Genomic DNA, 119367 nt, shown 5'->3' with positions numbered 1-119367 from the left:
AGAACAATTTGTTCGAATGTAACTTAAATTTAAGGGTCCATTTAGTTGGATGGATTTTTGGGATGGAAAAGTAGGGGCGGAAAAGGGGAGAGAAAGTGATTTTTTGGAGTGTTTGATTGGGTGGATTTTAAAAGGGAAAACTAGTCAAGCTCGTGTGTTTCTTTCTGGGCCCACCAAAATGTTTTCTTCCCAAATTAAGAAAAAAACTGGAGAGAAAACACAGAACAACAGTTTCATGACTGTGAAGACGAAAATGCCCATGTGAACATTTCACACGAGTTCTTTCTTCTTCTTTTTTTTTTTTTTTCTTTTTCTTTTTTCTGGTTTTTGTCTTTTTAATTTACTCATCTTTCAATTCTTTTCTTTTCTCTTTGTTTCTTCTTTCTTCTTTTCTTTTTTCTTTTTCTTTGGTTTTCTTCTTGTTCTTTGGTTTTTGTCTTTTTCTAGTACGTCTCATTTGGATTTTTTTTTTTTTTTTTTTGGCATTTCTTTTGGTGTTCATCCTTATTTTTTATTTTATTTTTCCATTTTTTTTGGTTTTTTTTTTGGTGCTAAGTTGTTACTTTATTTTTTTTTAATATGGGCATGACAGTAAATTTATACAAACCATATTTTCCATCCTCTCATTTTTCTTCTAAAAAAACAAAAAAATGTTTTTCATTCCTCCTCTTTTTCACCTCTCCAACCAAACATCATGAGAAAAAACTAAAATCTTTTCTATTCTCCCACTTTTTCATCCTCTTTCAATTTTCTCTCCTCACTTTTTCATCTTCCCAACCAAACGGACCCTAAATCGTAACACCAAGAATAGTTATTCTAGCCAAACATTAACTTGGATGAGGAAAGTTATACAACAATTGAAGCTATGTGCTATGAACCTAAACAAATAGAAAGCATCTTTGGAGCATTTACATTGTTTTATATTTTATACAAAAAAAAGTGTTTTAAAACAAAAAATCCCTTTTTTTTATTTAATAATTTCTCAAAACACCTACAATTGATTATCTATTTTATACTCATAATCTTGTTCTATCGATACTTTCGGGGGAACATAAAAGATGAGAATGGAAATAAAGAGTTCAATGGCAGCACCACCAAGGTTTATGACATACTAAATGCTATGGTAGGTATTTTAGCTACTGCTATTACTATCACCACCATTTATACTGACAAAACAGGCACTCTCACGCTAAAAAAAATGAAGGTGACCGAGTTCTGGCTAGGCAAAGCACCAGCTACTTACACATCAATCGATTCATATATTCTTAAACTGCAACAAGAAGGAGTTGCTCTAAACACAACCGGTAATGTTTACAGGCCTACTTTAATTAGGGTCTGAAATTGAGTTCTCAGGTAGTCCCATTGAACAAGCAATTCTTTCATGGGCTGTTCTGGAGCTAAACATGGAAATGGAACAATTGAAGCAAAGCTGTAAGATTCTTTACGTTGAAGCATTCAATTCTCAGAAGACACGAAGCAGAGTCATAATAAGGAGAAAGATAGACAACACAATCCACGTACACTGGAAAGGAGCCGCAGAGATGATTTTAAAAATGTGTTCAAGTTACTATGATGCTTCTAGAATTATGAAAGATCTAGATGATGGTGAAAACATGAAATTTGAGCAAATAATTCAAGGTATGGCAGTTAGCAACCTCCGGTGCATTGCTTTTGCACATAAGCAATTTTCCAAAGAAGATCAAGAACATGATATGGAGCAAAAAAAAAGATAGAAGAAGATGATTTGGCCCTATTAGGACTAGTGGGCATAAAGGACCTGTGTCGTCCAGGGGTAAAGAAAGCTGTGGAAAGTTGTCAATATGCAAGTGTTAACGTCAAAATGATCACTGGAGACAATGTTTTCGCAGCAAAAGCTATTGCCACTGAATGTGGAATACTGAGGCTTGATCAAGACATGGGTGGAGCAATGGTAGAAGGTGTCGAATTCAGAAACTACACACTAGAGGAGAGAATGGAGAAAGTTGATAAAACTTGTGTGTTGGTAAGATCCTCAACTTTTGACAAACTACTGATGGTAAAATGTTTGAAACAAAAGGGTCATGTGGTTGCGGTCACTAGGCATTGCACAAATGATTCACCAGCATAAAAGAAGCTGATGTAAGACTTTCTATGGGAATTCAGGGCATCGAGGTGGCCAAGGAAAGCTCAGATATTGTCATTTTGGATGACGACTTTGCTTCAGTGGCCAAAATTTTAAAGTGGGGAGGATGTGTTTACAAAAATATTCAAAAGTTCATTCAGTTTCAACTCACCATGAATGTTGCTGCTATTACGGTCAACTTGGTGGCAGTCATTATATCAGTAAAGGCTCGTTGACAGAAGTCCAATTATTATGGGTGAATCTAATTACACATACCCTGGGTGCTTTAGCTCTAGCAACAGAGCAACCCACCAAGGAACTAATGAAGAAGCCATCAGTAGATCAAACTAAGCCACTTATTATCAACATTATGTGGAGAAACCTTTTTAGCCTAAGCTTTATATCAAGTTGTAGTCCTTCTGATCTTACAATCAAAGGTGAATCAATTTTTAGTGTGACCGAGAAGGTAAATGACACTTTGATCTTCACTACTTTCGTCCTTTGTCAGGTCTTCAATGAATTCAATGCAAGAAAACTCAAGAAGAAGAATGTTTTTGAAGGGATACTTAGGAACAAGTTGTTTATGGAAATCATTGCCATAACCATAGTCCTTCAGGTGGTCATGGTAGAACTTTTGAAAAAGTTTACAGGTTCAGAGAGGTTGAACAAGGGGTAATGGGGAACATGCATTGGATTTGCATTAATTTCTTGGCCAATCGATTTGATTGTCAAGAGGATACCCATTAGCTACCTATAATGAAAGAGAAGTGCTATTGCTACGTTCACAATATTTTCACAACAAATTGTAAGTAGTTAGTTATTATTAGTTATAATTTAAATTCATCATTAAAATTATTTTTTTGGTCTACTAATAACAATCTGCCGCTTAAAATTTATTGTGAAAATTTTGTAAAAATGATATGAACATAACATTTCTCAAAATGACAAAATGAAAAAGGAGACAAGGACTCTACCAATTTTGTATAAATTTCTTTTAGGGAAAAAAAAATTCCATGTCCGTAGATATTTCATTTGTTAGTATATAATGTATTTTTTAAGAAAAATATTTTATTGATTTGTTCTTTTCAAATCTAGGGACAGTTTCCGTCATGTTTTTTTGGGACTGCATAAATGTAAGTTAAATTTAAAATCATACGGTACTTGTTATTATCTTCTTTATTTGCACAAAGCTAGTGATAGTGGCCACACATCAACACTACAAGAGCTATATATTGGGAAAGTCATGCAACATAATATATTTTTCGTAGTTGTGATGGTAGCAGTGGTTATTTTTTATTTGTAGTGATTCTAGTAAATATATTATTTTATTGTGTTATTTATATTATTTTAATATGTTGAATGTTAAAATAAAACTGTGGGGCCCGGCCCAAAATAATGGGCTAATTAAACTACGGGCCCGTCCGAGAAGAATCCTGTCCGAGGAGAAGTCATAGCCCAAACATTATTTAAGCCCAATTGCGGTAAAAGAAACCTGTCCGAGGAGTAACTCCTCCTCGGACATTACAAAGTCCGGATCAAGAGCTCGCCCCAACCATTGCAGTTCATCCTCCAAGCATATAAAAAAGAATAAAACCCAAAATATCTCATGGAAAGCTGCCACCACCACATTAAATGTGTCACAACCACCCTCTTGGCCGCATTAATGAGGAAAAGACCCCTGAACAGTGCTACCTTGACCACTGCAACTCACAAGGGAGTGATAAGGGTGCCTGATAGGACAGGTGCTCAAGTGGGGGCTTAGATGATCAACAAGTGTAAGGTTCAGATAAGAATGAGAGACCTATATAATGTAGTGGAGTCCCTCAAAGAGAGGGACGAAAAAATGTATGATCTGTTCCCAAGAAATAGAATCTTCTGTTAGACATCCATTCTTGTGTTTTTTTTTTTTTTTTTTTCTGCAATAACATTGTCCATGTATCAGACCGACTAAGTTCACTGAGGCTAAGTTCTTTGACCCATCCTCTACAAAGATTTATTGTGTGTTGCGCCTTAAGCCAAGGCCTGATCAGTAGGATTTGGACCAGGAAAATCGTGCAACTACAATTTGCGCCGTCTGTGGGAGGAACTAGGGTATCAGCTAGCACAATGGTCGAGCATGGCAAAACTAGGTCCACACCAGGAGAATCCTCACCAGGCTAACTCCCAACAGACACAACCCGTTGAGTCCCAAAGGCAAAATAACCCTGCCAACCCAGGCGGCAGAGGGAATCATGAGGGAAGTGTGCATACTATCCGGACGAGCCAGAGTCACACTCAGACAAGTAGTCACGTGTCCCAGAGGCGAAATAGTCATCAGGTCATGCAGCGAGAGATAGATGACCTGAAAAGGAAGTTGAGACGTGTGCAGCAAAACGATCTCCCTCTGGCTCAAACGAGTCCTCTAATGCGGAGGATGCGAGTTATCGACGGAGGTCGAGGACCCCCCCCCCCAAGTGAAACCTTTTCTTACGAAAGGGAACCACGCCCTGTACGGAAATATGAGAGCCCATCCAGCAAGGGTTCGGGAAACGTTGCTATGAAGAGGGCGCTAGACCAAGTTTCAAGGTCACCCTTCACGTATAGAATCGAAGGGGCTAAGCTGCCACGACGCTTCAACCAACCAGCGTTCGCCATCTATAATGGCCGAGTAGACCCGGTAGAGCACGTGAGTCAGTTTAACCAAAAAATGGCAATATACTCGCAGAATGAAGCCCTAATGTGCAAAATCTTCCCATCCAGCTTGGGATCAATGGCGATGAGGTGGTTCAACAGCCTGAAGACCAATTCCATAGGCTCATACAAGCAGCTCACTCAGGCCTTCTGCTCCCGCTTTATTACAAACACCAGAGTCCCTCGACCCCTCAGTTCGCTATTGTCCTTATCCATGCACGAAGAAGAGACCCTGAAAGCATATTCGGATAGATATTGGGAGGTGTATAACGAGTTAGATGACAACCATGATGATGTTGCTATCAGCACATTCAAAAGCGGTCTCCCCACCGAGCATGGCTTAAGGAAATCCCTTACTGGTAAACCGGTTGCCAACGTTCATCAGTTGATGGATAGGATCGACAAGTACAAAAGGGTAGAGGAAGATCAGCTGCAAGGAAGGGGAAAGGAGAAGATCACTCCTCCCAAAGCAAATGATTTTAGGTCGGAACGATACAACCACAGCCAGCCGAGGAGAGATTTTTCACGACAGGCTGGACAGAGCAATCTGCAGACAGTGAATGCCGTATTCAAGGAGCCAGTACAACAGGTGCTGGAGAAAGTAAGGAACGAGCCCTATTTCAAATGGCCGGGAAAGATGGCTAGAGACCCTTCCAAACGTAACCAAAACCTGTACTGCCACTATCATCAGGACCATGGGCATACCACTGAGGATTGCAGGAATCTATGGAATCACCTAGATCAGTTGGTCCGAGAAGGGAAGTTACGTCACCTTCTGCACCCCTCGAACGGCCATCCCGGTCAAGCAATACAAGAGTCTCGAAAGGATGTGTCCTTAAAACCCCCCACTGGAACGATACATGTCATCCTCACCGCACCAGGAAGAACTGGGCCACCCCTCCCCAGGGTATTGGCTGTTGATCGGCTCCCTTCCGAGGACAAGCAAAGGGAACCCAAAAGGTCAAAAAATGGAAGCTCTTTGATACTGGGATTCTCGGACGAGGATAAGAGAGGAACTATTCAACCTCATGACGATGCCTTAGTGGTTACGTTAAGAATTGGAGGCTTCGATGTGAAAAGGGTGTTGGTAGACTCAGGAAGTGCGGTAGAGATAATGTACCCTGATCTATACAAGGGGCTGAACTTGAAGCCGGAAGATTTGGCAGCTTATGACTCCCCCCTTCTCAGCTTCGAAGGGAAGATTGTTACACCAAAAGGGCAGATCCGACTACCCATACAGACTGGGTTGGAGGTGGTGGAGGTAAATTTTATCGTGGTCGACGCTTACTCACCCTACACCGTGATAGTTGACAGGCCATGGATCCACGCCCTAGAAGCCGTATCCTCCACACTCCACCAAAAAGTAAAATACCCATCCAGAGGACAAGTAGAAGAGATCCGAGGAGATCAGGCCATGGCCAGGCAGTGTATGGTGGCCGCCATCTTACATCGGCCCCGTGCTAAGTTCTTGGCCCCTGAGAGCTTATAGCAACCAGCCGCCTCGGCAGGGCAAGGCGATGGACTAGCCGAAGAGATAAGGTGTGAAAGTTTAGATAAATTCGCTGTCAACAGCGACCCGGAGAAGTTTTTTCAGGTCGGCTCCGAGTTGCCTTCTCAAGAAAAAGAGGAACTGGTCAGATTTCTCAGAGGAAATGTCGATGTGTTTGCATGGGACGCCTACGACGCCCCGAGAGTTGATCCTAGCCTTATTTGTCACCACCTGAACGTTAACCCCTCTTCCACTCCGAAGAAGCAGCCACCCCGACGCCCCTCAAAGGAACATGCTAGTGCCGTAAGAGACGAGGTGGAAAAACTGAAAAAAGCAGGGGCTATCAAAGAGGTCTTTTACCCCGAATGGTTGGCAAACACGGTGGTGGTAAGGAAGAAGGGAAGTGGAGAGTCTGCGTGAACTTCACGGACCTGAACAAGGCATGCCCAAAGGACCCATTTCCCTTACCCAGAATCGACCGATTGGTGGACACAACCGTGAGTCACCCTCGAATGAGTTTCCTGGACGCCTTCCAGGGCTATCACCAGATACCCCTCACGTTAGAAGACCTGGAGAAGACAGCTTTCATGACGCCCGTCGGAAACTATCACTATAAGGTGATGCCGTTTGGACTGAAGAACGCGGGGTCAACCTACTAAAGGATGATGACCAGGATGTTCGAGCCACAGCTAGGCAAAATCATTGAGGTCTACATAGATGATATGGTCGTAAAGAGTAAAGTGGTGTCCGAGCACATGAAAGACCTCGAAACAATCTTTGCTGTCCTAGGGGAGCACAAGCTACGGCTCAATGCTTCCAAATGTTCATTCGGGGTCGGGTCTGGGAAATTCTTGGGGTATATGGTAACCCACAGGGGAATAGAAGTAAGTCCCGATCAGATCAAAGCAATTAACAGCCTGCATGCTCCTCGGAATCCGAAAGAAGTGCAGAAACTCACAGGCATGATCGCAGCGTTAAACAGGTTCATATCACGATCAGCGGATCGATGTCGACCTTTCTACCTCTTGATAAATAAGTGGAAAGGGTTTGAATGGTCGGAGGACTGTGTTCGGGCCTTCCAGCAACTTAAGGAATACCTATCACGACCACCCATCATGTCCAGCCCCGAGGCAGACGAGGTACTGTTTGCATACGTCGCTGTAGCCCCCATGCTGTCAGCCTGGTACTGATACGGGATGATAATGGGGTGCAGCGACCGGTTTACTATGTGAACAAGTCATTACATGAGGCTGAGGTGCGATACCTACCCTTGGAAAAAGCAATTCTGGCGATAGTGCACGCCACGCGGAAGCTCCCTTACTACTTTCAGGCGCATACGGTCATCGTTCTAACTCAGCTCCCCCTTCGAGCGGTGCTTCGAAGCGCCGACTACACAGGAAGGATCGCCATGTGGAGTGCACTTTTGGGGGCCTTTGATATTAAATATATGCCCAGATCCTCCGTCAAAGGTCAGGTCCTCACAGACTTGGTTGCGGAGTTTGCTGAACCTTCTATAGAAACAATAACCGAGAAGAAAGACATGGATGGAAAATCGGTTAGTACAATTTCAGTAGGGGGGACCTTGCATTGGAAGGTCTACGTGGATGGCGCAGCCAACCAGAGAGGATCTGGAGTTGGGATAGTTTTAATATCACCGAACGGTGCTGCCATTGAAAAATCACTGAGGCTCGGGTTCTCGGCTACGAACAATGAAGCCGAATACGAAGCCTTACTTCAAGGGACGACGATGGTTCAAAGATTGGGCAGAAGAATAATAGAAGCATTCTCGGACTCCAGGTTGGTCCTCGGCCAAGTGATGGGTGAGCTGGAAGCCAGAGATGCTAGGATGCAAGAGTATCTAGGACAAGTTAAACGCTTACAGACGAGTTTTTAATCCTTCAATCTGACGCACATTTCCAGGAGTGTAAACACTCATGCAGACTCGCTGGCCACTCTCGCCACGTCCTCGGCGCATAATCTACCATGAATGATCCTTGTCGAAGATCTAGTCCAAGCAAGTCCCATTAGAAGAAACCCGACCCAGGTCCATCAGATCAGAAAGAGCCCCAGCTAGATGGATCCCATAAAGAACTTCCTCCAAGATGGCATCCTACCAGAGGGAAAGTTGGAGGCCGAGAAGGTACGGAGGAATGCTCCTCGGTTCTGGCTATCGGAGGACTACAAGCTATATCGGCGCTCCTACTTTGGGCCATACCTACTCTGCATACATCCAGAAGAGTCTGAGTCTCTACTTGAAGAGTTACACGAGGGGATTTGTGGAAGTCACACCGGAGGAAGGTCGCTAGCACACAGGGCACTCACCCAAGGATACTGGTGGCCGAACATGCAAAGAGAGGCCCAAGAGTACGCCAAGAAGTGTGATCAGTGCCAGAGATTCGCCCCGAATATCCACCAACCCGGAGGAGTCCTCAACCCCCTCTCTAGCCCCTGTCCGTTTGCACAATGGGGTCTTGATATTGTCGGTCCCTTCCCCAAAGCTGCGGGAAACAAGCGATACATAATAGTTGAAACCGATTACTTCACCAAATGGGTGGAGGCTGAACCTTTGGCCAACATTAGGGACGTGGATGCCTAGAAATTCATTTGGAAGAACATTATTACCCACTTCGAAACTCCACACACACTTATCTCGGACAACGGTCTCCAGTTCGACAGCAAGAACTTTAGGGAGTATTGCCCGAGTTCGGGATCATTAACCGATACTCCACTCCCGCCTACCCCCAGGGAAATGGGCAGGTCGAGGCCGTGAACAAGGTCATAGTGAGCGGACTGAAGAAAAGACTGGATGAGGCAAAGGGGAGATGGGTAGAAGAACTCCCACACGTCTTATGGACCTATCGGACAACGCCGCGACGGTCAACCGGTGAAACCCCCTTTTCGATGACTTATGGGGCTGAGGTCGTGCTCCCAATCGAGAACAACTTTCCCACACTGAGGTCTAGCTCATTCACCCCAAACAGTAACGACGAGTTATTGGGAAGAAGTCTAGACCTAGCCAAGGAAAGAAGGGAAAAAGCAACGATCCATATGGCCTATTATCATCAGAAGCTAAGACAAGGATATGATGCCAATGTTAAACTGCGACCTTTAAGTCCGGGCGATCTCGTAATGAGAAAAATTCTCGGCAGCGCAAAAAACCCCTCTTGGGGCAAGCTGGGGCCCAATTGGGAAAGACCGTATCGCATCACATCCGTGGCCGGGATAGGCGCTTATTATCTAGAAGATCTGGATGAAAAAACTGTACCTCGACCATGGAATGTAAATAACCTAAGAAGATACTATTATTAATGAAAATGGCTTTGCCCATGTTTTGTTTCGTGATTATCCTGTGCCCACCGGTCTATTTACAACTGTTCATAGTTTTAAACAGAACCTAAGTCCTGCATGGCTCCTCGGACCATAGACTTATGGGAAATTATTACTTATGACAATTTACTCATATTTTTAAACAGAACCTAAGTCCTGCATGGCTCCTCGGACCACAGACTTAGGGGAAATTATTATTTATGGCAACTATTCATAGTTTTAAACAGAACCTAAGTCATGCATGGCTCCTCGGACCACAGACTTAGGGAAAATCATTACTTATGACAATTTATTCATAGTTTTAAACAGAACCTAAGTCCTGCATGGCTCCTCGGACCACAGACTTAGGGGAAATTATTACTTATGACAACTATTCATAGTTTTAAACAGAACCTAAATCTTGCATGGCTCCTCGGACCACAGACTTAGGGGAAATTATTACTTATGACAATTTATCCAAGTTTTAAACAGAACCTAAGTCCTGCATGGCTCCTCGGACCATAAACTTAGGGGAAATTATTACTTATGACAATTTATTCATAGTTTTAAACAGAACCTAAGTCTTGCATGGCTCTTCGGACCACAGACTTAGGGGAAATTATTACTTATGGCAACTATTCATAGTTTTAAACAGAACCTAAGTCCTGCATGGCTCCTCGGACCACAGACTTAGGGGAAATTATTACTTATGACAATTTATCCAAGTTTTAAACAGAACCTAAGTCCTGCATGGCTCCTCGGACCACAGACTTAGGGGAAATTATTACTTATGTCAATTTATCCAAGTTTTAAACAGAACCTAAGTCCTGCATGGCTCCTCGGACCACAGACTTAGGGGAAATTATTACTTATAGCAACTATTCATAGTTTTAAACAGAGCCTAAGTCCTGCATGGCTCCTCGGACCACAGACTTAGGGGAAATTATTACTTATGACAATTTATCCAAGTTTTAAACAGAACCTAAGTCCTGCATGGCTCCTCGGACCACAGACTTAGGGGAAATTATTACTTATGACAATTTATCCAAGTTTTAAACAGAACCTAAGTCCTGCATGGTTCCTCGGACCACAGACTTAGGGGAAATTATTACTTATGGCAACTATTCATAGTTTTAAACAGAACCTAAGTCCTGCATGGCTCCTCGGACCACAGACTTAGGGGAAATTATTACTTATGACAGTTTGGAAAATCATTTTAAGGCGTGCGCGCAGTCTAGCACCATTGCAACCCTCATTCAAATTCGCTGCACAGCATCCTTTTTATCTCAACCGCTTATATTTATTTATGTCGTTGCAAACGTTAAAAAAAAAGGAGTGGTACTAGCATACATCCATAGAAAGCAAAGCAAACACTCTATATTAATATTCCGAGGTCAATACAAAGAGAGGTCCTTACAAAAGAACGCAAAAACAGGACGACTCTCATCCAAAAAAAAAAAGGGAATACAAAAATTAAAAGCCTAAAAGCTAAGCCTTAACAGGAGGATCTTTCTTCTGCTCTGGCTGATGAGGAGGATCTTTTTTCTACTCTGGCTGAGGAGGAGGATCCTCGGTGGTAGAGTCTGTGGCAGGATCCTTCGCTTTATCAAGCACAGGGACGGCATCAGGCACCGCCAGATCCTGCTCAGAAGCCGCTTGGGCGCCATCAGGATTCTCTCGGATCTCTTGAGGATAGAAGATGTTCTCGGGCAGTCTCAGCGCCGAATCCGCAGGAATTCCTGCAGCATCAAGGGCACGAGCCCATGAGATGCTGCAGTAGTCCCTGCACACCTCAGGGATCTCCTCAGATAGCCTGGCCTCTGTTTCTTGGACCCCGAGCTAGCGAGAAGCATTCTTTTCAGCCTCTGCAGCCTCTCGAATCAGTTGAGCCTCCTCTTTGACCCGTCGTAGCTCATCCTCAACTTTTTGTAGGGCAGTCTTGAGATCCAGCACTGCCTGCTTCTCGGTGGCAAGGTTGATCTGGGTCGCGTACAGCTCTTTGCGCTGATCCTCCGCCTGGGTCTCGGCACTTTTTAAACCGGCCTCTGCACTCTTGCGTCGTTTCTCCGCATTGGATCGACGCATTGTAGAGGATAGCAACCCCATCTAGCTCCAGCTTGGGGCTCCATGTACGCGGGGTAGCGCGCACCTCAGCACGATTCTCCTCATCCCGACTTTCCACGGAGTCACCCCTTCTGCTCCTCGGTGCCCGGGTGGTTTTTTGCTGCTTGGTCGGCTGGGCCACCACCTCACCCTCCTCAGGAGCGTCAATCGGCCTTTTCTTCTTCAGGTCCGGATTAACCTTGAGGCCATGGTCCGAGGGATCCTGAGGGACCACAGGAGGAAGGGTCTGGGCCTGTGACTGAGTTGCTGAACCTCCTCCTCAAAATAAAACTCGTCTATCTCTTCCTCAAAGGAAAGACGAGATGATTCGGTTTCCCCTTCAACCGGAACAGCAACGTCAGGGTCGTCTGGCGGAGGTAGTTGCTCTGCTAGCAAGGGATCTCGAACGCCAGGTAGCACGACTGGGGGAAGATCACGTCGAGCTAGGAACCCGGGCTTAGACACGTGAATCCTAGCCAACCTCAGACTGCCAGCTCTTAGGGCGTGACCGATAGCTTGGAAAGAGCGGCTTAGAGGTTGATAGCCCAGAACCAGATGAGCTGCACGTAACTGTCCGTCCTCAGTAGCGTAAATTTCCGACCTTAGAAGGTAGTTCAACGCCGGCACGTTCACGAGGCTTAGCCGAGGAGCGACATGAACTTTATCTGCAAACATCCAAGAGGAGTAAGATTAGTTCACAAAATTTTCCAATTGTAAAGAAAGCGAGAAAAATAACCCCCCAATACTAGACCCTTTCCCGAAAAGGATTGGCCCTAAAGACGCCGCACCTGGGATTCCTGCCCGAGTTGGACAATGAATACCATCGCTTCACTCCCCTGAAGCAATAAGGAAATCCTTCTTCACGGTCTTATTGGAGACTGGGAGACAAGAGATCAACCTAACGACCTCGGATCGGGATTTAAGATAATACCCTCCTTTGTCGATGTGGTGACACTCGTACAGATGAACCACATCGTGCCAGGTAAGGCCTAGATTCATCCGCTCATCTAGGATGTCTACACAGCCTAGTATCTTGAACATGTTTGGGGCACACTGATGTGGCGTCAACCTATGGTTGAACAGGTATTCCCTTGTAATCCTACGCATGGGAAGTGTCATCCCCCCCTCTATGAAAGCAATCATGGGGATAACAACTTCTCCCTCGCCTCTATCTGTCAATACTCCTTTAAGAGGACAATACTGCAGCCCCACCCCCGGGGGAATGTGGTATTTTGCCCTAAAGGCCTCCATAGCGGCCGGAGTACTTACTAGTTTTTTGAATCTACCCATCTGAGCTGAACTGGAGGAATGAAAATAAAGACCGAGGAGAAAAGTAAAGTCCGAGGAGGGAATCGAAATAGCGAAATGAACAAAATTTACTGATACCTTCACAAAACGCTCAACGAGATGCCTGGAAATCTCTCTTGGAGGAGACGCTTCACGAAAAACGACTGTGGAGGCTTAACGGACGCAAGTATTCGTAGATCTCTAGAGTTCGATGGAGTTCTCTGGAATCCCCTGGAGTTAATGAGATGCCGATAAAAAGAAAACTGAATCTCTCTGACGTCTTATATAGCCGGGAGGAGAGAGAAAAGATCGCTCCCGCCTAAAAATTCGAGAAAAAATGCTGGCCGTCCGATCCACGCCTCACCGTTGGATGAAGGGGACATAAAGCCTCCGGGAGTAAATGGCTGCGCCTCGTAAATTGTAGCGCGTCCAAAGTAACTGCCCGCACGCGCGCCCCAAACCCTCCTTACTTCCACCCTCACTAGCGTCAAAACCCCGCTTTTCTCCTCGGAAGGAAATAAAAACTGGAGTTTTGAGGGACTATTGTGGGGCCCGGCCCAAAATAATGGGCTAATTAAACTACGAGCCCGTCCGAGAAGAATCCTGTCCGAGGAGAAGTCATAGCCCAAACATTATTTAAGCCCAATTGCGGTAAAAGAAACCTGTCCGAGGAGTAACTCCTCCTCGGACATTACGAAGTCCGGATCAAGAGCTCGCCCCAACCATTGCAGTTCATCCTCCAAGCATATAAAAAAGAATAAAACCCAAAATATCTCATGGAAAGCTGCCACCACCACATTAAATGTGTCACAACCACCCTCTTGGCCGCATTAATGAGGAAAAGACCCCTGAACAGTGCTACCTTGGCCACTGCAACTCACAAGGGAGTGATAAGGGTGCTTGATAGGACAGGTGCTCAAGTGGGGGCTTAAATGATCAACAAGTGTAAGGTTCAGATAAGAATGAAAGACCTATATAATGTAGTGGAGTCCCTCAAAGAGAGGGATGAAAAAATGTATGATCTGTACCCAGGAAATAGAATCTTCTGTTAGACATCCATTCTTGTGTTTTTTTTTTTTTTTTTTTGTTTCTACAATAACATTGTCCATGCATCAGACCGACTAAGTTCACTGAGGCTAAGTTCTTTGACCCATCCTCTACAAAGATTTATTGTGTGTTGCGCCTTGGGCCAAGGCCTGATCAATAGGATTTGGACCAGGAAAATCGTGCAACTACAAAAACCATTAACGTTAAATATTTTGTAAAATAGATAAAATTGTTTTTTAGCAATTGAAGCACAGTAAAGTGTCATCTATAGCTCATGTGCAATAAATAATAATACTTCGTATTTTTTATATTCTACTATGAGTTAAAGAAATATTTCTCTCTCTTACTTTTCAATTTTACACTTTTTTCTCTCTTTCTCAGGTATTGGTATGTCTCCTGAGCTCCTCTCTCTCTCTTTTATTTTTTCTTTCTTCACCTCTTTTGTATCTCTTCACTGGGAGATTCTACTTACCCTTAATTTTTAAAAAATTTAGCAATATGCCCCTATTTTGAAACTATATAGGGATATGCCCCTGTTTCAATACTCGATTACCTTAAAATCGAGTTTCAATGAAATACTCGATTCATAGAAAGTCTAGTTATGCCCAATAAAACTATAAAAAAAAAATAAAAAAAATAAAAACATGGAACTCGATTTTAGGGAAGTCGAGTTCCAAAACGCTGCTATAGGGCTTTAAAACATCAATATAGGGCTTAAAAAAAGCCACTATAGGGCTTCCTAAATGGGGCGACCACAGTTATAAAAAAATTTGCAGGAAAACGCTGCTATAGGGCTGAAAAACGCCACTATAAGGCTTAAAAACGCCACTATAGGGCACCCTGAATATGGGGTAATCACACTTATAAAAAAATTTGCAGTAAAACGCCGCTATAGGGTTTTAAAACGCTACTATAGGGCTTAAAAACGCCATTATAGGGCTCCCTGAATATGGGGCAATCACACTTATAAAATTTTTTTTGTATGGAACTCGATTTTCTGCAATTCAAGTTCCATTCAATTTTTTTTTTTTTTTTTTTTTTTTTTTTTTTAAGTTTGATCGGGCATAACTCAATTTTCTACAAATCGAGTATTTAATTGAACTCGATTTTAGGGTAGTCAAGTATCGAAACAGGGGCACACCCCTATATAGTTTGCAAACAGGGGCATATTGCCAATTTTTTTAAAAATTAAGGGTAAAATGCCAGAATCTCCCTCTTCGCTGGTGCTTCTCCTTTCTTTTCTTCTTTTCTTTTTTTCTTTATTCACCTTTCGTCTCTCTTCTTTCTTTTTTCCTTTTTCTTTTTCACTGGTTCTTTCTTTTTTCTTTCTCTCTCTTCTCTATTTCTCCATCTCTGTGGGTTTGGTGGTAGTGGTTAATTTTGGGTGTGCTTTTGTGAATTTTGACTTTGGTAGTGGTGGTGATTGATTTTAGTTGTGGTTGATTTTTGTGAGTTTGGTTGTGGGTTTGGTAGTGATGATTGATTTTGCCATTTTGGGTGTGGGTTTCTCGGATTTTGGCAGGGGTGGTGGTTAATTATGGCTTTGGCTGTAGGTATGGGTTTGGCGGTGGCAGTGGGTTGTTGTGGTTAGTTGTGAGGTTTTTATATTATTTTAATCAAAATGGTAAAAAATAGAACCAATGATGTTGAGTACAATATAAAGTAGCATGTTAAACGAGATAGAATGAGTTTTTGAGATGCTAACCATCACGGCCTCAGACGCGTAGTTTCCTCGTTGAATGTCGGGGTAGCCTCACTGACCAAGGAAGCCCAACAAATTAAAGCAGTATGAAACGCTCTAGTAAAAACAATTTGTGACAGATCGAAAGATAGATACATTAATAAGATGTATTGACTTGAGCTGAGAATGAGATATGACCATTTTTGGATGATCATTATCATGAACAAACGGAGGAGTTACCGACTTCACCAAGGTTGCTTCAAAGAAGGAGTTCAGATAATGTCAGCGGAGCTTGCCAATGACACGCTTTTGGCTTTGGTCAAGGCGTCTCACTTAGCAGTCGCGGATGTTGAAGATGCCAAGAGAGGGGAAGGAAGTAGGATTGTAAGAGGCCTTTGCTTCCCCGTTGAATGTCGGTCAAATGAGCTTGCACATAATTTAACATAATTTTTTATTTTATTAAACACAGTAACAACAACAATAAATTTTTTTTTTTATACCATTCCAAAAAACAATTTAGGCCGTAGAGGAGTTTGAGTAATGTTGTTTATTATTTTTTGAAATACGTGTGAGTGAAAAAGTGTGTGAAAATACGGGCACGTTTGATAGATCGTAATAGGCACTGTAATGTAATAGCTATTCCTATGGTTTACTTATTCAATAATTTGATTATGTTTTTATTATAGGGAATAGTCATTCCTTATGAATAGCTATTCTTTAAAATAAGGAATAACTATTCCTCTCTAAAAGGGTTGTAATAGCTATTTCTTAGTAGATGTAATAACTTCTAGCATTAATATATTTCCAAAGAAATAAACTTTCTATATTCACCTAACAATTATGGAAATAAAAAATCATCAAAAAATAACTCATCTCTCTAAAATTTAAAATATATTATTTTCTAGGAAATATAATTGTATGAATGAAATATTTCCTAAAATAGATCATAAGTTTTATTCTAATATTACAACTCATAATCAAACTAATGAATATGTTTAGTTATTCCATTACAACACATTTTATTCCTGGTAATAAAGATTACCATTCCTGTTGTAATCTACATTCAGTGTACCAAACGTACCCTACGTGCAATGTTGTTTAAAAACTGAAAACATGTTGCTAAAATGCTCTACCAAACGGGCCCAAAGAGTTTACAAAAAAGCTGGGTTAACCATACAGCAGTGAATTGGCATTCTAGTTGCCAAAATAGCTAGGCTAAAAACATCACTAATTACAAAATGGACACAAAAATAGAGTGATAGGTTAATCCATTCTAAGTTAAGCGAGACCAATCTGCCAAACATCACTAAGGGCGTATGAGTAAATTTATACAAACTCATTTTTTCTATCACTCTACTTTTCCACTCTCAACCAAACAAAGAGGAGAAAAAAAATTAAAATATTTGCTATCCTTCCACCATTTTCTATCGCCTCATTTTTCTACTTTTCCAACCAAACGAACCCTATGGAATAAAATTTGATTAAAACTTAGACTCTTAACCTCGATAGCTGCCTCAACCATTGCTTCCTGGATGGCGTTGGGGGTTGTTTCTGATATGCAGCTTGATAGGCAAAGACAACGATAATAATACTTTGGAGATGTACACCCAATTTTTACCCCTAATTTCACTTCTTCTTGATTTGTGCAATTATGAATGCTCAATAAAGAATGGTAAGACCATAGAACCAAGCAAAATGTTTTGAAATTAATTATGTTCCTACATTAATTATAAAAATAAATAAAAATAAATAAAAAAGTAGAATGTGTAAATTTTTTGTGATATAAAATGTGTTGGGTTTATTTAACTTAGGGGGTTAAATAAACCAATTACCCAAGTTGATTAATTAAATTCAATTCATGCAATGCTCCAATTATAAAGTGTTGGGAACAACTGTATCACCAAACCTAAATTTTATGTAGCTAAAAAGTAAATTATGAGGCACAATGATATGATCACAATGGGAAAAACATTGGTAGGAAAAACTCCAACAAATGATATATAAGTTACCATTCCTTGAAAAATTGACTAATAAAAATTGAGGTTACAAGAACAAGGAATACATTTGATCCCAAAATATCTACCTACAAGAGAACCTATTGAGTTATTCAAGCGCAACTCTAATCTAGTTGGACTACTTTTCTTAACAGCTTTCTTCGATGTGCACAACTCTCCAATCTATGATTGACTTCACCACAACAACAACTTAATTACATTAACCTTGGTGCAAAGTTTTTTACAGTAACACGCTCCAACGGAGAACTGGAAGTAGCTCAGTACCAAACCCAAGGTGCACAAGGTCACAATAACTTCTCTTAATATGCATGTATTCACTCTTTATAATGTTCGCTATAAAAAGAATATATTTTAATAGGTCATGCTAATGAGTGCTCTTAGGAGTAGGGCAATGATTAATAATCCATTTTAAGAAAGTTTTGACACTACTTTTATGGAAAATGAAAAAAGTTGTCAAAATATTAATTGTTTTTTTTTCTTTATTCATAAAAACTTTCTTTAAATAGATTGTTAACCAGTGCTCTGAGGGCATTCGTTAGCATTTTCCTATTTTGATTTATACTTTTAACTTTTAAGTACCCTGTGCATGAATCCCTATATATGCCAATTCATCATGGGCTGAAACATAAAAATTCAATTCAAAATCCCACAGCTCGATTGGTCAAGCAGGTATTGAGAATTACTAACTCTCAATGTTGGAGTCAAGACCATTAATCTTCACCATTAATCTTCACTATTTTGAGCAGATTACATTCGACTCTAAGTAAATGGAGAATGATCTTTTTACAACATTGAAATTTTTCTACAAAATGCAACAAACAATTCTCTTCTTTCTTTCGTTGTTTGGTATTTGGTGAAAGAATAATGCATTAAACAAAATAACAAAGAGAGTACATGACATCAGGTACAAAATATTAGAAGCATATATATCATTGCCTTACAACTAGCTTATAATTAAGATTTTATAAGTCTAAATTAATTGTAATTAAGATTTTACTACCAGTCTTGTTTAGAGCAACTCCTTGTAGCAGTTGGAGAATAGATGGAGGAATTGATAAGAGGTGGAGCTAGGAATTTATAATTGGGGGGCCAAGTAATAAATAAGAGGATTACAATTTTTTTTTCTTAATATATATCTATACTGTGTACAATTATCTAAAATATATAGTAGTATCATAAATACAAATTTTTTTTTTTGATGAATATCATAAATACAATTCAATATACAATACATGTTTTTTTTTTTTGTGATACATATATATATATATATATATAATACAATTAAATGGATTAATTTATAACTCAATATAGTTTTTAAATTGCCTATCGACCTAGGTTTTCAAGTTAAATTACAACACATTAATTATAATGATTAAGATAAAAGAATTTTATTAATAGGTTAAAACATGGCTAAAAATTAGACAACAATCATTGAAAAATGCATAAAAATAAATTGAATCAAAATATCTGGTAATATATTTTGTCAAATTTATAATAAGTTATTATATTTATATGTTATATAATATATTTATCAATTAAAAAAAATAAAGAATAGATGAAGACAAGCTAAAGTGGTTCTAAGACCATAATTATTTTATAACTTTTTGTCCTAACTTTATCATGTCAAGTTGTGAGTGGTCTTATATTATTTATATGTGAACTCACTATTTTTTTTCCACCAATCACACTTGACCATATCTTGTAATAAAAAAGTTGTGAAATAAATTATAGTAATATTTTTTTCCCGTACCACACCTGGGGGTAAACTAAACTACTAAAGTGATATATCAAGTTTGCTTTTGACGTGTATGTTTTTGAACCATACATGTGGTCGTTTCTTAATAGCTTTATCGTATTGGAATTAGAGAAAATAGTGTAGAAGTCTTGGAGTCTATAAATTGTATAGCACTAGTCTAAGTATCAATTACTTGAAGTAAAGAAGAGAAGGAGAAGGCAAATGGGACAGAGAGACAAAGGAGAAAACTGAAAGAACGTAAACTGCAAATCTATTGGCAGTGGCATCGGCGGCGTAATTATTTGAATATGAAGAAAAAAAAAGTGTGTGAAACATAGGCTCCTTCAATTGTTAATGAGACTTTTTTTTCTTTCAGAAAACGAAAAAGGGGCATTTTTTGAAATTATTTTTCTTTCTTCAGAAAATTGTTAAACCAAAGGAGTTTCTCTGAAAAACATAGGGAGGATTGGGGATGGCCATGGGTAGGGTATGAATCGGGTATACCCATACCCGACCCGAAAAGTTTACTCATGGATGCCCGATTATCATTACCTGTTAATATCCATACCCGAATCTTATCCGAATATATTATCCATGTATATCCATACCCTACCCGAAACCCGAAACCTTTTTTTTTTTTTTTTAATTCAAAACATTTTAACATAAAAACTAACTAATCTTAAAAAAGAAAAAACTAATCAATAAAAAAAATTTATTGATTAGTTTGTATCTGCTTCTTTCTCTTTCTCTTTTTTTTTTTTTTTTTTGAAGATAGAGATAGAAATTGTATTAGATAAAAAATTAAATAAAGAAGCAACATTTTCCTCTGTCTCTTCAGTTGTTTGTCAAGCAAATGGCAACTCCTAAAATAAATTTTGCAAAATTTTTTATTTAGAAAAATTAAAGAGAAAAGTGCATGTCAACAGGGAGAACAAAAGCATAAACTGTACAAGTTAGGATATTTTCCACTCAAACAGAACCCAAGAAAAAGGTCCACATCTCACAGCTCTTTTTGAAATTTCACATGCGAAATTTCTTTTCCTGTATCAGTGAAGAGCTTTTATTTGAAAAATCAAAGAGAAAACGACATGTCAACAAGGGGAACAAAATGCAAGAAACTTCTTCTCTCTCACACAGAGACTCTAAATCGATATATCAATAAGGGCAACAGAATATGGAAGCACAATTTTTTTTTTTTTTTTTTTCCGTTTAAACAGGCAAAACCTAGGAAATTTTCCACATCTCACCGATCTTTTTGAAACTTCAAATGGGCTTTTTTTACCATATTATTCAAAAAAAATCAATGAAAATAGGACAGGAGAACAGGGAGGAATAGAAGAGAACCGTATAAATTTGATAGTCTCCGTTGAAACACGCAAAACCCAAGGAATTTCCATCAAACCCAGATACCCACAGAAAAGATTTTTCTTTTGAAGCCAAACTAGTAAAAGAGGGAAAAAGAATGAGTCATTTACCTGAGGAAAGAGAGTGGTAGGAAGACCTAGTTGATTCGCAGAGACGAGGAACAAGAATCAAGCAAAAAATCGATGCCAAAACCAATAACTGTGGGTATATGCGAGAGACAGAGCCTTCCCAAAACGCCCAACCCAGAAACCAATAGAGCAGAAGCAGTGAGGAGATACAGAGAGAGAGAATGACTGTGAGGAGAGGCGGAGACTGGAGAGCTCTAAGAGAGAGAGGGTGACGGTGAGGATGGAGGCTCAAGTGAGAGAGAGAGAGAGAGTGTGTGTGTGAGTAAAAGTGGAGAGACTTAGGGTTTTTTTTTTTTTTTTTTAATTTTTTACGGGTCGGGTATGGATAATATCCATACCCTACCTGAACTATTCGGGTAATATCCATACCCTACCCGTTTAGGTTTTACCCATGAAGAACCGAGTATTACCCAAAACATTTGGATCGGGTAGGGTAGGATATCCATTACCCAATGGGTATGGCCATCCCTAGAGGATGGGGGGGGGGGGGGGGGGGGGTTCCAGAAGGCTACCTTCTTTGAAAAATATTCTAACATTTTGGGATATTTCATTTATGAGTGCATATATTTCAATTTAAAAAAAAAAAAAAAAATTTGGGGGAGGGGGGGGCCAAGGCCCCCTTCGGCCCCAACGTGGCTCCACCACTGAAATTGATGAGCATCTGGTGCAGAAGAGACTTTCCCTAGCCAAAACTTAGTCACCCTCATTTGGTTTAACATGAGAGTGCTTGTTTTATCATTACAAATGGTAGTAGCAGAGCCTATGGTCTTCCAAGTAGAGAGCTTCCTCAACATTGCCTGATCAAGTGTGAGCGTAAATATGGTTTGTGTATAAATATAGTTTTTTTTTTTTTTTTTAAGTAAATATAATAGGTTAAACAGCTATATGGCATGATTATGGACACGATATGCAATACAATGATATGGCATTTTTTTGAAAAACTAAGATACGATACGTTAATAATACAACAATTAATTAATATTTATTTTTAGGTATATATATTTTATATTTCAAATAAGTTATATTTATTTTGGATTTAAAAAATATGTAACAACAATGAAATGTTTGGAAATATATCTAAAATTAATTTTAAGACAATAAAATATTGTTTAAAGTATGAATAAAAGAGTTCAAATAAACTAAACACCCATAAAAAGAGTTCAAATAAACAATATTCAATATCAAAATAGAACAAGTGAACAATTGAATTAAAAAAAAAAAAAAAAAAAATTTCTTCCTGAGTGCGTACTTGGCACGTTTGTGTCCATATCAGATACGTGTCCACGATACATTAGCAATTTTACCGTGTCCATGCTTTCCAGTTAAACTATATGCTAAAATAACTCTGGAAGACAAGAAACAAAGGATCAGAACAAAGAAGTTCAAGTGGTGAAGCAAGGATGGAATTGTGGAAGACAAAAAACCAACTAAAGTTAAATGATTTGCGTGGATAGCCTACAAGAATCTCCTTCCAACTGATTTTAACATGGCAAAGAGAAGCGTTGTAGCGGAAAGATGGTGTGAAAACTGTAAACTATACGAAGAAAATATTGTTCATGCGTTATGAGGCTGTGAAATGGTGTGTGAAGCATGGTATAAATACCCTCCTAGAAAATAATCAATACCAGTACTAGTCTAATTTTGCATCTTTGGTGTGAAAGTGCTCGAATCAATAATGATGAAAAATCTAAGAATAACCAAATGTTCTAATTAACATATTAATTTTTTCTTATGCCAAACATTAACAGTTTATCTGTCGTTTTATTTTAAAAAATAGGCCAAAATACAAAACTAATTCTCTAAGTCTTACATTTTTTCATTTCAGTCTTCTTAATTTCAGTTTTGTCATTTCAATTTTCTAAGTTTCAAATTTTGTCAATTTAGTCCTTTGTTAAGCTTTGGTTAATAGTTGTTGTCCGCTAACCAAAACGACGCTGTTTTGGATTTTAAAAAATTTTTTAATTAAAAAAACTGAAAAATGTTAATTAGAAAAAGAAAATAAAGAAAGAAACCTAGGGGAACAACGTCATTTCCCTGCCAGGTTTGAATATGAACGACGTCGTTAATTTCTGATCTACTCTGAATTGATTCCATTAACTTCTTTGCTCATCGTCATGCTTCAACTGGAAAACCTATTTTTAAAAGATCTTCCAATCCTCTAAATTGATTCCATTAATTTCTTTACGTTGAAGCATTCAATTCTTAGAAGAAACAAAGCGGAGTCATATTGAGGAGAAAGACATAAGATGAAAATTGCTGACACCAACAATTTCCATCCAAAATATAACGACATTGACTAAATTGACACGACATTGACATGTTGGAGACTAAATTGACACACTTGAAATCAGCAATTTTCATCTAAAAGATAGCAGGCAAGGACTAAATTGACACGGAATTGAAAGGTGTTGAGGACATTTTTGTGACAAGGGCCAAAAATGCAAGATTAGCCCAAATCTCCCCTTGGGTTCTTTAGAAGTGATTATTTGTGGAGAATTAAGCCCAAAATTCTAAATGTATAATGAACAAAAGTTAATGGTGCTTGATGAGTCCAAAAAAAAAAAACATTAAGGTCATCCATTAATATGGACGACCTTGCATCATTAACAAACCAAAAGATGTAACCACTCAAGCACATTCAACACATTAATGGCGACCATTACTCAGCGGTCTTAAACGCCCATCAATACAATAACTGTTATACATGGGCAATAATCACCTCCAATTATGTACGACAGCTATCCAAATCACCTATAAAAGGGTCAATCCATCTCACTTGTGAAGGTATGTCAAAAGCTACTACTAAACACTATCTAAATATGAAAAATATGGGTTCATACTAACTTAAGCATCGGAGGCTCCCCCACCGGGCACAACCCAGTGGTCTATTCGATCTATCTTTCCTTTATCTTGCAGGTCCTATGAGATCGTCTAATGCTTCGGATTGCGCGAGTGACCCAAACTGACGATTTTGGCATTATCAGTTTGGCGCCGTCTGTGGGGAGGCGATTAGTCATCTAGCTCTTCCTATAACAAAGGGTTCACTCAGTTCAATCTAGAGTACCTCATGGGTTGAGACCCAATGATTATCTCTTCACTACATATATATTTCTTGTCCATGAATAAAATCTTTCTAGATTTTTCTTTGAATTCACTGGTTATATATGTATTAATAAATTGTTTATGATGGCAAATGGAATCGTGGCTATGGAATAACAATTTCAGGGAGATTCAATTTTGTAGGCTTCGAGTTCGATGGCGAAAATCTCAACAAACCCTCAAATGAAAGGCAATCAAAGAGGCAAGAAATTATGAGTTTGCGGTGAAGTATCTCTTATTTTATTCGATATATTAATACCATATATGAATAAAATTTAATAAGCAAACACCTAAAACTTTTGCTAAGGCCTAAATATGTGTATATATAATAATAATAATATAATTGAGGTCATGTGTCAGAATGTTATGCATGACATATAATTTCTTTTGATACATATTTGTATGTATCACAATGAATTTTTTGAGTTGTTATAAAGCCGTATGGATGATCTATTGTTAGTCAAAAAGGTTGCATGAATGATATATACCATGCTATATTGCTATATTATATAAGATGTTGCTTAAAGAGTTTATGTTGGACATAAGGTTTAAGAGTAAATTAGACTCTTTATTTAATTATAATATTTTAAATGGTTAATGGTCACTCAAATGGGAAATTTTGAAATTAATTTAATTTTCATTTGTGGCATAAACCGTTTCACTTTTTAAATTGATTGCAACGTGTTCATTGAGCCTTTATTTGTCAAACATTTTTGAATGTGTATATGCTGGAGTAATTAGTGTTGAATGCCATAATAAATTCTTTAATTGCATGCAAACATTATTTTTACTCTACACCATATGTTAGATGGTCCGGTGATAATTGAAATGTGAATTTTTAATGATAAGGCTCCATCTAACACCTATATATAAAAATATATATGATATGCTCAACATTATTAGAGAAAGAATGACTTAAGTCATTCCCATAAAAAAAAAAAAGGGTTAAGTCATTTCTCTAAAAACAGTCTTTTCTATGTACTCCTTAGTGAGTATTTATAAACACTATTGTACCTTTAAAATTAAAATTAAAAAAAAAAAAGTGTTTATGTGAAAATTTTAAATCTCATGAATATTTATGAACCCCACCAACTATGGTGTTTCTATATTGAAGAACCTTATATTGAGAAAAGTTCATGTGCCTTTAAATAATTGAGAATTTTATGTGGCACGTTTTTCATTTTAAATTTTCTCAAATAGGGGGTATTGAAATTGAGGAATATGAAGAAAAATAAATGATACCCTAATAATATCTTGGTTGATATTCATGGGTAATAAAGCCACAACATAAGGCCATCTCCCAAATTTATATGTGTATTTATTGGTGGCGAAAGTATAGTAGAAAATGCATAACATGGTTAGAATGCTATATAGTCAGTTATGCATGAGTTATTAGTCCGTCAGTTGGTTAATGAAACTATGTTTTTCAAGGAACAATTCCGAAAAGATTTAAAAGAAACCTTTAGGAATAAAATGCATGAATGGCATATTCGGCCTTGCACACAGAATAATTTTCAAAGTGAATGCAAGGTGGGATTGAGGTTGAAAGAGCCAAAGAATTATAAAATTTAGTCCTTACAAAATTACCGCAATAGTTAAGCATAAATCATTTTCAAAATATTATGAAATTTTGAATCTTAAAATGTTCCACAATAGAACGAACAAAATTTACTATTCAAACTTTTCCATGTATAAATATAAGTTGCTTTGGCGTTGAGAATGGAGAATTTAAATGGTTCCATCTATACCTAATCATGCCTTCGAGCATTCAAAGGGAAAAATGTGGGACTCTCCCAGTGTCACAATCCACATGTATGATTCAATAAAAGCGGCTATACAGGGACAATGTTTTTATTTTATGCTCGCACTAGTGACATCACCAAAGTAAGTACTTACTCACATATATGATATACGAGCAGAGCTTATTGCCTCTAAATACTAAATAGTATCAAGTTATTTCCACGTGATTCTATTAAACGGAAGGACATGTACTCTATATTAAGCTCATCATTTGAGAACAATTGAGATTATTAATTTGTTAGTATTTTTTGGAGCAAAATGAGTCTAGTAAAGCTTGACAAAATGGATCAACAAAAGGCTTGACATAAGAAAAATCATCCAGCTGAAAAAAGTTCATGGCATAGGCACAACTGTTGAGAATGTCGTAGAGGTTTTCTTGCCAAGTCAGGTCCCTACTTCTCTCATTTATATTATTATAGCATTACTTGCTTAGAATAGAGCAAATTATGATTAAAATATTTATATATATATAGAGCAAAATCTAAAATTATTTCAAACCACACTATGGGGAAAGATATCATATATTTCACCCTCCTTTTAGCGCCATATTTACGGGTCAGTTATGCGACACTTATTATTGCCCAACAATAGTTGCTATTGTTTAAATAATTTCTATGTTAAGGGCCAAGAGTTAGAGAACCATATGCTACATGGTTAAACATTTGTTGATAGATTGCATAGTCAACCAATGAAGGAAACATTTTTCATAAAAAGAAAGCAAAAGAGATGGTAGGCTATTTCTACTATTTTGCTACAAAACGGACATGGCAACCAATGTGCACGTGTGTGTCATGTGGGCTGCAATATATACAAGAATTTATTCCCTTATTTGTTTGCAATGATTTCCTTTCGTGAATTATATACAGCCATATCACGACCTTCTCTTATCATTTCATAAGGTTGCCATCCCTGTAAATATATAATCGACGAAGGTAAAATGAGACACAAGTTTCTCATAAATGGCCTATATGTCATTCACTAGTAGCCACCTTGGCTTGAGGTGCCAATATAGTTGATTATGGAATTTCATATCTTGAAAATATCATACTTAAGATGATGGTATTTTCCATATTTATCCCCCCAAAATTGAATTGCTATCACCTTGCACTATGAAATAATTTATCCAGTTAATTATCTCTTCATTCTACTCATTTTTTTTTAAAGAGTAGCAGTGTCTTTTTGGGATCACTCTATAATTTTATACATAATTTTCTATCATGAACATATTACCTCATCTCTATCCATACATATTCATAGGCATTGGTGTATAAGTTTCTAAATTTTGTTCTAATACATTAGACATGAAATTTTATAAAGATTTTCCTTTGGGACTAAGATTAAGTCCAAAGGAAGAAAAATACAGGTACAAACCATGACAGACCCTTCTTTTGGTCATCATCCAATAGCGAATGTACCTTTCATGTTTAAACGGGGGCAAACCCTCTGGATATATCTACATCTTCAAATAGCTGGAACAAAATATAGCAACGATGGTGCCTAGTTCTTGGGCCTTAAGGTCAGATTTAAAATTTTCTTTTCCTTTTAGCTCTCTAAGTATTTGCAACAACGTTTAAAGTCAAGTTTTAGACATAATGACAAATATCATTATTGTCAAATAAAAACCTAGCTATAAGTTTAAAATAAGATCATAACTGTTTACTATGATAAATATGATGATTGTTTATCATAATGGCAAATGTCATTAAACACACCGAATTCCAACACTTTTTAAAAAGTTTAAACACTTTGCCAAGTGTTATTTAGTTGCAGGAGAATAGGGTAATAGTTATGAAAACGATTGTTGGAAAGGCAAATTGCTTAATTACAAGATTAGTACAAACATGCACAATTGACACGGGCTAGATAATTTCTTGCTAAAATTAAAAGACTTGACTAGTAATATCTGCTCTAGCTAGTGCGACCTATTTTAGACTTTTGATCTCTAGCCGATCAAATGATCTTAAGTCCATCCATTTCTTTTATTATTCTACTATCGCCAAAACCAAGAAAAAAGTAGAAATGATTGAATTGCCTATAGAGCATGTGCTTCATACATAAAACAAGACAATTTTATTTGATCGCATGGCATTAAGTGTGACTTTAATCCTCACTAAGTTTTTATACTCTTACATGAAATGATATTGGTTGGACATAAGCTATATCAATTCACCCAAAATTTTGTATAATATATAAACCTATAAGAGGTTTGCTAGATTACTAGCTTCAGATATGCAAAAAATAGATATTCCAAATTTTCTAAGGGAATGTCATAATTTGACGAAGAAAAACCCTTAAGAAGAAAATAGAGATATAGCCAAAAGTTCTGAAAATTCCATCTACATCACAAATGCCGAGTTTAACTCCTATAAATTATGGAGTTGTACAAATCCAATGAAGAAGAGCTCTATAAGTTCAATGATGAAGATTTCGTCAAGAAGACTACAACAATGAAAAGATCGAGGTACGTACACAATAGTATTGAGATTTAAGGTCTTCCATTGAGGTAACTCATTTCTTTCTTTCTTTTTATCCATGAGATCATTTTACTGAAACTAAATAAATATCAAGCTTGCATGATTATTACAATGTGTATGTAGAACATGTTGAAAATATTGCTATAAAATTGTTACAATTATCACAATTAATATGACTATATTATTAGTAGTATATGTTTCATCGTCATGAATCTGAGAAGTTTTATTAAGTTTCCTAAACTTAAATTCTAGATGATCGTGTTCCCAATATGTTCATGAATTTAAGTCTCAATAAATTTCCGCTATCTCCATCAACTCACCAAAATCTTCTTAAATTGCTCTAAAAATCATATACTGTGCAAGCACCTAACAAAGACCAGTTTAAAGAAGCATATAGTCAAATAGCTTCAATTTTTATACTTCTTTATGATTCATATAGAATACACTTTGTCTTGTATAGCATGCAATTGCACATTTGTACATCGTCATGCAGCTAGCACTATTGAAGTGACTTAAGCATACAATTAAAGAAGAAGGAACAGGAAATTGCTATTACAAACGGCAATGACCATAGACGTCAAAGCACACCAAAAAAAAAAAAAGGGTTCCAATCGCGATAGAGCATTCCTCTAGTCGCCAACAAATGAGAATTACACTCTTCATGTTTGAACGGGGGCAACAACATGGCCTAGTTTTTATGCCTTCGAAAAATCGAAGGCAAAAGAGATCTAGGCCTTACACATGAAGTATCATGTTAAGCTTAAGAAAAATCTTGAAAAGAGAGGAGCTTGTCATCTTGAAAAGAGAAGAGTTTGTCAAGAAGATTCCAACAATAAAAAGATCAAGGTATGTGACAAAATAATGTCGTCATTTAAGGTAACACATTTATTTCTGTCTCTTTTATATTCGTTTATAAAAATTTACACCTAGTAAGGTTTCATGCAAACATGTATGCATTACTAGATAGATCACAAAAGAGATAAAACTCTAAGATTACAAGGAAATAAGAAAAAGGTCCACCTAGGCTATTGGTAGCTTATTATTTATATATGAATTGTTCTAAAATTCTTGTTTAACCAAGCCTTGGTAAGTGCATGTGCTACTTAATGCAGATATCAACATGGCCTCAAGAAGGTCCAAAACGACATAGCGTCAAGGAATCTTTCCAGCAATAAGTGACAAGATTCCTTAAATGGATGTAAGTCACCAAAAAATGGCTAAGTGATAAGATTCCGCCAAGACGGATGTAAATCACCGACAAAGCCTAAGTGACAATATTCCTTAAGTGGATGTAAGTCACCAAAAAATGGCTAAGTGATAAGAGTCCGCCAAGACGAATGTAAATCACTGACGAAGCCTAAGTGGCAAGATTCCTTAGATGGATGTAAGTCACCAAAAAATGGTTAAGTGATAAGATTCCGCCAATACGAATGTAAATCACTGACGAAGCCTAAGTGACAAGATTCCTTAAGTGGATGTAAGTCACCAAAAAATGGCTAAGTGATAAGAGTCCCCCAAGACGGATGTAAATCACTGACGAAGCCTAAGTGACAAGATTCCTTAAGTGGATGTAAGTCACCAAAAAATGGCTAAGTGATAAGAGTCCCCCAAGACGGATGTAAATCACTGACGAAGCCTAAATGACAAGATTCCTTAAATGGATGTAAGTCACCAAAAAATGGCTAAGTGATAAGATTCCACCAAGACGGATGTAAATCACTGACGAAGCCTAAGTGACAAAATTCCTTAAATAGATGTAAGTCACCAAAAAGAAAAATGGACAAGATTCCGCTAGATTGATGTAAATCGCTGACAAAGTCTAAATGACAGCTCCGAAATTGGATGTAAGTCACCCAAAAGTGGCTAAGTGACTAAATACCCTTAGACGAGTGTAAGCAAACAAGGATTCTCACACAAACGCAAGAAATCAAGAATATCAAACACGACAACCAGAAAATGAATAAAGGAAGAAGCATCGATGTGATAAAAAATGGTCGTCCAAAGAAATCACCTTATTCTTCAGCAGTGATAAAAAATGGCCGTCCAAAGAAATTAGCTTGCTCTTTAGTAGTGATAAAAAATGATCGTCCAAAGAAATTAGCTCACTTTCAAGATCAAGCTATGATCCCTCGAACGTCCAAAAAGACCTTCAAAAGGTCGTCATAGAAATACTAGCATTCCTAAAGAAGAAAGTAGTTGAAGATAAAGAAGCCTGAATCTAAAAAGGTCAAAAACATTCCCTAAGCCTGACTAGCATAAAGCAAAATCAGACTTGGGAATGGGGGGGCAACTGATGAGTCCAAAAAAAAAAAACATTAAGGTCATCCATTAATATGGACGACCTTGCATCATTAACAAACCAAAAGATGTAACCACTCAAGCACATTCAACACATTAATGGCGACCATTACTCAGCGGTCTTAAACGCCCATCAATACAATAACTGTTATACATGGGCAATAATCACCTCCAATTATGTACGACAGCTATCCAAATCACCTATAAAAGGGTCAATCCATCTCACTTGTGAAGGTATGTCAAAAGCTACTACTAAACACTATCTAAATATGAAAAATATGGGTTCATACTAACTTAAGCATCGGAGGCTCCCCCACCGAGCACAACCCGGTGGTCTATTTGATCTATCTTTCCTTTATCTTGCAGGTCCTATGAGATCGTCTAATGCTTCGGATTGCGCGAGTGACCCAAACTGACGATTTTGGCATCATCAGTGCTTTAACAAGAGAGAATGAAAATGCCAATAACAAAAATGCAAAAAAGTGCATAAAGACAATACGTCCGAAACTTTGACTCACAGTCATCGAGAAGATGAAATTGAGAGAAGTTGTGAGGAAGAGAGGGAAGGTTTCCCTATACCCATATTTCTACTCCTAAACTTCAAAATTATGAGAATTTTACATGGTTGAATTAGCTTTTAGTCTCAAGTTTCAGCTCTGTGGGGGAAAACGTGGTTGGTTGATTTTTGAACTAAAGAGAGAGTTTTATATAGAGTTTCGAGAGTTGCTAATGATTGGGTTTTTGGTAGTAGAAGAGGCTTTTATCCCCATGACACTAATTTGGTGTCTTGGCTTGGGTTGCTTTTGTTTAGGGAAGAGTTTGATATACTTTTAACATGATTTGGGAAATACTTGATTAAACTCTCATTGGCTCCACCCTTTCAGTTGTTTCAGACCATTGGGAGGCTCACCTAGATGAAAGCTAGCAACTGAAGTTGGCCAATGAGAGCCAACCATTTTTAAAGGAAAAAATAGTTCGGACAGAAATTTTGGGCCACAGTCAACCAGAGTATAAAAGCTATTTTAGGGTGGGAATTTTGGATACAAGACCTCCTCCATGAGCCTAAGGTGCTACCAATATCCCTTACCCACTTAATAGCACGCATGTATTGTACTCATGCAAAAGGTTTGAAAGAAATCGACCCATACCCTCCAAACCACACTTTCTCAATATCCCCAATAAGTTGCATGGGCTTGGGCTTGAGCTATGCTTAAAAGAAGAAAATAAAATATAATATATGAAAGGAGCCCACAAGGAAGTCGGGCTTGGTTGAATCGAGCTTGTAGAAAATGTGTCGCGAAAATGGGTATCAACAAAAGGATATAGACCAAATTGAAATATGGTGTAAATGATAGAGGTCAAATACATAGTTTACCCTAAATGCTACTAACGTGAAGGAAGGGGTGTGCATGGGTCGAGTTGAATGGTTTTTTCAATCCAACCTATCACATGGGTCTAACTCAATCCACATGGGCCGGGTTTAACAATTTTTTTAACTAAAAAAAAAAATAGCATTAGAACAACAACAACAAACTGTATTACAATTTACAAGTGTTTTTTGTCCCCATGCCATCTTCTAAAAATTCTAAGCATAGCACCGTAAGCAAATAATCAAACCAAATGAAATTTAAATAATAAGAACAAGGGTAAAAGAGTAATTAACAATATATGTGTGTGAGAGAGAAACAGTGTGTCCGATTCGGTTAGTCAAAGTTGTCAATCCTGAATTTACTTACCCAAACCAATTGGAAAAGGAGTTCTTTCTTTTAGGGGGTATCTCCGAGAAATTATAAAATTCTCATGGTAGACCACGTCATTTGTCCACCATTCTAGTAAAAGACTCTCACCTATTTAAAATTGTTGAATCAGTATTCAGTTTTTATTTAAAACTCCATAATTTTAAACAAGTGGAAGTCTTTTACTAGAATGGTGGACAAATGACATGGTTCACTATAAGGACACTTGGGGTGGCAAAATCAACCCAAACCCATTTGCCCACCCAAACCCACCCACTTAAATTAGACCTAAATTCACCCAATTATTAACTAGGTTAAATGGGTATTAACCCAATTAAACTCAATTAACATTAATGTTTATTGGATTTTAATTGGGTATCCAATTGACCCAATTATGATCCAACTATCATTTCTACAAATCACCCAACTCTAAAATGCCCTAAAACCACTAAAATTACCAAAATGCCCCCTCAACCTAAAAAATGACCAAAATAACACCTAAACCTAAAAATGACCAAAATACCCCTAAAACCTAAAAAAAGACCAAAATACCCTAAAATTACCAAAATAACCCAAAACTTACAAAATGACCAAAATACCCCCAAAACCATAAAATTGACCAAAATACCCCCAAACCTAAAAATTACCAAACTACCTCCTAAAACCTATAAATTACCAAAATACCCCCAAAACCCAAAAAATGACCAAAATACCCCCGAACCCCAAAAAATGACCAAAATACTCTCGAAACCTAAAAATTACCAAAATAACCCCAAAATCTACAAAATACCCCCAAAACCATAAGATTGACCAAAAGACCCCCCAAACCTGAAAATTACCAAAATACCCCCAAAACCTAAAAATTACCAAAATACCCCCAAAACCTACAAAATGACCAAAATACCCCCCAAAACCATAAAATTGACCAAAATACCCCCAACCTGAAAATTACCAAAATACCTCCAAAACCCAAAAATTACTAAAATACCCTCGAAACCTAAAAATTACCAAAATGCCCCCAAAACCCAAAAATGACCAAAATACCCCCACCCAAAAATTGACCAAAATACCCCTAAAACCCAAAAAAATGACCAAAATACCCCCGACACCCAAAAAATGACCAAAATACCCCTGACACCCAAAAAATTGCCAAAATACCCCTGAAACCTAAAAATTACCAAAATACCCCTGAAATCCAAAAAATGACCAAAATACCCTCGACACCCAAAAAGTTACCAAAATACCCCCGAAACCTAAAAGTTACCAAAATACCCCTGAAATCCAAAAAATGACCAAAATATCCCTAAAATCTAAAAATGTCTAAAATACCCCCAAAACCTAAAAATTACCAAAATCCCTCTGAAACCTAAAAAATGGGCAAAATACCCCCAAAGCCTAAAAAATGACCAAAATACCCCCGAAACCTAAAAAATGACAAAAATACCCTCAAAACCTAAAAAATGGCCAAAATAACCCCGAAGCCTAAAAATTGATCAAAATAATCTAGAAACCTAAAAATGACCAAAATACCTCCTAATCCTAAAAAATTACTAAAATACCCACGAAACTTAAAAAATGACCAAAATACCCTCAAACCTATAAAGTGACAAAAATACCCCTAAACCTTTGAAATTACCCAAATAAACCCAAAACCTCTAAAATGGCCACAAACAACCTGAAACCACTAAAATTACCAAAAATACCCTGAAACCCCTAGAACGACCAAAATACCTCTAAACCTATAAAACGACCAAAATACCCCTCAAAATATCTAAAATGACCAACATACCACTAATCCTATAAGATGAAAAAAATACACCCGAAGCCTCCAAAATTACCAAAATAGGGGTTTGGGGTATTTTGGATGTTTCGAGGGTATTTTTATTAAATTAAAGGTTCTAAGAGTATTTCAGTCATTTTGTAAGTTTTGAGAGAATGTCACTACTTTTTTAGGTTCTAGGGGTGTTTCGTTAACTTTTAGATTTTGGGGCCATTTTTTGTAATTTTCTAGGTTTTGGAGGTCCTTTAATAACTTTTTAGGTTTTGGGGATATTTCAATCATTCTTTAGGTTTCCGAGCTATCTTAGTCATTTTTAGGTTTAGGGGGTATTTTAGTCATTTTTTATGTTTAGGGAGTATTTTGGTCATTTTTTAGATTTCGAGGATATTTTGGTCATTTTAAGGTTTAGGGGTTATTTTGGTCACATTTAGGTTTCAGGGGTACTTTGGTCATTTTTTAGGTTTCAAGGGGTATTTCAGTTAATTTTTGGGTTTCGAGGGTATTTTGATCATTTTTTAGGTTTCAAGGGTATTTTGATCATTTTTTGGTTTCTAGGTTATTTTGGTCAATTTTTAGGCTTCGGGGTTATTTTGGCCATTTTTAAGGTTTCGGGGGTATTTTGGTCATTTTTAGGTTTTAGCGTTATTTTGGTTAATTTTTAGACTTCAAGATTATTTTGGTAATTTTTAGGTTTTGGGGGTATTTTGGACATTTTTCGGGTTTCAGGGGTATTTTGGTCATTTTCTATGTTTCAGGGGGTATTTTGGTAATTTTTTGGTTTCGGGCGTATTTTGGTCATTTTATGGGTTTTGGGGGTATTTTGGTCATTTTTTGGATTCCTGGGGGTATTTGGTCATTTTGTAGGTTTTGTTATTATTTTGGTAATTTTTAGGTTTTAGAGGTATTTTGGTCATTTTTTAGGTTCTGGGGGTATTTTTGTCATTTTAAGGTTTTTGGGGTATTTTGGTCATTTTTTGGGTTTTGGGTGTATTTTGGTCATTTTTTAGGTTTCGGAGGTATTTTGGTCATTTTTAGGTTTCAGGGGTACATTGGTCATTTTTTGGGTTTTGGGAGTATTTTGGTAATTTTTTGGGTTTCAGGAGTATTTTGGTCATTTTTTGGGTTTCGGGGGTATTTTGGTCATTATTTAGGTTTCGGAGGTATTTTGGTAATTTTTAGGTTTCGGGGGTACATTGGTCATTGTCTGGGCTTCGGGGGTATTTTGGTAATTTTTTGGGTTTCGGGAGTATTTTGGTTATTTTTTGGGTTTCGGGGTTATTTTGGTAATTTTTTGGGTTTTGGGCATATTTTGGTCATTTTTTTTGGTTTCGGGAGTATTTTGGTCATCTTTTGTGTTTTGGGGGTATTTTTAGATTTCGGGGGTATTTTGGTCATTTTTTGGGTTTCGGGAGTATTTTGGTCATTTTTTGGATTTCTGGGGTATTTTGGTTATTTTTTGGGTTTCTAGGGTATTTTGGTCATCTTTAGGTTTTGGGGGTATTTTGGTCATTTTTTGGGTTTTGGGGGGTATTTTGGTAATTTTAAATTTGGGGTATTTTGGTCATTTTTGAAGATTTTAGAATACTTTGGTCATTTTCACTTTAGTGGCATTTTGGTAATTTTGATAATTGGGTAATTGGGTGGGTTGGGGTTTACCCATAATAATTGGGTTGGGTTGAATTTGGGTTAGAAGCAATTAATTAAATGGGTTTTAAATGGGTAAATGGGTTTTATATGCCTAATCCAATTATGCCTACCCCATACCCACCCAAGCCCACTCATTTGTCACCCCTTTAAGGACTGTATAATTTCTCGGTATCTACTTCATTTTTTCCGTAACAATTGGCGGAAGTTATTATTGAATTTGGAAGTTGAACTAATGTTGACCACTTTAATTATTTGCGTGAACCTTACTACAGCAATATCTTTCAACAAATTCAAACATTTCTAGGTAGTGACAAAATATTAAAAAAATCATAATTTTCTTATTGGCATAAAAGGAAGTCATAGCATCGTTTTCTAAGAAAAAATTTGGTAAATAGAAGCTCCTTCCTGCCCCAACCTAAGCTCTATGGGTGTTTTAGAGTAAAAATTTGAGTTTACTTAAATGAAACGAGTAATGTATTAATTTGTGAGTGTTATGTTAATTTGTTTTTGGACAAATCTATTGTTTATTCTATTTTAGTTAAGAGGGGAAAAAAAGTAAGGCTTTTTTAAAGAAATATCTAAGACAGACTAGCTAAACATTTATACGTGATTTGGAAAATCATAATTAATTTTTATTTTATCATCCACATTTTTTTTTTCTTGAGAGAGATTTATAGTCCACATTTGAATTTATACAAGACTAACTTCCAAATAAAACAAAAAAAAAACACTAGCTTCATATAATTTATTATCAAGAAAACTAATTGTAATGCAAGTTAACTTATTTGAATATGTCATAACATATTCCAAATCTAATCAAACTAATTTGAATGAATCACAACTGACTAGAAACACTGCTTATACAAATAATTAACTAATATAAATAAGCCACGTAACATTCCTTTTCCTCTAAGAAAATACCATTGAACTCCAAATATGATATAGGTTCTAAAATTTCAACTCGTGTCGTGTGGACTGGTCTTCAATCACATCAAAATGAACTCTCACTTCGTGGTTTTGGGGAAGTATGAAATGATCGAGTTGTCTCAATTAGTTTCTTTCATGTTCTAGAATATTTTTAAGCAGTTTTTTGCCCCATTTTCTAAACTAATTAGGGAAATGTCCATATTTTGTAACTTGATTTGAGATAAATCGAGTTTAAAAAAAAAAAAAATTCTGGAGCCCTATAGCGCCGTTTTTTAGGACCTATAGTGACGTTTTAAGGACCTATAGTGGCGTTTTGTAATTCGACTTCCATGAAATCGAGTTATAGGCAATTTTTTTTACCTATAACTTAATTTCATAGAGGTCGAGTTACAAAACGCCACTATAGGTCCTAAAAACGTCACTATAGGCTCCTTAAAAAGGCCTCTATAGGGTCTAACTCGATTTATCACAAATCAAGTTTCAAAAGATGGACATTTCCCTAATTAGTTTGGAAAAGAGGGCAAAGAGCTGCTATTTTTGCCCGAAAAGGGCATTTGGCAATTTTTTCTCAAATTGAATTGTCCAAGAGTTCCGACCATTGCCCTTTCTAATCTCAATTATGAATTTGATTTGACACTATTTTGTTACAAGCTTATGTATGGTGTGGATCAAGTAATGGATTGTGATTGTGAGTGGTTCGGATTAATAATTCTCTATTTTGATTAAAAGAAATAAAACGAGTAAACCTTTTTTCGTGGGATATCTGATGAATATGAAAGGTTTCGTGTTTGACTTGCAAAAGCGAAGGCGTGTATTGTATGACTTATGACTTTTTTTTTTTGAAAGGGGTATGACTTATGACTTAAGACATCCTGATCCAAATGTAAAATATTAGTAAATAGGAGGAGCGGGGGTTGGCCCTCAAATGAAATAGCAACGCATCAGTCAAGAAGCTGTATAGATGTTTCATCTTACATAATGTGTGTTTGGATACCGTTTATTTTGTTAAAAATTGAAACTGAAAATATTTTACATTTGAAAATTACTTTACATGTTGCCAAAAATAGCCTAAGAGAGAAAAAGAAGAAACTATAGAGTGGAGAGAGAGAGAGAGCCATGACAATAAATGAATAAATTTTTTTGAAGAAATGAATAAGCAAATGAAATACATAAGCTACGGTGCCTCCTAAATTTGGACAAGCACTGAAGTAGAATCTCATTTTGCAGGTTCATTAATAGGCGTGGGTGTTTATTTGGGCTTCATTGGCTAAATGGGCATCATGCTATTTTTTATGAGTTGATGTGAATGCAAGTCTAAGGTTTCATTTGTTTTAGGCTGGGTTTGATTCAATGGAAAATATTTTTTAACTGTAAAATATTTTTAAGTATTTGGTTGCATTTTCAAAAATACTACAAAATTTGTTTTTACTATTTCTCCGCATTTTCTCATCTTCCAAGTACACATAATTTAAAAAAAAAAAATTTTAGAATAAAAAAATAGTGATTGGCAACCAGAGACCAAGGACATTAGTAGTTGAGTGGCCACACAATGGGGAGGAATGGAGGTTCGGTTAATGAGCTTTGGTGAGACAGAAAATGTTTTTATGGCAAATGAAATTAATTGTAAACAATTTTTCACTAGAAGTGTCTTTATTTTACGGTTAACTGAAAAACAATATAAAGTTGACCAACAATTATTGTTATCAAAAATTAAAAAAAAATAAAAAAATCAATTGCCCTAAACACTACAAAAAATATATATATATATCCAAGTGTTTGGTTGCATTTCTAAGAATGCTTTGAAAAACATTTTCAAGTGTTTAAGGTTGGAGAGAGAAGAAGGTTTAAAGGGAGAAAGACGAGGGAAGAAGAGACGGAGATTGACGTTGAAGATTTGAGACTTAGTACAATGGTGTTGTGTTTGTGTTTCAATTCATTTGATATTTTATTTGTAATCTTTTGCAAAGGGTTTTAGACTTTTAGATAAAAACCAGACTTGTTTTGCACTTTGTGACCCGTAGAAGTTTGGTAATCTAAAAACTCAAGGAACATAACAGTCCTATAAGCCCAGACACTCAGAAGTACTATTATCCTAAAATCCATAAAGTTTGGAAAACCAAGATCATGGGAAGATTTTGATTTTGATTTTTTTTTTTTTTTTTTTTTTTGAGACCATTGTAACTCACCCTCCCAGGTGTGACCATAGAAGCACTCCCCGCTAAGGAATATTAGATTGAACCATAGCTACTATGATTCGGGGTGACCACAGATCATGGTAAAACTTGAGCGACATTCATTTGAAACTTGAGAAATATTAGGCCCCGTTTGGTATGACAACTCAAACACATGTTTTCAGTTTTTAAACAATATTACACATATTTTCACACTTTTTTACTCACACGTATTTTCACACATATTTTTAAACAATAAAACACATGTTTTAAGTGCATGTACCAAATACCCCTTCTTTTCCAGTCGACCATCAATTTCAAAACATTTTTGGGGAAACACAGCCCAGAAGGGTGTAGAAAGCTTCCGTTTGCTTACCTGGAAGTGGAAGGAAAGTAGGAACCTTGAGGGTATAAAAATGATGGTACTATGGTCTATGGGTTCACAACCCAGCGCGTTGATTGATCAATTACTTGAGAGCGTCGTAACTGCCCGACACGTTTTTGGTGACCGAATTATTCTGTTACTGTTACTGTAGGTGACCAAATTTTTCTGTTATTGTTACTGTTAGGTGACCGAATTTTTCTTTTTCATATCTTTTTTTCACATAACAACTTTTGAGTTGCTTAGTAAGAAAGGGGCAGAAACCCGAATAATTAGAGGCTATTTGGATTGCAAATTTTGATAACTCAATTCTCAATTTACATAACTCATAACACAAAAATGGTGGGACCCATAGCAAAAAGATTGTTTGGCAAACGATAACTCTGTTTCCATAACTCTATTTCCATCACTCAATTCTCTGATTTTTGAGTTATGAGTTATGGAAACTGAAAATACATTTTGGCTGTTTTCAGTTTCCATAACTCATAACTTAATGGCATTTCCGTAAATAAACACACATGGAGGGACCCACAACTGCAACTTTTGACCACCTTTTGATTTTTTTTTTTTTTTTTTCACTTGTTCGGTCTTCAGTTCTGGGTTTTTTTTTTTTAAGTTTCGGTGAGTTTGGGTACTGAAAACCAAAAAAAAAAAAAAAAAAAAGCTGCACCGGCTGACAAGTATGGGCCCACAAATAGTATGAAAAATATTGAGTGATGGAAATTGGGTGATGATGCCAAACAGGTGTGAAAAATTGAGTGATGAGTGATGAGTTATGAGTGATGAGTGATGAGTGATGGAAATTGAGTAATCAAAAAGGTGAAGTCAAATAGCCCCTTATGTTCCCACATTCCATCTCAAACTTCGGAAATCTACGTACCTTATAAAAACCACCACCCTCTCTGCAACTTCAATTCTCATATCTACTAGCTAGCACTATATTCGATCTCCACATATCTCCATTCTCCTCTGTTCCATTTATATCCATATTATCTATTGAATGCTCGAAATGTGTGAAAATACAAGAGCTTGTTTAGACCCCCAATTCAAATTATGGCTTGATTAATTTTACACTAACTTAATACTAAGTGTGGAATAGTGTAAACGCAAGCAAACAAACAAAAGAGCTACTCTAATTCATATTTAAAGCAACACAACAGTAAAATGAAATGAACAAGAGTAGGGAAGAGAGATGCAAACACAGATAACACCGAAACGTGTTATTGAAGAGAAAACCGAAGAACTCGGCGAAAAACCTCTCCGCCGCCCTCCAAGCGGTAATTGATCCACTAGACAATCAGTTGGGATATATTGGTAAGCAAGAGACCCTCCAAGCCTAATCTACCATTTGTACCTAAGCCCTCCAAGCTCCTACTCCAACAAGACTTCTCGGAACCATGTCTTGTCTAGCTCTCCAGATCCCGCAACAAGTTCCATGTTGCATCTACCAACCTTGGCATCTTCCAATACTTCCCAGCAACACCAAAAACACTCACTACACTCTGAAAATGTGTGGATTGTGTTTGGGTACAAATCTCCTCTCAAGGTATGATAATGGGAAAGGGAAGGAGAAGAGGCTACAATTAATTCTCACTAAGGATGAGTAGCTTTCTCTCAAAAAGATGGGTGTGTGTGTTGTAGAAAACCTATCTAGGGTTTTTCTCTCTGAATGGCCTCTCTTACATTTGTGGGTAATGAGGGTATATATAGTATGGGTGAAGGGTAAGGAATTCACACATAAAAATCCTCCAGGCAGAATGTTTCGCAACTGTCTCGCGGGAAGGCCTTACCCACGAGACACTCGTGAAAACGACAGCCTAGCACGACTCTTCAGCTTCCAGTCATGTGCTCCTCACATGCCCTTTCGCGGCTTAGCTTCTCGTGAGCTTCTCGCGAAATCCACTGATTCTTCATTTAAGCTTGAGTCTTCACCAACTTAATACTAAACCCAAGACAATAAAATTCCACAAAATACAAGGAACAAAATTAGAGCAAGTACAACACTATTTGTCATGGAATAAAGCCAACATAAAACATAGTTGTAAATCACAACTTTACAATCTTGCTTTTCTTCCTCTTGTGATTACTACTACATTATTGTTAGTTCCTTGCTTTCTTAAATATCATCATTTTTTTTTACTCCTATTATGCTTTGCAAACCATTTCAAGGATATTATCCTACAAAACAAGGACCGCATTGAGTCTTTACTTGGTGCACAACACTCCCTTAGCACACCCAATAAAAGATGGCACTCCGCTTTTGTTTCCATATATTGTTCTAGAGCCCTTCTATCCTTTTCAAAGATTCTCTACTCCAAAAAAATCTCAAGGTTTCACCTTCTCCATCTTTCGTCATTTTGGATCTCAACCCAGACATTGGGTTCAAAGTTGATCAACCAACACTCACTAACCTTGTAAAAGATAAAAAGATTGAAAGACTCCAAAACATTGGAGGGACTGATGCACTAGCAGTCACTCTCCAAACAAACGTTGAATGTGGGATTCATGGCAGTGATGAAGACATTGCCCGCCGACACGATGCTTTTGGCTCAAACACATATAAAAGACCACCTACAAAGAGCTTCTTCCATTTTTTTGTGGAAGCCTTCAAGGATCTTACCATTCTCATCCTTCTAGGCTGTGCTGTACTTTCTCTGGTATTTGGCATTAAAGAGAATGGAATAAAAGAAGGATGGTATGACGGTGGAAGCATATTTGTTGCTATATTTCTTGTCATTGTTGTTTCTACCATTAGTAACTTTAAGCAAAACAAACAATTTGACAAGTTATCCAAAGTCAGCAACAATATTCACATTGATGTGAGGGCTGGTCGGCGTCAACTATTTCAATATTTGAAATTGTAGTTAGAGATATCATTTGCTTAAAGATTGGAGATCAAGTCCCAGCTGATGGGCTATTCTTAGACGGGTATTCACTGCAAGTGGACGAATCTAGCATGACAGGGGAAAGTGAACATGGAGAAGTAAATTGCAGTCATCCATTTTTGTTTTCTGGTACTAAGGTGGTTGATGGCTATGCTCAGATGCTTGTCACTTTGGTTGGGATGAACACAACATGGGGCGAGATGATGAGCTCAATTAGTCGTGATACCAATGAACAAACACCTTTACAAGTTCGGCTCAACAAGCTAACTTCATCAATAGGTAAGGTTGGTTTGGCAGTTGCTTTCCTAGTTCTTGTAGTCTTGTTGGTTCGATATTTCACAGGGAATACTAAAGATGAGAATGGAAATAAAGAGTTCAATGGCAGCAGCACCAAGGTTAATGATGTACTAAATGCTGTGGTGGGGATTGTAGCTGCTACAGTTACTATAGTCGTGGTTGCAATTCCAGAATGTTTGCCTTTGGCTGTGACACTTACGCTTGCTTATTCCATGAAAAGAATGATGGCTGATCAGGCTATGGTGCAAAAGCTTTCTGCTTGTGAGACCATGGGCTTAGCCACCACCATTTGTACTGACAAAACAGGCACCCTCACGCTGAATAAAATGAAGGTGACTAAATTTTGGCTAGGGAAAGAATCTTTTGTACCGGCTACTTTCTCATCAATTAATCCATATATTCTCAAACTGGTCCAAGAAGGAGTTGCTCTAAACACAACCGGTAGTGTTTACAGACCTACTTTAGGATCTGAAATTGAGTTCTCAGGTAGTCCCACTGAACAAGCAATTCTTTCATGGGCTGTTCTGGAGCTAAACATGGAAATGGAACTATTGAAGCAAAGCTGTAAGATTCTTTACGTTGAAGCATTCAATTCTCAGAAGAAACGAAGCGGAGTCATAACAAGGAGAAAGATAGACAACACAATCCAAGTACACTGGAAAGGAGCCGCAGAGATGATTTTGAAAATGTGTTCAAGTTACTATGATGTTTTTGGAATTATGAAAGATCTAGATGATGGTGAAAAGATGAAATTTTAGCAAATAATTCAAGGTATGGCAACTAGCAGCCTCCGGTGCATTGCTTTTGCACATAAGAAAATTTCAGAAGAAGATCAAGAACATGATATGGAGCAAAAAAAGATAGAAGAAGATGGTATGACCCTATTAGGATTGGTGGGTATAAAGGACCCATGTTGTCCAGGGGTAAAGAAAGCTGTGGAAAATTGCCAGAATGCAGGTGTGAACATCAAAATGATCACTGGAGACAATGTTTTCACAGCAAAAGCTATTGCTGTTGAATATGGAATACTGAGGATTGGTCAAGACATGAGTGGAGCAATGGTAGAAGGCATCGAATTCAGAAACTACACACTAAAGGAGAGAATGGAGAAAGTTGATAAAATTTGTGTGATGGCAAGGTCTTCTCCCTTCGACAAGCTACTGATGGTAGAATGTTTGAAACAAAAAGGTCATGTTGTTGCAGTCACTGGGGATGGCACAAATGATGCACCAGCATTGAAAGAAGCTGATGTAGGACTTTTAATGGGAATTCAGGGCACCGAAGTGGCAAAGGAGAGCTCAGATGTTGTCATTTTGGATGACAACTTTGCCTCTGTTGCTAGAGTTTTAAGGTGGGGAAGATGTGTGTACAACAACATCCAGAAGTTCATTCAGTTCCAACTCACCGTGAATGTTGTTGCTCTTGTGATCAACTTTGTGGCAGCTGTCTCAGCTGGTGAAGTCCCATTAACAGCAGTTCAGTTATTATGGGTAAACCTAATTATGGACACATTGGGTGCTCTAGCTCTTGTAACGGAGAAGCCCACCGAGGAGTTGATGACGAAGCCAGTTGCACCTTTCGACATCTGCGGACATCATAAAGCTAATCCTAAAACCTCCATTAGCTCTCTATCAAGCCCAAGATCAGTGGCCGGTTTCCCTCAACATGGCCTTCACCCTTGAGGAGATTTAGCATACTCGCAATGTTGTGTTGAATCATAAAGGAGAGGTGGACCTACAGTCGTCTATTCAAATTATCCACTCCAAGGTTCATGAATGCTATCTCATCTTCTCCAAAACGGAGCATTCTAATCCAGATCCTTCCACTCCAAAATGGTCTTCCCCACCTCCAGGAACTATCAAGATTAACGTCGATGTGGCGATCTCCTCTTCTAACGCAGCTTTAGCGGTTGTCGCCAGAAACTCCCAAGGCGCGGTGCTAAATATTTGGGCTAGGATAACACCAAAGAGGTCCCCCCTGTAGGCTAAGGCTGAGGCAATGGCTTGGGCAATTCAACTAGCTACCCGAGAAAGGTGGAGCCATGTCATTTTTGAAGGTGATTCGAAAGTATGCATTAATGCCATCCACGAGTGCTCGGATAACCCCATATGGGCCATTTCACATTTTATCTTTGATATTAGATGTCTTGCTTTGTCTTTTTCGTCTTGTAGTTTTAATTGGATCAATAGAAGCAGAAACTATGCTACTCATTCAGCAGCAAAGTTTGCTTTAGATGGTAATGTGTCTTGTTTTTTCAATTCGGGTAATCTTCCCACTAGCCTAGCTGCTGTTTGTTTGGAAGATACCTTTTCTTGTATTCCACAGTTTTGATTATTAATGCATTGCAGATTAGCAAAAAAATTACCAACATAATGTGGAGAAATCTCTTAGCCCAAGCTTTGTGTCAAATTATCGTCCTCATGACCTTGCAATTCAAAGGTGAATCAATCTTTGGTGTGACTAAGAAGGTAAATGACACATTGATCTTCAATACTATCGTCCTTTGTCAAGTGTTCAATGAATTCAATGCAAGAAAGCTTGAGAAGAAGAATGTGTTTAAAGGGATACATAGGAATAAGTTGTTTTTGGGGATCATAGCCATAACCATAGTCCTTCAAGTGGTTATGGTAGAATTTTTGAAGAAGTTTGCAGGTACAGAATGGTTGAATTGGGGGCAATGGGGTGAGTGCATTGGATTTGGAATGGTATCTTGGCCAATTGGTTGGACTGTGAAGTGGATACCTGTTCCAAAAAGACAATTTCTGAGCTACCTACACATGAAAAAGATACAAGGACTTCCAACCCCATTTTCGTTCATATTGAAGACAAGCCCAAGATTGATTGGTGTTTGATTGCTTGTAATTATGTATTGTAGCCAGGTGACTAGATCACTGAGCAAATGATTTTTTTTTTTTTAGGAAGATTGTGAGTGATATTTCATTTGTTTGTATATGATGTACTGTATTTAGTTAGTATATGATGATGTATTTCAATTCAAATATGTGGAGAGTTTGATATATATATATATATAAGGGAATGTTTGAATGTAACTTAAAATTAAAAATCAAACGGAACTTAGTATTGCGCAAAGCTAGTAATAGTGACAACAAAACATCAACCCAGCAAATATTGGGAAAGAGGAGAAGAATTACAAGGAGCGGAGCTATATATATATATTCATGAATTGAATGCTTACAAAGGTGGAGGGAACAATAAAAGGATGGAAGGCCAACAAATTAAAGCGCACGGCAATCAAAATTAATGAGCTCCCAGTCCCACCAAAAGGAATTGGATTTAATTAGCAAAAAAAAAAATTTATGACAGAGAGACTACAGATATTAAGATGTACTACTCACCTCACCATGAGATTTCCGAACTGCAATACAATTTTCTAGATACCTACCATTCTCTCTGAGAGAGAGAGAGAGGATGAGGGTAATGAGTAAGAATACAAGTAGGTTTATTGGAAAGAAGATATGGGGTAGCGTCACATAATAATAAGTGTGGGCTGAGAAAGTGGAAAGTTGGGAGTGGGACTATACTCTATATTGGGCCGAAGAAGGGAAGGAAGCGTCTGCCTCTATTTCTTTTTTTCTTTTTTCTTGGTTAAGAGGAAATACAAAAAACAGACTATCTCACAGTAGAGGTGAGATCAAGTTCAGTTATCCTATTAACAAACATGCCAACATTATCCATATTAACTAAATGCACAACATCAGGACTTGGCGGGTTATCAAAAACAGCAAAAGCTTCCGCCATGGTGCTACCCCATCTCGCAAGTACATCTGTGCAACGATTGCCTTCTCTATACACATGAACCACTTGGGCCTGGATGAACCTTGTCAGCAAGCACCTGCAATCATAGAAGAGAGGGGCAAATGGCTTGTTAGTGGCTGCATTAGATTTGATAAGGTCCACCACTTTCGCATCTATCTCCACAATCAGCCGCTGGATTCCTGCATTCAAGGCCAGCTTCAACCCATCTCTTAATGCCCAAAACTCAGCAGTAATGCTGGTAGCAAATCCAATAGACCTCGCAAACCCTTTGATCCACAACCTGTTGCAATCCCTTATAAGACCACCACCTCCCGCTTTGCCTGGGTTTCCACATGAAGCCCCATCCGAATTTAGTTTAAACCATCCAACAGGGGGCTTGAACCATTTCACCCGGACAATAGTTCTCTGTTTAGCTTTCCTCATATTATCAACACAAAAGAAAAACTCCACAGCTTGGGTAGGACAATAGCTATGAAGATTGAGATTAAGAGGGGCATTATCAAACATCACTCTATTACGATGTTTCCAAAGATTCCAAATGGCAAAAGGAAATATAGCACTCCCCAGAATGTGATTCTGATGAGTCCGCTTGCTAAGACAATTCTCATAGAGCCAATCATCTAAACACTGAGTGTGCCTGGCCATAAAAAAAATGAGAAACCCCCATCTCAGACCAAAAATGTTGTGCAAACAAACACTCTCTCAACAAGTGGTCCATAGACTCTACTTGATTTTTGCAAACTAGACATAACCTGCTGCAATTAATGCCCCTGGCAGCAAGAACATCCCTCACAGGCACGCTATTATGCATACATAGCCATAAAAAACTAATAATCTTTGGGAGTAACTATTTCTAGGAGCGTGTAACCAGTGTAATGCACAGGAAAGTAACTATTTATGACTTGGTTGATATTGTCTACTCATGCATACAAATATCTTGAGCATCAATGTCTAAGTTCAACCAGCTAAGTATAAACAACATTTTTGCTTTAATATTCACAGAGTCAACGGTATACCCTACACACATATTTAAAATTTTTGAAAAAAAAAAAAAAGAATAAGACAGCAGAAAGAAATATGGTCTAACTTAGGTAAATAAAAATTTATAAATTACACAATTTATGGTAAGAAATTTTTTTGAATCATCAAACATTTGCCTTCATATTTACCCTAGAAGACCATATCAAAAGCTATATCATAGTTGAATAATGGTCATTAGGCGGATAGTAATATTACAGATGTTTCTAAAGCAAAAATGCAATAACTTAAGAAAATATTTCTTCCACAGCACCTCAAAACTTTTTGCGCATAAGTCATCATAAGCTAGGGGAGCCTGTACCTACCAAATCAGAAGAAAGGTGGAAGAGTTTCAAAATTTTTTGAAAAGTTATATTATTGATTGTTACATTTTTGTAACTCTTCAGCAATTGTTCTTATCTGGCAATTACAGGCTTCTCTCTCTGCACATGTTCACAAACACTTTTACCCTAGGTCTTAAACTTCCATTTGAAGTTTTATCCTGAGAATCAATATAGGCAGCATTAAAGCCTTTAATATAAAGAGTAGTGAACACCTAGAACATAACAATCTATGCAAAGTGATTCATTGACTCATCATAGGCAATTAGCATAAGAGAGTGAAAAAGAGAGCTATAAATTTAATTTTTATACAATATAGCATTTTCCCTCATAAGTACACATAACTCTAAATTTTGTTTCCAATAGATTAACTTATAAGTTATAAAACTATTTTCTCAGACCTGAAAAAATAAAACAAAAACTAAAGCAAAATGGAATACGGGGAGAAATGTTTTGATGTTTTTAACAAAGATGATCTCTCTATAAGAGTGTGTGTGTGGGTGTGTGTCTGCATACATTTTTCTGTAATGCTTATATAATGATAAACTGAAAGTTCTAAATGAAATACTCAATGAGACTAAGTTGGCGTGCATAATCAAATTGCAATTGTGCTTTCGGTGGTCATTCTCTAGTCATAGATGGATATCTTTTGTAATTTAAGTTGTGAATTACCTAATAGGATTGTGAGTTTATAATCTTGCAGATCACCTATCACAAAACTTAACTACATTGACTTGCTAAACAGAATTACAAACAACCATACAACTGTAATTTTCTTTTGGTCTTCATATAATAACTTTGGAATATTGTTTATCATACATTACAACAGAAAATGCATTGAATGAGGTAAATAATATAATGAAATAGATAAATAGTACCTAAAAGAAGCACTAAAGAAGAATAAATTACTTTATAACTGTGCACTATCTATTCTCTTCAGCAGTTCCATCTCCTCCCACTAGAAGCTTCAGGATCAAAATAGCACAACTGGAAGTATGAAACAAACACAGAATATCATGCCCACCGTCAATTTGCAGTACATTGTCAAACTATAGTAAGACCAAGTACCAAAGTTTACTAAAGACATATTACCCAATATTGTGGCTTCTTCAATTTGTGAACCCCTCTATTTATAAGCTTTTGCTATGGTGCCACCCATCATTCTCTTCCAAAATAAACTTAAAAGTATAAGAGGATTAAGAAAACTAACAAAGGTAACTTGATACATTACACTATAATTTAGGTAAATCATATACTTCCATCATTCACAAATTTAGAAGAAAAAATCTCAGTTGAGTTAAGTACCATGTAAAGCCTTAAATTACTGAATTTTCTCACATGACTACATGATAGATTCTCTAATTGTCTCCTCAACTTACTGAAATTTCATGGTATTTAAATTTTTTTTTTTTTAATTTCATGGTATTTAAATATCAGAAGTAATCCACAATTAGCAAAGTAAACTAACAAACGTAATTGAAATTTGAAACAAACAAAAAACAAAACTTTAAAACTGGCTGCAATTCCTTTTACTTTTGTTTAATATTTGTTCTCAGTACCAAACAGATTCCTAATTAACTTTCAAGATTGTAAAACTACATGCAAAACCAAAAAATCAAAACATTGTAAACACCAAAACCAAAGCTTAGGAATCTCTTAGAAAATTAATCTTTGCCACAACCTACAAAGTAATCAACTTTGTACAAAGAACATTATACTCTCAGATTTCACAATTTAAACTCATTAAAACCCAACATCAAAAACAACAAAATCAAGACTTAAAAAATATCTTTTAAAAAAAATCAACTAAAACCTACAAAGTAATAAACTTAGTATAAAGAGAGTTATACTATCAGATTTCAAAATCGCACAATTTCACTCCCCCCCACCCTTAACAAAAAAAAGAACATGTAAGAGGCCATTAAAACTTAGGTAGGATTTTCATATTGTGAGGGGTTCTCCCTGATTTTAACAAATAGAGAGGAAAATGGTCATGAATCCAAATTCCTAAATTGACAGCAAACCATAATTGAAGAGAATGTTAGGAAAAGAAATTAGTACCTTTGCTTTGATTAAATTAGAGACTAGATTGTAGAAAGATTCCACTTCATTTTTGCAAAGAAAGAAATTGAATGATTTAAATCCAAAAGAAAAGAATTCAAACATACCCATTACTGAAAATATTTAATAAAAATAGTCACATATCATAATTCTGATTTCCTTAACCCTAATTTCTGGAACAAAAATCCAACTGCAATTGTAAAATTTGAAAACATATAATAAAACTAATTTAACTTTAAATTTGTGGGAAAAAAAAAAAAGAGTCAGAGTAAGAATAGGAACCTGTCAGAGGCATTGTTTAAACTTGACGTGGTAGGGGCCTGGACTGTCTTAATTCTTGACACAGTTGGCGGACAGATTTCTCAGTTTTCTCTCTCTCCACTCTCTGTGCCTAATCGACTCAGTCTCTCTCTCTCTCTCTCTCTCTCTCTCTCTCTGTTTATTAGACTCTCTCTCTCTCAGTCTCTTTCAGTTTAACCATTTTTTTGTTTTGAACCATATAGACTGCAGTACAACGTGCAGTATTTTGTAACTTTTAAATTGTATACATAGCAAGAATTTAAGAGGTTTTTTTTCTTCTTATGTGGTAGAACAGCCTTAATTATAGGAATCAACTTTCTCTCAGCTTCTGTTTATACATATAGTATTAGATTTCTAAGCCCAACTTCATCTTTATTACTAGTTTTGTTTTGTGGTTGTCTTTCATTTGCCTTATAAACTCCTCCAACGAGCTTTTTACAAAGAAACTAGTAGCGGTGGCACATGCTACTCCCTTTGATTGCAAGAAGAAGAAGAAGAAGAAGAGGAGGAAGAAAGATCTTCCATTTGAATCATCATCGCTTATTACAACACTTACGAATAAAAATAAATGGCAAAGGTAGCTAATCCCATTCATATAAAATCTTTATTACAAATGAAAACTTAATAATCTACAAAATTAACAAATGAATTATAAAAACTCCTCCGATAAATGTTTATCTATGTTACTAAGATTGATTCTTAGAGCCTATATATGACTTAAAGATACAATCTATGTTTATCTATGTCACTAAGATTGATTCTTTGAACCTATATATGACTTAAAGATACAATCTGTTGTTCAAAATCTCCCAAGAGTAAATACAAAAATCATAATTTTCCAACCAAAGTAGCTAGGCTTTGCTAAGGCATTAACCCAAAGGTTAAATTTCCATAATGAATGATGTCAGTCACTTCAAATGAAGCTCTTTATCAAATACCTACAATCATCTACAATGAAGATATATTTTTTTATTATTGATACCTGCTTAACCTATTACATTTTATGCCCACTTTGTATTCTTGGCTTCTTCTTTTTTTTTTTCTTTTTTTTTTTTTTTTTTAGAAATGTATTTTTGGCTTAGTTTTTAACAAAAGCCGTTTTCACAAAAGCCCTTTTAACTACAATAGACGATGGTATTCAAAATACCATTTTCGTAAGCCTCAACAGTGTGGCAAGTAATCACTTGATTCTTGTACGCCATTTTCTTTCTTATCCTACCCAATGAAGATGACTTATAACCTATGTAAAAATGATATAAAAAATTAGAAAACCCATCTTGAAGCCTTGATAACATTTCTCATGGCATTGATGAGAACAAAGAATTAGAAAAAAGTTTACCAAAAGTTGGTCTTTCATCCCTAAAATTTAAGAAGATCATTTTTCGTTCCTAAACTATTAAAAAGTTTGTATTTTGTCTCTAAACTATTGAAAATGTGTTATCTCTGTCCTTAAACTTTAAAAAATATCTTTTTTCATTCCTAAACTATTGAAAAATGTTCTTTTTTCATCCCTACTTTTATCTCTAAGCTATTGAAAAAAGTCCTTACAAAGTTTAAGGATGAAAAAAAAAACTTTTTAAAGTTTAGGGATGAAAAACAAACTTTTGGTAAAGTTTAGAGACCAAAATAGTATTTTACCCAAAACTTAAACACATGAAAAGCAATATCTAATAATTGTATCAAAATGACAGAGCTGTACAAATATGTCTTCAAAGATGTTTGTATATGATGGTAAGTATATTATTATAATGACATAGTAGGCTTTATGAATTCTTTTTCCACCATTACCAAGGCAACTTAGCCAAGGATGAACAGGAAGAATCCTAAAGAGAGGTAATTTAGGATTCCATGCTAGAAAATTTTCAAAGAAAATGACACGAAATCATTTTAAACCCAAGGAAAAAGAATCATCTAGTTCACATTGACAATAATAGTTCTTGGTAGTGTAAATTCCACCCACGTGCTAATTTATAAGCCTTTCTCTCTCTCTCTCTCACACACACAAACATGTTAGACATGCAACTGCCCCTAAGGGAAATTCCAAGACCTTATAATGCTAAAATGTGAAACAACGCAGGATCAATGTTGTCTTAATAGGACCTATTAGAAAAAAAAAAAAGCTGTCTTAATAGGGATTGTATTGAAAGAGATCTCAAATAAATATCTAGACCGACAGGCTTTAACAACTCCACTTTAAATTGGTAATCTAATTAATACCAATATAAGGTCATCAAAACAGCTGAATGCTTAAAAAGAACTTATCTAGCCAAATAGGGCCTTATGGAGTTAAAACAATGAAAATAGTGAATAAATAATTGTTGCAGAGAAGTAATGCCTTCAAAAGATTTTTAAAAAAAAAATTATAAGGTAATATAAAGGTAGCATAATTTGGAAGACTCATTGCTTGGCCTTTTGTCATCAAGACATTTTATTAGTGGTAATTTTTAGACAATGAATTTAATCTAGTGCCTATGTTAAAGCCATCTAAAATTCATAAAATTATTAAAAAAAACACACACACACAGAGACAGAAATAAAGAAAGTGCACCATCATTCAAAGACCTACCACCAACTCCCTTGACATCTCTCTCTATTGCCTATGTCAGCTCAGTCTTCAAAGACCACACTTGCTCCTCAGTACTGAACCGTCTACAAAAAAACATAATCCAGAAAAGTGTAATACGGAGAGTGTTTTGGGTAAGGAAGAAAAAATAATGCTCAACAAAAGCAGATGCAAAAAAGATGTAATGTGATCCACTGCTGAGCCAGAGAGAATTTTTGCTCGAATAGAATTTGACCCAGAAAAAAAAAAGCTCATTACTAGTCAAAGATCAGATACGGAACAATAAAATATAGATCGAACTGGGGCACTTGAAAGCTAATCAAATCTCCATAATCTGAAACAAAAACTCAGTAACTCGCATTCGAAAAGTAAGAACAGATCGATCATATAATAAGGCTGATTCTTACAAGAATGAAATAAAGAGAGAGTTTAAAAAGAAAGAAAGAAATTGAGAGAGAGAGAGAGAGAGAGATTAGCCGAAACCCCGAAAGGAATGAATAAAAATATAAAAAGAATTAGAGAGGTATTGTGGCTGAAGCCGAAACAGCAAAACCACAAAGAACGCAAGCAAACCCCTCTTCTCTTTTTATATTTAATATTTAATATATATCATCACCTCCCCTATCTCCTTCTTCTCCCTGAAACACTGAGTCGTAGCCACTACCACTCTACTCACTACTCACTAACCAAAAAAACTAAAAATAAACCAGAGGAAATAGTAATACCCTTTTTTTTTTTTTTAGACTTATAATGAAAAGACAGAATTAACCTCCCTATAGAAAACTCAAAAACCCCTAAAACCCATTTTCTCTCACATACACACACACGGTCCCACCCACCCCCCCCCCCCCCCCAACTCCCCAACTCACCGTCGCTCATCCATAGCTCCGGCTCCGGCTCTGCGTTCAAACACAGGTCTGTCTCTCTCTCACTCTGCTCTTAATTCGTATTTTCATCAAAAACCAACAAAAATTGGATTTTTTTTTTTTTTTTGAAAAGCTTAGAAGAAAGGTTTAGGGGAGTTTAGAAAGATTCATAGCTTGAGATTCAATGGAAAAACAGGTGACTTTCTGATTAAATAAAATTCATAGCTTGATTTGAGTACGGGTTGCAGCAAGTGGTTTGATATGTACTATTTATTGTGTGGCCTCACTTTATTAGGCCTGCAACACTTTGATAGCTCACAAGACACAGGAAAAGAAAGTTATAATTTTGAAGATCTAAAGAGTTCAAAGTTAATTATTTTTCCTTTGTGCTCATATACAAATAATTATACTCCTCCTCACAGTGATGAGAGAATTATAGTCCCAAAACATCCACCCACCACATCCTATTACTGTTTGTCTAAGCCCAGCTGATTAAACCAGACACAGCCTTACTACTTCCCAAAAGCCGATTCATCTTGATGCTTTAAAAATGTAACCTTTGGCTGACTTGGTTTTCTAATTCATGGGTATGCTCAAGCCAGTTTTTGTAGTCCAATTTGCTTTCACTTATTCAGACTTGAGACTCTAATCTAAAACCCTCCTACTCCACCCAACCACACTGAGTCACTATCACATCTCTTACCAATTAATACTCATATTGAGTTGGGTATTTCCTTTATTGGTAAAATTCCTTTGTTGATATAGCAATCAATGATTGAACCATGACATTGAGTTGGGTTTGTGTTTGTTTGTTTGTTTGTGTGTGTGAATAGGCTGAGCAAAGAAAGAAAGAAAGATGCATAAGGACAGGATATTGAAGCTTGCAAAGGGGTTCAGGGGCAGGGCCAAGAACTGCATAAGGATAGCCAGAGAGAGAGTCGAGAAGGCCTTGCAGTACTCCTACAGAGACCGCCGCAACAAGAAGCGCGACATGCGCTCTCTCTGGATCCAGCGCATCAACGCTGGCACCCGTCAACACGGTGTATGCTTTTCCTTTCTTCTCATTTCTCCTGCATAATTATTTGTTAGTTGATTTCTTTATTTGCTACTTGTATTTGTCTGCAAATTAATGTTTTGGTTTATTGGGTACAGTTAGCGTTGAGCATCCCGTTATGTATGCTTGGTTATGTATCCTTAGATCTGTGGAGCTTGAAGACTTAAAAAATTCATTTTGAACTGGCATATGTAACTATTTGCTATTTAATTAAGTAGTAAAAATGATGCAGAACAAAGAGAAGTTGTCTGCACTCTATAGTGGATAAGCGAAATAGTTTTTCATTAATATGGTAAAATGAGACATATGTGGATTGCAGGTTATTAGGAGCTAACCATAGTATATGAGCTAGTGTTATACTGTTACTTGATTTATATATTAAGAGGTGGGAAATTAATACAGCCTTCTGTTGTGCCAGGTAGAATATATTCATGTAGCTGTATTGAAAGAATACATGTTGAGATGTGATAAATCAAGAGATCGTTTTTATTTCCCTAGATGGACTAGTGTTGTTGTATGTATTATGATTTAGGAGATGAAAAGGTTGGAAAATAAATGATTTAGAGCTGGGTTTGAAGCTCTCATGTTGATAGGCTGATGATGTTGAAAAACTGATTGATTGAACTGGGAAGTCACTGACATGATATTTATCAAGCAAAATAACTGCTAGGCTGCAATTATTAGGTATAAATATCTTATTTTCCCTGGACACTGGCTATGGCCTATAAGAATGTTGCCAGTGATTTAAATGGCTTATCAGTTAGTAGATTTAATTTGGACTGCTCTGTGTTAAGCTAGATACATTCAATCTATTTGGTTGTTCTTTGGACCTTTTGATCACAAACAATCTGTTAAAGCCTGAGTGGCTGATTATTTTCTTGTTGATGGTGATCTCAATGCTATTTTTGAGAAAGATGATAAGCATCCCAATGTCCTTGATACTTGTATAGCTGTATAGCGTTACAGAAAATATATGTATTCCCTTTAGTAATCTAGTTTATGAATTAAAGTATACTCAGTTTTATGTGGAAACGAATATGTTGATTAGTGTATTGTAAGCATTGACTTGACGTATTCTAGAACATCAATAATTGTCGTATGCAAACCAGAACTGGAATGGGAACTTGTTTTACCATTTACACAGAACACATAATGATAGAATTTACCTCTTTGCGAATTGTGATATTTGCTACAGGTACCTTTACCTTTCAGTATGGTATGGTGAGGGTGAACCTAATTGATATCAGCTTCATTCTAGTATATCCCTCTTATGATAAGTGATTCCCCTCTTCTATAATCATGAATGTTTAGTTTCAATAGTTTTAGTGTATGATAATAATAATAAAAAGGTCGTACCCAATGCATAAGGTTCCTCGCTTTTGTAGAGTTTGAGAGAGGTGGTTAGTAGGTAACCTTATCCCTAGTTTTGGAGAGAATGACTCTCAAACTAAAACCCATGATGCATCACTTGGTCAAAGTGCGCTTGCCATTACACCAATGTCCAACCTCTTTTGGTGTATATTATTAAAGAAAACTTGGATAGGTTATTAGAAGGCTGTGATCCAAATTATTTTCTTGATAGGTAATACCACTCACCTCTGTTATCTTTCTTTTTTTTTCCCCCTTTTTATAGATGGTTCTTTTTAGCATATATAATTAGGCAGCCTGATTGGAAGAGACATCAGCTTAAAACAACTAATTGAACTTTTCGAATTGTAAAACCTTGGGAACAAAAAAACTAAAAGACCCAGAGGGGGGTGGGGGGGGGGGGGGGGGGGATGATCCTTAAGAATCCAAGATTTATCACCCTAATTCTGTCCATGAGAAAAAAAGTTTCACACTAAAGAAACTGTCAACTCATTTTTCACATTCCACTTCATTTTCTTAGGTGTAAGTAATAAAAACTTTCTGGAATAGGAGACCAGAGACTTCTACTATGCGTCAGAATTCTGCAATATGGAACATGTGTATATTGATGAATGAGTGGATTTACCCTTGCTCCATTTTCCTGCACATAAAGACTTTAATTTCATGGTATGTTCCCCATAGGTGACATGGTTTCCTGATTGTATTTTTTCAACTATTTCCAAAACGAGTTGGATAGGAAAGTTTATCACTTTACTGGGCAACTCATTGGCAGCAAGATCTATAATGAAAGCTTAATGAAGCTAATAGAACAGGTGTCCTAGTTGTATTTGATGGTTTACCATGAAGAAAAATAATTGTAAGATGTCTTTTTTGTTTTTACTTATAAAAAGTAAGATGTAACTACTTTTCGATTAATAACACATAATTGTTTTCCCACCCCATACTCTCTTTTTGTAAGTCCTGCATTAGATGTTTTGATCTATTTATCTTGGCTGGTTGTTGTTGGTTTAATAGGTAATATAAGGATTATTCTCTCTCTCTGTGACATATGTTTAATTGGTCAAACAGGTAAGTAATGAGGTGGACTCTTGCAAATTGCAATCCCCTTTTATTTGGTTTAGTTATGTTTGTGTTTGTTTCTCTGATTTTCCTTTTTGGCTAGGTCTGCTTTACCAACTTTGGACTTTTTTCTGTGTGTGCGCGCGCGCGCATCTTTTTACATTAAGGTTATTTATTTAAATGTCCATCTATTTTTAGTTTTGGATGTCATTATGGTTGTGGTTTTGAAACTTGAAATTTTTTTCCTAATTTTTGTTTTATAAGCTTTTGTTTTTTGGATTTTACTTTGTGAATTCTTGGTATAGTGGTCTGTGGTATTTTTTTTTCATTTTTCATTCCATTTGATTTATAAATGCCCAGTGGGATTTTGGGTTTTGTAGCATTTAAAACCTTTTGTTTACAAATGGCTATACGAGTTGAAAAGATTTCAAAACTGCAATAGCTGCACACGCTACAGTGTCTTCTGAGCTGTGACAAAACTGCTACCATGATTTGAGTCCTTTTGAGAGTGAAGGCCTGATTTGAGGAAGATGGCATATGAGAAATTGGATTGGACCAATATGGTCCCACCTCTATATAATAGGTTTTCTACATGGATCAAGGTCTTCTTCTGTGAATATGATCATGAGAAAGTAGTGTGGTTAACATGTTGGTTTGGTGTACTGATGTTATGAGAAAGTCATGAATTGTGGAATGAACGGGTTGTGCTAAGTTCTATGTGATTCCTTACCTTTTGCTGATTGGTAAAGTCACAATCACAAAGATCTTATTGTGCATGCAGGCCAACATCAGTGAATTTGGTGAACTGATGTTATACGTTTTGTATGGTTATGGTTATGGTTATGGTTCTCTTTTTGATTGGTAATTCTTTCGTGTAATATATATCAATGGTTGCTTCTCTTACCACAATGAGCTGGAGAAATATTATGTAACCTTGTGGACAAGTCCAATTTTCTCTGGTTCTCCACTGTTGGCTCAAATGCAGATCTTGCCCTTCTTGTCTGCAAAGGAAAAAAAAAAACATTCTGTAGAGTGATTTTCATATTTTTTGCGAATATTTGATTGAATATATTAGGTAGACATTGATTTTACTGGCTCTTTTTTGTCCTGATATTTTCTTTTTTATAGGTGAGATTATGATTTTCTTCTTGTTTGTGTTTATCAGGTTAATTACGGAAACTTCATGCATGGACTAATGAAAGAGAACATCCAACTGAACAGGAAAGTTTTGTCAGAACTGTCTATGCATGAACCATATAGTTTCAAGGCCTTGGTAGACATCTCTCGGAATGCATTCCCCGGAAACAAGAATGTGGTGCTTCCTCCTAAAAAGGAAGGCATTTCAATTGTTTTGTAATTGCTGACTTAGACCACTCATCCTTCTCATTGCCTTTTTAAGATAATGGAACTGTTATGAGTTGGGTTTTTTTTTTTTTGGCTTTTGGAACATCCCATGTAATTTTATTTACACTTTCCTAAATTCTTTTTGTTCTCTCTTCGCCTTCTCTTTCGCCCCCTGTGGTGATATAATTTTGCATCACTGGTATAAAAGAGCTCCAAATACTGGTAGCTTATTAAGCAGTTGAGAAATATCGACCTAAAATTCTGATATAAATTTCTCTCTCAAGTTTTTACTTCCTAAAGATTGTTGTTGATTTGTCTTAGTAAAATTTGTTGGATTTCTTTTCTATAAAATTGCTCTTACATTTAATTTTTTTATTTATTTAAAAAAACATATTCAATATTGGCAATCTATTATTTATACATGGGATGTAAAATAAAATAAATTGTATTGACAATTTGAAAGTACAAAGAAATTAGAGTAATTATATTTGATTTTTGAAAAATAATATTTTCTTTCCAATATCTTAAAATAATGGAGACTTTGTTCCTTGATTCTATTTCATTCAACTTAAACAGTGTCAAGTTTTGATACTCATGACTAGGAGTGTTCGCCAAACCGCAAAAACCGCAAAATTGCACCAAAACCGTTCGTAAAATGGCATAACCACTCCGCACTGCAAGTAATAGTGCACCGCACTGCACCACAACACATGGTGCAATGCGGTTTGCAGTTTTATAATAAGAAAACCACACAAACCGTACCGCACCCTCTCTATATATTAATATATTTATTTATTTTTAATATTAAATATATTATTAATAGTTTAATAACCCTAGTTTTCCCAAAAAAAAATATATATATTAATAATCCTAGCAAGTGTTAACTAGAAAAGCCAACCCAAAATAAAGAATAAGTAGCTTAATAATTAAAAACTTGGCCCAAAAAATAGGGAATAATTAGTTTTGGGCTGAGTAGGAAAAACCCAAAATTTGAAAAATATACCAACTTCAAACTGCATCTTATACATAGTATTGCACATGTGACCATAAAAATGAGGTGCAGTACGGTTATGGTTTTAGTTAAACTCTAAACCGCACCGTATATATGACCGAAAAAACAAGGTGTGGTGTAGTTATGGTTTTAGCTAAACTGCACCGCAAAGTGCGGTGTTAAAAATGGCCTAAAATCGCACCGCACCACGAACACCCCTACTCATGACAGTTCTTTTATGGATACAATTTTTGTCACAATTTATTAAAGTTATCAATTGTGAGTAGTGGATAATTACTCTTTAAGGCCTCGTTTGGGAGGAGGGAATGGAATGGAATAGAAATGAATGAAAAGAATCATTTTAGAATATTCTTCCATTCCCTTGTTTGGGAGTTTTAATGGAGGGAATGGAAAGCTCATTCCCTTGTTTGGGAGTTTAAGTGGGAGGGAATGGAATGGATAGGAGGGAACACTCATTCCTCTCTATTCCCTTAAAACCTCAAATTTTCATTCCCCCCAAAATTGGGAGGAATGGGAGGGAATGGAATTAGATTTAATGATTTTTTTACTAAAACTCCCAAAATACCCCTATATATTCAACTCTTTATTTTAAAATAGGGGTCTAATAGTAATATTATCAGAAAATGATTCCATTCCATTCCCTCCATGTTGCTCCCAAACAAGATTAGTTACATTCCATTCATTTTCATTCCTTTCCATTCCTTTATTTTAAAACATCCAAACAAGGTTACTTAATTCCATTCCATTCCATTCTTTTCCATTCCTTTCCCTTACTTAAATTTAGTTCATTCCATTCCATTCCTTTCCATTCCCTTATAATCATTCCATTCCATTCTATTCCATTCCCTTATAAACTCCCAAACGGAGCCTAAATGAATCCACTATTTTTTCTTCATTAGTCCTGGTCAGCAAGTTGTAAGATTTCTTGAAGATGATGAATTCGGACCACTCGTTGCTCCAACTCGCAGGCTTCATAGTGGAACCAAGTCTGCTCTGTGTCTAGATGTTGGGTTTCTTCCTAAGCAATTTGTAATATAATAAAGTAATCATTTATCACTTACAATCAAGCAATTTAACAAAATCATAATAAAAATTGTATCCTTAAACTTTTTCAAAAAGAGAGAAAACCAGTCAAAAAACTTGAATAGACATTTTTTTTGGACAAACATGACTTTTGTGGTCAAATGCTCCATTACCGATTTACTCTCTTTTCTTTTCTTGACCTCCAACCAAGTACTCTCGCAATGCCTTAGGTTTTGTTGTGGAAAAGCATGGTGCTCATTTTGAAAGAAAGAACATAGATTCGAATTTTGCTTGCGCCAAAAAAATTTTGGTCCAATTAACAAGTACTCTTAAAGTATTTGTTAATAGATTATTTTTTTAAAAAATTTATACTATTTTTATAGAAAATATAAAAAACAAAATTTAGTTACAAAATTGGTTGTAGCCTATAACCTTACTCAATATCTTTTTATTAACTGTGAATTTTGACAAATCTACTATTAGATTACATCTTCTTCCTATATCCTCCATACTTATAAATCAATAGTTATATCATTAATAAATTGTTTAAATTGCAAATTTTTGTAATTTAAAATTATGCATAAAATATAAGCTTATAAATTATATAGTAAATAATATCCAATTGATACAAAATTTGACTTATATATTAAGAGCGTAAAGAACATGCAATTTAACGATTAGATTTTCAAAATATGTAGTAGTATTTATTTTATTAAATAAGTTTGTAATTTTATATTACAACTAATTTTGTAACTAAATTTTGTCCAATATAAAAATCTTACTTTTTTTTTTTAATTAATTAAATATTTTTAGAAATATTCCCTAAAACAGATGCCTGAAATCCGTTGACTAACTGAACTTAAAATAGAATAAAAGGGGTCCTCTTTCCCATTACCACGGTAGATATAAAATTCGGCAACCGGTTCGCTCAATAGTCAATAGGGAAAGCGCCAAAAGAGGGAGAGTGAGCTTAGGGCCATAGCCAATAGCTCCACTACTTCCTCCTCGATTCGATCCAACCCAACTCAAAGGATATTTCAAAAAAAAAAAAAAAAGCCCGATAAAACCATTACACTCTTCCATTAGTTTAAAATTTGAAATTCAATTTCAAACATAGTCAGTTACTCAGTTTCATCAAATCACTTCTATTTCATTCTAATCTATGAAAAATTATTGAATACTCCGGAAGTACAAGAAATGCGTACTCCTCCGTCTCATATGAATTGTTGGTCTCATTATAGATTTTAATTCGTGGGACCCACAATTATGTGAGAATAGAGAGTATACATTTATAGTACTTTGAGAGTATCCAATAATTATCCCTAACCTATACCAACATAGTCGCTATGTGAGAGATGCAAACCAAGGTCAAGTTGTCGATGGAGGGACTTCGCACAAGGTTTTCTTGCTTCTCATTTTATTTAATTACATTTATATAATTGTTTTTATTTTGGTAAACAGAGTCTACAGGTACATATTACATCCATAGGTAAAAGCTTTCACCACCTTCAGAACCCACGCATGCTATCGTAGCCCTCAACCGATGGTTCTTCTTCAACTGCATGACTTTGTCTTTGTTTTATCAAATCAATGGCAAAGACAGCTCTATGTATTTTGGGCCTAAGATGAGTACTAAATTGAGACCTTCTATATATTTAAATATCAATTAAATAATAAAATTTTAATATAAAATATATTCTACTTGTGAGTATTGGCATTTGGCAGCAAGTGGTTTGTAAATGCTCCATGGTTTTCTCTTTTGGTTCTTTAGGAGTTTTTTCAAGTCTCAATCCTTTGTTAACATGCTCTTGCATGTTTTGTTTCTTAAGAGTTTATTTGTCTCTGCTTCTCTTTCAATATTGCATTCTATAGGGGTGAAATTTTGTTTCATTCCTGATTTTCCATCTCCATATGTAAATGATTTTTGGCTCAAATGGTTATGATTTGTAGGAATAATTGTATTCGGTGACTAATTAGCTTTTCGGATCTTATTGTCAAATTTGACGAATTTATGGTGATGACCTTAGTTTTTCATTAAGATTTTTGATGCCAGGATTCATTTGGGTGAAACAAAAAGGACTTGAAGTAGTTGAAGTCTCAAAGAGGATAGACATGATTCTAAAGAGAAAATTTACCTTCTATCAATTTAAATGTCAAGATTCTAAACCACAAGTATGAGTGCTCAATCGAAACTCCATACGAATCTGTAACAATGATGCAATTTATTAGCCATATATATCATGAGAGGTTGTAATAGACCTTGAAATTTCACATTAATTTTACTTACAATTGCACTTTTGGTCCATTTTATTGGATTTTTTTAATAATACAAGCACTTGCACTTAAATATGTATATATAGAAAAAGACAAAACAAACCCTCAAATGCATTCAGCTACTTGTATATAAGTTGTTGGAAATTCCAAGTAACTAAGAAAAAAACACACGAATGAGAGATAAGGGTTTGGGTTTGAGCTTTTCTTCCTCCCCTATCATGGCCAATGAAACTTACTTAAACAAGTTTTCAAAGGTATTTGAGTTTTCTTTTAGCAAGTTCTTTGAAAGATTCCATTGTGGCAAAATCGGGTTTTGCAAAGCTCACTATGGTAATCTTGCATTTTTCCAAGTTTATTGTGTACGCTCAAGTTGTGTAATAAAACTTGAGTAGAAGATCATTGTTTCACGACTTGATCAACCAATGAAAATCATTCTTTTACATGACTTGATTAAAACTCGAATTTTCATCTAGAAAGCGATGTTTTGTCACTAAAATTTCATAATGACTCAATATAATGCAATTATAAAAATCATTCTTTAATATAACTTGATAAAAAATTTTAATTTACACCATGAAAATGACCACTTTGCCATCGAATTCCATAATGGCCTTCTATGATGCAAATTTCTATTTAAAGTCTATGAAATTTAATTTTATAAAAAAAGGAAAAATTATGAGCATGTAATAGAATGACGAATTTATCATTCGATGTGTGAAATGAACATTTCATCCTCAGCTGTTTTAAAAAAAATAAAATAAAATAAAAAATCCTCAGCCTAGAAATTTTGTTGTTGGTTACAAAAAACGGTGTTTACAACATGGTAACAAATAAAGCACCAAACCTTTGAACACCTTAAATCCTCAAATTATAGATATAAAATATTCATGATAGAGATTTAGAATTCATAAAAAAAAGTTTTAAAGAACAAAATGAAAATTTGAAATTTTAATTAATTAACAGTGAACAATTGAATGAGTCCGAAGTACATTACTCCTTTTTAAGAGCATGAATGGGAATGAAAATATAAAAATGCATTCTCAAATACTCCAAAAACTCACAAAAGCACCCCACATCCAGAAATACAAGATGCAAAAAAATTTGCAACCCACTATTAGTAGGATTGAAATATATATCCCAGCCAAAGGAGCTCTATCCATTATTTCTTCTTATTTTATTTGATTTATCTTTTACACACACACTCTCTGTCCTCTCCCACTCTTTGTTTGACTCTGTTTCTCTCCTCACTCACACTCTAGTTTAGAACAACGGTTACTCTAGGTCGTGGTGGTGACAATGGAGGAGCACGAGGGTGGTTGTATGGGTTTGGGTTTTGATTTGTGGAGGAGCACGACTGCTTTGGGTCTGGGTTTTGAGGAGGAGCACGATGTGTGGGCTGCAATTTAGGTCGTTAGGTTACGATTTGGGTTTTGGAGGTGGGCGATCTGAGATTTTGGGTTGTTGCGGTGATTGTGGCTATGGAGGGTCAACGGTGTTGTAGTTGGTGGGTTTGGTTTTGGGTTTTATGGCGATGGCTGAGTTTGCTGGCTGGGTTAAATTGATTGTTGTGGCAGTTGTTGGGTGTATTTTTGGCTGGGGTTGGGCTGTTTAGCCACTGTCATGGTGTTGGACTGTTGGTGTGGGGGTGGGTTTATTGTTATTTTAATGGGATGATATGTAAAATAAAGAATGAAATTTAAGATGTAAAATAAATAAAGTGGTATTTTGAGATGCAAATTGTGTATTTTTTGCATTACCGAATGGGAATGCTCTAAGGGTTGGAAACCCTAATCGTAGCATTCGTAGAAATTTTAGAATAAAAGAAAAATTACGTAAGAGTTTTAAGACTTCTCCAAGTAACAAAACAACAGATAAATAAGGGGAATGGAATAACTGATATTGGCTGTACTAAAAAAACCCATAATGACGTGTTGGGTTAGAAAACGGTTTAGAAAAAACGCGTTGGCCTAAAAAAAAAAAAAAAAAAAAAAAAAAAAAAAAAAAAAAAAAAAAAAAAAAAAAAACGCGTCGGCAGTTTGCACTTTTGTTTGTCTGCTGCTATTTTAAAAGATCTATAAAAACTTAATCATGTGATCAATTTCTGAATGTTCATGGTCGTGGGGGTTCCACGAATCCATGTGCGGCCGACAGGCTGAAAGCCTGCCAATTTCACATTCCAGTTTTGAATTACAAACAATGCTGAAGCCACAATTTGTGTCACAACTCGCTTATGTGATGAGTTGTGGTTGGTGGAGGGGTGTCCCTACATGAACCCATTATCACCCTTCCACCCACCACAACTCGTCACATGAGCGAGTTGTGCCACAAGTTATAACACTAGAATTATCCTTGAATTATGAGGATGTATTTGGTGTTTCATTTAATCTTTCTCGAATTCCCATTGACTAGTGTGGAAACTAACTTATCTAGCTTTTTGATAATAAAAAACTTTTATTAAAAGTGTGGGAAAGTATACCTGTATTTGGACAAAATGAGAAAAAATGAAGTTTTAAAAAATTGTACATAAAAATTAAAAACTAAACAAATAAACTCAAGCTAAATAGACATGTACATTTATTAAATATATCATCCTTTGGATTGATCTCCTTTTAAACTATATATCCTTGAGCACTAAATACTAAAATGTTAGCAGTTAGCACTTCAAACACCCAAAAAAAAAAAAAAAAAAAAAAAAAAAAAAAACCTCCATAAGATGTGTTAAGTGCCAAATAAATTTGGCATGAGCTACAGTGATGTTGTTGTAAACACTATCATCAGTTGTGATATGCCAAATAAATATATATATATATATATATATCCAAAACTTAAAAAAAAAAAAAAAAAAATCTAATTAGATTCTCAATTTTGCGTCACATGTCCCATTTAGTTTTCAATTTTGTGCCAAGTAAATTATGGAGTGTAAAAATCTAAGAGTCCAAATTCAATTAGATTCTAAATTTGATTTCAATTGGAGTCTAATTTTTTTGCCACATATCCATCTAAGTTTTTAATTTGTGTAGCAAGAAATTACTGGGTACAAAAACTGAAGAGTCTAAAACCAATTAAACTCTAAAGATTGAAATTTGGCGAAGTTATTACTCTTGAATTTGGAAAGTTGGCTGAAGTTATTACTCTTGAATTTGGAAGTTGAACTACTGTACGTTGACCACTTTATTTGCATGAACCTTACTACGGCAATATTTTTCAACAAATTCAAACATTTCTAGGTAGTGACAAAATATTAAAAAAACCATAATTTTCTTATTGGCATAAAAGGAAGTCATAGTATCGTTTTCTAAGAAAAAAAATTTGGTAAATAGAAGCTCTAACTTAAGCTCTATGGGTTTTTCAGAGTTAAGATCTGAGTTTACTTTTAACGAAATGAGTAATGTATTGATTTGTGAGTGTTATGTTAATTTTTTTTTGGACAAATCTATTGTTTATTCTATTTTACTTAAGAGGGGAAAAAAAGTAAGGCTTTCTTGAAGAAAAATCTAGATCTCCAAGTAAGACTAGCGAAACATTTGTAAGTAATTTAGAAAATCATAATTAATCTTTATTTATTTTCCTTTTTTTTTTTTTTTTGAGAGAGATTTATTGTCCACATTTGGATTTATACAAGACTAACTTGCAACTAAAAAAAACACTAGCTTCGTATAATATTATCAAGAAAACTAATTGTAATGCAAGTTAACTTATTTGAATATGTCATAACATATTCCTAATCTAATACTGATTTTTTTTTTTTTTTTTTTTTGGAATATGTATAAGCAATGTTTGTAGTCAGTTGTGATTCATTTCAAATTAGTTAGAATTTGAGGTTCTAATGTAACTAATTTGAATGAATCACAACTTACTATAAACATTGCTTAATGCCTACACAAATAATTAATTAATACAAATAAGCCACGTAACATTCCTTTTCCTCTAAGAAAACACCATTGAATTTGAACCCCAAATATAATATGAAAGGTTTCGTGTTGACTTGCAAAAACGAAGGCGCGTATCGTACGAGTTACGTATGACATCCTGATCCAAATGAAAGAGCAACACATCAGCCAAGAGGTTGTACAGGGTCTTATTAATTTGACCGCGTGAAGTTAGCGAAGACTTAATTTGACCGACACGCAAAGCGAACAACTATATATATGTCAACATTATCCCCTTTTCTATTTCATCTCAATTCTTCGCCTTCAAAAATTACCATAAACTACGTACATTTGTCAAACTCCTTTTGCTTCCCGATAGCCCCACAGATCATCATCTACTTCTGCTTCCCATTTTCTTCTTCAGGTTTCAGCTCCAATTCTTTCTTAAACACTATTTCCTATCTCCATTCTCTTTTACATACATTAATTATTATTGCTCCTTTTATTTCCTAATAATATCATTCTCTGTCACAATTATATATGATTTTGGGAACGTAGAATCCCATAATTTTATTTCTTCTTACTACTATATTGTCAATTCTCTTATAGTATACTTTACCCCTATTCTAAAAAAATTTATTTGTATAATTTTATTTTATTTTCGAAACAAAATTAAAACGAGCCTACCTAAGTATATAAAATAAATTAAGCCAAACAAATCCTTATTTCATAAACCAAATCTCTATAGTAATATTCTTTTGTTTTGATTTTTTTTAATTTCCTAAACACCTTTTTGCTCATTCATCCTTTTATAATTTACTCGTGAAAAAATATTTGTTTGCTTTTCTTGCCTTCTAATTACTACATTGTCAATTCCTTGCTTTCTTAAAGAGATTATTTTATAGTAAGCTACTAAATTTTCGTACATTCATCCTTTGCTTCCCTAACCATGCCTGCTATTAGTATTATCCACGACAACTTGGAGTCCATTCAATCTTTACTTAATGTACCAAACACCCTTAGTGAACCCAAAAAGAGATGGCGTTCGGCTTTTGTTTCCATCTATTATTATAGAGCCTTTCTATCTCTTTTCAAGACTTCCCTATCAAAGAAGAAAAATACCAAGATTTCACCCTCCCATTCTTTCATAATTTTGGATCTCAATCAAGACAACAGGTTGAAAACTGATCAAGCGAGTCTCACAAAAATCGATCAAAAAACTCTCACGGAGCTTGTGAAAGAGAAAAACATTGAAAAGCTCCAAATTATTGGAGGCATTGATAGACTGGCATCCGGTCTTAAAACCAATGTTGAAAGCGGGATTCAAGGCAATATTGAAGACATTGCTCACCGACACGAGGCTTTTGGCACAAACACGTACAAAAGACCGCCCACAAAGAGCTTCTTCCATTTTGTAGTGGAAGCCTTCAAGGATCTTACCATTCTCATCCTTCTAGGCTGTGCTGTTCTTTCTCTCGTGTTTGGCATCAAAGAAAATGGAATAAAAGAAGGATGGTATGACGGTGGAAGCATATTTGTTGCTATATTTCTAGTCATTGCTGTTTCCACCATAAGTAACTTTCGGCAAAACAGACAATTTGACAAGTTATCCAAAGTCAGCAACAATATCCAAATTGAAGTAGTAAGAGCTGGGAGGCGTCAACAGATTTCAATATTTGAAATTGTCGTTGGAGATGTCATTTGCTTAAAGATTGGAGATCAAGTTCCAGCAGATGGGCTATTCTTAGACGGGCATTCATTGCAAGTGGACGAATCTAGCATGACAGGGGAAAGTGACCATGTAGAAGTAAATTGTAGTCATCCATTTCTGTTTTCTGGTACTAAGGTGGTTGATGGCTACGCCAAGATGCTTGTCACTTCGGTTGGGATGAACACGATATGGGGCGAGATGATGAGCTCAATCAGCCGCGATACCAATGAACAAACACCTTTACAAGTTCGGCTCAACAAGTTAACTTCATCAATAGGTAAGGTTGGTTTGGCAGTTGCTTTCCTAGTTCTTGTAGTCTTGTTGGTTCGATATTTCACTGGCAATACTACAGATGAGAATGGAAATAAAGAGTTCAATGGCAGCAGCACCAAGGTTGATGACATACTAAATGCTGTGGTGAGATTTGTAGCTGCTGCAGTTACTATAGTCGTGGTTGCAATTCCAGAAGGTTTGCCTTTGGCTGTGACACTTACGCTTGCTTATTCCATGAAAAGAATGATGGCTGATCAGGCAATGGTGCGGAAGCTCTCTGCTTGTGAGACCATGGGCTCTGCCACCACCATTTGTACTGACAAAACAGGCACCCTCACTCTGAATAAAATGAAGGTGACTAAGTTTTGGCTAGGGAAAGAATCTTTTCCACCAGCTACTTACTCATCAATCGCTCCATATATTCTTGAACTGCTACAAGAAGGAGTAGCTCTAAACACAACCGGTAGTGTTTACAGGCCTACTTCAGGATCTGAAATTGAGTTTTCAGGCAGTCCCACTGAACAAGCAATTCTTTCATGGGCTGTACAGGAGCTAAACATGGAAATGGAACAATTGACGCAAAGTCATAAGATTCTTTACGTTGAAGCATTCAATTCACAGAAGAAACGAAGCGGAGTCATAACAAGGAGAAAGACAGACAATACAATCCACGTGCACTGGAAAGGAGCTGCAGAGATGATATTGAAAATGTGTTCAAGTTACTATGATGCTTCTGGAATTATGAAAGATCTAGATGATAGTGAAAAGTTGAAATTCGAACAAAGAATTCAAGGTATGGCAGCCAGCAGCCTCCGGTGCATTGCTTTTGCACATAAGCAAATTTCAAAAGAAGATCAAGAACATGATATGGAGCAAAAGATGATAGAAGAAGATGGTCTAACCCTATTAGGATTGGTGGGTATTAAGGACCCATGTCGTCCAGGGGTAAAGAAGGCTGTGGAAGATTGCCAAAATGCAGGTGTGAACATCAAAATGATCACTGGAGACAATGTTTTCACAGCCAAAGCTATTGCCACTGAATGTGGAATATTGAGGTTTGATCAAGACATGAGTGGAGCAGTGGTAGAAGGCATTGAATTCAGAAACTACACACCAGAGGAGAGAATGGAGAAAGTTGATAAAATTTGTGTGATGGCAAGGTCATCACCCTTTGACAAGCTACTGATGGTAGAATGTTTGAAACAGAAAGGTCATGTGGTTGCAGTCACTGGGGATGGCACAAACGATGCACCAGCATTGAAAGAAGCTGATGTGGGGCTTTCAATGGGAATTCAGGGCACCGAGGTGGCCAAGGAGAGCTCAGATATTGTCATTTTGGATGACAACTTTGCCTCCGTTGCCATAGTTTTAAGGTGGGGAAGATGTGTGTACAACAACATCCAAAAGTTCATTCAGTTCCAACTCACCGTGAATGTTGCTGCCCTTGTGATCAACTTTGTGGCAGCTGTCTCAGCTGGTGAAGTCCCATTAACAGCAGTTCAGTTATTATGGGTGAACCTAATTATGGACACATTGGGTGCTCTAGCTCTTGCTACAGAGAAGCCCACCGAGGAGTTGATGACGAAACCACCAGTAGGTCGAACTGAACCACTTATTACCAACATAATGTGGAGAAATCTCTTAGCCCAAGCTTTGTATCAGATTATCGTCCTCCTAACCTTGCAATTCAAAGGTGAATCAATCTTTGGTGTGACTGAGAAGGTAAATGACACGTTGATCTTCAATACTTTCGTCCTTTGTCAAGTGTTCAATGAATTCAATGCAAGAAAGCTTGAGAAGAAGAATGTGTTTAAAGGGATACATAGGAATAAGTTGTTTTTGGGGATCATAGCCATAACCATAATCCTTCAGGTGGTGATGGTAGAATTTTTGAAGAAGTTTGCAGGTACAGAAAGGTTGAATTGGGGGCAATGGGGTGAGTGCATTGGATTTGGAATAGTATCTTGGCCAATTGGTTGGATTGTGAAGTGGATACCTGTTCCGAAAAGACCATTTCTGAGCTACCTAAACATGAAATAGACACAAGAACTTCCAACCCCATTTTCGTTCATATTGAAGACAAGCCCAAGGTTGATTGATATCTAATTGCTTGTAATTATGTATTGTAGCTAGGTCACTGAGTAGATGATTTTTTTATTATTTTTTAGGAAGATTGTGGATGATATTTCATTTGTTTGTGTATGATGTACTGTAGTTAGTTAGTATATGATGATGTATTTCAATTCAAATATATGGAGAGTTTGAATAATATTTTATATATATAAGGGAATGTTTGAATGTAACTTAAAAATTAAAAATCAAACGGAACTTAGTATTGCGCAAAGCTAGTAATAGTGACAACAAAACATATAAACACAACAAATATTGGGAAAGAGAAGAGAAGGATTACAAGGAGTGGAGTTGGAGTTATGTATATATATTCATCAATTGAATGCTTACAAGGTAGAGGAGACAATGACAAACAGGACAACCTCTAATAGAATTTGAGCAAGAAAAGGATGGAAAGCCAACAAATTAAAGCACACAGCAATCAAAATTAATGAGCTCCCCGTCCCACCAAAAGGAATTGGATTAATTAGCAAAAAGAAATTGTGACAGAGAGACTATAGATATTAAGATGTACTACTCACCTCACCATGAGATTTTCGAACTGCAACACAATGTGCTTGCTAACTGCCATTCTCTCTGTGAGAGAGAGAGAGAGAGAGAGAGAGAGAGGATGAGGGTAATGAGTAAGAATATGAGTAGGTTTTTTTTGGAAAGAAGGAAGATATGGGATAGTGTTTAGTATTTACATAATAATAATATAAGTGGGCTGAGAAAGTGGAAAGTTGGGAGTGGGACTATACTATATTGGACCAAAGTAGGGAAGGAAGCCTCTGCCTTTATTTCTATTTCTAAGCCCAACTTCAACTTTATTACTACTATCGCTTTGTGGTAGTCATTTGCCTTATAAACTCCTCCTACGAGCTTTTTACAAAGAAACTAGTAGCGGTGGTATGTGCTACTCTCTTTGATTGCAAATTTTTTTAAAAAAATTAAAAAATAAAAAGAAGAAGTAAGATCTTCTATTTGAATCATCATGACTTATTACAACACTTACTAATAAAAATAAATGGCATGACTTATTACAACACTTACTAATAAAAATAAATCACAAAGGTAGCTAATCCAATTCATATAAAATTTTGATTACAACAGAAAACTTAAATAATCTACTAAATCTACAAATGAATTATAAAAACTCCTTTGATCATTATCTATCTATGTAACTAAGATTGATTCTTAGAACCTATATATGAGTTAAAGATACAAACTATCGTTCAAAATTTCTCAAGAATGAATATAGAAATCATCATTTTCCGACTAAAGTAGCCAGGTTTTGCTAAGGCATTAACCCAAAGGTTATATTTTCCTAATGAATGATGTCAGTCACTTCAAATGAAACTCTTTATCAAATACTTACAATAATCATCTACAAATGAAGTTTTTTTTTATTGGTACTTGCTTAACTTATTACATTTTATGCCACCTTTGTATTTTTAGCTTCTTCTTTTTTGTATAAATATATTTTTGGCTTAGTTTTTAACAAAAGCCATTTTCATGAAAGCCCTTTTAACGACAATACACACACATAAATAAAAATGAAGCTTGTCAAAAATAAATAAAAATGAAGAACGGTGGTTAAAATACCATTTTCTTTTTTACCTTACCCAATGAAGATGACTTATGGCCTATGTAAAAACAATATGAAAAATTAAAAAAGTCATCTTCAAGCCTCGAGAAGACTATTCAAAGATTATCACAGGCTGAATCACAAGGCAAAGCAACATCAGAACTAAAACTCAATCTTCCTATGGTTCCTTCTCTACATCACTGAAACAATAAATAGCACAAATTAGTAAAAAAGTTTGTTTTTCTTTATTCCTAAAATTTAAGAAATTCATTTTCCATCCCTAAACCATTAAATATATTTTATTTCTATCCTTAAACTTTAAAAAAATATCATTTTTTCATCCCTAAATTATTGAAGAAAGTTATTTTTTTTCATGCCTATTTTTGTCTCTAAGCTATTGAAAAATCTCTTTACAAAGTTTAAGAATGAAAAAAGAATTTTTTATAGTTTAGAGACAAAAAATAAACTTTTGGTAAAATTTAGGGACTAAAATAGTATTTTACCCAAAACTTAAACACGTGAAAAGCAAATTATGTCTATTTTTAGAGCTGTACAATATGTGCTTAACAAAATGGAACAAGCATTTAAATGGAGAAGATGCAGTCACTCAAACTCTTTCAAAGTAATCACATATAGAACATATCAAAAGAAAAGGAAATGCAAATGCTCTGTAATTAAAAAAAAAATTCAAAGTAATCATATAATGCTCTGTTATTAACCTTGAAATCAAGACAAGATTGCAATGGATAACTTGTAGGGAGGGATAGATAGGCAAAAATCAAAGATAGATCTCCAAAAACATAACTTGCCACATCTATGACAGTAAGTATATTATTATAATGACATAGTAGGCTTTATGAATTCTTTTTCCACCATTACCAAGGCAACTTAGACAAGGATGAACAGGAAGAATCCTAAAGAGAGGTAACTTAGAAAATTTTCAAAGTAAATGAACACGAAATCATTTAAATCAGAGGAAAAATAATCATATAGTTCACATTGACAATAAACTGAACTAATAGTTCTTGTTAGTGTAAATTCCACCCATGTGCTAATTTATAAACCTCTCTCACTCTCTCTCTCTCTCTCTCTAACAAACATGTTAGAGACGCAACTGTCTAAGGGAGATTCCAAGACCTTATAATGCTAAAATGTGAGATAATGCAGGATCAATGTTGTCTTAATAGAACCTATAGAAAAAAAAAATGTTGTCTTTATAGGGATTGTATTGAAAGAGATCTCAAATAAATATCTCGACCAACAGGTGTCAAAAACTCCACCTTAAATTGGTAATCTAATTTCTCATAGGCCAGCTATTTAAAAATGCCAAAGAGCATCTGCACTGGGCATGCTAAATGCCATATCTAGAGCAACTTTACCATGTTCACACAAAAACCATGCTTCATTCGGAATTGTAAAACTCAACTATTGCAAATTTTTTGCAATAGTGCTAGAGTGCAATTCTACCTTTAGAATTGCACTGTAGCACAATTCTAAAACAAAAAAGTAATATTTTATTGTGTCAATTCCTCTCTCTGTCTCACGTCTCTCTCTCCATCTCTCAATCTATGATTCTCCCTCTCCTTTCAGTCCCCACTCACTCCTTCTCTTCAAACTCAAAACTCCATAGCTACCACACCATGGCCTGACCCACTATCACCGGCCATGGCAAACCACCACCTACTCATTATTTTTCTTCTCTCTCTTGTTGCAGATTAGTGTGGTGGCGTGGAGATCGACGTTTGGGGTTTGGCGCAGAGATCGGTGTTTGGGTGTGGTGTGGAGATTAGCGTTGGGCTGTGGGTTTGCCGGGGTTTTGTTTAGGCTTGTCGTGGGTTGCATGGGTTCGGATTGGCGTGGGTAGTCGGTGTTTGGGTGTGGTGTGGAGATCGGCGTTGGACTGTGGGTTTGCCATGGGTTTTGTTTGGGTTTGCCGTGTTTGGATTTCTACATGGTTTTTGGACAGTGATTTCTGCCAGGTTTGGTTTCAGTGGAAGAGAGGTAAAAATTAGAGAGAGGAGAGAGATGGGAGAGAATAGATATATTTTGGGAATATATTATTTTATTGGGTAGATATATTATTTTAATGAGTAGAATAAGAAAATAAAAGTTGAGATGTTGGAAGTGTTGAAAAATTGTATGGTATAAATGATAAAGTGAGTTTTGAGATGGTAAAATAGAATTTTTTGTAAATACCGGATGTGAATGCTCTTATAGAGTTAAAGCATTGAATGCTTAAAAATGAGTTATAGAGTTAAAACATTGAAAATAATGAATAAATAATTGTTGCAGAGAAGTAGTGCCTTCTAAAGATTTAAAAAAAAAATTATAAGCCAACATAAACATAGCATAATTTAGAAGACCCATTGCTTGGCCTTTTGTCATCAAGACATTTTATTAGTTTGTCAAGATGCCTTTCAGAAAGAGCCCAATATTTGTTAATTGCCTATGTAAAGCCAATCATTCTAGTGGTAATTTTTACACTCAGTTGAATCTATTGCCTATGTTAAAGCCATCTAAAATTCATTAAAAAAAAATAAAAAGAAAAAGAAATAAAGAAAGTGCGCCATCAATCAAAGACCTACGACCATCTCCCTGGACATCTCTCTATATTGCCTATGTCAGCTCAGTCTTCAGAGACCACACTTGCCCTTGAGTACTGAACCGTAGTTTTGGCTCTACCCAAAAAAAAAAAAAAAAAAAAAACATTATCCCAATACAGTGAGTTTTGGGTAAAAAAGAAGAAAAAAAATGCTCAACAAAAGCAGATGCAAAAAAGATGTGTAATAGAATTTGATATATTACACTTTAATTTAGGTAAATCATATACTTCCATCATTCACAAATTTAGAAGAAAAAATCTCAATTGAGTAAAGTACCATGTAAAGCCTTAAATTACTGAATTTTCTCATGTGACTACATGACAGAGTCTCCAATTATCCCCTTAACTTACTGATATTTCATGGTATTTAAATATCAAAAGTAATCCATAATTAGCAAAGTAAACAAACAAACATAATTGAAATTTGAAATGTGGGGCCCAATAATTTGTGGCCCTAGCCCATTTTTACGTTGGGGCCCAAGGCCCGAGCCGAGGATGGGTAACAAAAGTCCAAATAGTCTTGAGACGCAGCTGAAGATGATTCTGTCCTCGGCATATCCGATGTCCCCCTGGAAGAAATGGCAAAAACGGTATAGGAACAGTATGGGAAAAGATCTAAAAATATCAATGTCAATAGAGAAGGAGATGCTTGATAGTATAACGACCAAGGACAAAGGGAAAGCTGCCATTACTGTCATTCAATACTCTGCACCTGACAGAGTCATATTCTTCAGCTTTTACAACCACCCCCAACCACTCTAGGTATGGGCTGACAGGACAGGTCATAAGTCCTAGGAAATTGAGCTTATACGTGGACGCAGGTGAGAGGATAAATGCCAGTATAAAAGGATAAAAGAGGCAGTGTGAGAGGGGGGGGGGGGGGGGGGACAACCCGTCCTCCCAGCCATGGTGTCCTAGAAACGAGGAGAATAATAAGAGCATAGAGCTCCCCAAACTCCTCGGACGAGATTCGCTGACCGGAGCCAGCCCGAACTACCGTCCAGTGACCAAGGCCTAACCTTTCAAACCTACGCTCTATAAGTGATATTGTTTGGGCCTTTTTACGTGCGAACCCAACATTATTATGGGTCGTTACAAATTGTGTCCTTACATGAAACAAACAGAAAAACAAAACTTTAGAACTAGCTGCAATTCCTTTTACTATTGTTTAATATTTGTTCTCAATATCAAACAGATTCCTAATTAACTTTCAAGAATGTAATACTACATGCAAAGCCAATAAAACAAAACATTGTAAACACCGAAACCAGAGCTTAGGAATCTCTTAGAAAATTAATCTTTGCCACAACCTACAAAGTAATCAACTTTGTACAAAGAACATTATACTCTCAAATTTCACAATTTAAACTCATTAAAACCCAACATCAAAAACAACAAAATCAAGACTTAAAAAGTCTCTTTTAAAAAAAAAAATCAACTAAAATCTACAAAGCAATAAACTTAGTATAAAGAAAGTCATACTATCAGATTTCAAAATCCCACAATTTCACTCCCCCCCCCCCTTCTTACAAAAAACAGAACAGATAAGAGGCCATTAAAACTCAGGTAGGATTTTCATATTGTGAGGGGTTCTCCTTGATTTTATCAAATAGAGAGGAAAAGGGTCATGAATCCAAATTCCTAAATTGACAGCAAACCATAATCGAAGAGAATATTAGGAAAAGAAATTAGTACCTTTTCTTTGATTAAATTAGAGACTCTAGATTGTAGAAAGATTCCACTTCATTTCTGCAGAGAAAGAAATTGAATGATTTAATCCAAAAGAGAAGAATTCAAACAAACCCATTACCGAAAATATTTAATAAAAATAGTCACATATCATACTTCTGATTTCCTTAACCCTAATTTCTGGAACAAAAATCCAACCGCAATTGTAAAATTTGAAAACATATAACAAAACTAATTTAACTTTAAATTTGTGGGGAAAAAAAAAAGTTAGAGAAAGAATAGGAACCCATCAGAGGCATTGTTTATTCTTGACGTGGCAGGGGCCTAGACCGTCTTACAGCTTGACACAGTTGGTGGACAGATTTCTCAGTTTTTTCTCTCTCCACTCTCTGTGCCTAATCGACTCAGTCTCTCTCTGTCTCTCTCTCTCTCTGTCTCTCTCTGTGTCTCTCTCTCTCTCTCTCTCTCTGTGTGTTTATCAGACTCTCTCCCTCAGTCGCTTTCAATTTAACTGTGTTTTTGTTTTGAACTATGTAGATGGCACAGTAAACGGATAAAATTTAAAGCCTCAAGCAGTGCAATGTGCGGTATTTTGTAACTTTTAATTTGTATATGTGGCAGGAATTTAAGAGGGTTTTTTTTCCTAGCAAAATAGCCTTAATTATAGGAATCAACTTTCTCTCAGTTTCTGTATTAAATTTCTAGGCCCAAATTCATCTTTATTACTAGTTTTGTTTTGTGGTTGTCTTTCATTTACCTCATAAACTCCTCCAACGAGCTTTTTACAAAGAAACTAGTAGCAGTGGCACGTGCTACTCTCTTTGATTGCAAAAATAAAATAAAATAAAGAAAAAGAAGAAGAAAGATCTTCCATTTGAATCATCATCGCTTATTACAACACTTACAAATAAAAATAAATGTCAAAGGTAGCTAATCACATTCATATAAAATTTTTATTACAATTGAAAACTTAAATAATCTACAAAATTAACAAATGAATTATAAAAACTCCTCCGATCAATGTTTATCTATGTAACTAAGATTGATTCTTAGAACCTATATATGACTTAAAGATACAATCTATGTTTATCTATGTAACTAATATTGATTCTTTGAACCTATATATGACTTAAAGATACAATCTGTTGTTCAAAATCTCCCAAGAGTAAATACAAAAATCATAATTTTCCAACCAAAGTAGTTAGGTTTTGCTAATGCATTAACCCAAAGGTTAAATTTCCATAATGAATGATGTCAGTCACTTTAAATGAAGCTCTTCATCAAATACCTACAATCATCTACAATGAAGATATATTTTTTTATTATTGATACCTGCTTAACCTATTACATTTTATGCCCACTTTGTATTTTTGGCTTCCTTGTTTTTTTTTTTTTTTTTTTTTGTGTGTGTATAAATGTATTTTTGGCTTAGTTTTTAACAAAAGCCCTTTTAATGACAATACACACTCACACACAGAAATAAAAACGAAGAATAGTAGTCAAAATACCATTTTCGTAAGCCTCAACAGTGTGGCAAGTAATCACTTGATTCTCATCCGCCATTTTCTTTCTTATCCTACCCAATGAAGATGACTTATAGCCTATGTAAAAATTATATAAAAAATTAGAAAACCCATCTTCAAGCCTCGAGAACATTTCTCATTGGCATTGATGGGAACAAAGAATTAGAAAAAGTTTACCAAAAGTTGGTTTTTCATCCCTAAAATTTAAGAAGTTCGTTTTTTGTCTCTAAACTATTGAAAAGTTTGTATTTTGTCCCTAAACTATTGAAAATGTGTTATTTCTATCCTTAAACTTAAAAAAAAATATATCTTTTTTCATTCCTAAATTATTGAAAAAAGTTCTTTTTTCATTTCTACTTTTGTCTCTAAGCTATTGAAAAAAGTCTTTACAAAGTTTAAGGATGAAAAAAGAACTTTTTAAAGATTAGGGATGAAAAACAAACTTTTAATAAAGTTTAGGGACCAAAATAGTATTTTACCCAAAATTTAAACACATGAAAAGCAATGTTTAATAATTGTATCTAAATAATAGAGCTGTACAAACATGTCTTCAAAGATGTTTGTACATAGTAGGCTTTATGAATTCTCTTTCCACCATTACCAAGGCAACTTAGCCAAGGATGAACAGGAAGAATCCTAAATAGAGGTAACTTAGGATTCCATGCTTGAAAATTTTCAAAGTAAATGAACAAGAAATCATTTTAAATCCAAGGAAAAGAATCATCTAGTTCACACTGACAATAAACTGAACTAATAGTTCTTGGTAGTGTAAATTCCACCCACGTGCTAATTTATAAGCCTCTCTCTCTCTCACACAAACATGTTAGACACGCAACTGCCCCCAAGGGAGATTCCAAGACCTTATAATGCTAAAATGTGAGACAATGCAGGATCAATGTTGTCTTAATAGGACCCATAAAATAAAATAAAATATATTTAAAAATTAAAAAAAAAAAAAAAAAAGGCTGTCTTAATAGGGATTGTATTGAAAGAGATCCCAAATAAATATCTAGACCAACAGGTTTTAACAACTCCACTTTAAATTGGTAATCTAATTAATACCAATATAAGGACATCAAAACAGCTGAATGCTTAAAAAGAACTTATCTAGCCTAGTCAAATAGGGCCTTATGGAGTTAAAACAATAAAACAATGAAAACAGTGAATAAATAATTGTTGCAGAGAAGTAATGCCTTCTAAACTAAAGATTAAAAAAATAAAAAAATTATAAGGCAATATAAAGGTAGCATAATTTACAAAACTCATTGCTTGGCCTTTTGTCATCAAGACATTTTATTAGTTTCTCAAGATGCCCTTTCAGAAAGAGCCCAATATTTGTTAATTGCCTATGTAAAGCCAATAATTCTAGTGGTAATTTTTAGACAATGAATTTAATCTATTGCCTATGTTAAAGCCATCTAAAATTCATAAATTAAAAACACACACACACACTCAGAAATAAAGAAAGTGCACCATCATTCAAAGTCCTACCACCAACTCCCTTGACATCTCTCTCTCTTGCCTATGTCAGCTCAGTCTTCAAAGACCACCACACTTGCTCCTCAGTACTGAACCGTCTACAAAAAAACATTATCCAGAAAAGTGTAATACGGAGTGTTTTGGGTGAAGAAGAAAAAATAATGCTCAACAAAAGCAGATGCAAAAAAGATGTAATGTGATCAACTGCTGAGCCACAGAGAATTTTTGCTCGAATAGAATTTGACCCAAAAAAAAGAAAAAAAAAAGCTCATTACTAGTCAAAGATCAGATACGGAACAATAAAATATAGATCGAACTGGGGCACTTGAAAGCTAATCAAATCTCCATAATCTGAAACAAAAACTCAGTAACTCACATTCGAAAAGTAAGAACAGATCGATCATACAATAAGGCCTGATTCTTACATGTTGAATTTTCTTCGAGAGAAAAATGGCTTCTTCGAGTTTTCCTGTCACCGGTAAAGTTTTTGGTCTAAATTCCAAGGGTTTTGAATTTTGAATCAACTTGCAATCTGATTAATCATTTGAATTTGTAATGTAACATTTTCGGTGTGTATGATTTAGATTCAGAGGATGCGATATACAAGGAGCTATGGCATGCTTGTGCTGGACCTTTGGTCACTGTTCCTCGTCAAGGAGAACTCGTTTTCTATTTTCCTCAAGGCCATATCGAAAAGGTAGCGCGTGCGATTATGCTAGTTTTTATTATATTTTTTCATACAATAAAGTACAAATTTATATATATATTTGATTATTAATGGTGGGTTTTTTTTTTTTTTTTTTTTTTGGATTGAATTACAATATGTATAGGTTGAGGCGACGACGAATCAAGTGTCTAAGCAACAATTGCCAGCGTATGATCTTCCTTCTAAAATCCTATGTCTGAGCATCCTCTGTTCTTACTTTTGTTGGGCCAAGTTGAATATATTCATGTAGCTGTATTGAAAGAGTACGTGTTGAGATATGAGAAATCAAGAGACCATTTTTATTTCCCTAGATGGACTAGTTTTGTTGTATGTATTATGATTGAGGAGATGAAAAAGTTGGAAAATAAATTATTTAGAGCTGGATTTGAAGCTCTCAAGTTGATAGGCTGATGATGTTGAAAAACTGATTGATTGAACTGGGAAGTCACTGACATGATATTTATCAAGCAAAATAACTGCTTGGGAATTCCTGCAATTATTAGGTATAAATATCTTATTTTCACCTGGACACTTATCAAAAAAAAAAATGTTGCAAGTGATTTTAAATGGCTTATAAGTTAGTAGATTTAATTTGGACTGCTTTGTGTTTTGTGTTAAGCTAGATACATTCAATCTATTTGATTGTTGTTTGGACCTTTTGATCACAAACAAGCTGTTAAAGCCTGAGTAGCTGATTATTTTCTTGTTGATGGTGATCTCAATGCTATTGTTGAGTAAAATGATAAGCATCCTAATGTCCTTGATACTTGTGTAGTTGTATTAGAGTTACAGAAAATATATGTATTCCCTTTAGTAATCTAGTTTATGAATTAAAGTATTTACTCATTTTTATGTGGAAATGAATATGTTGATTAGTGTATTGTAAGCATTGACCTGATGTATTTTTTTTATAAGTAATGAAAATTTTATTAAAATAAGAAAACAGCCAACCCTTGACCTGATGAATTCTGAAACATCAATCATTGTCATATGCAAACCGGAATTGGAATGGGAACTTGTTTTACCATTTGCACAGAACACGTAATGATAGAGTTTACCCCTTTGCGAATTGTGATATTTGCTACGGGTACCTTTACCTTTAGGTGAACCTAATTGATATCTGCTTCGTTCTAGTATATCCCCCTTATGATAAATGATTCTACTCTTCTATAATTATGAATGTATAATTTCAATAGTTCTAGTGTATAATATTATAAAAAATAAAAATAAAAAGGTTGTACCAATGCATAAGGTTCCCCACTTTTGTGGGGTTTGAGAGAGGTGGTTAGTAGATAACCTTATCCCCAATTTTGGAGAGAATGATTCTCAGACTAAAACCCATAACGCATTACTTGGGCAAAGGGCATTTGCCATTACACCAATGTCCAACCTCTTTTGGTGTATATTATTATTAAAGAAAACTTGGACAGGTTATTAGAAGGCTGTGATCCAAATTATTTTCTTGATGGGTAATACCACTCACCCTCTGTTATCTTTTTATTTTTTTCCTATTTATAGATGGTTCTTTTTAGCATATATAATTAGATATATAGTTTCTGAAATAATTTAAGTTTATATTTATCATGATAAATTTGACCCAATGGTGGTGCTATTAAATAGGCAACCTGATTGGAAGAGACATCAGCTTAAAACATCTAATTGAACTTTCCAAATTGTAAAACTTTGGGAACAAAAAAAAGGGGGGGTGGGGAGCTGATCCTTAAGAATCCAAAATTTAGCACCCTAATTCTGTCCATGAGAAAAAAAGTTTCACACTAAAGAAACTGTCAGCTCATTTTTCACATTCCACTTAATTTTCCTAGATGTAAGTAATAAAAACTTTCTGGAATAGGAGACCAGAGACTTCTAATATGCGTCAGAATTGTGCAATATGGAATGTGTGTATATTGATGAATGAGTGGATTTACCCTTGCTCCATTTTCCTGCATATAAAGACTTTATTTTCATGGTATGCTCCCCATGGGTGAGATGGTTTCCTGATAGTAGTTTTTCAACTATTTCCAAAACGAGTTGGATGAAAAGATTATCACATTACTGGACAACTCATTGGCAGCAAGATCTATAATGAAAGCTTAATGAAGCTAATAGAACAGGTATCCTAATTGGCCATCATGGACCGAACATCTAGCATAGAATTAAAGGGCTGGCCTGTTATTGCCTAATTCAATAAATTTGAAGATTTGAGTCTAAATAGAGGCATCAGATTAAGTGGTTGACATATTAAGCTCATTGGAAACTTGAAAACCTATAAATTTGATGCCCTGTTATTAGCTTGGTTTATTTAGAAATTCAGACCATATTGATTTGCAAATTGCAATCCCCTTCTAATTGGTTTAGTTATGTTTGTGTTTGTTTCTTTGATTTTCCTTTTTGGCTAGGTCTGCTTTACCAACTTTGGACTTTTCTCTGTGTGTGTGTGTCTTTTTACATTAAGGTTATTTATTTAAATGTCCATCTATTTTTAGTTTTGGATGGCATTATGGTTGTGGTTTTGAAACTTGAAATTTTTTCCCTAATATTTGTTTTATAAGCTTTTGTTTTTTGGATTTTACTCTCTGAATTCTTGATATGGTGGTCTATGGATTTTTTTTTTTTTTTTTTTTTCATTTCTCATTCCATTTGCTTTATAACTGCCTAGTGGGATTTTGGGTTTGTAGCATTTAACGCCTTTCGTTTACAAATGGCTATACGATTTGAAAAGATTTCAAAACTGCAAAAGCTGCACACCGCTTCATAGTGTCTTCTGTGGTGTGACAACAACTGCTACCATGATTTGAGTCCTTTTGAGAGTGAAGGCCTGATTTAAGGAATATGGCATATGAGAAATTGGAGTGGACCAATATGGTCCCACCCCTATATAATAGGTTTTCTACATGGATCAAGGTCTTCTTCTGTGAATATGATCATGAGAAAGTAGTGTGGTTAACATGTTGGTTTGGTGTACTGATGTTATGAGAAAGTTGTGAATTATGGAATGAACAGGTTATGGTTATGGTTCTTTTTGATTGGTAATTCTTTTGTGTAATATATATATATATCAATGGTTGCTTCTCTTACCGTAATGAGCTGGAGAAACATTATGTAACCTTGTGGACAAGTCCAATTTTCCCTGGTTCTTCACTGTTGGCTCAAATGTAGATCTTGCCCTTCTTGTCTGCAAAGGAAAAATTCTTTTCTGTTGAGTGGTTTTCAAATTTTTTGCGAATATTTGAATAAATTGGGTAGACATTGATTTTACTGGCTCTTTTTTGTTGTATTATATTTTTTCATAGGTGAGATTATGATTTTCTTGTTGTTTGTGTTTATCAGGTTAATTATGGAAACTTCATGCATGGACTAATGAAAGAGAACATCCAACTGAACAGGAAAGTTTTGTCAGAACTGTCTATGCATGAACCATATAGTTTCAAGGCCTTGGTAGACATCTCTCGGAATGCATTCCCTGGAAACAAGAATGTGGTGCTTCCTCCCAAAAAGGAAGGCATTTCAATTGTTTTGTAATTGCTGATTTAGACCACGCATCCTTCTCATTGCCTTTTTAAGATAATGGAACTGTTATGAGTTGGGTTTTTTTCTCTTTTTTTTTTTTTCTTTCTTTTTTTGGCTTTTAGAACATCCCATGTAATTTTATTTACATTTTCCTAAATTCTTTTTGTTCTCTCTTCCCCCCCTGTGGTGATATAATTTTGCATCACAAGTATAAAAGAGCTCCAAATACTGTAGCTTATTAAGCGGTTGAGAAATATCGACCTAAAATTCTGATATAAATTTGTCTCTCAAGTTTTTACTTCCTAATATTTCTCAAAAAAAAAAAAAAAAAAAAGTTTTTACTTCCTAAAGATTGTTGTTGATTTGTCTTAGTAAAATTTGTTGGATTTCTTTCTATAAAATTGCTCATGCATTTAATATATATATATATATATATATATTTTAACATATTCAATATTGGCAATCTAATATTTATACATGGGATATAAAATAAAATAAATTATATTGACAATTTGAAATTACAAAGAAATTAGAGTAATTATATTTGATTTTTCAAAAATAATACTTTCTTTCCAATATCTTAAAATAATTGAGACTTTATTTCTTGATTCCATTTCATTCCAACTTAAACAATGTTAAGTCTTGATACTCATGAGTCATGACAGTTCTATGGATACAAATTTTCTCATAATTTGTTAAAGTTGTTAATTGTAAGTAGTGGATAATCACCCTTGGATGAATCCACCATTTTTTTCTTCATTAGTCATAGTCAGCATTCAGCAAGTTGTAAAATTTCTTGGAGATGATGGATTTGGCCGTTGCTCTTGCTCGCAGATTTCATAGTAGAACGGTAGAACCAAGTCTACTCCATGTCCCGATGTTGGTTTTCTTCCCAAGCAATTTGTAATATAATAAAGTAATCATTTATCACTTACAATCAAGCAATTTATCAAAATCGTGATAAAAATTTTATCCCTAAACTTTTTCAAAAAGAGAGAAAACAAATTAAAAAACTTGAATAGACATTTTTTATAGACAAACATGACTTTTGTGGTCAAATGCTCCATTACCGTCTTACTGTCTTTTCTTTTCTTGACCTCCAACCAAGCACTCTTGCAATGTCTTAGGTTTTGTTGGGAAAAAGCATGGTGCTCATTTTGAAAGGTGAATTTTAATTAGTTTAATTAGTAAAGTTTTTTTTGTCGTCAAATAAAGAACATAGATTCAAATTTTGCCTGTACCATAAGATTTTGGTCTAATTAACAAGTACTCTAAAAGCATTTGTTAATAGATTATTTTTAAAAAGTTTTGATACTATTTTTATGGAAAATATAAAAAGATAAAGTTTAGATACAAAATTGGTTGTAGCTTACTATTGATGGCCATTTCGGAAGCCCAAGTGGAAGGGAGAAGCCCAGCAACACGGACAGAAAGGAGTTGGCAAACGGATGGAAAACTCATTAAGCCCAAACGGCAAGAATAATGGATCACAGGCCCATGAGATAAACAAATGGGTTTTGAAGAGGTAAATGGACTTAAAGAAGCCCAGAAAGAGAGAAAAAGCAAACCATAGGCAGTATATGATATGGAAAAGTGAGAATGGGTCGTGGCAGGCCCAAAGTAATGAAAGCAAAGAAAGTAAGGAGTTGATGGCAAGTCCATGAACCCCAAGGATGAAGAATAACATAATTGGGCCGGGGAAGCCCAAAGAATTCAGTAAAATTCCATGGTAATGCGAAGTTAGGAAAAAGGCCGAGGAAGTCCAAGGAACGCAAACGGGCTCGGGACGCCCAAGGGAAAACAAATGGGACACAGGAGCCCGCTAGTAATGTAACACAAAAACCAATGGTCTTGCTGGGCCATTAGGGGAATAATAAATAGCAGGTCCAAAAGGGCCCAGCCAAATTGAAACAAAACAACTTCGCAGCAGGAATGATAGAGTGGTATGGCAGGAGATAGTAGTAGGAAGAAGGGTGGGTTGAAGAAAAAGCAAAACCCACCATTAAGCAAGGCCCAGCCCTAAATAGGGCAAGCCATAAAGGAAAGGAAAACTAGAAAAATGGTCAAGAACAAACGGCAGACTGTGCAAACCAATCACGGCAGACGCATGAGCAGCAGGTAGATTTTGGACATACATGGAAGAGAGGCACGTGCAAGACCCAGACCTCACTAGCCTGTACCCAGCCAATACAGGACACGATGAGGTCATGGGTCAGAGGTAAGAGTGCATGGTTTGGCGGTGAGGAGAGGGGAAAACCTATTTTGAGGTTCCTGTTAGGGCTCTTTTGGGGGAAGTGTCCTGCTAAGATGACATACCACCCAAATGGGCTGAACTGAGCTGGAACCACTAGGTACATGCCATGAGAGATAAGGAGAAAGAAGGCACTCATACCGTAGCAGGAAAGGGTGTCACGACAAACAAACAAATAAAATAGTTTTCTTTTGTCTAGCAATGAAGAGTGGCATACAGTTGGCCAGTGGTGGTCGGTAGGTACACCCAGATCAAACAAAGGTGGTTAAGGGCTAAAATAGTAAAATCCGGTCACGACAGACTCTATAAAGAGGCCCTTGCCGTGTACAGGAACAATGGGGGGAATAAGCACCACGGCACTGAAAACTTGAAAGTTAGGAAATATAAACAAGGATTAAGAAAGAAAAAAGATAATAAAAAGGGGAATATTAGAAAAGGGAAAGAAAAATATAGAGATTTATAACGGCAGGCATGCACCAATAAATTGATTCCCTCTCTCCCTCTCAAAATCTTGCTCTCTAAAACAGAAGGTGCTCCTGTGTACCAACCATTTAGGCCCACTTCCCTCAAAGTGATTACTTTCCACAGCAAGATCTCCCTGAGAGATTATTCACTTTGAGAAGAGGTGTTCTTCCCTCTCTGGTTTTGGTCCTGCGGATCAGACTTGATCTAATTTATTTACTCTCTCAATCAACTCACATACTACCCACTTGTTCCCCTTTACTTTCCTTATAAAATAATTGTTGTTAAAACTGTGATTATTTTTTTCTTAAGTAAGGTTATCTGTTCACCTTAATAAAGATCTCAAGTATTTGATTTTATTATTATTATCATATCTGCCTGCCGCAACTCATTTGAAACAGTTCTGCCCACCGTAAGCGTACTCCTGGTAGAGGAGGCATAGTTTGTGCACAAGCCGGACCAAGTTGAGTTACAGTTAGACTGGTCTCAACTCCCTTACTCAAAACACTCGGGCCCAATACCCCAGGAGGTAGCCCAGCCCACTTTAACCACAAAAAGGCCCACTACACTTACAACTTAAGCTACAACCTTACTCAATATCTTCTTATTAAAGGTGAATTTTGACAAATTTACCATTAGATCACATCTTCTTCTTATATTCTTCATACTTACAAAATTTCTAAAAAAATTAAAGACCAATAGTTATGTTATCAATAAATTGTTTAAATTGCAAGTTTTTGTAATTTAAAATTATGTATAAAATATAAACTTATAGATCATATAGTAAATAATATCCGATTGACACAAATTTGACTTATGTATTAAGAGTATAAAGAATATGCAATTTTCTCAACAAAAAAAAAAAAAAGTAAAGAATATGCAATTTAACTGTTAAATTTTCAAAATATGTAGTAATGTTTATTTTCATAAGTAAGTTTGTAGTTTTATGTTACATTTAGTTTTATAGCTAAATTTTGTCCAATATAAAAATCTTACATTTTTTTTTCTTAATTAAATATTTTTAGAAATATTTCCTAAAACAGATGCCTGAAATCCGTTAACTAACTTAACTTAAAATAGAATAAAAGAGGTCCTCTTTCCCATTACTAAGGTAGATATAAAATTCGGCAACCGGTTCGCGAAAGCACCAAAAGAGAGAGAGAGAGAGAGAGAGAGAGTTTAGGGAGAAAGTATATCCTGCATACATTTTGTGTGTGAATGTGATGGGCCATAGCCCATAGCCAATAGCTCCACTAGTTCCTCCTCGATTCGATCCAACTCAACTCAAACGGATCGAATGTTCTTCTCATTTCTGTAAGACTATCAATATCATCATCTATTAATTCTTTTTTAAAACAAAACTATTGTGTTTTTCACCTTCCTATTACTTACAAGTTCTCTTCAAACTCTACCTACTATTACTAACAACATATACAAAGCTATGTAATTTGCTTTGTTTGGCTGCACTGATATTTCTTTGGAAGAGAAACTTTCACCTAATCGCATTTTTGTTTGGTTTACTGATTCTAATAATCTCCTTGATTCCAATTTCTTATTTTGATATATGCTCTAAGTTGTGTAAACACCAATAGCCTAATTCATTTCATTTTCTTTTAAAATTTGAACTTCCAAGTCTAGATAGAAATAATTAACCAAGCTTGGGTCTGGGAATTTTGGCTTGCCTCTGTACAGATGTGGAATATTCATTTTAACCGACTTTTAATGATTCTGTAACAATGTTTGTAAAAAATTACTTATATTGTACAACAGATATTTTTAGGTTCATTTTCTTCAATTTGTTCCAGATTAATAGTGGGTTGCCTTCATTAAAGGTTTCCCATAGAATGGTTGTTCTATATTACTCCTTCGTCCGGGTGGACCAGGACCAGACTTACAAACCCACTTAGGCTTCCAAGAGTCTATCATCTGGATGGGCCAAATAATTTATAAGGAATTTCCGGACATTTGAAGGAATTGAGCGACCTATGATGGTGATGAAGCTGGTTTTCTTACACACTTTATATGAGTGGATGGCTACTTTGAGTGGTCATTCCTTTACTAGTTTACTAGATCTTGCACTTTTTGTAATCTTGTTACACTCCGTGTACTATTTGTTGTTTCTTTTCGTTTCTTGATTAATAAATTTTCCTTATAACAAAATATAATCAATTTTTGCATTCTCATAAAAGGGATGCATTTTTCGTTTAGTCAGTCTTATGTAGTTGTACATTCAGATCTTTGTGAGCATATATATGATTTTTCATTTTCATATCTTACGGAAAAACAAAGGAAAACTATTTCCCTCAAGTTTTGTGATTGCTCTAAAGCTTTATTTAAATGGATAGTTGCAATGTACTCCGTGAGCCCCCCAAGAGGGAAGAGCACAAGAAGGAAAGAAGATCTATCAAATATCTCTTTGATGACTATAATTTAACTTGGCACACAAATTTTTTTTTTTTTTTCATTTTTAATTCTATACACGCACACCCCTTTTTTATGGGACTTGGACACCTGCTTTCTTTCGGTCTTTTCTTGACTTTAACCTAAATTGTTTATTCATTTGATGTCACTTTTGGAGCCTTTTTATGTTGCCAAGCCAACTGACTTGCAGCATGGCCACATAAAAATATTGATTCCTATTATGTTATGCTAATTTCATTTCAGTTAAGTGATCAATTTGGATGATTATTCCTTGAACCAAGTGGACACTCCCAATAAAAATTAAAAAGCATCGAATGGCCATTTAAGTATAGCATCTCTAGCAATCCCAATAAAAGAAAACAGTATAATCCCAGCCAGATTGGTTTTGAGAAACTTTTCGTAATGACTTTGCAATAAAGTTTACATTTCAAAAGAGAAATCAAACTTCACTAATTGCATATTTGCATGTATTAACCAGATTGGTTTTGATTATTTAAAAAATCATAATCTAGAACAGCCGAAATCATATGGAAAAATAACAAGGAAAACAAAACAAATGACTGCCAATGCCTCTATATACTCTCTGCAATTGCTCTATTTCAGCATTGAAAAACCTTTTTGTGGTTTCCAGCTCTGAAAGCTGAATGATTATCTGCAATTGGGGTTTCTATCCATGCATATGATGATAGTGATTCCTCCACCACCAAAGGCTTCACGCAATCTAACTTCAAGCACAAATCACAATATAATACAATGCACCCGCATGCACAAATGCACCAGTGCAACATGCAAAGACGGGTGCTCTAATTACAAATGGAGGCGAATTTCATGTCTCTGTACCAGTGCCTCGCATGGTTTTATTAGAGATCTGGACACAGTTTTTTTGGGGTCAGGAACCCACAACCGCAAGGAGAAATAAAAAGGTTTTTTTTTTTTTTTTAAAGTTTCTCCCAATCACAGAGCCACATACATTTTTATAAAACATATCCATCTAAGCTGGAACAGCTACAGGAACTTTGTCATTGGTTGTGGGAACCAAACTGTCATAGTATTCCACCAGCACTTTCCAACCACCTGGGCACATGAATCCATCAGGAGGGTTCTCTTTGTTCTTTGCAAGCATCCGCATCTGTAAAATGCACACAAGTTTTGTTGATATGATACGTATATCGATTCAGCCACACTTTTCTCAATGACTATCACAAAGTTTTTTGGCAGTACTTATTTAGAAAATATACCTTGGTGCCTGATATGAAAACGAAATCCTGTGGTCTTGAGGCATCAAAAAATGCCATTTTGCCCTGAGTTTTATCATATGCAGCAACCTGCAATTGCATTCAATTGATGATGACCAGGGATTTCAAGTGCCATATAAATGGAAATTATCGACAATCAGATAAATGATATACCTTGAAAGGAAGAATATTTAGCCGCTCCAGTCCAGGTGCCATGCTTAATACTTTTTTACCGTGATCTGCATCATACAGATCACGTTTCTCAGATGGATGGCCCATGCCAGCTGGGTCTCGACCAACAATGTAAAAGTTAGCCCCTGCATTAATCCTAGCCTTAGCATGCCACTGCACCTCAGTTGGACCAGCATAGTGCATTGGTGAGGGGAATATGGAAACCACAGTTGTCTCTGGATCAAGAACACCATCCTCAAGCACCTGAGGAAGCATTAGATAAATCAAACGAAGTACTAGCTAGAGGCTGGAAATTGAATACAGATCTTTTAGCGTGAATACCCTTTCAACACTTTGGATCTTTATGAAAACTACATAAATCCCCATCTACTGTATAGAACATTTAAATGTATACAACTCTAGCCCCCCACATCTTCACTCCTAATCTAAAGGAGCTGACAAAAAACAAATCCAAGTATCTCATGCTTATGGAATCAAACTATCATAGTGGAATACACACCTTCTCATGTTGCTTCATTCGCCAACTAAGTGGAACATCATCTGCCTTTGTATAGCCCCCCAGTGGATGAAGCAAGAGGATGGGGTTCTTGTAGCCCATATCAAGTAGTCGACGACGAGTGTCAGTCATCAGCAAAGCATGACCATTGTGCACAGGATTTCGGAGTTGAAACGCAAACACTGCATCGGCATTGCGCCTTGTAAATTCCTCACGGAGTTCTGAGGGAGACAAGCGAAAACGATCGAGGCCATCATGGTACTTGATCGGTTCTAAAACCTCTAGGTCACCTCCGATCAGCCAGTTTCCAGCATTTGCTATAGCTTCTTCAACATAAGGTAGGCCAGAGGCAGTGGTTCCCCATGTTCGGGCAATCCGTTCTTCTTTAGGGTGCTTGTAGATCTCAATACTGAAAGGCCATGATTTCAAGAAGACATTAGAAGTTATGTCAAGCAACTGACTAGAATGAACTGGCACCACACAAATTTATGAAATTCTATAAGTTTTGGTATCTGATAAACAAATCATAGCAGTGACTTTATATCATTGCTTGAATCCAAGACCATTTATAATATTCAATTCTGTTGTCAAAATCTTCGTAAGAATGTCCATAGCACGGATAGAATTAATAAAGAAGATGAAAATATAAGATCTGAAACTCCACATTGTAACTGGCAGACAAACAACTTACCAAAAGATTTGGGACCACTGCCCCATCTATTTTATATTGTTTTCTAGCTATCTAATTGATACATTGCTAAGTTTTTTCTGATAACCCACCCCTTTTTGGGGCTGATTCACTTCAAATGTACAGAGCATTTTTCATGTTTGGACCTAATCTCTATGTATCATAATTTCAAATCATTTTTGTCTGGTCAAATTCTCCTGGACTATGTATGATAAGCACCACTGAATGGAGAAATTTCGAACAATTGGTTTTAAATTTGAAGTACCTACAACTCCCTTTTGCAACTAAGACTCCTAAAGTCTTTTTAAACTATTCACTTACGGTTTCAAACATCATTAATATGTTACAAGGAAAGAGAGATATGAAAATATAAATGCAATTTAATGCCTAAATGTATGAAATTACTCATATTGGGAAAGAAATCTTGAAGCAATTAACAGGCAACCAAAGAAGACCATCCCATTCACTGAAGTGTGCACAAATTCAGCAAAAAGACAGATCAAACACCATACAATTTTCAAAACAAATTAAGTATATGCCATCTTCAGAACAAAAGTGCAAACAGGTTTTATGAGAAACAAATCAACCAAGTGTAAAATATATGGAAATATCAAGTACATATGAAGAGCTAAATTAATAGTAATAAAGAGCTCAATCAAATGTAATGTGGCAGACCAACTCAAAAAAAAGGGGAGGGGGTGGATTTTTAACAATATAACTGTTTATACTGATCTTTTACAGTAGAAAAAAAAAAATCATCACAAAACTAAAACATTTACTAACTTTAACCAAATTGACTGACAACATATATTACAACTTAATACAAGTCAAAAGAAAGATAAAAGTCTTTTTGATGAAGAAAATTCAAAGCGAAGAAAAGGAACCTAAATGGTCATTGCGGGTGCAAAAGCAATACCGATTCTCTGACTTAATTTGTCCTAATTTTATTGTTTTCATGCTTTCATGATTTTATTCAACCAATACAAATGACCAAAATAGCTGAGACATAATATTATCACAGTAAAAGACTAGCTTCTGCTTCGATACATAACATTATTACACTGGTCAAACTCAATCTAGATGGCCATAAAAATGTTCACTTGAAAGGTTTTTGGAACAAGGACACTTTGCTGTCTAGATTCATGGTTGAAATTTCTAATTTGATTTTATGTCTTATAGTACATCTAATTCCCTGCTTCTTGCTTCATATATACTGATGTGGGACCTTCGAAAGGGAATAAAACCAACAAAGGCAGGAACATATCTGAAATTTTTTTTTTTCCCCAAAATAGCTGTATATGTTATAACGAATAGCTATAAAATTTAATTCTTTATAATTTTTAATACTGAATTGAATAATAAAAAAATGATTTATATCGTATTTATGCATTAATAACATCAAAAATAGTATACATCAATGAGCTCTAACTCAACTGGTGCCTCCTTCCCTTGCACATGTTAGGGGGTGAGTGAGGTCGTAGGTTCAAAACCACTGGGTGCGCGTGTAACTTACCAATAAAAAAAAGTACACATCAATGTACTCTAACTCAAATAGCACCTCCGCACTGTAGAAGTAAGGTGGATGTGTGACTTTCCAATTAAAAAGCACCCCAAAAAAAAAAAAAAAAAAAAAAAAAAACACATTGACAGTAACATACTGTATTTTCTTAAACCAATATATTCATGCAAAAGAAAGAGAAGAGGAATACGGGAGAAGAGGACGAAGGAAGAACCATATGAGTTGCACATACTTAATAGTCATCAAACTGTCAAAATCATCATAGCACCAAAGACAAACGACTGAACGCAATTTTGGACTAGACTTAAGGTTTAGCGGCCTATAAGCATTCTCTCTCTCTCTCTCTCTCTCTCTCTGTGTTTTCTTTCTTAATTCTTATGTAGATCAAATAAAGAACAGCAAAGCCCATGCATTTATAAGCTTCAACAGTTACTAAGGTCTCACCTCACACCCAAATGAAATCAAAAACATAAGCAAACAACTATATATCAAAAAGCAGCTTACCTCCACACATGACCAAAATCAAAATATTTGTTATTAAACTCAAATTAAATCCAAAGCACATATTAATAACAAAATTCACACCATCTACACTAATAAGTCATAGCTCAAAGCACAGCAAACTAATCAATCAAAAATTCAATAAAACCAACACAATTAATCAAAATATCAACATCCCATTTCCATTTACACAATAACAACCTCATATTCTCAGCTCTAAAAAGGAAAAAGCAAAAGCAAAAAAAAAAAAAATTAAAAAGAAAGCTTACTCTTTGAGAATAGCGACCGGATTGTTGTTAGAGTCAAAGAGAGCAACTTTGGTGGACTCGGCGATTAGGTGCTTTTGCGAGTCGTCGATGGCCAAAAGAATCGGCACCGACATGTTCACGGCCGACCCGTTTTGGAGTCGGAGCGTGTTGAAATGAAGCGTTTGGAGGAACTCAGATTCTCTCATAAACCCACGGAGTGGGCTTGCCCAACCTTCGCTGAGTACATGGACCCATTGAAGGTCAATGCTTGAGAGCTTGATTCTAGGCAGAGACAAAGCCTCTCGTTTCTTTAAATCCTTGAGAGGCTCATCAACCAGAAGCTCCACGAGCTTCCCACCGTCGGGTTCAATCAAGCCGGACGAAACTCGGAGCCTCCGTTTTATTCGACCCGAAGGCACGGAAACAGAGACTCTGAAGGTAGGGGCGAAATGGGTATTTGGAAATTTGGTGATGGAGTGAGTGTGAGAGGGATATGGAGTTTTGATGAAGAGGGCAGCCATGGAAGCCATTCACCAAAATGGCTTTCTCTCTGTTTCTGTCTCTCTGTCTCTCTTTTTCTCTCTGTTTTTCTAATGAGTGGATGTTTTTGTTAAAGTATTAATTTTTTAAATTAATAATGGAGGTTAGTGACTTAGTGGGTACAAATACAATATTGGAGATTTTTGAATTTAAACAAAAAAAGGTGGAGTGATGTGGAATTGTGGATCAATGATAAATTTCTGAGTTGGATAGAAGAATGAGTTCTGAGTATGAGAATGAGGGAGGGTACTCTTTATAGGAAGTAATAAGAGAAAGAAAATTTGGATTTTTGGTGCTGAAAGCGAAAGGGGGGGATGAACCTAGACACCTTTTCTTTTTCCTTTTGGAATTCGCACAATAAATTAAATTAAATTAAATACCAATTTGGGCACCCAAATCATTGGTTTGTCCTATGACACTTTTATGAACTACAAACCAAAATTACCCTTCTTTATAATTTGTAATCCAAACACATTTCTTTTTTTTTTGACAAAGAAAACATATTTGATTTCGGATTGGAAACAATCAAGGAAAATTTTTCTGGTAATTCACATCTGTTTAATAGTAATAATAATAATAATAATCAGAAAAAATATTTAATTTTTTACAAATAGTTTGAATTCTACATATTTAAAACTGATTAAATGTAAGGTAATTTAGATTATCTTTTTCTTGAAAAGAGTATTAGCTTAATTTTTTTTTTTGAGCCAATTAGCTTAATTATTAATAAACAACTGGAAAAACAGTTAATCCAAAGCACATTAGTATAATGTTTTAAAATTTATATAATTGAATTTATAAGAAATTTATAATTTGGCTATTGGATTCTTTTAAGCAGGTCCGGGTTATTCTAGTTGAACCTTTTAAATAAGATTCCAATTCATTGAAAAAGAACCAAGTCTTTTAAATAGCCAACCAAAATTTCAATCTATTATACTCTTCTTCTCCACAAAAAAAAAAAAAAAAAAAAAAAAAAAAAAAAAAAAAAAACTCAATTGGAAATATTTGAACTCAATGTGCTAAAAAGAGGTCAAATTAAGAATAATAAGACCAAAGTTTCCCATAGCCTTAATGGCCCCATATGCTTTTCACTGTTTGGAACAAATTCAATTTTAACATATGCTATATATGGTTACACGAATACAGGATTAATGACTTATTATTAATAACCAAAATAAAAGGCAAAGTCAAGGATTTTATCGTCAGTTCACACTCACAAAAGAAGGTCCAATTATAGAAATGGGCAGTGCCCAAATCAATGCCGCCATAGTATAGGATTGCATTGTACGTGCAAACGAGGAAGGTGAAGGTGGGTGAGGGTTGGCCCTGGCTGATTGTAAATCTATTTCCATGAATCTTCTTTCTTTGAATTTTCAAAGATACTGTTTGTCTGTCTGTCTGTCTGTGAAGCAGCGATTAAAAAAAGGGACAAAATTCACAAATCAAACATGTACAACCAAACCTACATCATGTATTACGCAGTTAATTAATTAATTTCCTTAGCCATATTGAACTTTGCCAACTTCACATCCACGTTCATGCTACCTTTTCTTTAAGACAAATTTTCTCGGTCTTAAGGGCATATTAGAATCTATTTAAATACCGTTTATTGTTAAAAATTAAAAATTTATTGATGAAAATATTGTAGTAAAATAATTTTTAAATGATAAATAGTATCCGTGGGTCCCATGAACAGTTTTTAAATAATGAATAATTTATGTTTTTCCGTACAGCTAAATCTCATAAACCGTACACAGAACTAAACGAAAACGCCAAACATGATGAGTTTGGAACGCAATCCAAACTCACACTTAATTTCTTTCTTCATTCTTTTTTATTAGGATGTTTGTCTCTAGGTATCATGTTAATTTGCTAAAGACTAAAATATATCGTGTGAGACCTTCGGGCTAAATTTATTAATATCTTGACAAGTCTTGAGAAATTATTTTATACTATGTTTTGAGTTTGCCATTGATTGAAAAAATCAATTTTTTTTATTATTTCGTTTATTTTTGCTATTATTTATAGGTCTTATTATACTTTTTGGTACTATTTATGAGTCATATTGTACTATTTCAGCTAACTTTTAGTTTTCTCTACCGTACTTTCAGAAAAAAAAATAAAAAATAAAAAAAATCAATTTCAGGTCAGCTAAATAAGTTGTCCCCAAACGAACACTACTTAAGTATAATTTTTTTTTTTTTTAAGATGTGACATATGCATAAAAAATTTCACATTCGTAGATAGATATATATGACATATGTAACTGGATAGTAACTGGCGACAAGTTTTTTTTTTAAGACAATTACAATATTTTACTAACTCTGCAACTTGAACCATTTTATACGAGGAAGTGTCAATAAAGCTACAAGTTAAACATAATATAATTTGTTTTTCGTTCATTTTTTTGTCTAAATATTAAATTTAATAATTATGGTAGTTGTGAATAGACATTTGTTATTGTATATGACACTATATATTCTAGCATTAAACATTTATTATAATTGTGTTTAAATATGAAATTATATATAGTAATATTTAAAGTGACTGTGATTTACTAAGATTTTAATGGAGGATTTACATATATAATTGTAAGGGCACGGTTTGAATCCTGTGCCTAAAAGTTAAAAAGACCTAGGCCCAAAGAGCCTAATACAATGAACTTGTAGAGAGTGGGTTGAAAAACTGGGTTATAATGAGTTGGCTTGCAATTGTAATGGATCCAAATGACAATAAGGTAGAGATAGTCTAATGTTTACTGAAGAAAAATAGTCCTTGGTACAATCCGAGGAGATCAATTCTTATATATATTTCTTGAATTTGATTACAAGTACAGTTCCTTAGTGCTACAGTATTATTTTCTTTAATTTTCGATCCCACTCCCTCATGGCCTTCTTCCTATTTTATACTATCCATTTGCCTTCATCTCTACCCCTTACGTGTAGATTAAATGTTGGTGTTGATCCCTGTCACATCAGCACCTTCTTGAAATCTCTGAAGAATAGCTGTAAGGCTAAAAACTACTGTTCAGGTATCACTTTCTCATTAATGCAGTCAGAGGGTTAGCTGCAGAACATTCAATGCAGTGGAAACAGTTTTCTCTTAGATATTTCCCACCTCCCAGTTGTCCTGTACGTTCATAACGTATATCTTTATCAATAGAATTTCTCAGAATGTCACCCTAGATGACAGGACAATCTTTCTGACCTCTGCTTCGCTTAGTCGAGGAGATACTCCTCCTCGACTTACCTTCCCTAACATTCTCACTCGTAGCTCGCTCATGAAGTTCTGAGTTTTATATATTCATTATTGTTTATCTATCCTTGGACCGCAAAGTGTCCTTGAATAAGGCCCAAGGCCCAACACATGCTATTGAACCTAGTTCTTTGACCCACTCTCTACAAATTTATTGTATTAAGCTCATTGGGTCGAGATATCCTATACTTTGGGTTTGGGCCACAAATCGGGACCCCACAGCATGCAATATATATAAAATTAATATATGTGATTACATACAGAACCCATTATTTGGTGTTTATATATTCATAAGCTACCATACTGCATACGAAAGAAATGAGTGGAATAAACTTTTGAATATTCTATTACTTTTATCGAGTGGTAGTGCAAATTAAGTTTTATAAAAAATAAAAGACACTGTCTTTTCATTCATTCTATAATAATTGAGATCTTTTGTGTTTATCTTTTAGTCAATAAACCTGTAAACCGAGAATTTGTTAGACTAATATATCTCATGTGTGATGTGGCTTTCGGTGATCATTAAAACACATAACAAAATTTGAAAGGGTGAAAAAAAATCATGAGCCTCAACCTTCACTGGCTAGTTTTGCGTAGAGACTATTAAATTTGGAGCTGTTATGTATTAAAAATTATTATTTGTTTCTTATTATATATGATATATAATGGGCAAAACTTAGGTACAGTTCCTTAGGTGCAGTAGCTTAGGTTCCTTTCTTAAAATTTTGACACGTGTCTATTTAATAACCATAGCTAACGGCGTTAATCACCCAAAAAAAAAAAAAAAAAAAAAATCTATTTCCCTGAAATCAAAGAAACGCAAAATGCCAAAGGTCTTTCAGCCCACCATGGACGGCTTCTCAAGCTCTTCTCTCTGCAAACCAAATCACCACAACTGAGCAATGGCAGCACTAGATTCAAAGAAAGGAAGATCCAAAGCCCACATGCACAAGGAGGATCCAAAGCCCACAAAGGAAGAGAAAGTTGATTTCTTTAACCTTCCCTGTCCCATACCCTATGAAGAAATCCACCGCGAAGCTTCAGTTTGTACTCTCCAGTAATCAAAGTTTTCAACTTTTTTCAATAATGCATTATGGGTCTTAGTTTAATCTTACTATTTTCATGTTTTTTTTCCTCCTTTTTATTATTCACCGATTTGTTCTGTTTTGGGTCTGGGCTAAGAGAGAAGCTTGAGGGAGCTAACCATGGTGGATCAGCTACTCTTTCATTCTCTCATCTTGATTTATCTCCACTTCATTCCCTCTCTCTAACCCTCTTAGATCTTGTAATCTCTCTCTTTGATCTACCTTTTCTATGCTAAATTTTCTTTCAATAATTTAACGGGTCTACTGTCTATGTTTGGGTTTCAATAATTCAATGGTTTTATGCTGGGTCCTGTGCAAATTGGTTCGTGCTTCAGATGAATTTTCAAACTGGAGATAGTTGGTCTTTAACGCCGTTTAATGAAAATGTTAATGAGACACGTGTCAGCGTTTTAAGAAGGGAACCTAAGGTACTGCACCTAAAGTACTGTACCTAAGTTTTACCCATATATAATATACTCATAATTGAACAACAATTATGATGTAGTAGTTAAATTCTTCCAATAATAATGTTGTTTTGTATTGAAGTCAAACGGAGAGTTTGTATCCTACAAATCCCAAAAATCTTCATTTTAACTTTTAACAAAAAGTGTAGGGTGCATGCATTTGATTAGCCTAATCCCCGTGGAAAATGTGATGGAAATTGATCATTCATTGGTTATTTGCCAGTTCAAACCTTACCTGCGCTGAATTACATGGAAATTCTGCATGTAATCATCAATACCATTTTTATCTAGGTAATTATTATATTTTTTTTTTTTTGAGAAACCGCCCCCTAAAAAAGGGGGAGGTAATTATTATATAAGGGAAGGTGGAGATAAGATTGAAACCCATTACATAATCGAGGGTTTCTCATAGTAATAACATTAATTAATGGACTAACAGCTTGAGCATCAGTATTATTTTTATCACTACATCAAGATTTGCGTTGAAATTTTCCTAATAATTATTGAAATATTGAATATTTATTGTTGTTGTATAAAATTACTTAAGTTGATAAAAATTAGTGTGTATGATAAGATCACTTGTCATAACCTAGGAAAAGTCATCAAAAGCCTTCTTGTCTTAGTGTTTGGTATTATCCAGTTTTTCCCATTAAAAAGAAAAAGAAAAAGAAAAAAGTGGATTTCAATCCACTTGTAATAATTTTGCATACTTCTCGATTATGAGAGTTAAATAACGTAAAAGAACTAGATTTTTTATAAAGCTTGTGTTGTGTGTTAAGATATAATAAAGAATTACTATTATTATATGATTATAATAATTATTATATTGGCCGGGCTAATTAAGCGTATGGATTGGGCAATGCCGCAATGGCCATAGCACTCAGCATAAAAGCCTCAGACTCAGACGAGTCAGACCACAACTGGTTTAATTTGTTTGTGAAATTTGGGGAATCTGGCAACTTGCAATCTTTCTTTTCAATGTCGTATACACATCAAGAACGCAGGGTTAAAATAATTACAAAACTTACCTTTTTCTGACCAACAAATTCATAAAGATATTTATATATGGGAAATGAGTCATAATATTTGGTTAAAATAATAAGATGAAAAAGTGACATTGATCAGTATAACCCCATGCATAAATTTATTAAAGTTGGATAAACATGAATTAATTCTGCCCAGTGTTGTTCTCAATCTTGTAATCAACTTCGGCTAGATAAAAACTCAACCAGCTGCCACATGATCACTCTCATGATGATTATTATTATTATTTTATTTTTTTTTTATTTTTTTTAGAGTTTCAACTTATGATGTCCGTTCTTGATGACAGCCTTTTAAAAGAACGAGTGATCACTCTCATGACTTAAATGATTTATTAATTGATTATGCATATATTGAGAGTTTAGACCTTTCGCCTCACACTTTTGCTTTTGAACATCAATGGAGTCTCTAAAACCAGGTAAATTGTTAGTGTCAGTGGCCAATGATACCTGGCCATCTCTGCGCAGTTTTGGTCCATTGATCATTAAGAAAATCTACAAATTCTTAGGTTTTATATACCTCTATGTTCCAATATGATCCATTCAAAATGTGACTCACGGTAAGATAAATGGTTGGGTTTGGAACAAGTTTAGATTTTTTCAAATATAAATGGGATGGGTTTAGAATGAAATTTCTAAAATTCAATAAGATTTTGTATGAGTTTGGATTTTGGAATGTAAATTTTAATAAGGTTTGGTCAGGTACATAATCCTGAAATATCTAAAGCATTTTCAACTTGAAACCCTCATCATTCCTTCCATAAAAAGTAAAATAGTGAAGCACTACTGTACTGAAAGTCCACAACACATTACTTAAGTAAAGAAATTGGTGTTGTACTAATTAACCAAACCCTCAAATAGAGTTTGCAATGCATCAAAGGAAGTATTTTTGTTGTGGAATTAATAATTATCTCTATACATCTTTGAGTAAATGTCCTTATTGTTAATGTCTTTGCAATAATACTCATCAAATGGTCTTAAAATTGTAATAACATTCTCCAAATAGAGAGAGTCTATTTCATGATTAAGATTATATTTTAATCTAATAATGCATAGACTATCACTTCATTTTGAGATTTTAAATGACGTGACAGTACTGAATATACTTTTGAATTTGTAGATGACTAATCATAAATTCACATTCAAGAAATTAATCAATTTCAAATGAAGAAGATCTTAATAACTTAGAAGAATGCCTTACAAATTGTAGGGGCCTTTTTTGTGTATTGTGCGTTGGGTTGGGCTGCCTACTGTAGTAATGGGCCCGAATGTTTCTGAGTAAGGGAGTTGGGGCCGGTTCAATTGTAACTCAACTTAGGCCGATTTGTGCACAAACTATGCCTTGTCTGCCAGGAGTGAGCTTATGGCAAGCAGAACTGTTTCAGATGAATTACGGCAGGCAGATATAATAATAATAACTAAAACAGAGTACTCTGACTATTTAAGTAAATGGCTAAGTAATCCCTACTTATAAAACATGATTACAGTCGTGATAATGTCATTCACAGAGAAAATAAAGGAGAAAGAAAATAATATGAACTAATCAACAATGGGTATAAATCAAGTTTTAAGTTTGGTCCGCCAAAGCAAAACCAAAGAGGGGAGAACGCCTCCTCTCAATGCAAATAATCTCCTAGGAAAAGATCTTGCCATGGGGATTAATGGCTTTGAGGGAGTCGGACCTGAATGGTTATTGCCCAAAAGGAATTCTTGTTACGATTTGGAAGAGGGCAGGATTTGAAGGGGGAGAGAGGGAAACCGACCTACTGGTGCATGCCCATTGAACTATCTCCCTTTTTTCCTCAATTTCCTCTCTTTTCTTCTCAGTTTTCTTTCTTATCTTTTTTCTTTTCTTTTTACTCCGTTTTTCTTTTTTTACTCCGTGAATACTCTATTTTTCGGTCCACTTTTCAGGGCACGACAAGGGTCCTTTTATAGTGCCTGCCGTGACCAATGTTTTACCACTTTGCCCCTTAACCGCCTTTGTCTGGTCTGGGCATACTTGCCGACCACCAAGTCTGTGCGACATTCACCCTTGCTAGACAAAGTCAGGTTTGTTTTCTCTCTCTTTCCCTCAAGGCATGCACCTAACGGTTCCCCCCTCAACTTTGCCTCTTTTGGGTGGTCTGTCATCCCAGCATGACGTACCTCCCAAAAGGGCTTGGGCAGGAGCCGCGAAATAGATCTTTTCCCCTCTCCCCACCACCAAACCATACCCCCTTTACCTCTTACCTCTAGCCCATGGCCCCACCACCTCCCATATTGGCTGGGTACAGGTTGGTGGTGCCTGGGCCTTGCGCGTGCTTTCCTTTCAGATATGTCCAAAAGTCTACCTGCTGCTCATGCGTTTGCCGTGGTCTGGAGACTCTCCGTCCGTGTTTTCTGACCTTCTATGTGGGCTTTTCTTTGGTTTCCCGCTCCATTCAAGAGTTGGACTTTGTCTGATGATGGGCCTTACATTTCTTTGGCCCACTCTCGATTTTCTTTATTTCTTGCAACGTTGTACTGTTATTCCTGCCGTAATAACTTAATCCTGCTGGGCATCTTTTTGGGCCAGCCGTTTATTCCTTTTCTCAGTTGCTTGTCATGGCCACTGTTTTGCTTTTACTTATGGGCTCCTATGTCCCTTTGGACTTTCCTTTAGGCATCCATGGCCCGTTTGCTTTCTTTGAGCTTCCTCGGCCCATTTGCTAATTCCACACTCCCATGGGCTTTTTACTAACTTCATAGGGTTTCCCTGACCCAATAACCTTATTCTCATTCTTGGGGTTCATGAGCCTGCTATAAACCCCTTACTCTCTTAGTTTGCATTGCCTTGGGCCTGCGGCGGCCCTTTCTCGCTTTTCTACCTCATACGCTGCCCATGGGATGCTATTTCTTTCTTTCCGGGCTTCTTTGAGCCCACTTGCCTCTTCAAGACCCATTTGTTTATTTGTTGGGCCTGTGATCCATTATTCCTGCCGTTTGGGCCTAATGGTTTTTTGCTATCTATTTTGTCAATTCCTTGTTGTCCATATTATTTGGGCTTTCTTTCTGTCTACCTAAGCTATCACAAATGGCCCTCAACACAAATTAACTTAACTATAGAATATTGCTGCACATATTGTATTCAAAAGCCAACCTCATTAATGATTTGCAGAAATTAACATTTGGAATTTTGTGGAAAAAACGAAGGGAGAAAAAAGAAGAAGAAGAAAACCATAAATATATTGAACTATGTCAAAACTAGTACTACGTGCAATATAAATCTTATATGTAAAGAATTTTGGGCATACCTTAAATCCCGCTTAGGCTGAGGCAGTAGGCCTGAACTAAGTCCAACCAAAACTTGGGCCGAGTTTCAGCCCTAATCATAGTAATATGTAGGCCAGAAAGTAATCCACCTTGGGCTGCCTTAATCCGTGCTGACTTTATATTTAATGATCCATGGAAGCCATAAATATGCATACTCCACGCAGCAACCGTACTAATTAATATATATGAATCAAATTATAGATTAATAAAAAAAAATCATTAGAAATACAGAAATACAAATATACAATGTCCTAGAAATTAAAGAAAATGGCACTATATATAGATACTTTATACATGTCTTCGTTATTTTTTTTTTTTAGATATAGTTGTAGCTGTGGGCAATATTAGTGTAATGTAAACAATCGTTAGTCAGTGTCACCAATTATTCAAACAAAGACAAGTTCCATTTATGAAATGATGAAACCAATTTAGATATCTTTCTATAATTTCTCTTTCATGTAAATAATCTTATACTCGTGCATGGAAATCGATCACCACAAATTCTAATTAATATTTTTTAAGGATTAGAATACGGGCACTCGAATTAAATGCAGTGAGAACAAAAGCAATTGCTAGCATCTCACTAATCACTATGGTAATAGAGGGTATCTTCCTTCTCTTTCTCAATGTCAAATATTAACACAAATTAAACCCTAGCTATTAATTTCTATATGAAACAAGATCCTCTCCAATTTCAAGTTCATTTCATAGTTAAGATTTAAAAATTTGAATATACAACAGTGTATATGTGTACCTTTAAACCTATAATTTAATTTGGATCATATATATATATATATATATATATATTGACTCTAGCAAGCCCTCCCGTAGTAAAACTACATGTAAGATAGCAGTCGAGATGGTACTCTAAATCTAGACATCCACAGTTTGAACACCGCAAAATGTATATCCTTTAACATTGTTGTCTGATTTAAAAAAAAAAGAAAAAAAAAAAAAAAAAAGATGGGTGATTAGAACTTAGAAGTAAAGCATCGAAAATATTTGATTTACCGTGCTTACAATATTTAATCCATGCTTCAAATATAAGGCCGATCGAGGACCAGAGGTTTTATAAAATATAAACAAATTAATACTATAATAATAATGTTGACATATATACTATTGTAATTTACAACCAAAAGTTAAGTGAATTTTAAAGGTTAATATATACAGTTAGCAATTAAAATAAACATACATAATAAAACCGACGTATAGCAGTCAAAAAAGGCAAAAAGGATAAGGTTACTTAGGTCATAGACATAGTCTTTGTACATATCAGCAGCTATCAGAAATCAGAAATCGGAAATGCCAAATTGGTCCTGGTCCCAGCCCCACACCATAAACTTTTGTCAGCTCCAATAAAATTATAAAGTGAAAAGCGAAGCGCTTTCAAAGCTAAATATATTACACTTTTGACGAAAATGATGTCACAAAATTTTCCGCCTCCTCCATGATTGAAGAATTGGAACTTAAGCAACAGCTCAGCTATAGCTAGCATTCAGTATTCCATCCCAGAGTAAGAACACAAAGTAGTATTAAGCTTTGACGAATATCCCAAATTTCGCTTTCAATTTTTTCGACAAACGGTTCAAAGGTTTGTTACTGAATGTGAAATATGGTCAACAAAAGCAGAATTTGCGAATAATTATATATATTCTGAAATCTGATTCTGATTCTGATTCTGAGCCAGCTATCTTGTGAAACTAAAACTCAGCCCCATCTCGCTATACGGATATAATTGGCCCACAGACATGTTTACTAGTCCATGGAATTTGGATATTTTGTAGGGCCCAACATGACAAGTAAAAGACAAATTCCTTTGTTTTGTTTTTTTTTTTTTTTTTTTTTTGGGGGGTTTAATTTTTTTTTTTTTTTTTTAAAAAGTATGTTGGGACTGAAATGCCCTTGGTGCTTTTGACAGAAAAGCGAGGTTGGTGGGATGATGATTAAAGGAGACGTGAAAGTACTTTGTGTTTTTTGAGTTCTGACCGTTTTGCTTTTGGTTAGCTGATGAAAGTTGTTTGTTTGGTGCCTTTTGATGCCCAACACATATACTATATATTATGTCTTTTGTTTTTTTGGGCTCATTGTCGGAAAGCAAAAATTGAAAAGACTAAAATGACATCCACATCGAAAATGAAAATGACATGAATTCTCAAGCCTCTTAAAACGAATATTCAGGAAAAAGACGACTGTAGTGTTAGTCATTTGCAGCAACTTAAACAAGCGCACCTAATTCAATGAACACCTATCAGTATCTACGATCATTATTGCTCTACTACTACTACAATATTGTAGCTTCTCATTTTCTCATCAGGGTCACACTCGTCTAGCTATTTCTATTGCTATTGTTATTGCTATTGCTTTCCTCAGTTTTATTTATCCTTGAGCTACCTGAAATTAAAAGGCTTTATTTTTTGTTGGACTTGGAGGGTAATGTGCTAGCAGGGTGACAAAGTTTTAAAATTTGTCATTTTTAATCTCATCTTATGTATTTATGAATACAGTACTTTGCACATGGCTTTGAGTTTGGGGGTCATAATTAATTAGAACCTTTTGGGTTCTGCTGGTGTGGCCCTAAATGAAGAGCAATGGATGGGCCTGAATTGAACCTCCCCTCTAGGGTTTCCTGTCAAAATGAAGTCCGTAGACTACAAAGCATTTTCAATGATTTCTTTGGGTTTTTAACCAAATTCTAAATAGAGGTGTGCATTGGTTGGTTGTATTGGGTTTGTGGCATTTCTCAACCCTATCTAACTTTTTTCGGTTGAGAAATCTTCAACCAAAACCCAACCATGTAAATCGAGTTTGTTTTGGTTAACTTGTTGGGTTATGACCCTTTTTTTATTACATTTTACACAATTAGACGAAATAATCAAGTTTTTTAAAACTAAGTATCAAAATCCTTTTAAAAAGTCTCAAAAATATCAAATAACAAATTTAAAATAAAACCACAAATCCATAATAAATCAAATAAACAGAATTTAAATTATATATTTTTAAATCTATTAGTAGCATGGGTTAAAGTTGGGTTAATTGAGTGAAAATTTTGCCAATCCAAACCCGATCTAACCTAAGCTTCAAAATAATAATAATAATAATAATTAAAAAAACCACAATCCATCAACACATGAATAAACCAACCCAAAAAATTGAGCTTAGTTCTAGTCCACCTCTTAATTATTGCTCCAATCAGTTAAAGTTTCTAATAGAACTCTTTATTTCTTCTTTATTTTATTCAAATATCCTTATAGTAAACTATTAGCTTACAAGGAGAGAGTGTCTAAGAGTTTAGAAGAGACTTGACCGATTGACTTGATTACCAAATGTTAGGAACCCAGGGGTAGAACTTAAAAACCGGTTTGTAAGGGGAGAGTGTCCAAAAACTTATAAACATGTGGCTTAACTTATACTTAATTCATGTGGAATACTAGGATCATAATAGGAAGTAGATTGAATAGTGAGCTTCTTAGAGAAATAAATAAATAAATATTTGAAAAATCAAAATTTGGAAAAAAGGGATTGGTTGAACTTTTGCAAATGCTTTAAACAACTTATTGCCTTAAAAGTTCACTTTTTGCCTGATCTTTACGTCATGATGGGGATTTTTTTTTTTTTACAATCATCCAATGCACATTTTCATCTTGTAAAATGGAAGACACGGAGCCTATAGAAAAGTGATCGTGGAAGGAAATTCAAAAGATATATGCTTGGATGCCCTAATGGGATTAGAGCAAGAGCAAGAATGGGAGATTGATCCAATCGATCATTGGTGGTATCAGTGTGTTAGGAGATGATCTCGAGTCATACAAATTCAGTTGGGTGATGAGGATGGTTAATGCTTAACACTTATTAATACTGTTCTTATGAACTAACTAGTTGGAATTTCCCATCCAAGAATGTAGAAAGTATTTGTGTGTCAAATTTGCCAAAAAATTGTGTAATGTTTGCAGTCTTAGTTATTTCCTATGAGATATTATTCACTTTTTAATAAAAATCATTGACTTTTTTATTATAAGATTACTTAATAATGTTGATTATTGTTTTGTTCTTGAAATCCTTTCAGAATTTGATAGAATTGTAGTTATATAGTATCAATAATCAAACTTCAAATTTCAAGTGCCAATACAAGTTCTATTATTTTTCATTTTGTAAGTTTTCTTGTTTTGTTTTGTTAAGTACTATGCATTTGCATTTATAAATTTGAAAATATTGGATAGTGATGAAGATACTGCTATTATGAAGAATCCTTTACCTTGTCCAGATTTTTTTCTCTATTTTTGAGTGAAATTATTCTACTAATGAACATTAGACTGCAAAGTCAATAATACATATGTATTGTTTATATTTAGTTTTAAGTGTTCTCATCTATTTATATTGAAAGGAAAAGAGGAAAACACTGATCAAGTTATTTAATTATTTTGTAAGTGAAAAAAAATACAAATAAAAAGACAATTTATATATATAAAGCAAGAAGATTTAGCACTAACTTTAAGTTAACATATGTGATTTGACATGAATCAGTAAATCCCGATTCATTTGCCATGCACAGTAGTCTAGGCCGGCCAGGTGGAGCAGCAACATGACATGGGTTTTTAATCCATATATCTATCTGCACACACTAACAACCAAACTCATCACTCAAATGATTATAGGAATTATGAATTCCTGTTCGTGAACTTGAACTTGAATTGAATTCACATCACGAATTCCACCTTTTTTTTGCTTTCTAGATTTCTCCTTTATAAAAAAAGGACGGCGAGGAGGGACCGATTGAAAGAAAAGAGGGAATTTGACGCAACTTCATACTCATGCTTATATCATGAACCTAAACTGAATAGCCAATAGTGGGGTTCCTCACCCTAAAAGATTGAATTATAGCACCTAAAGTAATAGTAATAGTGGTGATGACTGATGATTGTGATTGCAGTGGTAGCTTAGTGAAAAGATTGATTAGTATCCGCTAGTGATTACAGCAACATGTGTGATAATGATAGGTTAATAGTGAAACAATGAAAAGTTACACCCTGCTTGCTTTAACCTCATTATGCTACAAATTATATATTAGGCTGTCGTATCATTTGTTGGTGACCATTTTGTAAACAATAACCATATTCATATATATGAAAATGACAGCATTATATATGAAATTAATTATTTATTCATTGTAGGACTGTATCAGGTATTTCTCCTCCAATAGATTATAGCTAATAACTATGTCTTATTAATTTTTTTTTTAGAGATAATTACAACATGCTGCTAACTTCGCAGTTCGAATCTTTTTCTCTCTAGACCTTTAAGCACTTTGTATATGAGAATGTGTCAATTCAACTACAAAACTTTTGGCCTATGCCTTACTAATTCGATATTCCACAATACATGCATTTGACCATTTTTTATTTTATTTTATCAGTGCATGTGACAATTTAATTTTAAGACAAGGATGGTAATGCATGCGCATTGTTTCATAATGGTCGTAGTGACACATAATTAAAGAACAACGTTATAATTAATATTTTTCCTTTTCTCATTGTAATTTTTTTGGCATTTATTTTATTGCTACATCATTCTGAGTACTAATATAATTAATGTTTGGTTTGAGAGAAGACAAAATGAAAGAAAATAAAAATATAAAAAAAGGGGAAAATGAGAGGAGGATAAAAATATATATTGTTTGGTTGGAGGCTAGGAAAGGAAAATGTAAGAAGTGTTTTCCTTACTCACCCATGCACCATATCTTATATATATTTAAATGGGAGGAAAATGAGTTGAGTTTTCAAAATAGAGTCAGCCCACACTGCACATAATGGTTATTTTCAGCCCTTGCAAACTAAACACAGAAACAAAAATAGATATATGCTAATATCCCTAAATATCCACTCCTCTCTCTCCTTCTTTTTTTATTTTTTTATATTTTTTTCTCTTATTTCGCACTGGTTTAATTAGATAAATATATATAGTAGTGTTGAGTGTTGAGTGTTGAGTGTTGACACTACATAACTATTGGTGCATTATGAAAGTGGCAGGTGCAAACTTGTATAAAACAGTTGCCAGATCATCATCCATGCTAATTCACTTCACAGTTCACGCTTAATTTTTTTTTAACCTACAGATATGTAGCAATGAGTGGGTTTCATAGTAGGATCTACTAGGCACACATATCATAGATCGAGTAGAATGGAGCCCTTTAATTTTGATTATGTCTGTATGAATTGAGTGGGACATTAGAGTGTTTGCCACTACAAACACTATATAATATATATTACTTCAGGCTGCAAACAACAAAACAAACACATAAAAATAAACATAATAATACATTTTGAAGACCAAAAGAATGACTCAAAGGAAGAATTAAAAAATAGGATCGGATGGAGTTACACGCGTGCGTTAGCCGACCCTATTCAAAGATAGATAAATAATTAACCTACATTAATTAATTAATTAATTATGATAATCTTAACAAGATCGAAAACCATTATTGCTATTGCTGGCCATATGTCATTGTTATCATTAGCTTTGCCTGGCCAAATTTTGTAATTTAGTGAAAAGAAAAGAAAACCCCTTTAATTAAGTTTAAAAACCATTCCATACCCTATGAGTATGAGACCATGAGACTATGAGACTATATGAGTATGAGGAGGCAAAGCTAGCAGTACTTCGATTTCTGTTTCTTTCACTGCATTCCCATGGGCTGGCCAGGCCAGTCCAGTCCATCAATTAAAAACAACAGTAGCTTTTTTTTATGCATGTCTGGGCCCTCTTTTCCCTTTTTCTCTTTTCGGCAAAAGCAACTGTTTAATTTTACCTACCATATACGTGATATGATATCTAATTTTATGAACCTTGAAGGAAGGCTTTTAACGTGTCTATTCTCAAGATGCTCCGACACTACGATAAACTCCATTGCTACAATCAAAGCTTTATAATTCTAATCTTATTCCTTTTCTCAACAAAAATAAAAATATCTAATGTTATTCTAGATAGATTGAATTATAGGAGAAGAAAAACTTTGTTTCCATGGGACCATGACCTTTAAGAGTAAATTGAACCATTATTAACTAGAAGACTATGTAGGTAAAATAAATTTGTTTACTTGGCCCCCAAATTTTTTTTTATTATTTTTTTTTTGAAAAAGTTTAAACATCAAAAGTCAAAACCCAACTCTTAAATATTATTATTATTATTAATTCTATTGTTACAACAATAGAAGAAGGATGATTCAAAGTTTCGAATCTTGGTTCTACTCATAAAAGCTAATGAACAATACTATTAAGCTATTTTCTTAAAAACAATATAACTCAATTCATCATTGATATCAATCTATTAAAGATGAAGAACTTACCAAACAACTAACAGATATTAAAAAACTTGGCTTTTGATGGTTCAAGTCTTTCAAGCTGTGAGCTATATCATTCACCTAAAAAAAAATTGATGATAAAGAAGACACACTTAAGTTTTTTTATAGCATTCAACATTATATCTCATGGGTTTATTTTTGGAGTGGACGTAAGGAACAAAATTGTGGTCCCCCTTAACAATCTCTACCCTGCGATGATGGCTAACAATCCCCCATAAGTTTTGCTACTCCACCTCAAAATCAATCGGTGATAAGAAATATGTATTCAATTTTTTTTTTTTTTTTAGAATTTGTCATCACATTGTCTTGATTTTTAGAGTGATTGTAAAGGGCGATATTGTGGTTCCCTAACAAACTCAAAGTCAATTGATCGAACGTTTGTTTTAAAGTACAATCACTTGATAGAACTTTCCTCCCCCAGAATATAATGGGAGCAAGCACATGGTGAAAGACTTAAAAATATCAACCACAGTCAGTCCAATGTGAAATATAATCTATAAATTTTTTACCAGTATTTATCTGAATGGATGGGTCCGGTGCTATATTATTTAGTGAGTGAAATTAATTATTAACAAAAAAACAAAGCCGAGTCTAGTAGCTCTCATGATAGGGAGTGTTTAATTATATATAGTCACACACTATCAATGGTGGTCACGTGATAAGAATAAGCACGCAAGCCCGCAATGGGATTTGATGGGATGGGATGTGTGGTTTTGTTCCATGATTCATTCATTCATTCGCATTTCAAATTAATATAATCTCCTCTCTCCTTTGAAACATATATATATATATTATGTCCCCAACATTGAGAAGGGTGGAATCATAGGCAGCAGCAATGGAGCAGTGCGAAATAAATGTGGGATATGTTGGGATGTACGTATACCATTTATATATAAATATATTTGTGGAGATTGGACCCCACCACACGCACTACTCTTCTTGACTATTCTCCTCCTCCTCCTCCTTCTCTTGGCTTGGGAAACTCCCCACCCCACACCACCACTCTCAAATATCCCTCTTCCTTGTCCACAAGGACCACAACCAAATACATTTATAGTAAACATACCTTCCTTCCTCAATTTTTTTTTTTTTTTTTAAATATATATATATATATTTTGCTTAGGAAAAACAAATCCCAAACTCAAAACAAAACAAACCTTGCCCATCTATCTTATGCTCACTTGTCCCTACTCTATTATAATTATATATATGATCAAAACAGGGAAAATCCAATATTAACTCTATCTCTTTACTATGCCACAACAAAACAAGCCCATGCCCCCACAAGCCCACTTCTCTCTCTCTCTCTCTCTCTCTTTTTAATTTTTCTTTCTTTCTTTGTTGGAGTAATGATTTGGTGCATTTATTGTTCCATGGAATTACGTGTGCATGCCACCAACACCATCCAAAATTCAACCACAACTCATTTATATTATTATTGCTTTGCTGTATGGATCATGGTCCTCACATCACAAGATTGTCGGTTGATCAGTCAATTAATTTCCCTCTAGTAGTAGTAGTAGTAGTAGTGTAGCTTCGAGTAATTGCTTACATGCAGTTTTAGAATAAGTATATATGCAAATCGAATGGCGGTGATTGGAGCCCATATGAAGACAGACACCCAAGCATTTCAAATTTTCAAACAACCCTTGCAAACAAGGGTCAACAAGTAATGATTTCCGAAGCACTCCCCCAATCAGAACCCTCCAAATTATAATGAGTGCAAATCTCATAAAAGCCATAGATTTCCCACCATGTAAATGTAAATGTAAATATTGTAGATGTTGTTTGTGGAAGTGGAACCCATTTTTGGCTCCCAAGTCTTGCGTGTCATCATAGATAATCACTACCTCCTCAGTCCTTAGTCCTTTCTGCTTTTGTCTTATGAAAGTGAAACCCAATACAATACAATCGAAGAACAGAACAGCACAATATATAAGGTACAAACCAGCTTATTGAATCATGCTCCTCTCTCCGTTCATCCATCCATATACTCTCTAATTTATTGTTTTTTACGATCAAAGCCTGAAAAAGCAACTTGGTCTGGTCACCGGTGGTACGTACGTAACTGCAAGCCCATACATGATCACGTGACTGTGAGCGCTCACACTTAATTTTACTGCATGCCCAATACATGATACATGCACAATCAGTCTAATGACACAATAAAATTTTATAATTTTCTCCTTTCACAACTGTCCCAATTAATGATAAAATATCTCAGGAGGCATAATTTTCCTTATGATAAGGTGTGATTAGCGTATGGTAAAAAAAATATCACTCATAATTTCATGTAAAAAATGATTTTGTACTGATTATATATTGCTGTCTCAATAAATTTGTGGGATAAAAAAGGTATTTGTAGCATTGTTGATACCAAACACCAATTGGTTAAGGGTTTTTTTAACTGTCCAATAAAAGACTTAAATTTGAATTTCGCATATTATAAACATCAATTGATAACTAAGAAAGCACAACCAAATTTAGCTTGTTTACGATTTAGATCCCAAAATTTACGAGCTTAGTCAATTTTAGGCTATTAGGTTCAACTATTAATGTGATTAACCGATTGACATAAGCATGGATAACAACATAATAGAAAACAATCCCACGTAATCAAAACACAGCCACAACCCATTGCGGTGTTTACGAAGAGGAAAACTTGAGAACTTGGCGGAAAAATCTCTTTAGGTTGTTACTGCACCAAATGATCTAGTAGAGAAAATAGTTCCAATACATCTTACATACAAGACCCTCCAAGCAATGAAGTAACAACGTACTTAAGCCTTTCAAGCTCTTACTAGCCATTGGCGGCTTTACATGTAAGTCAGGGTGGTCACAGGACCACTTTGACTTGCAAGAAAATGTATATATACACTTGTCAAAAAAAATTATATGTCAAACCAACTTAATGTGAACACTCTAATAAAAATGTTAAACACCCTGACTTGTGAATTACAAAAATTTAGGTTTAACAAAAATAAGAGTAATGCTACTATATTTACAACATTTGCACAACAAATCCAATGTGTATTGATTCTAATTTGGGCTTAATACTGATATTATTTTTTAACCCACCAATAACAGCTTTTTGCATAAAATTTATTGTAAAAATATTGTAGACGTAGCATTGCTTCAAAATTAATTCTCCCCCCCAAATATAATCCTTAATCCTTTTTAATTTTTTTTTTTTAAAAGGCTTAAATAACATTGCAGTGACATGATTTGCAGCCCAAGCTCAAGATGTATGAGATCTTGGCCTAGTGAGCCCAGTACAATAAATTTGTAGAGAGTAGGTCAAAGAACTAGGACCTAATGAATTGGACAACAACTAATATGGATCTAAATGATGATCAAACAAGAACAAGAAGCACTGATCTGAATCAATTCACTGTCTGAGGAGGTAAGTCTTTATATAAATCAACTAGACTGAATACAAGTATAATTTTGATGGCTACAGTGTTCTCTTTCTATTTTTCCGATCATTTCCTCGTGGAGGGTCTCTTACATTATATAGCTCCCTTTGGACCATCTTGATCCTATATTTGTTGAACATCTGAACTCTTTTTTGAGTACCTGTCCCATTAGACACCCTTTTTGGCTTTCTGTGAGTTGTGGTAGCCAAGGCAGCACTGTTCAGAGGTCTTCTCCACATAAATGCGGTTAGAAAAGTAGCTGCAGTGCATTCAATGCGGTGGTAGCAGTTTTCCCTTAGATATTTTTGGGTTCCCCTCCTTCTCGTATGTTTATGATGCACATCTCTATCACTGGAGTTTCATGAAATGTCACTCTAATCATTGGAATACATATTTGAGCTGTACTTATCGTATTCAATGAGATATTCCTCCTCAGACAATCTTCCTATTTGCATCTTGCTCATTAAATCCTGAGCCTGTGCCTGAACTGTTCATTATTATTTGTTCCTCCTCGAACCACTCACACTCTCGGCCAAGGCCCAAGGCCCAATATCTAATTTGGGCCCTTAATCCTACAAACACCTACAAATATTAGCCCAAATAACAATAAACATAAACCAAATAAAAACAAGACAAGACTAAACAACAACAAGTGAACAAATTATTCAACAAAAAGCCTATTTAAAACAAAAAGATAAAATTTGTAACTCGATTAACCTATTCAATAAAAATAATCTCTAATTTCATTTTTCCTCTAAAAATGGTACCAAAAAATATATTGTAATTGTGAGTTTTCCTTGATGGTGACGACAGTTATACTCTTTTTGGCTTTGTAGTTACAAGAATTTTTCTCTTTTTAGCGACTCAACTCACAGTTGTAGCAAATATTTAAGTTATCGCTTTATTAGATTTTGTATAATTTAAATTTTTTAGTGACCACCCTAAAAAAAAATTCATAGAGCTATCACTATTGCTAACAATTGATTCCTCAAATCATCTCTCTTCTCTAGTTATCGGATCTACAAGTTGAGTTGCCAATTGCATGATTAAATATCCTTGATCACTCCAAAGCCTCTTGGAGATTTAGGATTGCTTTCCAATGATTCCCAACACAAACAAACACTCAGGAATTCTGAAGGTTACCTTGTGTGTATTGGATTTAATCTCATTTCACATACATAATTTGGCAATGGTGAAAGAAAAAAAGGTAGGGAGAATGAGAAGGTTTTTACTCTAGGTTTTAGGGCTCTCTCTAGCTCTTCAATATAGTTATTCAACTTGCAAATTTCATGGGAAATGAGATTTATATATATAGGCTAAGAGTTGGTACTGTGGAAACATTTGTAACTGATTTCTCTCATATTTTGCAATTCTTGTCAAGCGTGTGTTATGTAAATGTCTAGCTAACTTGTTGTCTTAGCAATTTTTCAAAAACCAATCATATGCCATTTTGTTATCAGCTATTTCGCTCAGTCGAAATGCTTACTAGTACAACTTAAATTTCAGCTCTTTAAATTTCAACCAATTTACAAATTAACCCACAAGATAAAAAATACACATTACAATGAATTTGAATGTTTAATTATAAGAAAACTTTGAGTGGAATAAGCGATCCTAACAAAAACCATTAATTTAGAAAAATGGAATATATTTAAATTATATCAAATTTGTTAAAAAAAGAAAGAAAGTAAAAACATGGTGTGGAAAAGCTTAATATGTATATGGTACACCTTAGAGTAGTAGATCAAGGCTTAGGAGTCAAAAAAAGCAGAAAAGGCCACACGAGGAAAAGTGGACCCCGGGTCTTATCCACCATTGAATCGACCGTTAAAGGCTTACCAAAGCCACTAGATGGGTGGTGTTGGTGGGTACATCGGAAATAACATGAAAATTAATAATAATAAAAAAAAACAAAGATATTTTTTTTTTAAAGAGACATTACATAATACACTACATAGGGACTAGAGAGAGAGAGAGAGAGAGAGAAAAACAAAGAATTGGAAAGAGAGAGAGAGCACAAAATGGAGAAGCCTGCCTGCAAGAGAGAGAGACTGCAAGTTCGAATTATTCTTCTTCTGTGTATGATTGCTTTTATAAATCCTCAGTGGCTCTTTTGGACTCATACACGCCACTTTCCTCTTCCTCTCTCTCTCTCTCTCTATGTTCTATATATATTTTTTCTTTTCATTTTTTATTATAAGTTTAAATCTATGGTCATGTTAATGTACGTCCCGAGGCTGCGCGACCAGTCCAGAATGGAAACAAAGCGAGAGAGTGAGAGTGATAGAGAAAGAGTCATTTTTTTTTAAAGCAAAGCAAAGGAGAGGCAGGGACCTCACAAGCCTTTTACACGTGATAAAGAAAACACCAAAAGCGCTTTGCATGCGTGTATAAAGATTCATATTCATCATCATCATCGTCTTACTCTCTCTCTTTCTCTCTCTGAATTCTGAATCCTCCACCAAAACCCCATCTTTAATATTTATAGCCTACTTTTGGTTCCCCTTTTAATCTCCCATCACGTTCTTTGTTTCCCTTCCTTTTTAAAGTACACCACCCTCTCCTCCTTTCTTTGTTATATACTAGTACTACTTGCTACTTGTTTTAGTACTTGATTCAAGTTTCAACTTCAAAGCTACTTCTTTTACTCCTTAAGACTACGCTCTCTCATAGTTAAGGTGGGTTGGTTAGTTGCTGAGTCTTTAGTTTTTTTTGCACTCAAGATGATATTTAATGTTTGTGGGCGCATTGCATTAATTTTGTGTATCCTACAGATAGTGATTTTACTGCCCTTTTCAATGTTTATTCCTTCCCTTTGGATATGTTCTAAATTTTTGTTTTCTTCTCTGTGTTTTTATTCTCTTTCTATGGCAGTCATACGGTTTTAAAATTTTATTTTTTTAATTTCATTTGTTTGTCTTTATACTTTCTTATGTTTTTATCTGCTTGGGTTTATTCATCTTGTATGTGATTTTCGGTTCTGGGTAGGGGACAGACCTAAAGAAATGGTTTTTGTCTTCTGGGTATTTCCGTTTCTTGGGCTTGTATTAGTTTCTTTTGTTTAACATATTTATTCTGTTTTATTCTATGCTCTTCCTTGTCTTGCTGATTCATGTTCATTGGTTTGCTAATAGAAGCATCTGAAGAAGGTTTGGGTTTTGGGTTATGGGTTATGGGTTATGGTTGATTTTGTCTTTGCATTTATGGTTTTCTAGTTATAGACCTGATTTTCTGGCTGCAAGTTTTGTTTGGGGTTTCGTGTTATATGTTTCTTCTCTTATTGATGGTCCTCCCAGATTTTGAGTGGAGACTAAGAAATATGTCTTAAAAAAAATCTATTTTTTGGTCTTGTATGTCTGCTTTCTTCACCCAATGGCTCTACACTTACTAGTCAGACAAAAAATGTAACTATTTGTTGTTGGGTTTTGGCTCTAATTTGTTTCTATGTATTTTCTAAGGGTCAATCTCCTGCCTGAAACAGAGCTGTGAATGGTTTGGGGTTTTCAGTTTAGCAAATAAATAGTAATACTAGTAATCGTCAACGAAAGACTGGACTTTTACCCTTACACCTTTTACTTTGCGTACAAAGCCATGATGCATTTCTCATCATTATTCCCATTTGTTTTTTCCTCTGCAATCTACGGTCATTTCGCTTACCTGCATTCTTTGCTTCTTGTTGTTGGTCTTTTTCAGCAGGAATAGTTTTTGAATCTGTGAGAAAAATAAGTGAAGGCTAGAAGTAGAAGAGGAAGAAGAGAAGACAGCGGGTGTTGCGTGACATATGGTAAAAGTGATTCTCTTTTTGAAGAAAAAAGTGGTTGTGCTTTGTTTCATTAGTCTCATCAGTCAGCAAATCAACTAAACCAGCATGCCTATAAGGCAGATGAAAGAGAGCTCAGAGCAACACCTTGTGATAAAAACCCAATTGCAGAATTCCATGAACCCGGTTCAGAAAGCACCCAAAACAGCCCAAAATGGCAAAGGTCCACCATCACCATCACCACCAAAAGAACCCCACAATACCAAGCCCCATAACCAAACTTCACCACCTTCAAAATCCAGAGGAAGAAGAAGAAACAGAGGGGGCAGAAAGTCTGATCAAGGTGATGTTTTTATGCGTCCAAGTTCTAGGCATTGCACGGTGGTGCATAAACCTGTCTCTGCAAACCGTGCAGGAGCTCTTGTAGCAAGTACTGCAAATGGTACTGTTGAAAATGGTGGCAACTTGTGTGAACCGGAGATGCGTTTTCCCACATCAAGCAAGTCTTTGAGTTTTGCTCCTAGGCCTGGATATGGTCAAGTTGGGGCAAAGTGTATTGTAAAGGCCAACCATTTCTTTGCTGAGTTACCAGACAAGGACTTGAACCAGTATGATGTAAGTTCTTTTCTTTCATGGGGTTTAATATCAATTAATATGCTGCTGCTAAAAATTGAATTGGTTTATATTTTTTTTTCCTTGTTTCTTAGCAATTGGGCCCCTTAATCTGACATTCAATAAGTTTATGGTGTGGTTTATCCCTATGTTTGCTGTTACATTGCAGTTGAAGAAATTGAATAGGTTTCTGTTTTCCTTTACAGTCCTTTTCTTCTAATGCCATTTATGTGCGTTAAATTCGGCCATCAATTTTGTTCCTGTTGTTTTTCTTTTCCCCTTTTGACCATCTGTTGCCTGCTGTTTGCAGGTTACCATAACTCCTGAAGTGTCATCAAGAACTGTAAACAGAGCCATCATGGCAGAACTGGTGAGGTTATACAAAGAATCTGACTTAGGAACGAGACTACCTGCTTATGATGGCAGAAAGAGTCTGTACACAGCTGGGGAGCTTCCTTTTGCTTGGAAGGAGTTCAAAATTAAGCTAGTAGATCAAGAAGATGGAATCAATGGCCCTAAGTAAGGATTTATTGCTTGCGCTCTCTTGTCATCATTAACTCTCCCTTTTCCTTTCTGCCATCTGGGTTTTCCTCTTTTCGTTCAGTTGAAGGTTCTCATTCTAACAAATCATATAGAATTTGAGATTAAAAAATAAAAAGAAAAACTAAAAAAAGGAAATGACAAAGGAAAAGGAAAATCCCCCCCCCCCCCCCCAAAAAAAAAAGATTTACATTGATCAAATATTTTGTATCAATGAAGGACTTTATTTTGGCCTTGTTTCTGTATATTTCAGTGGAAGTAACCTAAATTGACCAATTTACAAATTTTCAGAAGGGAGAGAGAATATAAAGTGGTGATTAAGTTTGTTGCAAGGGCAAACATGCATCATTTGGGCCAGTTTCTAGCTGGCAAGCGCGCTGACGCACCACAGGAAGCTCTTCAAATTCTTGACATTGTATTAAGAGAACTTTCATCAAAGAGGTATAATTT

General features: G+C 35.3%; 6 protein-coding genes, 1 long non-coding RNA gene and 2 pseudogenes across 10 annotated transcripts in view; 7 read left to right on the top strand and 2 right to left on the bottom strand.

Annotated features, from left to right (window-relative positions):
• The first annotated feature begins 1018 nt into the window (after positions 1 to 1018).
• Positions 1019 to 2858, top strand: LOC126690380 (putative calcium-transporting ATPase 13, plasma membrane-type; annotated as a pseudogene).
• A 13105-nt stretch (positions 2859 to 15963) lies between these two features.
• LOC126690379 (putative calcium-transporting ATPase 13, plasma membrane-type) lies at positions 15964 to 43181 on the top strand (annotated as a pseudogene).
• Positions 43182 to 43196: 15 nt separating this feature from the next.
• On the top strand, positions 43197 to 44105 carry LOC126690378 (putative calcium-transporting ATPase 13, plasma membrane-type). Its single transcript, XM_050385483.1, has one exon. It carries the CDS (start codon positions 43197 to 43199, stop codon positions 44103 to 44105), a length of 909 nt encoding a protein of 302 aa, XP_050241440.1.
• Positions 44106 to 47283: 3178 nt separating this feature from the next.
• LOC126689539 (uncharacterized) lies at positions 47284 to 53175 on the bottom strand. Of its 2 annotated transcripts, XR_007644547.1 has the most exons (5): positions 52486 to 53175; positions 48651 to 48723; positions 48468 to 48545; positions 47607 to 47719; positions 47284 to 47533 (listed from the first exon to the last, which is right to left on the bottom strand). It is a non-coding gene; the product is annotated as an uncharacterized LOC126689539 (long non-coding RNA). The 2 variants fall into 2 exon arrangements; XR_007644546.1 differs by having other exon boundaries at positions 47284 to 47719; positions 52486 to 53165.
• A 125-nt stretch (positions 53176 to 53300) lies between these two features.
• LOC126689536 (uncharacterized) lies at positions 53301 to 58472 on the top strand. Its single transcript, XM_050384784.1, has 3 exons — positions 53301 to 53397; positions 54182 to 54390; positions 57995 to 58472. Exons 2-3 carry the CDS (start codon positions 54205 to 54207, stop codon positions 58184 to 58186), a joined length of 378 nt encoding a protein of 125 aa, XP_050240741.1. The 5' UTR covers positions 53301 to 53397; positions 54182 to 54204; the 3' UTR covers positions 58187 to 58472.
• An 8116-nt stretch (positions 58473 to 66588) lies between these two features.
• On the top strand, positions 66589 to 70632 carry LOC126689534 (putative calcium-transporting ATPase 13, plasma membrane-type). Its single transcript, XM_050384782.1, has one exon. The coding sequence runs from the start codon at positions 67301 to 67303 to the stop codon at positions 70373 to 70375; it is 3075 nt and encodes a 1024-aa protein (XP_050240739.1). The 5' UTR covers positions 66589 to 67300; the 3' UTR covers positions 70376 to 70632.
• Positions 70633 to 79307: 8675 nt separating this feature from the next.
• Positions 79308 to 80527, top strand: LOC126689537 (auxin response factor 2A-like). The gene is made up of 3 exons (XM_050384785.1): positions 79308 to 79803; positions 79910 to 80022; positions 80156 to 80527. The coding sequence occupies exons 1-3, from the start codon at positions 79776 to 79778 to the stop codon at positions 80279 to 80281; spliced, it is 267 nt and encodes an 88-aa protein (XP_050240742.1). The 5' UTR covers positions 79308 to 79775; the 3' UTR covers positions 80282 to 80527.
• An 8870-nt stretch (positions 80528 to 89397) lies between these two features.
• On the bottom strand, positions 89398 to 94307 carry LOC126689532 (ATP sulfurylase 1, chloroplastic). The gene is made up of 5 exons (XM_050384780.1): positions 93576 to 94307; positions 90602 to 91007; positions 90085 to 90345; positions 89914 to 90000; positions 89398 to 89804 (listed from the first exon to the last, which is right to left on the bottom strand). The coding sequence occupies exons 1-5, from the start codon at positions 94082 to 94084 to the stop codon at positions 89667 to 89669; spliced, it is 1401 nt and encodes a 466-aa protein (XP_050240737.1). The 5' UTR covers positions 94085 to 94307; the 3' UTR covers positions 89398 to 89666.
• Positions 94308 to 116179: 21872 nt separating this feature from the next.
• Positions 116180 to 119367, top strand: part of LOC126689531 (protein argonaute 10) — a 10931-nt gene continuing 7743 nt past the window's right edge. Inside the window, exons 1-5 of one of the 3 annotated variants that reach the window (XM_050384778.1) lie at positions 116180 to 116683; positions 117699 to 118108; positions 118181 to 118380; positions 118688 to 118896; positions 119209 to 119358. In XM_050384778.1, coding sequence (XP_050240735.1) covers positions 117874 to 118108; positions 118181 to 118380; positions 118688 to 118896; positions 119209 to 119358 — 794 coding nt within the window. In that variant the 5' untranslated portion in view covers positions 116180 to 116683; positions 117699 to 117873. Of the gene's footprint in view, positions 116684 to 117698; positions 118381 to 118687; positions 118897 to 119208; positions 119359 to 119367 lie in introns of all 3 variants that reach the window. The other 2 variants (XM_050384777.1, XM_050384776.1) reach the window with 2 other exon arrangements.

Source organism: Quercus robur, chromosome 6 (assembly GCF_932294415.1).
Source record: "Quercus robur chromosome 6, dhQueRobu3.1, whole genome shotgun sequence".
Classification (NCBI taxonomy): domain Eukaryota; kingdom Viridiplantae; phylum Streptophyta; class Magnoliopsida; order Fagales; family Fagaceae; genus Quercus; species Quercus robur.
The sequence above is the reverse complement of the archived record's forward strand: the minus strand, read 5'-3'. Positions and strand labels throughout refer to the sequence as shown.

What these genes read in the sequence shown, in the direction of transcription:
- LOC126689537 (XM_050384785.1), top strand. Translation starts at nt 79,776, where the DNA reads ATGGCTTCTTCGAGTTTTCCTGTCACCG. An exon ending in TTCGAGTTTTCCTGTCACCG is followed by an intron (nt 79,804 to 79,909) that starts GTAAAGTTTTTG and finishes TGTATGATTTAG; the next exon opens with ATTCAGAGGATGCGATATAC. An exon ending in CTCAAGGCCATATCGAAAAG is followed by an intron (nt 80,023 to 80,155) that starts GTAGCGCGTGCG and finishes CAATATGTATAG; the next exon opens with GTTGAGGCGACGACGAATCA.
- LOC126689532 (XM_050384780.1), bottom strand. Translation starts at nt 94,084, where the DNA reads ATGGCTTCCATGGCTGCCCTCTTCATCAAAACTCCATATCCCTCTCAC. An exon ending in TAAATATTCTTCCTTTCAAG is followed by an intron (nt 90,001 to 90,084) that starts GTATATCATTTA and finishes ATGCAATTGCAG; the next exon opens with GTTGCTGCATATGATAAAAC. An exon ending in TTTTCATATCAGGCACCAAG is followed by an intron (nt 89,805 to 89,913) that starts GTATATTTTCTA and finishes TGCATTTTACAG; the next exon opens with ATGCGGATGCTTGCAAAGAA.
- LOC126689536 (XM_050384784.1), top strand. Translation starts at nt 54,205, where the DNA reads ATGCATAAGGACAGGATATTGAAGCTTGCAAAGGGGTTCAGGGGCAGG. An exon ending in CTGGCACCCGTCAACACGGT is followed by an intron (nt 54,391 to 57,994) that starts GTATGCTTTTCC and finishes TGTGTTTATCAG; the next exon opens with GTTAATTACGGAAACTTCAT.
- LOC126689534 (XM_050384782.1), top strand. Translation starts at nt 67,301, where the DNA reads ATGCCTGCTATTAGTATTATCCACGACAACTTGGAGTCCATTCAATCT.
- LOC126690378 (XM_050385483.1), top strand. Translation starts at nt 43,197, where the DNA reads ATGGCAACTAGCAGCCTCCGGTGCATTGCTTTTGCACATAAGAAAATT.